We start from the raw sequence: 144,179 nt of genomic DNA on the forward strand, positions 1-144,179 counted from the left end.
TTGACATTGACTCCTCGAGCGTCTGCGACGGGTCCCGTGTCAGTTTTTTGCAAACCCGATTGTTTGTCTTTGGAGGCGGAAAGAAATGATATTATCTAATATATATTTATTTATCTTATTATATATATTATGTTATAGGTACAAAGTTGCAATCAACGGGTTTCTTGTCATTGTATCGCGTGCTACAACTTCCTCATTGACATTTCGGCTCCACTCCCTCTATAAAAAAACTGCCTAATTCCTCGCACCACTGATAGCATTATGGAGTCCGTCTTTTTGGTGTGCGGTGAACCATTTTTTTAAACTTTGGCTCATTTTTTGTGAGACACCCTGTATATGCGGTATATTTTCCACAAAGTACACAAAAGTGCAGGTGTGAGACGTTGAAATATGACCTACTAAGTGAAGGACACTGAACAATGTCCTTAGTACTGTAAACAAGTAAACTATATCTCTTTTGTCGTACACTGGTACCAAAAAAAAAAAAAAGATAGCCGACGGACTGCATCATCTTCCCAAAGCGTTGCAGTCCTTCCATTGCGTGACCATCTTCTCCTGGATGATGAGCAATGGTCTCATGCCGTCGTACTGCTTGTCCCAACCACATTCCTTATTCTTTTGAAGCATAGTGTCTATCTCATACGCGGCCCATCCGCCGGTGTAGTGAAAAGTCACGGAAGCCTGGCACATCTAGAGACGGCAAACAAAAACACGAATTATTGCATTATGTCAAGCGAATGTTATAGATGCTGATGTGGAGACGTCACGATCTATGACGTTCAGTTGACGTAATAGAAATGCCAAAAATGAACAAATATGAAGGGATATAGTATAGCGGTGTATTCAGTTGAGGACGAATGCGAGTAGGTTGTCCCGCAGTGAGCGGGCTCATATCTCCATTTTTTTTCTCCTCTCATCATCATCATCATCATCATCAGTATAGCGTTTGTTCCGGAGAGGAAAAAACTCGATGTTATATTTATGATAGCTTAGGCTTAGAAACAGCGAGCGAGAAGACAATGAGCTCCCACACTCGGAATCATAATCCAGCACGCGCCCCGCCATACAATACTGATGCAGTGATATGTCAAGCAATGATACAGTGATGGCCTCCAACCTGACGACGGAGGGAATTTTTGAATGTACTGTGTGTGGCGATCGTCATGTACTCTGATTAACACAAAAGACGTACTTTCTGTTCATGTGCCTTTGAAACAGAAAATAATGCGAGCGCGCTCTGTGCTAAGGCCGTGATGCACACGAAATGGAGCACGAAAACGAAGTAGTTGTTGCCCGCTGTAACCTAACTACTGCAGTTAACTATAAAATGTGTAACTAGTAGTTGTAACTACCATTTTTGCAAGCAGTTTCTAACTAGTTTTAACTACCTTGCAGTAGTTTTACTGGATATCTCTGGAAGAACCTAACCTATATAACAGGCCTAACCTAACCTAACGTAAGCTAACCTGCCATTAGGGGAGACAGTGGAGAGTTGTCAGTTTTTATTGCAGACTTTGCTGCGACGAAACTACGTTCGTCATGCTGATGAAACCAACGCTGGATTCTAGTTCTTCTGGATACACAGAACACATATTAAACTAAACATGGCTTCCAAAAACAGTTTATAAAAGAGATTGCGCCGAGGTCGTCAAGTGTGACAATACGCTCAAGTAGCGGGTCAGGTTGTCACACGGGCTGGTGCAGGTTGTCGCAGCTGCATTTTCTCGTAATCTCTATTGTGGAGGTGTACGGAATGAAATATTATTAGAAGTTCACATGAAAAACCTAATATCTTAAGCCTTATATTTGATATTTCCACTTCTGTCCTAGCTGTACAGGATTCATGCATGCTAGCCATTACTGGCTGGTAGACCTGCATTATGAATTGTTACACGATCTCTAAGATGTACTAAAAAGCTACTGAAGCACTTTCTCGCGGATATAGTTTGCGCTGTCAGTGGCTCTACCAGTTGAAGCACGTGAGACCTTACCCCGCCGCGTATGGGACAACTGACCCCTATGACACCCGCAATGACTTTACCTCAGCAGTTTACTCCGCTGAAAATCCGCGAAAAGATGTCCGAGGGTTGAAGAAACATTACGAACTCGTGCACTCTTTAGAGCTTTAGTGTGCGTCGTGCGAAATTTGAAAATTTGTTTTGATGAACGGAAAATTTTACTTACTCGTGACACGAACAACTCTTGTGCTGTGCGCTCCTTGCCATATTTTCCATGACAATGAAGGTTTCTTCAGTTAGTGGCTCCTCGTGCTGCTAACAGACAGCGGGAAAATGGCTCAGCTGCTCTGCTTCGTTTTTGTTTAAGCAGCGAGTATGACAACTAGCCCGTGTGACAACTCTCCCCTACATATTACCGAACTGTAAACATCACATCGCCGGCACTCCCTCGTGTCGACACATTGTGTTGAATGCTAACATTTCTGTGCTAATTGCAAAATACTTGATTTCAGGAGTTACATCAATTGTAGTAGCGAGCCTTGCCAGGGACGAAGTGTACCTCGCTCTGTGTCAAGCTGAACAACAACAACAACAACTTTATTTCAGGATGGTGGGTGGGGAGTTTCATCGCCCGGGGCGATACTCTACCCCAGTGCTGGTGGAGAAGCGGGGAATGAAGTAATCGGTCCCGTTACAATGAGGATCGAAGTCCTGTGGCGTCCAAAAAGGCGAAGAAAGCTTTGAGGGCAGAGCGTTGGTGAGGTGGATGCGGCCAGGGGGCAAGCAATTTTGTGAGGGAGAGGGGGGAAGTCAAGCTCGTTGAGGGAGACGGAGAGTACGGAGCGGGAAGGGTGGTAGTGTGGGCAATGGAGAAGAATGTGCTCGAGATCTTCCAAAGCACCGCAGTGACTGCAGTGGGGAGAGTTAACTTGTCTCAAGCGGTAGCGCCACTGTGCTGTGAAGGCCACGTCGAGGCACATTCGATGAACTAATGCGGCGTCTTGACACGAGATATGCGCTGACATGCGGAAAGCGAGCGCTGGGTCAACTCTGCTCAGCATGGCAGGGGTAGTATACCCGTTGGCGGGTAGCCAGAGGAGTCACAAGGCGTTGAAGTATGGACAGCCGATCGCTTCTCAGCAGTGCAATACGCGTCCGTGTCCGAGACTAGAGAGCTGCTTCGGCGACGCTGTCCGCCAGTTCATTGCCTTCGGCACCGCAATGGGCGGGAGCCCATTGGAGAGCGAGCCGATGTCCTGCTTCGTAGACAAGTTTGTAAGCGGTTAACACATCCAGAACCAACGGTGCGGAGGAGCCTCGTATGCAAGAATTTTCAATTGCTTGCAGCGCAGAGTCAGTCAAGACCACCCAATTCTGATGGGGGGCGAGGGAAGGAACGATGTGCTGCAAGAAGAAAAGAATGGCGTACAGTGCCGCATCTATGGATGATGTACAATGGCAAAGGCGACGTCCTTGAACTACGCCTTCGTCGGGGATGACAAATGCTGACGCGGACTTGCCATTTCGAGATGCGCCATCGGTGTAAGCGGCGGTAGAGGTGGAAAACTTCGCGTCTACGAGAGCATAAAAATGGGCTCGAAGGACTTGAGGGGGAACCTGAGCTCTGCAGACCTGGAGGTCAGGAAGACGTATGAAGGTGGGTGGCAGAGGCATAGACCAGGGGGCGTTCGGCGGTGTGACAGTCCTAGGTGTGAAGCCGGTGAGAGCGTGGCGTGTCCTCTGCGCCACGCGATGGAAATCACTTTCAGGACGGTACCGAATTTTCCTGAGGAGTGGATGACGGGGAACGTGCGCACGCAAACGTAGGAAGTGTCGAGCCGTTTCCCGCTCACGAAGGACCTCCACCGGGAGTTCTCCAGCTTCAGCTAGGACTTGCCGTGTTTCAGACATTCTTGGACCGCCAAGGCAGCGACGAAGGCTTCGGGCGAACAGGGTCCGAAGGGTATTTAACGATGTTGTGGAAACCCTATGCAAGACTGGAAGGCTGTAAAGCACAGTCGCCCTCTCCAAAGTCTCGTGAACGGCAAAGAGGGAGCGTTGATCACAGCCCCAGCCGGAGCCAGAAAGATGTTGAATGTCAGGAAGCCATCACTGCACTTTGGTTTCAAGGTGCTTGATGTGACGAGCCCAGAGCAGGTGGGAGTCCAGGACTACACCAAGGAAGCGATGGGAACTCACAGGCTCGAGCTTCCGTGCACGAACCCATAGAGGGAAATTACTCATACCCTTGTGGGTGAAAGGGAGCTCGACGCACTTTTCGGGCGAAAAGGTCCATACAAAGTCGCGTAAGGTGCAGATGAACGTTGTTTAAGGATTGTTGTAAACGGCGCTGAAGGGCTGGTGACTTGTCTACTGTCCAAAGGCCAACGACATCGGCATACACGGAGAATGCTACCTTGCGTGGAACTATCCATTTGAGTCCTGCCATTACCACATTAAAAAGTGTAGGACTGACAATTCTTCCTTGGGGTACGCCTTGATGAACAGGGTGCTTGGGGCTTTGGACGTGGGATGTGCGGACAGCGACAGTTCGGTCCGTAAGAAAATCGTGAAGCCAGCTGAAAGGTCGACCAGAGACTCCAAAAGACCGCAACCCATGGATCACACAGATGTGCGAGACGGTATCATAGCCGCGCTTAATGTCCAGGAAGACTCATACAACGATCCGCCGATGAGCACGAGCATGTTGGACTGTAGAGACAAGATCGAGAACGGGATCCATAGAACTTCGGTGACGGCGAAATCCAGCCATTTCCTGAGGGAACGCACCTTGTTTTTCGAGCCACTAGTCGAGGCGATGCAAAACCATTCTCTCCATCAGTTTTCCCATACAGCTTGTCAGGCTCACGTCCTGCATACTGCGTCTTGCATGGCGGAACGAATGCCTTGCGAGAGGGCCTCGAGGACATGCCGGTGTGCGCAGATGTTCGGAGGCCAGCACGAGAGTGTGCCCAGTTCGTGAAAAGGATCAGTCCAGTAGGGGGTGACAGAGGCAGTCTTGCGTGCGAAATATAGATGGGAAAGTGGTCACTACCTCGGGTGTCGACATCGGTAGAGCACGACATATAGCGAATTATGTCTGCTGAGCACCAGGAAAGACCCAGAGCATCGAGTGAGGGTTGGTGATCGCATATAAGTGACTGACGGTTGTTTAGGAGGCACAGGTGAGCAATCTCCATTGCTTCTAACAATCTCCTCCCCCCGTCCGTCCGTTCTACGGCTTCCCCAGGCCGGATGATGAGCATTGAAGTCACCCAGTACAAGAGCTGGGGATTCCAGTAAACTTAATAAGCGGTGGAGGTCAGTCCACGGACAATGTACCGCGGGACGTAGATAGATACTGACAACGGTTAACAGCATGTGCCCAAGGCAGACCTTACAGGCAGGAGACATAATCATAAGATCGATGACAAACTGACCCTATGGGATCAGCAACGAGGTCATTACGAATGTATAACGCTGTTCTGCTCTGAGAGGATTGATGAGATCGATAGGTTGTATAACCAGTAACGCGATGTGCTGCATCCATGCCATGTTCGCATAGAGCTGTGAAAGGAAACTTGTACTGGTAAAGATGAGATTTAAAATCTGGGAGCTTGTTACGTAGGCTGCGACATTTTCTTCACACATTGCAAAGTGTGCTTAATTCAATCACATTAATTATTTTTACTCTGATTTTTTCATACATTCTATACGCCTTGGCTATGACACACTCGTAGTTCGGTGATGTGCGACTACGAACGATCACTACGATTGCAGCCTACGTATTGCCCAGAACGAGTAGGACTTTTGATAATAACGATAACGGCCTGAATGCACAAAATGGCGACACGGACGTCGTTCACAAATAAGCCAGGAATAGATGCCATGCGCCCCTACGTCAATAGATGATTTCAGAAAATGCCGCATGACGCCGCGTGGTGGCGTGGTGTGCGCAGCCTCGCAGCGCATCATGGGAGATGCACTCCGGGCGAACGAGCGGCTGTTTTGGTTTTCGCTTCGCCTTGGCAGTGTGTTTTCTTCGCTCGGTCTGAGCTTTCTTTAATTTGCTTCATCTACCGGGCGTACTGGACGTACATCTACCGCACGTACCATCACGTACCTTCGTGATGGTACGTGTGTGACTACCGGAAATTTTGTCTCCGACTGTTAGCTAAGGGGGAGTCGACAGAGGAAGCTAAGCCTGACGACGAGTGGGCTTCGCGCGGAAGCTCGCCACAAATAATTTGTGGGTTGTATGCTTCGCTCTTTGCATTTGCAATCCGTGGCTTGTAATGTCGGCATGAAAATGACAAACGGAAGATTGGCTTATGATAGTTTGACTTGTTTGTGGTTGTCCTCATTCGGTTCGAAAGGCGAACGAGTGACGTATTCAGTACTTCCAAGACCACCTATCACGATGTCTTTGTTTTCTTATTCCCTTTTTTGTCTGTTGCTGTACGAAGAAGTGTTCCTCGGCGCGTGTTGTGCCCACTTTAACAGCTTTTAAAAAAATAATTTTCGTTCTCCTCAGATGACATCGATTCCTTCGCGAGGGACGAGCCCGTGCGTTGTACCCAGCTGCAATCATCGTACTGCGTACAACAAAAAACTGTCGTGGCACTACTTTCCCAAGAAGGATGCCCTGCGCAAGCTCTGGATACAAGCCCTTATCCAGAACACTGTGCTACCGGAATCATGGGAGCCTAAACCCAAACAAAGGATCTGCGGCGCACACTTCGACACTTCGGTAAGAAAGGGGTACATGGACAAGTTGCCACGCTACTTGACGCGTGGGACTTTCATCCAATCAGGTATGGGAACTATACCATGTTCGTCAACAGGACAAAAAGGGTGATATTTCTTTACCTCTGTTCGTGGCAACCATTCAGCCATGCTAGATACCGCTGAGGAGGTTACCGTAGAAACATCCTTTGAAGATGTCAGCTGCACATTGAAGCTGTGCCCAGATGTGGGTACATATCCCAGTGAGAGCCAAGATGGGACTGGTGCAATGGCATACGATCACGGTAAGAGCATTTCTGTGGTCGGTTATTTCCCACGTCTACTTGCAGAAGCGAAAATAATTACATATCTGATTCCAGCACCTACAGACAATGCGATGGTGGAAGCTGCACCTGAACATTCGAATGCAACAAATGGTACCAAGCCCAGGCACCTCGAAGATGTAAATGCAAAGCTCACTGAAGAATGTTCACGGCTACGAGAAGCAGTTTCGAGCCTTCATGAAAAGAATGCAGCGCTGCAGAACGTGAATGTAGAGTTGGCACAGGTAAATGACGACCTGCGTCAGAGGAACCAGCGGCTTGAGTGCCGTATCACTGAGCTATTGAACTACAAACCCATGAACTGGAAAAGCTTCATGCAACACTGGCTACAGCTGGTGAAAAGTTCTCCAAGGAACAGCAGGAGTTGAAGTCTTACGTTTGTGACTTTGAGATGAAACTAGAACGGAGCAGTTCCATTCAAAAGCTCGGTACCAGGCGCACCCCCGCCCGTGTTCTCTCCGACGATGAAAAGCTTCATTTTTACACTGGGTTTAATAGTCTGGAGCGCTTCAAAAGGTTTTGCAGCTTTGTTGAGGCAGACTATGAAGACTACAAGAACGCTTGTACCGAGAGTCCATGAAACAGAGGTAGGAGTCGGGTTTTTTCTGTGGAGGAGCAGCTTATCATTGTTCTCATCAGACTCAGGGTGGGACTACTGGAACGGGACCTGGCATTTAGATATGATGTCAGTTTAGGGTACGTGAGTGAACTGTGCTCATTTTGGACTGGATTCTTGAGCAACTACTTGGAACAGACACCGATATGGCCTTCGAGAGAGACCGTGAATGACTTTATGCCGGAAGTATTCAAGGAATCATACCCAACAACTAGAGTCATCTTGGACTGCACAGAACTCTTCATTGAGACCCCGAGTGACCTGCGGGTTCAAAGTGATACTTACTCGTCATTTGAGTCGCATAACACAGCAAAAGGTCTCGTCGGTATTGCTCCAAGTAGGTTTGTTACATTTGTAAGTGACTTGGCACCTGGGAGGTTCTCAGATAAGGCTCTGGTTAAACAGAGTGGACTGTATCAATTACTTGAACCAGGGGACAGTGTTATGGCGGACCGGGGATTTCTTATTGTTGAGGACCTTGCTGCACTGAATGTTGGCTTAAATATTCCCCCATTCTTAAATGGTGCTCCACAGCTGACCCTGGAAGATGAAACAACAACACGAAGGATCGCTAGAGTTCGCATTCATGTAGAACGTGTTATTCGGAATGTGAAAACGTTTCGAATTTTGAAGTACGTTTTTTGTAACTCAATGTCAGGGTCGCTCAATTTTGTTCGGAAGACTTGTGCATTGTTGCGCAACTTCCTAGATGAACCACTGCTGACAAGGAAATCTGTGGAAGACTACGTCTGTTTGCAATGTTCCACGTACGAAACAAGATCCATCTGTTTCTGTAAATTTGAACAATACTTGCAGCGCATTCACCCTTAATGCTGAAAACGCACCTGCAGATTGTGTTTTTTAAATGTCGGGAGCTGTTACTTTGTCACGATTGAGCATATGATTCCTACACACTAAATCTGGTGACGCTTAAAATCACTACGTGACGCCTTTTCAGCGTTAAAAAAAGGCACTTATTTTACGCCAAAGACTTTCTCTCCACTGAGTGTCGGTTCCTCCAAATGAATCCGTACTTACGTTACTTATGTTAGTAACTTATGTTACTGGAAAGGCTACCCTACGGAGCAAACGTACCGAAACATTTCGGCTATACCTTGTTTACACTTTGAATAATCAAACTAGGAAACAAGCCCCTGAAATTCTACAGTCAGCGTGGGCGCTTTCTTTGAACAGCTCGAATAAACCACTATAACCTGCGGTATAGAGTACACTTTACAAATTTGTCGGTGACCTCTTTCAAGCGTGTTCATTAATTTTACTTAAGAAAATAACCGTTAGTGACAACCATGTTTTTATTATTAACCAAATACTTTAGTGTCAAAAAAGGACTTTTTTTAACGCTGAAAAGGCTGTTCTGCAACACGATGACCAGGTTTGTTTCTCAGTTTGCCGACCACACAAGGATGACAAGCGTCATGTTTCGTCTAAAAAAACGTTTTAATCATCATCATCGTGCTAACTTTCGCTTCGTCCTTTTCGTTTTCAGGACCGTTCCCAAACCCATTCAACACACACACAAAGAAAAGTTATTTTCGATTCCTCAACATCCTCCCCCGCAGTGAGTAGCTGCTCACTTGATTAAACAATCTCTAGTGGACAGAGAAGTTGCACAGGTCGACGTTACAACGTTCCGTTTGTAGTCGGACTGTGCACGCTCTTACTTTTCCGTCAGCACTGGGAGTAATGGTGTCTACCCGACACATCTTTCACAGACTTGGTAAGCGATCTTGCATGACCAGTATCAAATCTCCGGGCTTGAAAGTTACTGCATTTCCACGTTTCGCTGTGTGATGGGACCGAAGCTGTAGTAAATAGTCCTTCTTCCATCGTGTCCAGAAGGAGTTGAGCAGCTGTTCACGACGTCGGTAACTGGTCGACCATGCTGCTCGCTCGATAATAAATTTCCAGTGGATACATTTTTTGGAAAAGTAGGCACCTCTGGCTCACGTATATTGTTCCAGAGGATCTTAAAATCCTTAGAAGCTCGCTTAAAAGCAAGCGCATTGTCGGAATAAATAATCTTACATAATCCCCTTCGGGCTACGAACCGGCGAAATGCCATGAGGAATTTGTTTGCTGTGAGATCGTCGACAACTTCTAGGTGTACCGCTGTTGTTACAGCACATATAAAAAGAGCGATGTAGGATTTCGTTGAGTTGTTGCCTACAGTGTTGTAGAAGAGGGGTCCCGCAAAGTCTGTTCCCGTTACCTCGAAAGGTCCAGTCCTGTTTATCCTATCAGGAGGAAGCGGGGCAATGTCTTGGAACGTCGGTTGAGCGCGTTGCCGCTTGCACCACACGCACTTGTACAGAACAGTTTCCACAGCTTGACGACCCTGGATAATCCAATAATGCTCTCTTAGCTCAACGAGCGTGTCACGGACTCCAGAATGCAGTAAGCGTTGATGAGACTTTTCGATAAGTAGTCGCGTGTAAGTGTGCTGCTTTGGTAAGATCAGTGGATGCTTTACTTCTTCGTTTTCGTTGCTTCGTTGTAATCTTCCCTTTATCCGTAGAAGTCCATTCGGGTCCAAATATGGGTGGAGGTCTCTTAGACTTGACGTTGATTTCGCTGGTTGTGAGCAATGCAGTGCTAGCAACTCTTCTGAGAACACCTCCTCTTGAACTTCTTTGATCCAGTACCTTTCGGCCTGCTGTATTTCTTCCGTAGTGAGGGGGCCCCTTTCTTTAGGCTCTCTTTGTCTCGCATTCTGTAGAAAACTGTATATCCATGACGTTACCCTGATGACTTTATCCAGCGAACAATAGTCGTCCAAATTTAGGATTGGTTTCAATTGACGAGATGGCAGGAGCATGACGTATGTTGTCTTGACTTCTTCGTCACGGAAGTTTTCTCCTAGCATTCGGCGCACGGCAACCAGCTTCGGCCAGCTCGCTTCTGTTTCCTTCAGCCGTGGCGGTCCTTCCCAACAGACACTTCTTGCATTCAAGTATTCAACGTTTACGCCACGTGTAAGAATATCTGCTGGATTTTCTTTTCCAGGACAGTGTCGCCAATCTGAAAGATTCCTGTGACTTTGTATTTCAGAGATTCTGTTGGCCACAAAGGGCATGTAGCGTTGCGCTTGACCCTGTACCCAGTAAAGTACAATCATAGAATCAGTCCAGAGGGTGGCCTTAACAATGTCGCTGAAGCTTTGGTTGACGTAGTTGCAAAGGCGAGTCCCTAGCAGAGCTCCGAGCAGTTCCAGACGTAGTAATGTAATGATTTTCAAAGGAGCAACTCTGGTTTTCGACAACAAAAGGTGAACGGTGCATGATCCGTCGGCATACTGGCTCCTGATGTAGGCGACCGCTCCGTATGCCTGTAAACTGGCGTCGCAGAATACGTGTACGGATTGGCTGAGTACTTGCGCCGTACTTTTAATGCTCCTTGGAATCCATATTTCATCGGCTTTTGGGAGTTCACGACACCATTTTTGCCAGTCGTGAGGGAGACTCTCGTCCCATCTTAGTTCCTTTTGCCAGACACGTTGTAACAAGACCTTGGCTTTTATAACGAATGGTGCGAGAATCCCAAGATGATCGAATACTCGCGCTACCGTTTGAAGCAGGCTGCGCTTGGTAACGTTAGCTGTCATCAGAAAGTCCATCACGGAATTTAGCGCAACTCGTAACGTATCACTTTCACGTCCCAAACCAGACCTAACACCTTTCTATCGTGATGTGCGATCAAACTTTCCTCTTCGTAGTGCCGCAGAGTTGCACACAGCTGTTCATCATTGGTTGCCCATTTTCGTAATCTCATGCAGCAATCTTCAAAAATGATGACTGATTCCTTCAAAAGCTGTTGTACTTCTTCAACTGTGTCGACGCTGGTTACCAGGTCATCTACGTCGAAACTCTCTAAGAGGAGTTCGCAATTCTTCGGGTACTTTTCTGACGATGTTTGCAGATGGTGTCGCACAGTTCCAGCTAAAAGAAAAGGGCTTGAGGTAGCGCCGAATTGGACCCGTGTCATACGCAGAACTTCAACGTCGGGTAATGGTTGTCCCACTCTCGGTGTCGTCGTGTACCACAGGAATCTAAAAGCATCGCGGTCAGCTTCGGCTAATGAAATCTGTAGAAAGGCTTTCTCAATATCAGCGATCAGTGCAACTGTGTTCCTGCGAAAGCGGAGCAGAACGTGAAGGACCTCCGGATTAAGATTTGGTCCAGCATGAAGAACATCGTTGAGAGAGGGTTCGCTAGCGACACTAGACGAATCATCAAATACAACCCTTATTTTTGTGGTGTCCCTTTCACGTCGAATCACGGCTCGATGAGGAAGGTAGTACTGAGTGTTAGCCGAGTTGTCGTCCACTGGTATCTTTTCCGCATGTCTGTTTTGTTCGTAGAGGAGAATAGCAGCATCGTACCTCAATCTTCATCATCGTACGTCAATTACCCCACTACCTCTCAAGAGGCGTTTCGTTAGCGATCGGAGTCTTGTCTTTGCTACTTCTAGATTTGAAGGTAACTCGTCTTTTTTCGTGGTCCAAGGTAGGGAAACTTCATACCTTCCGTTTTTCTTCGCAATGGTTTTAGTAAAATGATCCATCACTTCTTTAGTATGATGTTCTTTGCTTTCGGTTTCGTTGTGCTGAATCCCAATGTGTTCAAGTTCCCAAAATCTTCGCAGCTGGGAAGAAGTTTCGTCTTCAAAACTTTCCGCTGTTACTCTAAGCACACCTACATTGGTGTCCAAGTTGTCAGACGACGATAAGGAAGTAGGGCCTTGAACTGTCCAGCCGAATATAGTTTTAATCGCGAACAGTATGTCTGTGATTGGTTCCGTCTCGCCTGCTACTACTGCCCAGAAGGAATCTGCACCAATGAGGATCTGGACCTCGTTATTACAGGTTATGCCCATAAGTACAACGTCAGCCACCTGCATGCCTCTCTCGGCTAGAGTTCGTGTTAAATTACAATCAGGTGGGTGTAGTACATTAGCTGAAATATCAGGTGTTTCCAGAGCTTCAACACACACTTCTTTGCGGGAATATTGGCTGCGAAGTCAAACTTTTAACACGACGACACCTTCCTTTCAACGGCCTACAACCGAAGGCGCATATCGTCAACACCTCCTCCCCTACTGATTCGCAGTCGAGCAGATGTGACAGGGACTCCTTAATAAATATCCTTTGACTTCCTCCGTCAAGCATTATCCTCACAAACTGCCGCTTTGCGTTAGTTTCTGCCCATACCCGAGCTGTCAGTAGAAGGATCGTGCCGCTGTCTCTGTTGATTTCGGACTCTGACATGGTAGATGACAACACACTCAAACGAGAATCCCTGGGATGTTCACATAGTACCGTGAGATGATGCCCACCCCACTGTGAGCATTTTAGACGAGGAGCGGTCCTGCAGTCTCTCGATCGGTGATACCGCTTTCCTCACTTGAAGCAGCGACCTTCTCGCGAAAGTAAAGCTTTCTTTTCCTCAACCGCGAGGTTGCCGTTGCAGTTTTCTAGAGTATGGTCAGTTGCTTTGCATAAAACACTGTCTGTCGAACTGTCACTCCAGTCGACAAGGCTCCGGTCGTTTGCCGCTCGAAAGGTCGCCTTGTGTCTCTTCGTTCCGTGTTCGTAATGCAGCCATGCAGCCATCTTGACAGCCGACGAGAACAAAGGGGCCGATAGGCTGTCGTATATACACATACTGCCACAAAAAGGTACACGCCTCATGCACTTCTCTTATAATCAACTCTATCATTAGTGGCAGTGGCTGTCGTACAGCATGCCATGTAGTGAAGTTCTCTTTTTAGAGTGCAGTCCGGGAAGAACGTAACTCAAAAACCAGTTCACCGTATGCCAAAAGGATATGCGTATCCTTTACAGCTTGCATATGCTCACGACATGTGTGAGTGGCACATTAGTTTTCATGTACTGTTGGGGACACGCTTGCCTAAAATCTCCAGCCCGTGGCGGAGCGATCTATCGGCGACGTCGCGTCGTACGAAGGAACTATGCCAATACCCTCGCCGAGGGGAGGCCGCGCTGAACTGCTCTCCCTAGCACACATGGAAGAAAGAAGAAAATGAGGCGCCCTTCGACAGAAGAGAAAGGTTCGGGCAAGTGACGTGGGGATAGGAGATGAGCTGTAGCTTATTTGGAACCACGCGAGGGTCACATTACCTGAATAGACCAATGAGGTCGCTTTGCACACGCCACCTTGGGGGCCATTTCGGCGCGCTACCACCACAGCTTTCCAAGTATTCCGAAACTATGTAACCGAAACCGGAAGGCGAGCGGTGATGTCACTGGAGTGGCCCCCAATCTCTGCTTCACTTCTCGAAGCAATAGCGCTCGTCCTCTTTCCTTCCTCCATGCTAGCAGACGACGCTGAGAAAGCGATGGTACTCTCTCTCGACAGGCGGCGCTGCGTGGCCTTACATCGGAGACGTAATGGTAAGTTCCTTCGTGCGCGACGTCGCCGATAGGGGACTGCTCGGCCATGGGCTGGAGATTTTAGATAGAGGGGTGAAACAAACCCGCCATTGTTGTAGCTATACCCTCAAGCGGATGCTTTTGGCAAAACTGCCATCTTGTCCATCACGTCATAGAAAACGTCATTTTGAGGTCATGTGACTTTGTTTCAATGTCGTTTTGCCGCTTACCGACATATTTCCGTCTCTATAGCGTCAAGAGACGGACTTATTTTGCCAGCGTATACTGTGCAGTGCTTCTTCTGCAACATATGGTAGCCCATTTCTTCTTAGTTTAGTACATCGCATCGGCTCAGTGAGTCTTAACGCGCGGTCGTCATCACATCTTTGGAAGTCGTCAACATTACGAGGCCTTATGTGCAAAACAGCTCGTTTTACTGCGACATTATCGAATAAAAATAATGACCGTGATCGAAAGACATCCAAAACGTTGTACAGAAACAACAACCGCATTGTTTACAAACGGTTTGGCCGCCGATCACGGGCGCCGCCATCTTTCAGGTCACGTGTGCCTTGACGTTTGCTGTGATGTGCGACAAGGACCTACCCAGGATGCATTGCGTTCGCCCAGCACGCTTTCGTCTACGGAGCAATACACTGGATGCCACCCCTGTGATAGACAACCGTGTCCCCAACAGCACGGCTTCCATTAAACACTACGGGGCGACTCTCACCTTTCTGGATACAGTATTGCCTGATTCGAAGTACCAAACAAAATCGGCACCGTCGATGAACAGGCAGTGTTGTAGTCTTTTGTCATCATAACTGATGAAACCCTGTTTATACTCCGGTGTACAGCCCTGGAAAAGCACAACATAGTCTACTTTAATTTGCAACGCTTATGAACTCCAACGGTTTGTGGTCAGCGCAAAAATAGTTAAGGACGACAGACATACAAGTTCAAATATTTTGAATAGGCTAGCATGTCCCGAGGATAAAGTTATCAAAAAAATCATACCCGATCATGACCAAGCACTGAATTTGGAGATTTTGCAGTGTTCCGATCCGATTCAACGAGTAGTGCATTCCCGGATTTATCAAATCCTCACTTCCCCTTTCGCTGGTTCGTATGGTATAATTTATTATTAGCGTTATACATCAGTGAAACGCGTGAAGCATGGAATTTGCGCGTGGGGGGAAATTCCAGCGCGACGACACGATGGCGTTGCCTGACCAGGCGCCCACAGCTCCCCATAGAGCCCATAGTTTGAGATAATTCAGGCAACGCTGGACATACGACCAATGAAAATGCGTCGTGATGCCTAGCAGCCAACCAATCAGCAACCTCTCAGTTTGGCTCGGCTTTCGGCCGGCCCTGGCTGCCATTGACTACTGGTTTTCATACCTGGCGCCCGTTATTCCAAAATAACTAAGACATTTTTGATAGGCGAAATACATATTTATTGATGCAACGTATAAACTCAAATGTTTGACTCATATAATCACCGTGCGTACAGGACGTTTCGTTCCTTGAATAGACAGCAACCAAACCAAGTTCGAACTTTCAAAGCACACATACAGTCTACTGCTGGAGGCGAGCGCAGTCCACGAGTGCGTGCGTTTCACAGATGAGCATCTTCCCATTCTGGCGATGCACTGTAGGTCACACAGTCACGGGAAATACTTGTGTCGTTACGAACCCTCTCTTCTTAGTCACTGTATTTGAAAATGCGACAGCGCTCGAAAGTGTTCCTCAGGCGTCAGCTCACCAAGCATTCCAGTTCCGACCCGGCAAGAATGTCCGTAGGTTGACACTTTATCGGAGATCAGTACATGGCCAGAGTCACTATAGCTCACGAACAAACCCGCGTGTACACTTCGTCTTTGGTCGTTGTGGTCAACCGACATCGGCGAGCCGCGGAGACGCAGCGACCTTGCTTGGAGCTGCCCGCCTGGCCGACTGCCGAGACTGCCCGCGAAAAGTGAGCTGTCAGATATTTCGAAACTTTATCAACCAATCCCGGAGCGCGCATCCTCCTTTGGCCAATGGGCGTCCGTCATGATGCCTGACGATGTAATACCACGTAACTGTGACGTGATTTTATTTTTCTACTGCCGCAAATGCGGGGAGCTGTGGAGGCCTGGCCTGACTCTAGGACCCAGTCACTCATGCGTCTTGATACAGAAAATAAGTGTGGGAGAGGGAGGTGTAAAGAGAGAGGACGTTGACACGTGGCCATCCTTTGCCATGACGTCACTGAAGCGTCGCGCGCTACTTGAGGAGGGGAGATATTGTCCTTGCTCCTCTCCACGCGTGCGGGTCCGCTTCCGGGCTCTCACGACCAAAATACACTAACTCTGTAAATAGACCTCTATCGAAGAAGCGTCACCGTGACTGATCATGAGGTTGGTAGACATAGCAAAACCGAAACAGCGCAGACAGCGAGCATCGCCACTTCACAAAGCCGTATTTTTCCTGCGAAGGTCACGGGTCGCTTCTTTGTATCAATGGTAACACAAATGCGGTCACATTTTTAGACGCTTTGGTGTCTTCATTCGCGTTCCCAGTCCACCGCGGAAAGAAAAGGAAGCTCCACCCAAAGGTTGGATGCATCGTCTCGAAAGGTAGTGTGGTAGCCCTGTGCGGAATGCGGTTTATTAGTACGACCTAGTTCGCGCTTGCTTTGTACAGAGGCACCACGTGCACTCTGAGAGAAACTGATGCACTTGAGGTTCCTGAAGATGGAAGGGCCTGGTAGCCATCTTTTGAAACGGCTGCCGAAAGGGTAGGGCTGCCGGTGGAATGGAGCAGAACAAGGCCATACAACTAATATTATGTAAGGCTTCATAAAAACCTTACGATATGAAAAGCTAAATTCAAACGTCGCTTTCTTGTGACATATTGCAATAGTAGTTCCATTCTACCAAGTTGGCGGCGCTGTTGTGTCATCTGACGTCGTTTGTTTGTAAACAGGGTGACGTTTGCACGGCACGCACGGGAGTTGTTGTGAGTCAAATGCTCCTGCTAGACATATGCATACGTTGGGAAACGACCTCCTCGGTGCGTCACGCGACTTTTACGTGGGAAGCCTGGTGGGACGCCTGCCTAACTCTCGAGTGCCTCTCCTCGAATGGGTGTAACCAGCATCTGCTCTGTAACCTCGGAAAAACGCTACGAATGCCGGGTCTCAGAATGTTTCTGGTCAAGAACAGCGCGTTACCTCCCGTTGCGGTGTCCATTAAAGCTGATTCACACTGCTGCGTTTACGGGTGCGCTTGCAAACCGCAAGGCGAACGGTTGCCTTGGAAACAAAGCCCTGCTCTCCGCAAACGCACTACGAAAGAGGAACGGAAGGAGTCACCGGTTGAGTCAACTTCACCTTTCTTTACCCAGGCACCGCAACCGCAAGTCGTGCCCAATACGAGAGTTAACGCAGGAGCAGGTGCGGAGTTTCCCTTTTCTTTTTCGGGGGTGCACTGTGAATGGCACTCGTTCATTGGCGGAACGCAACATTGTGAAAGGGGATTGCATGAGTGACAACGTGAGTCGCTTCCGCTATGCAAAGCACGTACGGTACGGAAAAGCACGGTGAAGTTCATTTTTAAGAATGTAGGCATAAAAGGAAATGTTTCAAAGCGAGTGGTCATTCCAGCCAAATCGCGCGTCCCACGATTTGTAAAGCGCATGCGCGACACTTGAGTCGGCCCTAATACTACTCTCCAATGAGAATGGAAGCGGCAGATCAATTAAAAAACGCAATGCCCGATAGGACGGAATATCTCTCCTGTGATGTTAGGTGCCTTGAAGTTGCGGCACATACATTGTGAGTTGCTGGGACGTATGTCCCTCATCGTTACGAAAGTGTTTTGTTCCCTTGTACTCTAGGAGCAGGTGGGAAATCTTATAGGGTATAAGCAGGCACTGCCGTTCAAACGAAGGCTACTGAGGGATGTTCCGCATGCATCTGTCGAGTGTAGTCCTGTGCGACTCCCAGATCGCAGACTAAGGGGGATCGAGCCGCGCCATTGCGGAGTTGGAGTATCTGCAGAAATATCGAAATGAAATAACATCGCTTGTTTGTTTGTTTATTTGTAAAAAAATGCATGCTACACATTGAAAGTTAAGCTCAAATACAGCAGCTACAGATATATGGTAAAACTAAATAGGGGCTCATCATCTGCAATATTAACACAACATAGGGGAAATTGGCTGTACACATTTGTCCAACATGGACCCTGGATCTATAAGATTTAGCATACGAGTTGTGGTAATTTATCGTCACTGAGTCGTCGAAATATGAAGTCCGTTGGGGCTTCTTAATGTTCATATCGAAGTCTCCACTTACTATCGTGGGCATGTTGTGTTCCTTCAGTTTTTATATGGAGGTGTTTCTTGTAGAGTAATTGAAGTGTTTGGCTACACTCTTACCTGAGTTACTTCTATTATTACTTTTAGACCGTTGTTACGTGTATTTAGAAGTAACATCGGCTCAAAGGAAGAGGTAACACAGGAAATTGCGAATTTTAGAAGTAAATTGGGTGTCGAAGAGCTGGGGTAGAGGTAACCTGTGGGGAAAACCCCTGTCTTCTCCTGGTTACTTGTACATGTTACTTGTAGTGGGAGTCCGTTACTTCTAAGTCGTAATGCGTTCGCAAACAATCACAGCCGCTTTTGATCGCTTTTGGTCGCTCATCTGGCAACAGTTTACAGTATCACACGAGAAGGGATCACATCGCGTCCTCGTGTTTTGTCGGTTGCATATTTTGAAATGTGACGCCTCTGTGGCTGACAAGTTAAATCACGCTCGTGGTTGTAGATGTGTTGTGACTGCTTCCAAATCGCGTTTACAAACAAGGACTCCTGGGGACTCCTGCAAAGAGTGTGAGGACTGCAAGGAATACATGGTGGAGTCCGGCAGTCGTCATCTAAAATATGAATACTGTGCGCACAGCCCGGTTTCACATAACAGGATACGTGAAATAGGTAAGTGTGTATTTCATCAGGATCGTTCTAAGTAGATTTGCTGTTGGTTCCTGTATTATGGCAAGTCATACATGATGTGCTGCCTGCGCACGTGTAAGCTGTTGGTCGCAGTGTCAACGCTCGGCCTTAGCGCATTCTGCTTTCTCTTACCAGCTTTGCTCTCTACATCGACTTTACTTTGTATCTCTCCGTGTCGCCTTCTTGTCCCAGCATCTTTCATACGCTGAAAGGTATATGATACCTATAGAGTCATTTTGACATCGGGTTTTGTGTAATGAATTTTAACTGCGAGCAAATTGTTTCCATTCTGCGTTGAAGAAGAGTGATAAGCGCTATAGTCTGTGTGTCGTAGCAATGACAACGAAAAGAAACTGGATTTTTCGTAGGAAATTGTTCTGAGAAGTATTTAGTTCCCTTATCGTGGGGTTATACTTTTCCTTTCGTTTTGTTCTGACGGACTTAATCGATTTTGGTGTATGGGCTAATTGCTAAAAAACTAAAGCCTAGTCGACTCACTAATGAAACGATGCGGCATATCGAGTTCCTCATGAATAGGCAACTGATTGACCACTACAGTAATTTTATGATTGCGTTTCTTTATGCCCAGGTATGTGTGTGTGGGCGATTACTATTTTCTTTACTTCTTGATACGGCTTGATTTTGACTTGTTCAGGGTCGTGTTGTCAATGACAGGTTATTTCGTCGTCTAGTCAGCAAACTGTTAAACAATAAGAAATCGATCACATCTACTACTGAATTACATTCAGATGAATTTATCTACCAGGCAAACGAAATCGCCATCCCGATGAGTCAGGCAGTGGAGGAGCGGGCGGGTTGGTGCTAATTAATATGTCAAGGGTCTGCAAACTAATGTCGACTGATTTCCCTCAGGTGGTGAAGAACATGTTCAGGACGTGAACTTGCAGCCATAGGAGGAAACAGGACATAGCTGTAACGTTTTCCATGGTATTTATTTTCTTACATAACGACCTGCCATCCACAAAATATTTTGCCATCTGTGTTTGTTGGAAGTTAACGTTTGAGTACTGTCTTCTTTTTATGTGCATGTATCGCTGGCCTCACAATTATGCGGCATTACACCTTGCCATGAGGAAGTTCAATGTGAACTCCATACTGTGGCTGGTTTCATCACTGCCGCTACATCTACAAATATGGAAGCTCGTGGATTGGAAAATCCCCCGTTTTCGGCAAACGACGCTACGATACCAAACACCGAGTCTTCCAACATATCAGGTATCTACATTTTTTGCATTCATTACTCGTGCTTGCACAGGTGTAATTAAGGTCTGCTTCTGCTATTAATGATGTACCCAAACAACGTGTGAATGATAAATAAGGAGTGCCCATTCCATTTTAGATATTTATGGTGGGGAAAGCGGCACCGTCCCCACAGCAACAAGCAAGAATGAGGACAAGTTCCGTATGCATGCATGCCACCCCTACAATTTTACAACACAATATTTCACGCGATTCTGTGAACACGTCAAAGCCTCTTTGGAGCTGTGTTCATTATACGTAGTCTCACATATGCCACTACATTGAGAAACGATATCTTCGTTATCTTACGTTGCCAATGCTGGGTTGTGTTTTCCTGATACTCACAATAAAATACGTGCCCAGGAAAGCCAATGGTCATTGTATTTTGGTATGTCACCCGTGTCGTGTTTCGTGTGTGCCTGCATGCAATTTGCTGCATGCATGCACGGACGCGAGGAACGGGCGGGTGCAGCCCCGGAGCCCCGGGAACGGTGTTACTTCTAAATACACGATGCATCTGGTTACTTTTAGAGAGGTAACATCGGCAGAGGTAACGCTGTACCCATCTAGTGTACAGGTAACAGTATTGCAATTTTTTTACCTTTACTAGAAGTAACCGGGCTAAGAGTGTAGAAGGAACGTCTTGATCTTGCCTTCAGGGGGTCCCAGCGTAAAGTATACGGCACGATGAGGGGGGCGGGGTATACCACGTTTACCATCCACTTGTACACGCATAGGTGGGATAACTTCGTCAATCATACTGGCGGTTACCGTGGTACAGAGAGCATCCCAATGAAGGCTACTAAGGAATTCTCGCGTGTTTCTGCGATGGGTAGTTCGCGCCTACCCTATTCCCAGATCAGGACGAACTGCACAACCCTCTCTCTCCTGTACCACCACATTTTCCCTCTTTTTTTTAACCCTTCCCTTTACTCCCTTGCATGGCTGCACCGAACCTCCAACTACGAACAGGCTGACCGCACCTCTGTCAAACTTCCATTTCCCCGCTTCTATGACGCGTACGTCACCAACCACGCCTGCAGTGGCTAGAGCATGTTCTATACTTTGAACGTGACTGCCTTTGTTGCTAATGTAGTTTCGTGGTTTCTTGAGTAGGTGGCGGTAGCGGCATTTCGATGGTCTTTCATCGTAAGGGAAACACATCACAAGCCTTCCAATGTCGCGAGGTTGGTCCAGGTATCCGACAGCGGCGAGGATGTTGCAGTTGGCCCGTACCGGGTCACTCGCTATGTCGGTAACGTGTGCATTGGGATTGTGCATGTTAAGGGCCACCATGTCTGTCGTTCTCCTTGTCCCGCTGCACAATTTTTTCGAAAATCCCGAGGCTACTACGTAGGTAGCTCTCTCTCTCTCTCTCTCTCGTTCTCTTTTTTTTTTCTATTTTGTGTAGCGTGCGGCCCCTCGTATTTTAGATGAAGTTAGTGCTGTTTGTCATTTTCTTGAGGCGCTCTCGCCCGCTAAAGAAGCAAGGGAGGGGGGGGAGGTAGCGTTGTGCAGACGAGCGACCCGCCTGCTTTGGCTGGCGGCGCGTTGCTTAGGTGAGAGGGAAGTGGGATGGAGGGGAAGGAGAGGACCATTAGGCTTATTTGCTGGTAAGCTCGCTGCAGTTTGCGTCTGGTATTCGTCTTGCATCGGGCGCTTAGCTTGTCGCATTTTGGACAAACGCGCTTTGCTCTGGTCTGAGGTCTCCCTGCACACTGTCGCTTGAACTGGAGAAGTGCCTCCGCCGAAAACTGCTTGCGGCGGCGTGCGTGGGCCCTCTCTCATGGTGGTTTTATAACCGCGCTTGAGCACGTATGGGAAATCCCACCTCAAATTCACACGCCGACCTGTGTGACCACAGCCGCTGACCTAGAAAGCACAGCGGTGTAGAAGCTAACGAAAAGCAAATATCTTTATTTGCTTACATGCAAATCTGCCGTGTTTGAGCTCTGTGCTGTCCTCTATCTGCTCTGTGCAATACTGCTGTTGTGAATGGGCCATTCCCTCAGCTTCGTCTTGTGTGTTCTTTCACTCTGCTGCGTGTTGCTGGCACTGTCGCATTTAACGGCTTCGCGGCCTCGTCACTGCGAGGGAGTTTTTCCACGTTTGTTATCGCCTGAGAACATATCCTCGTTATCACAACACACGTGATCCCCCAGCAGCAGCCTTTGGGAGCCTACGCGGCGACATACCCTGCACTCTAAAAACAGAACTTCACCGCATAGCACGCTGTGCTCCAACCATTGCCAAGAATCATAGGGTTTTCGCTTCTGATTCGGAGAGAGAGGGGGGCGTACGCCTTTTTGTGGAAATTTCCATATATCCAAATTGCCACAAAAAGGCGTACGCCCACCTCCCTCTTCGAATCAGAAGGATAACCATATCATTCGCGGCAATGGTTGGCGCACAGCGTGCTAGGCGGTGAAGTTCTGTTTTTAGAGTGTGCCCCAAGAGAACGCAGTGTACCCTTAAAATCAGGGTGTCGAACCGAACCCGAACCCGAACCGAAAACCGTACCCGAACCGTTATTTTTTCCGGAACCGAACCCGAACCCGAACCGAAATTTTCGGAACACTGCTGAACCCGAACCGGAGCAGAACCATAAAAAATAATAGGGGTAACCGGTTCGCAACAAAACGGTTCGGACATAGAAGTCAGCACAAGAGTTCCTCTTTATCCCCGAACGAAGACACATCGGTATCATCATCACGCGCCTATATCATGGATTTCAGAAATTTTCACCTACCAGTCAGACGACGACGTATAGTAAGTATACTTTCAGCATCTTTTTAACATGTTGAAGCGCAGTTGTCCTTGTGAGCGCCGCGGCTGGCGCCCCACGCACGCGGTGATGCGGCGTCTACTCTTCAGAGACCAGGTGCCACGCGGACGAATGCAATAGGAATGGAGTAGGCCAGTTATGTAGCTCTACACGACGAATATATGATCAAATAAGCGCCCAAGATTTCTTTTTACACGTGAGCAGTAAAAATTAAACAAGTCAGAAACATGAGAAGTGGAGAAGGGACGTACGCAGAACGGTGCCTGTTTGATTGGTCGCGGTTTGAAAAGTAAATGTGGTTCTGCTTATTGGTAGCGCAGTTGTGTCGTGATACATTGCCTTTGTGACGTGGATTAACTAGTACACTGCTGTGAGCTCGGACAGAGTAAGGCTGGCAGGCTTATTTTCGACATGCTTCAGTACGGTTTCAGATCGATTCACGCTGCGAAGGCAGTGTGCCGGCAAGTACTGTCGTCTATCTTACGCTGTCCATCTTATTAGGCTTCGTTTAAGTTTATCTTGCTGGCACTGTGCGTGTGAAAAAGAGATTTTGGGAACAGAAAGTAGCGGGACAACACCGCTTCATCAGCGTGGACTCTATTTGCAATGAGTGTTCATCCATTTCCTATTTCTCTCGCTAAAGAGCTACCTCACCGCTAAAGACGTCAATGCAGACAACAGCAGTAAGTTATTAGCCACGCATTTTCTGATAAAAGCAGTTTTATGGAACATATAAAACGGAAGCGTTGAACCGGTTCGCGAACCGGTTCGGGGCTGCGAACCGGTTTGCGAACCGGTTCGGTTTTTGGCGTGGCCGAACCGGAACTGAACCCGAACGAAATCAAAACAACGCGAACCCGAACCCGAACCGAACCCGTATTTTTTGCGGTTCGACACCCTGCTTAAAATTGAACTTCACCGCATGGCACGCTCTAAGCCAATCAATCTCGAATGATATCGTTATCTGCCCTGATTTGATGGAATCGGGAGGCGTACACCTTTTTTGTGACACTTGGGCTGGTCATAATTGTCACAGAATAGGCGTACATCTCCCGTTTTCAACAAATTAGGTGAGGTAACGATGTCATTCGGGATGACGGTTGATAGGTGCGTGCTATGAGGTGAAGTTCATTTTTAAGAGTGTGGGTTCGAATATTATCGCATTTTAAAAGTCTTTGCGTGGCGCCTCTGATCGACTGTGTTTTGTGGTGACAAGTTAGCAGTCTCTTTTGACATGACAACGAACATACTACTATTTTAACTTTAGTCTGTTCTTTGTCAAGTGAAAGGGTATTGCTCACTTGTCACCAAACCACAGTCAATATCAGGCGCAAAGACAGTGGCGAGAAGGGACGGCGACGTGCAGTATTGCCTTTGTTTGGGGGACACAGGAGAGAGGTAATAAATTATATGCTTGGAGTCCTGTCGCGCTTGTCCTGGAGAGTGTAGTGGCACGGGTGTGGGGTGGGGACTAGACATAAAAAGAGGTTGGCATATACGAGTAAGACATGTGTGAGGCTATAATAGCCCGTTTGTGCTGTGAACGTTAGCTGTGTTTCCACCTGATGAAATGCAGGTTCTATGCGAAAGCTTGCGATTATAAAACAGAGTGCTTGTTTTCAAAAGTTTGCCTTCATCACCCTAGTGTCGCATAAGGACAGTGGAAAAAGTCAGAGTTCTTGAAATTAGTTGGAAAGCATGATCCCTGCGGAACCGATAATGCTGTCATGCTAATACCGATCATGCTGTCATAATACGATAATCCCGTCATATCTATTTCAGCCATCCCTGTGTGGGCTAAGTTTGGCAACCTTGTTTCATGCGGGGGAGCACAAAAAGTGGTCGAGCGCTAGGTTGTGGCCGCTAAGAAACGCATGATGTTCAGCTATTTCTTTCCTTAACTTCACGTTTAGTGGAACACCCTGTATAACCGATCTTTCACTTATATTTGTTGGACATATGGCAAAATGTTTAGAAAAATGTCGATGTCTTGCATTTAAGTGAATGTTTCTGCAGATGGCCCAATAAATACCACACTTTTCTTCGCGTGTGGCAGATTGTTCAAAGATGCCGTAAATTGTTTTTATGTGTGTGGGAATGCTTTTGTGCCGTCCCCCCCCCCCAGCCCTTTCTTCCTGTTCACGTTGCCAAGCATGTTCAATTGTGTACCCTACTATGTTTATTACTACTACCTAGCGCAGTTAACTATGCCTTTGAAGCATTACGTACCACTTCTCGGGTCGGAATCCGCTGCTTTAAGTCTGCTGCCTTAGCACCGTCGAGATCATCCACGATGTCAATTTTTCTTTGGTAAATCACGCCTATGCTGGCCACCGACAGGGAAAGGAGCTCCCTCGTGTGTGGAGGTAAAGTCACGGAGTTTCTCAGCTTCAGAGAGTCCACCTGGGAAAAAGCCGAAGCAAGAATATTGACCATGGATTTCATGGAAACTACGAGTCACTTCGTCAACACGCCGTTGCCATGAAGGGAGATATATTGTGCATGTTTGAAAGCTCACAAAGTTCGGCTGGTCCACGGCGTTGATATCCTCCCACACCGATGGTCCAGCGTATGTCCGACCCTTCGTCACCTTTAAGTAGGTCGTACGAAATAAGACGACGTCCGGGTTCGTTCCCCTAAGGAATAATATGTAAGGGTGTCGAAACCGAAGCGAATACGAAGGGAACACAACAACTTTATTTTTAAGATGAGGAATACGAAGCCAATAGTTGCATAATCGAACAGGATACATGTACATGTGCATGCGAAATCCAAGCGAAAACGGATACGCTATCCAAGCAGGTGAGCTGTCTAGCCAGCTCTGCAGTTTCCCTCTCTCCGCCATTGCACGTGGAGCTACATTATTGGTCGCACTCCCCAACAAGTGGGTAGAATCTCGAGGTAAGGTGCACGGAGGGTCTTGCTATCCACACAGATCACACTTAAATTACACCCACCCAGAGCGAGAGTTCATATGATGAGCGTAAATGGGGTGTAGGAACCCAAGGGTTACTGCTGCGGACGTATAAAGGGTAGTATATGGTACGCCTTCTTGCGAGGGTCACATTTAATGCAAAGTTTCGTTTTGCACCAGGCAGTATGGCAACGCTATGTTCCGTGCTCGTGCATTGCCGATCTCGCGCATCTGTTCACGCTTTTGAGAACTATCTCGTTTTGCTGGCGCGCTGTCAAGGGTTCGAAGTTTTCGTCTGAATGAAAGGTCTCAGAAATTTAGCACGGAAGGGAGTCCGCCAACCTGCAATAACAACGGGAATCACGTGCCTCATGGAGGGTGCATCCAGCCGCGTGGAAGGCAAGTTACAACATAGAGCACCAACTCTAAACTGCTCTTGCAATCGCCATCACGTCATGCACCGTTCTAAACACGTCAGTGCCGACATGTGCAGGTGCCACACTGAGGGGGGATCGAGGTAGCTTGCCGTTGTTGGCCGCACTCAAGTGGGCATCGTCACGACTATAGCCAAAAAAAGGAAAGTGGGAGAGAACTTCACCGCATAGCACGCTTTGGGCCAACCATTGCCAAGAGTGATAGGGTTATTGCTTCGGATTAGAAGAGAAAGGGGACGTAGGCCTTTTGCGACAATTTTCATGTATCCAAATTGCCATAAAAAGGCGTACGCCTGCCTCTCTCTTCGAATCCGAAGCAATAACCCAATCACTCTTGGCGCACAGTGTTCCATGCGGTGAAGTTCTATTTTTAGAGTGCAGGTAGGTTCTTCCTCAGTATATTGTGTGTGACTTAGGTTTTGTCCAGATATTCGACGGATACTTTCAAGACTACATCATCACAATGATCAGCCGCGTTTACATGAATACGACACAATCGTATCGTGTCTCGTTTTCGAATCGAATGCGCCCATGTAAACGGGCCAATTCGCTAGGAGAGCGTATCGTATTCAATACACTAAACAGAGGTGGATCAACACTGTGGATGTGCATTCAGATTGTGCATGTAAACACAGGATGCGCATCGAGGGAGAAGCGTCGTCTGTTACTCCTGTTGTCGGGGAGAGAAAATGGCGATATCAGAGGAGGCACAGTAAGCGGGTTTCGCCGCCGCGAAAACAGTGTCGCCGCTGGCATTTCCCGCCAAATTCCGGCTATTTACTTTGGCATCGGTCCCCACGTGACCTTTCTCGATCATGATTGGCTGAGGCTCATTTAGCCGGTGGATTCGCCCGCGTTCGTTTCTTCGAGGCGCCGACCCGTCTGACCGTTGTGTAGCTGCCAAAAATGTGGGCAGCTGGCGTCTATGTGGGCAGACGGTGATTTCGTTTCGTGGATTTCGAAGATGTTCGAGCCATGGACGAACGCCTGAATGAAAGGTAAGCAGACAAACGTATGATGCATGTCAGTGATCAGACGTTTAATACCGTCGCCTAACTGTGTGCATGGAAGTACGCGTTGTCCCGTATTACATCACTTTCTGCCGGTTATCAGTCATGATTTGGTTGATGTGCTATTCTGCGTGGCGTTACTTGTTGCGTGCTGTCCGTACGCCCAGCTCCTCGAATTTTGTCATTAGTCGACATTAAGCGTGTAACGATAGCATGTCTTGCATATCGTATTAGCCAATTAACGTTGCCTGTGCTCGGGTTTACTATATCATTAACAAGTTCCTTTTTTTTCATTCAGACACCGACAGCTGTTCGTGGCCCTGCGATCCGCGAGCATGTGGCCCCTGTCACCTGAAAATTCTAGAGTTGTGCTGGGATGAAGCGGATGGCTTCTGCGACTCATCACATGCTATATATGGGTATAATAATATCTACTTTCTCCAAACCGAATAGGTTCCCTTAAGGATTGCATAATATGATAGTCACGCTTTCTGTTGCTCGGCACTATTTATTCTTTATTTATTCTGCAGTATTCTGTAATAATCGTGTAGGTTTACTTGCATTCAAATGTTGCTTCTTGTTTATATATTTACCATGTCAATAAATTTGTACATGTGAATTCCTTCGTCTTCTGGATTTTCATTTTCTAGTTCCCGATAATATTAGCATATGGCCTGGCGAAGCGCTCGGAACAGGGGGGGTGGGGGAGGGAGAATTCGAGTGAGAGGGCATGGAGAGGGCGACGACTTGCCCATACACTTTAGTACACTTCATCTTGCTAGCACACGTGGAAGCGTAAGTATCACCTCATCATTTAAGTTTTGGTTTGTGTCAAAACCAGGTGGGGATGGCAACACTGCCTTCTTAGCCTGCATTGCAACATTTCTCACATATTCACAGTCCTCTCGGCTGTGTACGCTCCAAACATACTGTGAGCAAATATGAGGGAGCCCACTCCCTTAGATATCTTTTTTGTGTGGGAAAGATGGCGTAAGTACCGACTTATATTGAGGCAGTGATTACAGTAGAACCTATAGTACACACACATTAGCATCTTTACCATGACATGAACCATAGATAGAAATTAACATTATATGTTCCTAACATACGAAATGAATGACTACTTGCTGACCGTAACGTATACGATCTCTCACACAGTATAAATTATACGAGGGCATCGTATCGGCTTCACTGTATATCAACTGTCATGAATAGTGGCACACTGAACAAAGCGACTGTTTAGTTCTTTGTGTTGACAAAAGACATATATCAGTAGGCCCTTACGAAAATGATTCAAAGACTTTCAAAGACATTCAAAACATTGACTCTCTGTCGACTCTTTTGGGTCTATGCGCCATATTGACACCCTATCGCATTTCTCAGTTTATTGACTTCTGTAAATAGAATCCCTGTCCTTCATGTTGATTTTCTATGTATGTGCTATTGTACATACATGGGCCATACAAATTCTATTGACCCATTATTCCAAATTGGACCACCGTGTGTGTATTGAGAGGTGTCTATCGACATTATGCACTACAGACTCCATACAAATATGTTAAAAACGGGTTCGGCAGCTGCCATTCGCAACACCCTGACATGGTTTAGCTTGTCCGTGTGTGTGATGCAAAACACAAAAGATACAAGTATATAGTTACTGTTACTTTGTTCTATTGCACGTTCTACAATGCAACGTAGCCGCAGATCACTTTTAGGACGTACCCTCTACGGTGAACGGAGGTCCGTGGAAGTAAGACATTTCTTCATTGCTTTGAACCTCGACCACCACATTTTTCCTTTTGTGTTTCTATTTTTTTGTTTCTGGCACTTCTCATAACTCACAAAGAGCGCGGCAGTTTACGGCAGCTTAAAACACAAACAGAGAAAGATGCAGTGAAAGAAATATAGAGAGAACCAACAAACCCAAAGAGGTCACTTCGAAAGGTTAAGGAAATTCTTCCCAGGACAGGTACTGCCCGGGGGCACTGGCATTCCCTTCCCAAGAGAAAACGGGTACTAAATATCGTTTGTCACCCGGGCTTCCGCTTATTCGAGAGTCCTGCTCGCCTCTCAATCAAAAAGAAGGGAGGGCTCTGTAAGTCTAATTCAGTTGCGCAAACAAACAACACTCAAGCGAGAAATTGCTGGAAGTATTAACTCTCAATCAACGGAACGCCTGTGTTTCTTACTGCTTTTGGTTTGAGACATTGATTAGGTCCATCAAAACCCAAACCTAAACAGTGCTACAATCGCGCAGTCATCATTTTGGGGGAGGGAAGTCTTACACAGGATCGCCCTTTCTTTAGGTGCCACAGACGTTACGTTGATTGAAAGTGAATACTCCAAACAATTCCTCGCTTGAGTGTTGTTTTTGTGCGTAATCGAACTAGACTTCGACAGCTCACTCTTCTTTTTGAGTCAGAGGCGAGCAGGACTCTCGACTTAGCCGAAGCCTGCGGGTCAAACAATATATCGTGCCTGTCTTCTCTTTGAAAGGGAATACCAAGTACGTTTCGAAGCCGCGGTGGAGTACTGCTATGGTAGTGTAGCATTGGTACTGGGAAAAAATTTCTTAACCTTTCGAAGTGAGCTTTTTGGACTGGTTGGTTCTCTCTATATTTCTCTGTTTGCATTTTAAGCTACCGTGCTCATTGTTTGTTATGGAAAGTGCCAGAAACGAACAGAAAAGAAAATGTGTTGGGCAAGGTTCAAAACAATGGATAAATGTCTTACTCCCACTGACATCCCTTTCACCGTAGAGGCCGCCGTATGTCCTGAAAGTGGCCTGCAGTTACGCTGCATTGTGGAACATGCAATAAAACAAAGCAATTGTCGCTACATACCTGTAGCTTACGTGTTTTGCATCACACACAAGCTAAACCATGCCAGGGTGTAGCGAATGGCAGCTGCCGAAACCGCCTTTTAGCATCTTTGTATGGATTCTATCGCAAAATGTCTATTGACACCTCTCAATACGTACACGGTGGCCAATTTAGAATATCTATACACACCACCTACCGTGTTCCCTTATACTATTATTGACATTTGTCAACACAGTTTTATACAGTTTATAAGGGCGCGTTGTATACGTTATGGTTTCCTTGGGCCTGAGGAGGACACACACACATACACATAAAAACGTCCCGTCTGTTTATATGTGTATGTGTGTGCGTGTTCTCCCTCACACTCTTAAAAATGAGTTTCACCATATTGTGTTTCTTCTGCATCAGATTTTTGGCTAAGTTTTTCTCCTTCACACAGAGTCATAACATAATTCCCGACACTAATAATTTTAATAAATCTATTTTCACTTGTACTTATGTGTATGGCTATCCTTTGCATGTAAACCGCTTACTGCAGACCTGTTGTATCGGGAAAAAAATTGTGATTGAAGTCGGCGCAGATTGAAAAATGACGAAAGAAGTCGGCCCAGGCTGAAAAATGTGAGAGGGTAAGCGCGAGGACAACCCTAAGCACACGTGCCGCGCGGGGAAAAATACGCGAGAGAAGTCGGCCCAGGTGTCAATGAACGTGCCTGTAACTCTCATGGCCGCTTACACCCAACCTATACATACTACTTTCGCTGTAGTTTCAGCTGAGGCTTGCCAAGCCAAGTTCACTGTGCTGAGGCCGCTGCAATGCGTCGCAGATGGTTGCGAGACATGTGCATGGCTTTACATGTGCTTTACACTCTTCGTAGGAAAGAGCGCCCAATTTCTTGCCTTCTCCTGTTCCGTTCTTCTGGCTTACTCTCGCAGGTTCGGAACTATTCCATTTTGTGTTCGGCATTACAGGAACATCCTATTCGATTCGTATAGCATGTCATATTCTATTGACGATCCGACACGAATACAAAATTATTCGCTTCGCTGGTAGAAAAATCGGTGTAATTGCACACACAGAACTAATAATGTGACGGTGGAATATTCGCAGAGGCAGAAATGCGTCACTCACTGAATCAACTCGTAGAAACGCTGTGTGAGATCGGCGTTCCGATTAGACTTGTAAAGCGGAGCCACCCCAATGAAGGTGAAGCAATCTCCGTCCGTGTCGTAACGTTTCAATCGAATCTGGATCATCTGAAGGAATAAGCACCATAAAGATGTCGCACATACCTGGTAGCATAGCGCGTATAACGAGACCATGCTAAATCAACCTCAGATTACCTAAAATAAAGTAGCCGAATATGGATATGGTATGGTAGAAGGAGCTTTGGTCGTTGACGCATCTATTAATCTATTACCACCTAATCAAAGCAGCTGTTCTTCAAGAGCAGCTGGGATTATTGGTCTACTCTTATTTATCTACGACAATTTCCCTAGCATCGAAACTAAATCTTAGGTAGCACGCTCCTTCATGCCATTTTCTGACACTAGTCGACAAGTGACTTCGTCGTGGGACTTAGTTTGCTAACTTACGTCCAATTGAGCCCTTAGTCTCGTAACACAGATCTGACATTCTCACACCGACTCCCCATAACCCTCGCAATTCCGCTTTTTTTTTCCTTTGTTATCTTCTTTTTTTTCCTTTTTTTTTTTTTTTGTCAGGTACACCTCCACGCACTCCAGGACACGCAGACCCGATTTCGTTAAGAACGTCACAGACGTGGCGACAACCATTAAGCGAGCGTTGGTTAAGCTAAGCCGCCTAAGCCAGGTAAGAAAAGCGCTCTCACCGTGCATAAAAAAAGAGAGGAGGAAACAGAAAGAAAATTTAAAAGTTCACGAAAATTTTGTTCGCACTGCGCGTGCACCGCGAAACAATCTCCTACGTTCTGTCGCAAACCTGCTACTGACTGGCACGCTAGCGATGTGCATTGAATCTTCTATAGTCGTGTTCAGCCTAAGAACGCACGTCCAAGCCCCGCCCTACACTTATCCTATTGGCTGCTTCACGATACTTTGCAACAAGCGCCGACACCATAGCGTATATCACCTGATAGTAGCGCTCCACACTCTAAAAACAGAGGGGGGGGGGGGGGGTCGAGGTAGCTTGCCGTTGTTGGCCGCACTCAAGTGGGCATCGTCACGACTATAGCGAAAAAAGGAAAGTGGGGAGGGGGAGTTGAGGACATCAAAGTGATGCCGAGGCAGGATGACCGATACTGAGGGGATGGAGGCACACTGTAGGCACGAAAAACTACGGCAGTTTTGCTTACGGACTCCAGAAGTGCTCTCAACAACGTGATGAACCCCATGTGGGGTAGTATCCTAGCCCGATGTATAAGGAGGTCGTGTACCCAGCATAGGCTAACCGGAGGTGAGCTTACGCTCCAATGGATCCCGTCTCATGTCGGCATCAGAGGCAACGAACGAGCGGACCAGCTAGCTTCCTCAGCACACCACAGCTGCAGCCCATCCTTACCAGTCACGGCCGACACTGACAGGCACATGGTCGTCAAACAGCTAGTTGAGGTGCGTCATCCTGGCATACTGGACATCATGCAGAATCACCGACCCTCTCTTCCCACGAAAGATTTTCCCCGTGGTATGCAGACAATGCTCCATCAATTACGCACGGGATCTGCGTTCACGAACTCGCAACTGTTCCAAGATCGGCTCCAGGGAGGACTCCAGTTGTGGACACTGTAATTATCCGGAGACTATCGCGCATATCCTGACAGAATATCGTGCATACCATACTATGCGGGAAACTCATCTTCCCCACGCCAGGCCTGGCATACTGACGGACGTCCTCTTCCCCGAAGGTTCTTGTGCGGAACGACTTTCAAAAACTCGCGGCCTCGTGCGCTTTCTTCAAGAAACGGGCCTAGCGGGAAGACCACTCTCCCAAAGAACACACGCGGTCCTGAGGATGTCCCCAAAGTGTCATCGTGTCCTCGTCCTTCGATATGAATCCGCAGAGCGTCCTGAGGACGATACTCGCGGACTGTCTGCGAAGAGTCATTCAAGTACGTCCTGTGCGTGTCCCTGTGGGCAACTGACTGGATGAGAAATATTATTTTGTATAGTTTACCTGCTAAGATTCCCCAAATACCGAGTGATACATTTGTTTTGTTTTTGGGTCGATCTCTGGGGCTGAATGGCATTTTCCATAAACGAAGTGCGGTCATCTGTAAGATTCCACTTCCCAGAAAAATGTGACTGTCTACGACACATGGAGCATTTACCGCGAAAAAGACAGAAATGCGCGATTCTCTTGCACTGTTTTTGACCTCCCAAGGTCCCACCGAATGTCTCAAACCAAATGGAGTAAGAAACATAGGATTTGCATCGATGGGGAGTTAATACTCTAAGCAATTCCTCGTTTGTTGTATTATTTGTTTGCATAATCGAATTAAACTTAGCAGTTCACCCTTCGTTTTTAATTCGGAAGCGACTACGGCTCTCGAATTTACAAGAGGACGCGTAACAAGCAATAAATAGTATCTGTTTCTGTTCGGAGAGAAAGTCCAGTACCTTTCGAAGTGAGTTTCTCGGGCATAGTGCTCCTGGAAATACTTTTTCTGAATCTTTGATATTTCTTTCTGCTTGCTTTTTAAACCGCCGCGCTCTTTGTCCGTTATGAGAAACACGCTCAACAAATAAAAAGGAGGGAACGAAAAGCTGGTGACTAAGGTTGAGCCAGTATGGGAAAGAGAAAAACGGCCTTGTACTCAAAATGGGCCCAATTTCGCTAATAAATAAATACATAAACCAACACAATGAGATATCCTGCTTTGCTCCTAAAACCTTCCTGGTGGTGTTTTTGGGACACTTCCTTAGGAGCTTCTGGGGATGGCCCGAGGCGTTGCATTTTAACGCTTTTCTGACAAGCTGAGGACGATACGGGGATGTCCGAGGGATGTTATTCCTGTCCCAATAGAACATCCCTGGGATGACCTGAGAATATCATTGTGTTCTTGGGGCTAGTGCACCTCTAAAAACAGAACTTCACCGCGTAGCACGTTCTGCGCCAACCATAGCTACGAATGAAAAGGTTATCGCTTCTCATTCGATAAGAGAGGGAGGCGTACGCCTTTTTGTGTCAATTATCACATATCTTAAATTGACAAAAAAAGCCGTGCGCCCCCCACTCTCTTCGAATTAGAAGTGGTAACCATATCATTCGTGGCAATGGTTGGCGCAGAGCGTGTTATGCGGTGAAGTTAAGTTGTTAGAGTGCAGTATAATTTCTCGGACTAAGTAGCTCCGTTGGTGGTGATGAAACGCATATCGTGCAGCTTTCACACATGCATAGTCTATTCCGCGTTAAACGCACAATTCGAGAAGGCAATTTGTTTACTCTGCGCGTAGAAGTGCGGAAATGCCTTAGATATATTTTGCAAGTGTGCCTGCATCTCCTGAACATACGTATATTGTGTGCTATCATGCAAACTCCCAGTGACCTCGAAACTAGACGAAAACAGGTTTTTGTTTATTTGTTTGTAACGAAAAAAATAGGTTCGCTTTGTTTCAAGGCAATGGCTTTTATACGTTTCACAATTCAAATCCATTCGTACGTTTTTGCGATAAGCGAATACACAGCACAACCGAAATATGCCATTTCTAGCAAGAACCCAACATGCCAAATTCGTACCGTTGTAAGAAACCGCGCACGCCATATTTTCTCTAATGTATCAGTATTGGGTATGATAACGTCCCTGATCAGCAGTAAAAACTCTCTGCATTTTGCAATAAGGTCATTGTCGCAAGGACAAGGACATTTTCATTGTTCTCTGATATGCTATAACAGGTACACTCTTAGAAATGAACGTCACCGCAAAGCATCTCCGCATCTCTTGTTGAAAACAGGAGGAGTACGCCTTTTTTGTGAATTATGAAGAGCGTAAGTGTCACAAGAAAGGTGTACGCCTCCAGTTTTCAAGAAATCAGGGCATATAACGATATCACTCGAGATGATGGTTGGCTAGAGTGTGCGATGCGGTGAAGTTCATTTTTAATCGTGTAGGACGAAGCGTACCTTCATTACGTCGACGACGTCTGATATCTCCTTTTTATCTGTAGTTGGTGTGATCTCAGTGTCCAGTACACCGAAACTGCGAATTTTCTTAAGCCACAAGCTTCGTAGGGCGTCATTTTCATCCGTTATAACCGTCTTGGTCTCCGAGAACGTGCTATGGAAATCAATCAATCAATCATTTTAGTTCATTCATTGATACAATCCATACAACTATCATAGAACTGAAGGAACAAGAGGAAAAATCCCGGTTAAACGTTCCTTCGCGTAAAGTATCTAAATGTCAGCGGAGCACTACTCAGGAGTGAGGAGTCAGGAAATGAAGAAATTGTAGGGAATGAGAGGTTTCTAACACATCGAAAGACGTTCACGATGTAACTCGCCCTCTCACGCTGAAGCAGCTGACATCAGATTTCCTCACCCTACTCCTTTCCCTCGTTCCACTCTCCTTCTCAGGAAGCGCGACAATGAGGAGAGGCCTCCGATTGGTGGTCTCCTGAAACGATCTCCGACAATGATTGGACAAGTCGATTGACGAGACCAATGAGAGCCCACAACACATTAACGGTGTTGAAGATCCGAAAAGAGAGAGACAAACACCAGACACACAAGGCAGTGGTCACGCCAGCATGGGGTCACTACTTCCCCCCTCACCGTTACTGCGCGGGGTGTTTATGGGTCAAGTCTCCGTTTTCACGCATCTGTGACTTGGAGAAGGTCCGGATCGGGGTTCTCTTGGAGAATTTGGTGTTCTGGGTGTGACTGCCGACGAACGGACAGACGATTCTACCTCGCTGCCGAGCAGACGCTTGTCTTATAGTCCTTTCGTTTTCCCCCCCATGTATTTATGTACCTATCTGAGTCTTTATGGTAGTTATTAAATGTTGAGTGTTAGACAGACTGCTGTTTTTAATAAGCAGCTACAACAGCATTCAGCATTCCTTCGCCCGGGATTTACCCGGGATTTACGCGACTCAGCGGACTCTGAACTCATTGCGGACTCTGAGTAACTGTGTTGTGTGAAGGTGACTGCTTGTGGATATGAGCTCATCGTCAGAAGAGATGGAGATGGATGGAAGGGAGGGATGGATGAGGAGATAGATCCACAAATACCGAGCGCTGAGATAGAGGAAAAATATTCCGTGATCGCTGAGTACGAAGATCAAGCTCTCGGCGCACTTGCTCGACTGAAGTGTGCGATCAACAAGCTAAATGCCCGACCTATAGCGACTGCCGCGCAAAATGTAACTGAAGCAGGTGAAGATTCCGCTGCAACTCCTATGGTGACCAGCAATATACGTGCCGCGCTTTCCACAGGCACAGGGGGTATAAAGCTCCAGAAACTGAACTTATACAAAGTTCGATGGGGACCTGCTTTCCTGGCAACCGTTCTGGGAGCAGTACTGCGGCGCCGTTCACCAGAACCCGAACTTGTCATCTTCTAAGAAATACCATTATCTCAGACCTCGGTTGACGGGACAAGCTGCAGCGGCCGTGTCATGCCTACAAACTACATAAGCCTGTTACAACAACGCAGTTGAGATTCTCATGAAGCGGTTCGGTTACAAGAAACGAATAGAACAGCTGTACCTACCTAAACTCCGACTGCTGGCTCCCGTCAAGTCATCGAACGATGTAAGGAGTTTGAGACGGCTCTATGACCACGTACAAGGCAATATCCGAGGACTGAAGGCGCACGGGGTTAGCCCTCTGACATATTCCTCTATGATGTGTGACGTGCTCCTAAATGCCTTGCTGGCGGACATAGTTGTCGGCTATCACAGAAGTGCGAAGTAGGCAACGCGGACTTCTTCGGCATCTTCAGATGGTTCTGGGGCAAGCTCTGATGACTCGGAAGTGGAGCTTAACCAAATCCTAGATTATCTCTGCGTTGAATTATAGAGCCGTGAGACGTGTGATTTCGCGGATGATAATGCGAGAAATACGACCCGAAATGGAACTGGCACACGCCCTGCACAAAAGACGAAGGCTAGGATCCCGGAAGCAGCTGTACTCCACACCAGCACTAAGGTGGCAACACAGTGTTTCTTCTGCAGGTCATCAACGCATGCTGCAGAAAACTGTCGGTCATCCTTGACCATAGAGGAGAAGAGGAAACTGCTGTCGAGCAACATGCAGTGTTTTATATGCACGCTTAGAGGCCACAGGGCAAGGGACTGGTTTCGAAGGATTAGTTGTGCGACCTGTAACGGGCGCTATGCGACGTCCATGTGTGACCCTTCTAGGAAGTCAACGGCACAGAACGAAGACAGCGTCGAAAGCGTCCACCTCTACGCGTCGAATGAAGGAAAAACCCGCCACACGGACTGTGATGTGCTCCTCCAGACATTCCGGGCATGGGCTGTGACCGACACGGACTGCACCTATTTGCAAGGCGTTATCGATGGGGGCAGCCAAAAAAACGTTTGTCAAGGAGGACGTCTCTGGGAAACTGAAACTGCTGGTCTTAAGAGAGATGGACCTTCGACTGAGCACCTTCGCTGACAGCGCACCAGCTCCAGGTCAGCGTCGAAATGTAGTGCGAACCAAGCTGAGAAGCCAGTTCGTTCAAACGGAAGTGATAGTTGTGGCGCAGGAAAGGACTGACAACCGTACCCGGTGACTGGCGGAGAACAACTGGATTTAATCGCGCTCTGCGCGCTCACGTTGAAACTGAGCTGCCATCATCCGATGGCACTAGTGCTGCTACAGGCCTCCCCCCCTAGACCCAGAGAATGCCAGGAAACATTGCGCCGAGGGACAGAGCGTGGGCGTTGAGAGCCTGCACAGTGGGAGGGAAGGTCGGGGAGATGCACAGGGGCGACGAGTGTCTCAAGATGAGCGGGCTTGACCCTGTCGAGGGAGATGGTTTCGCGGCGGCCATTAAGGTGAACTGTTACGGTCTTGTTGCTGCGGGCCCGTATCTTGTAAGGGCCAGCATATGCAGGGTTCAAGGGTGGCTTGGCATGATCCGAAGGCGTGAGAGGCATTGGCCAAATCCGGGTGCACGAAAATCTTCCTATGGGAAGGATGACGGGGTAGGGCGGGTTTGACGGCCTCGAAATGCTGACGGAGTCGCGTTGCGAAGTCGTCACCGGCGAGGGGAGGCTTCGGGCTGGAATCGAGGAAGTCACCAGGCAAGCGCAAAGGGGAGCCGAAGACTAACTCCGCCGAGCTACAAGAGATCCTGCTTTAGCGAGGAGCGTAGGCCGAGGAGCACCCATGTCAAATGGTCAACCCAGTTAGTGGGCTCATGCTGGCTTTTAGGTGGCGGTGCAGCCGCTCCACCATCCCGTTTGCGGCGGGGTGGTAGGCCGTCGTCGTCATATGCTTGGCTCCGATAGCTTTCAGAAGAGACGTGAAGGAGCGGGTTGTGAACTGGCGTCCCCTGTCGGTGGTCACAATGTCAGGGCATCCGAAACGGGCGACCCAACCGAGTAGAAACGCGCGACCGGCCAACCGTACCCGCCGTCGAGTCTGGGATGGGTACAGCCTCTGCCCAGCGCGTAAAGCGGTCCACGCAGGTGAAGAGATGCCGGCAGCCGAGTGAAGAGGAAAGTGGGGCAACGAGGTCCAAATGAACGTGGCAGAACCGGCCTGCGGGCGTGAGGAACGCTTTGAGTGGCGTCTGGATGTGGCGTTCAACTTTGGTCCGCTGGCAAGCAAGACAGGAGCGGGTCCAGCTTCGGATGTCCTTGTTGATATTTGGCCAGACGTAGCGGGCTGCAATGGCCTTCTGTGTAGCGCGCACGCCGGTGTGGGCGAGGCTGTGGTACTCGCTGAAGATCCGGCGGCGTAGCGGCTCGGGTACGAAGGGGCGAGGATGCGCAGTGGACACGTCGCAGAAAAGAGGGTCGACGCAACCAGGGAGGTGTATCTTTAGAAGGACGAGGGAGGATTCGCCAGCGAGGTAATCCTTCATCTCAGCGTCATTAGCCTGGGCGTTGAGGAGATCACTGACGCTCACCGGGGATGGCAAGTAGGGAACTGCATTGATGCGTGAAAGAGCGTCAGCTGCCGAGTTGTCAACGCTGGGGATATGGCGAACGTCGGTGCAAAACTCTGAGATAAAAGCAAGCTGGCGGATCTCACGCTCACAGTAGCCGGAGTGGTTGCAGGAGAATGCATATGACAACGGCTTGTGGTCGGTCAGAATGTGGAAGTCACGCCCTTCCAGGTGATAGCGGAAGTGTCGCACGGCCGCGTATACAGCGAGAAGCTCGCGCCCAAACGTGCTGCAGTGGGTCTCGGCGGTCTTGAGGCGGCGAGAGAAAAGAACAAGCGGCTGCCACATGCCATCAACGAACTGCTGCAGAACGGCGCCAGCAGCCGTGGTAGAGGCATCAGCCATGAGGCGGGTTGGCGCAGAAGGAATTGGATGGACGAGCACTGTTGCATTGGCAAGGGCGATTTTCGCTTCGACAAATGAGGCCTCGACTTCCGGCGTCCAGGACAACTGGGAGGTCGCCGACTTGGGCTCCCGGAGGAGGTCCGTGAGCGGTTGGACAATGCGTGCGCAGCCGGGGATGAACCTCCGATGAAAATTCAGCAGGCCAAGGAACTGTCGCAACTGCCGTACCGGGTCACGTCCGGGTCACCAAATGTGGCGCAGGAAAGAACTGACAACCGTACCCGGTGACTGGCGGAGAACAACTGGTTTTAATCGCGCTCTGCGCGCTCACGTTCAAACTGAGCTGCCATCATCCAATGGCACTAGTGCTGCTACATAGTCAAGCTATCGAGATTCCGTTCGTCTGCAGGGACATGGCACATATTCCGACCCAGTCTTCGTTTGTTGCGCAGCTAAGGGAGCGCGGAATGAACATCGCCGACAGGGTCATGTTTCCAAGCGTTCATCGAGAGACAGGAAAATCGGTGCTCATTGGATCAGAATAGCTTTGGAAGATCGTAAAGGGAACGTGCAGCACGACCGCTGTGCGATGGCTGCCATCGACACATCGTTGGGTGGACTTTTCAGGGGCCCACCAAAACCAGGAGCTCGGCATCCGAGTAAAGCGACACCCTGATTTGAGTTCTACGCACTGCAGTCGACATCGAGGACGACACATCATTGGCACTGCGTCGTTTCTGGGACCTGGAGCATCTTGGAATTACTGAAAACCCGACACCAGACCGAGATGACAGAGCACTTATGAAGCGTGTTGAAAGCTCGATTGAGTTCCAGGACGGTCGCTATCAAGTGAATCTACCTTTTAAACAACAGCCTAGAGTAGGCCTACCGAACAACAGAGGGGTAGCGCTCGAACGCTTCAAGCGCCTGAGCAAGAGAATGGCGCAAGACCCAGAGATGCTCGTCAGGTACGATAAAGCCATCCGGACGTACCTGGAGGAGGAACACGCTGAGAAGTTTAAACCGGTGTCTGATGGGGCAGACACAGGACAGGTGTACTACATGCCACACCGACCTGTCATTCGGGAGTCTTCAGCCACCACTAAGCTGCGCGTCGTTTTCGATGCATCGTCGCACGCAAGCAGTGCGCCTTCTCCGAACGACTGCCTTGAGAAGGGACCAAAAATGGTGCCTGACCTTGTCCGGCTGCTGTTGAGGTTCCGACTGCACAGAATTGCCATAACAGCGGACGTGCGGAAGGCATTCCTGCCGATTGGCATAAAAGAAAAGGACAGCGACGTCCTTCGGTTATGGTTTTCTACACCTCCAACGCCTGGCCACGAGATGCCTCCAGTGGAAGAATGGATAATGACTGCTGTGCCTCTTGGGACAGCAGCGAGTCCGTTTCTACTAGCGGCAACCATCTCCCCCCATCTCAGACTTATGAGGGAGGAATTGCCTGAGACTACGGCAGTGCAAGAGAGCTCCATGTATGTTGATGACATGATTGAACACTGGAGGAAGCGCTACGCATCTGCTCTGAATCAACTGACATTTTCAAAGGGGAGGGATGGAGCTCGACAAATGGGCGTCTAGCTCTAAGGCACTAAACGATATCTTTGAGGAACATACCGCAAAAGACGTGACCCGCGCACTGGAAACAACTGCTGACGACGTGTTCAAGTTCGACACTTCTGCCATCGTTGAGTTCCTCACGAGTCGAAAAAACACGAAACGATTTTTGCTTCAAGCAACGGCCAGAATATTTGACCGTTTGGGATTTCTCGCTCCATTCGTGATCCGAGTGAAGATACTGTTTCAAAGGCTCTGGGAACTCGGAATCGATTGGGACTGTGGAATACCTGATGATCTCAGCTCAGAGTGGCACACGTGGTGCCAAGATATTCCGAGGTTGAGCCTGCTACACACGCAGCGGTGTCTCCTCCGTATCAACGAGCGGACCCGGTACACTATCCAGCTTCACGTGTTCACGGATGCCAGTCCGCACGCGTACGGGGCTACTGTCTACCTACGAGTGTGGACTGAGACTGGACAAGTGCACGTGAACCTCATGCTTGCGAAGGAACGAGTATCACCGTCTCATGTTGCCACGACTTGAATTAATGGATGCCCTGATTGGAGCTAGGCTACTCAGCTACGCTGCAGACATACTCCACACGCCTGCAGCTGAATACCACATGTGGACGGACTCCACAATAGCGTTAAGCTGGATTCGATCGTCAGCGAACAGATGGAAGCCCTTTGTGAGCAACAGGGTTACTGAAATCCAAGACATCAACGATCCAGCGAGGTGGAGACACTGTCCTGGCCACTGCAACCGGCCGACTTGATAGCAAGACGCATCACAGCTGAAATCTGTGTTTCGAGCTCGTTGTGCTGGAGAGGACCGGAATGGCTGCGGCGAGAAGAGGGATGCCGGAAGGGGCTTTACGCTCATACGGTCACTGGGAGCAGAACGCCAGAAGTTGAGGAAGAACAAATGGGAGCATCCTCACCATTACCTTATCTTATACTGGGTGTGGCAAATATCGAAGGCACGCTACTGCAATTTGAGCGCTTCAGCAAGCTATCAAGGATATTAAGAGTGACCGGGTCATGAGGTTTGTGGTGAAATGCCGCCGAACGGAGGACACACCGATCGGACCACTCATCACCGAAGAAATAAGAGCAGCGGAGACATACTGGATACGCCGCAAGCAACATGAACAATACCAACCAGAAATTCATGCGCTCAGTAAGCAGCGCTCAGTTGGACCTGAATCTGAGCTGTTTCAGCTCAACCCCTTCCTCGACGACCAGGAAATGGTGTTGCGAGTGACGGGACGACTCCAACAGGGACATCTGGAACCAGCAATTCGGCACCCAATCATTCTACCTCCACGACATGGCTTCACGTAGCTCGTGGTTCAGAGCGCGCACTGTCGCATTTTGCACGGAGGGGTGTTGGAGATTATGACTGAGATAAGAGAAAGGTATTGGATACCGAGGTGCCGACAGGTTGTGAAACAGATAGTAAGGAGATGTACAGTCTGCTGCAGATACAAACTGAAGCCAGCGACGGCTCCCACTGCTCCTTTACCCGGTTAGCGAATCACACGCTGATGCTTCGCTATACGATAGTTCTGGCAATAGCGTGCTGTTTAATCTGTGTTCTGCAGCTATGGCTGTTGGAATTAGTTGTGGTAGCTTTGGTGTTGCTTTGGGCAGGTCGTTTGTTGAGCTACAGGTCATTTCACCATACGAGTTTGGTATGACACTGCAAGGATTACAGTTCTGGATCTCGAACGGAGGCACGGAACAGCTGCGCTGCTGCCCGCCGGATCGCGTAACTTGTCAGAGCGGCTCGCTGCGTCGTGCTGTTTCGTATGTGTTGTCGGCGTATTTTGTCTTGTATTGTTGATTGACGAGCCTTTGAGGGGGGGGGGTATTTTCAGACAATGCTTGAACTTTAATTGGAACGTACGGATTAGATCAGAGAACAGTCCGCGTCGCGCTATAACGGCCACATGTGGCCGTTAGGCAAAGTCAAGAGGTACGTAACAAACGAGGTTTGTGCAATTTGTGGCAGAAACAAAAGCGGCTGGCAAGATTTAGCGAAGTGTCGGTAGCGGGACACGAACCCACACCTCTCCAGTCAGATTTCCAGTCAGATGTGCTCAGTGAATGGCTTTGCATGTCTTCTGAAATTAGTAGCGCGACGTCGGCATGGTGTAATTGGTAGTACACCGCACCGGAAATCAGAGAGTATGGGTTCGCTGACTCTTTCCCAATTGCCTTATACTTTCTATATTGACGTGCTTGCGTGTTCACGAGGCCTGGGTTTGTGTAGTCTTAATTATTAGCGAGCCTCATCCATCTGCGTTACTATCGTGTAATTTGTGGTTCGCGCTGATTTTGATGAAAATATTTCGCGGTTCAGATTCACTTTCTTCGTTACACAGGCAGGGCTTCTGTTGTCCTCATTGTACGCGTAGTACCTTCATCTTCGTCGCTCTGTTGGTGGACACAGTTATATTCATTTCTATTGTGCGATGAGTGTGCAATCTTATAGTGCATGCAGTGTACTATAGGTCGTCATAATAAATAATGTGCCTGTTATTTTGTCTGTGGTATTGCTGTTTAGGTCGGCATAATACCCTTACTGAAGGGTGTTGTCTTGCCTCGGGCTCTAGACATACACTAAAAGGGGAGTCAATTAGGGTATCGTCGAATTACATCCAAAAAAGAGTTATATCTTTTAGAGTGTGGAGTATCGACAGCGCGTACGTCACTGTCGATACTCCAGCGCTGTGCGAACGCTCAACAGAAGATGCTGCCGGACTTCCAGTCCGTGAGCAGAGCTTTTTTCTTTCTTCCATTAAATTTCCCCTGGGGATGTCGCTCGTACAGGAGGCATCAGAGCTAACTTGAACGCCATTCCCGCCTGCGGACCCTGGTGGTGCCTAGTAGAAATAAGGTCGGGGTTTGTCGGGTTTATTTATATTTACAGTTAGAGGGGTGACCCTCGTTAGGAAGGCTTTGTTTTCTGCTAGGCGCTGCCAGGGTGGATCTCTTCCCGCTTCTCAGGCTGGAGCGATGTTCAAGTCAACTTTGACGCGAGCTGTACGCATGCACAGTATTACTCCCTTAGCTGTGAACTTTGGAATGCAGGTTGGCGTCAATTCATATCACTGTTTTACATTTATCCGGAGCAACTGGGGACGAAGTGTCACAGCAGGTTTAACCTTCACGTTTGCAGCTTGGCTCTATGCAGAGACGAAAAGCACGCATTGTATCCGCGATCCTAGTACGTACCGTTTTACAATGTTGACGCCAAACTTGGTTACGGTGGCCTTATCGGCCAGTGGAAACCATTCCTTTATGGTGGAATGAGTGCCCATAAAGAAGTCGTGCACCGAGTGAGCCGGATTGTTTGAGAACACGGAGAAGGTGCACAGGCCGTCTGGCAACTCTTTGCTTGGTTCATCCTTGATGCAAAAGAGTATTCTTTTGGGAAGACCTGCAGTTCGGAATATAATGGTAGCTGAGCAAGGTCACGTAGGCTACGTTGGCTGGGTATCTTCGGCGAGGGAACCCTATAAAAATGTTTATTTAATAGGCACGGGAAGCGCTATGTTTCGTAAGCGTCACCGAACGCCACGAATTTTCTGCATTGACTAGGAATTCGCTTTCAAAATGTCAACACGTCGGTTTTTGCTTCATGCGTAGTGCGTCCCCCAAATCAACTCATCCACGATTCACTTCTTTCGCCAACATTAACGGTATAACTCATTATCGGCAATATACCGTTACAATCCACATGGTTTGAAATTCCTGCGTGGAGAGTCGCGTGCGCGACGTCAGTGTGACGACATTGTGACGAGACGGAGGCCATCCTTTCCACCTGTTCTCAACTGTATGAATGATTTGCCTAGGCCACATCTGTCGCGGAATTCTTCGCGTAGAATATGTGAGGGACAGGTGTAGGAGATGAAACACACACGTGACGATTACGTGTGACATCACAGAAATGTTACGTGAGCTTGATATGGAGATTCTCCTGCTAAGCTTTTCCCCGGGAGTGCCCGGCTCCGATGGCTCTCGCAATAAAACACGTGTAACTTTGGAAATACATCAATTCTCAGGCGGGTTGTTTTTAGCCTGCCGTTCCCTGGCAGACATATGTAACCCAATTACAATGAGAAGCAAAGAGTGTGCGGGTCCAGTAGTACTGCAATAGATATCCCAACTCAGACATAGAATCTTCTCACTTTACCCGATAGGTTCCCAGTCGCTCGTATTTCTGGTAATCACGAATTCAGTACACATCGTCTTGAATGTTTCGTCAGATTGCATTTAAAGAACCCCTCTTCTCATTGTGACAGGGTCGTTCAAGGTAGATTTAGACTTCAGCTCGAGAAAGATCAGTGTGTAAGTGTAATTGAATAAAATTTTCAGAGGACAAAGTGCAATCGTTCTCGGATAAGCGACTCGTGCATTCAGGGAGCAGTGAGTCTGTAGCTGCAGAACAGCGATGCATAATCAAGTTCCTTGTGAACTTGAAAACCAGCGGAGATTTTGCGAAGACTACATGCACAGTGTATGGGGAACAAACGATGTCAAGGGGAAGAGAGTACGGATGAAATAGACCATATGGAGATGGACGGGATATGGTGAAGAATGAACTATATACACACGTTGGCCCGACTGCAGTCGCGTCAGTGAGCATCGCACGCATTGAGCCAGGCGTCCTTGATAACCGGCGTGTAGTTGTTCGGGACATTGCAGCCCAGCGTAACATTAGTGCCGGCAGTGTCAATCATTTACGAGCACTAGCTGTTCCGTAGAGTGTGAGCAAGATCGGTTCCAGACACCTCACTTGTGACCAGAGGGGAGCGCGCGTGGCAGTCTCGGAGCAGCTGCTGAACCGGTTTCAATCGGAGAAGGATAAATGTTTGCAATCAATTCACATGTGATGAAATGATGAAACCTGGAAGCATCATTTCACCACACAGACAAGAGAACGCAACATGGAATGCCGACATGAGGCTTCCCCGCTGCCGAAGAGGATGGAACGCAGACGTCTGCTGGGAAGTAAATGGGAACAGCCTCCCGAGACATGCGGGATGTTATTCACCTGACATCTCGGAGCAAGGGGCCACGATTAATGCCCAGTAGTTACCCACGTTAATAAAGTGTGCCGTGCGAAACGAGATTCTCAAGAAAGGACCAGAGATGTTATCCGGACACTGAGAATTTGGCGGTGGCAACCCTGGTCAAGATGCGCTGTGAGGTTTTGCCCCATGCCCCTTACAGCCCGGATTAACCCAAGGCGATGACCATTTGTTTGGGCTCCTTAAAGAGCACCTTGAAGGAATGACGCTCCTCGCAGATGAAGCCCTCCAGAAAGATGTCCTGCAGCGGCTACAACAGCTATCCACTCCTTTCTAAGCCAAAGGTATCGAAGAGTTGCAACAGAGATGCCAGCAGTGTCTAGATGCGCACGGTGAATACTTTGAAGAACTGACGTAGTTTGATGCTTCCAAAATGTTTCATTGTATTTAAAGAAATGAACGTATCAGTCAACCTTGAACGTCCCTAGTAGAACACCAAGGAGCAACGCAACTCGGACAGGATTCCCCATTTGCTATAACCGTATCACAAGATCGTCTCAAGACTATACCTCTAGAATATGGCGGAATGTTGCCAACAAGCTCCATGTGCATGCATGAGGAACGGTCAATAACTGCTATGCCACGCCAATAAATGTCAGAATTGCCTATGTGAAGGCGTGGTTTGATAATACACAGTGTGCCACAGTTAGGAGTACTGTAGTTGTCCTCTTGTACTTACGTGTAGTTGTCGTGGTAGTTGTCGTGGTGGTTGTCGTGGTAGTTGTCGTGGTAGTTGTCGTTGTAGTGGCTGTAATGTATATATTTCATACCATCGGGGTCGTTAAGTAACTCAGTAAAAGTAACTTTTTACGGGTATCGAGTAGTCATGGAAGAGCGATATTTGAAACAAGGACGGTTCTTCTCGGTCAGTACTTGCAGGTTTTTTGGGGTATTTTTAGACGCTCAAAATCCAGAATAATTGACAATCGACATCGGCAGATGGCACGATCGCTGCAGCGACATAGCTGTATGGAGCCCCAGTCGAATGCAAAGCTATACACAAGTGCCTGAACACAAAGGTGAAATGAACTATGATGAAAAGTCATACCATTATTACTAACCAACTACACGATTTGAGAATCTGAATTATGGTTCGTTTTGGCTTGCTGAGCTCAAGTTCGCGTGTTCGATCCCGGACAAGGACTACATGTACTACATGATTTTGTGTTTTATTGTCCACCCTTATTTGTTTTTAATTAGTTTTTTTTACGGTGCGCGATAGTGCGGCATAGTTAAAAACATGCGGCATATTTTTTTTTTTTTTGCTATCGTTCGTTGCAGAGACTGTTTACAATCCTTCAAAATTTTCACTTACTTCATATACAGCTCGTAGAGTTTCAGTATATCGTACGCTATCGCCTTTGCGTACGCAAGTGCTAGCGTTAGTGGTTCTGCGCAGTGCGCGAAGCTCTTTCTGTTATGGGCGTGCGCAGAACCGTCAACGCTATCCCTTACGTACGCAAACGGGATAGCGTACGATGTACTAAAACTCTCTAATAAGTCTCTAAAACTCTCTAATAAACTCTAGCTGCTCGCGTCCTGAGGCGGCCCCCTTATCGTTTCCTTATCTGCTCGCTTGGTTTTCTACCCCTACAACCACTAGGTCTCTGTAACATTTCCACATGGCCTCCAATTTTGACCACCTCTGGAGCCAATTATTTGTAGTGAACTAACAATATTTTCAAAACTAACGCTAATATCTATCCATATCAGTGCATTGCGGCTAACACATACGACTATCTTCACATTTAGAGTAAAATGACGCTAAAAACGCTAAATTTGTGTCGCATACCTGTGGTGGTTGCAGTAGCTGTAATACACGTTTGGAGCGAACTTCGACATATGTAAAATATAATTTTAGTATTCTAATCATTGTACGTTGGGTTGTTCGTTGAGGAAGGTAAACCAGTACCCTCGCGAGGGTTTTTGACCAAGAATAAACGCGGGACACACGACGTGGAACATGACATTTCGGGCATGAGGTAATTGGAAGGTTCAGTAGGTCAGAAGCTGTTGAAGCGGTAGCCGTAGGCGGTAGCCGGAGAATAAGATGGTACCCCTTGTCACACAGGTATAGTTCTCAACGACAGTTGAAACCAATGGAATGGTCATTGAACATGCGCATTGCGCCACCAAGAGTCTAACACGTCAACCTGTCAAGGAACATTGAATTCAATGCACTTGAGTAGTTGACACGTCACGCGCTTGGCGGCGCTACGCGCATGTTCGATCCAGAGCCGTTTATAAAGAGAGTTGGGCCATTCTGTGATCCTCGGAGCCTCGTGGGTGGAGCCTGTTTTGACGTCAGAGTCCGTCGTTACGCCTCCCGAAAAGCCTGAATCCAAGCGGAATCCGCTTATCAGCCATCGGGCGGGCGCCATTTTGATGCGGTCCGCCAGCTGGTGGACACGTGCGTTGTCGCGCTCAATGTAATCTACAGGAACCGCCAGCTTATGAGCCACAGCCGCGAGTGATATGGGGTTTCTGTTGCCGAACTGAGAGAATTCAAGAAACAAGGGCTTTCGGAGAACGAAGTACGAACGTCTCTTCCCTCCTCGCAACGTCAACAACGCTCGTATCGAAATGGCGTCGACTGACTGCTGACGACAAAGCAACAATGAAGCAGGGCGATGGATGAACTTCAGCCGTGACATCGCATGACGCACTTCAAGATAGGCTCGTCCTAATGGCTGAACTCTCTCTATAAAATAATTTCATTCAATGGTCATTGCTTTCAATGATCATTAAACACTTTCATGTGACAGGGGTCCTTATTCCTTCGAAGTGGCTGACATCACGTTGCTGATCTTTGATGTGACAACTTTCTTTATTCTATTGAATTGTTGTAAAAGGTTTCCGCTATTAAGTTATAACAAAGGAGATCGCCTTGCGTACGCAAGGAAAAAAGAGGGTTCACATTGGCCACACGGTAAACGCAGGGTCGCACTAAAAGTTTTCCTTTCCGGGGGTTCGGGATGCTGTGATGAAGATCCCGATTATGGTTCTTTGATATTCCTGGAGCCGGAGCAGTTGAAGTGGAAGCGCAGGACCTCGACGCATCTGAAGTTGGCAGCGTGGTTTATTATACGTGGAGTTTGGGTTAACGACGAGGTCCCGGACCTACCAGCCACAAGTCCCCAGGCCGAGTTCTCTCACCAGGGCTAACTCGGCGTTTTATAGCCGCAGTCTTTGGCCCCGCCTGTTATTTGCGAATCCGGAGACAGCCGGCAAAATTCTTTCCGGCGTCTGCTGTCGTAGTTCATAAGGTATTTGAGAGAGAAATATCCCTTAAGTGGACGGGCCAAGGAAGGGCCAAACATCAACAGTCGCGGGCGTTATTATCCACCTTGACTTAGTGGCCCTTTCAATCCTCTAACAGAGCAGATGACCCTGAAGGTACGTGATGTTATCCAACACTTCAACGACACAGGCGCTACAAGTTGAAAGCAACTTTGGTAAGGTACGTGTTAGGGTTGCGGAGTTGTCACTCCGGAGTTGGAATGATTCCGGAATCATTCCATATTTATCAGAGCCCAGAATGGAATTGGAATGGAATGTCGGAAGCTGTCCTAGGAACGGAATGGGAATGGAATCGAGCATTTTTTTCAGCAGTAATGGAATTGGAATGGAATGGCCTGGGTGCTCCGTTGGCAGTTTTGCTTTAAACCCGCTGGTTTCCGTCCTCACGACCTTTGCACAAACACACCTCATCTGCACATGAACAAGAGCGAAATGCCCTTGTCTTTGTGCTTTTTCCCTGTTGGATAACGTCAATCTCCTCTAGCACTGGTGGGGTAGCCAGTGCGGTTAACGGTCGCCTTTTCGTTTATTGATGAAATGAAAGGAATGGAATGGGGTTGCCAAGCCATTTCAGGAGTAGGAATTGACCATACCTTTTCATTCCGAGGAATTGAAAGGAACGGAATTATCAGAAATCTCCATTCCTCGGAATGGAATTGGAATGGAATGGGTGATCGCATTTCGCAACCCTGGTACGTGTCTGGTTACTTATGCACCAGGTGGTTACTGACGATGGGACGAAATGTTTTGTGACAACACCTGGGCATGGATCAGGGAAACTGACCATATAGTCGCGTTAGGCGCAAGCGAGGTGTGCACCCGATATTTCCTTGCGCACGCAAAGCGATTGCATTTGCAGTACTACAATTGTATAATAGGAGCGGAGAATGACAATGAAAATTAGGGGCCGAGAAAAAGTAGGAAATTAAAAGATGACGTCTATTGGTCCTAGTAGACTTACTGGTAATAGCGCGGGGAGTCCTTGAGGTGGTCCTGGCAGGCGCGGGTGTCGGATAGGTGATCTCTGAATTAGAATAAAAGTCAACAAAGAAGAGAAGTACGCGCAGTCAACAAAGAGAATAAAATGCTCGTTTCACACTACCTTCGTCTTGAAGTGCTTTCAAGCAACACAATACACTTTGCACTATAATGGGTGCACCGAAAGCAAATTTCATACAAGAAGCACACAGGCGAAGCGACACACATATGGTGAGGTGGTGGTGGTGGCAATTGTGGTGGCGGTAATGGTAGCGGTTGCAAGAATGTTCGTTAGCAGAAATAGAGACATATCACGCTAGGGCGTTGCCTCATTGACTAAATTGACTGCGGCAGACGCTGCAAGTACAATGTTTGACACATGACAATTTTAGTATACATCACGCGAAGTGGGTAAGAGCAAGCAACTTTCCCAAGACTGCTGAGCTGGTCCTGAAACAATAGCGTAAATCACATTTAAACACATAGGAGCAGGCGTCCTCAAACTCTGTTATAAGAATATCATCACTTAGTAATCATCATCAGCATCACTGAGTAATCATGATCACCCTTACCGGTTACGGCCAGAATAAATCTGTAAGGAACAAAATAGAGCAACCCACATTAGTAATATCCCCGTAATTCAGCGCAAAACAAATTGTGCGCAGGAGATGCTCTGATACTCCACGAGCTTCTGTGCGCGTTCTATGATGATGCTGATGAATATGATGATGATGATTACAATGATGTCGATACCGTTTGTGCTCACTGGTGGGGTATATTTGCGGGGGCTGCGACACTTCCTATACCCTCGGTGTTTAGGCGCGCGTATGCCTCACTCGATCACCAAATGAGATTGGCAGTGGCCCAGCGGTGTACTGGATTTCTTTTCTTTCTTTTTTTCAAAGCTTGTTGGCAGAACTTTGCAGGTCGCTATACAACGTCTTGTAACGTGCACACAAGGTTATAATGTAATATCACATTGGCAATGCAAAATGTTAAGTATTTGGCACACATGTTATCGGAGCCGCGAATTTGCACTGGTGCAAAAGCGGTGGTGGGAAACACATGTCACCTGTGTAACCGTGTTTTATTTTGCTGACTTCTCATATGTTGTCTGCTAGAAGTATAATAATGTAAGAATCTTTGGAATAAAAGAATAAATTATCTAGTATATCCTGACACTATTCCTGTGGTTATCTTTGCAATAGCATATGGAGTTCAAGTTATGTTTGTGTGGAGTTCAAGGGATGACACGTCCGAACGACATTGAGATCACTATAATCGAAGGATACCAATGCGGTTAAATACGAGGCGGGGTGATTTCCATTCAAATGCGAGACTTCCATGATGCTGCATGAGTCAGCAGGCAAGATCTAGCGGTGAAGCCTTGTTAAACGTCGTCCGGGAGGAAGATAGGAAAGCATACGCACTCGCAACGGCAAAGCCCGCGCGTAGTATGCTATTCAAGCACGCTGTCACGACACGGCTGACCTACTATGGGACGCCAGTAGTAAACGTGGACACACGACATTGGTGCCTAACGTCATAGGCACCGATGACGTAGTACCTGTATTCATGTCCTTACTGCGCCACGTTCGTGCAGGTCACGTTCGTGGATCTTCGAAATATTAAACCTGCTGCCGGGTTTTCCTGAAGTGTCAAGGCAGCCTGCCTTGATAAAGAATACGTCTACCCACATTTGCGCGCACAACAGGTTGCCTGCTTACCGGACGATCGTCATGCGGAGCACGATGAGGCATTTGTGAATCGAAGCGAACGAAACAATGGTGGTACACAGTAAATCATTTTACACATTTATTCACTCAAAACAGGTGTATTCTTATAAAAACATCCTTTTATATTCCGCAGACTGAAGCAAAAGGTGTAAAAAGAGCACTAGTAAATGTATAACACCAACCCACACCACGTACATTTTATTCCACTTCGATCATTCACGGTGTAAAATGAGGTATTTAAAAAGGTGTTTGCGTCCTATACACCTTTTTTCACCCCATTTGAACTGAGAATATGGTGCTGAAAGTGCTGTTTTAATTCGTGAAAGAAAAAATTATATTGGTTTGACAGCTCCGCTCACCAGGTAATCACATTATAGACAATAACTTCAGTTAAAAACACAATAGTTGACAGGGAGGGACATCAGGAATTTAGCTGGCATCTTTGACCCGTTGCCAGCGTACGTGTTAATTTGAAAGACGCAGCGAACGTGCCTCAAGAAATTGTATTTCAGTATATGATCCATCCAGTACCCCACTATATAGGCTACCGAGACTGCCCGCGCGCACTGCTGGCATCGTCTGAAAATCGCAGCATCGTAACGCAGCTCATTTCACGAGCACGGACGGCGTTACGATGCTGCGATCTTCACATACGCTGGTCCCACAGTGTTGCTTCCATTTTTTACTCACTCACTCACTCACAGTGTTGCTGTGCCGACGAGAGGTGCCTGTGACGTGATGCACTCCGGTTTAGGTTGTGCGTTGGAACCACAGCTGGAACTATGCTGTGTTCCGGGTGGTTGTTGCCATGCAGGCAAGAGCGTCGGACTGCATGGCTCGATTTGCTGCCGCGGGAGTTAGCATTACATAAGCTATTTGAGAGGGAGTATTTTCCAGAAAACACTTCATCCTAAGGGGCGTTTTCAAAACAATACTCCCGTTTTAGGGGTGTGCTTGTTTTTAAACACCAACTTCAAGAGTGTTTTATGAGGAATACGCCTAATTAAAGGGGTTGCAGAAAACGCCCACATTCCATGATGTAAAAAGGGAGTGCGCCATGGGACAAGCATGTGCTTAAAAAAGGTACAAAAATAATTTGCTGTGTAGCAAAGCCGCGCAACAAAAAATATAGTCGTGCAAATTGTGCTCTCCATGCATCTGTACGGGGCATGCATCTGCACGAAAATGCATGGCGGTCGCTTCAGAGATGCATCAAGCAACCGCCAGCGGAGCCACTGATGCTGACACCGAAATGTCCCAAATGGATTGATTTCTGTTAGTTCGGTGTTCGCACTGTTGGTGGCCCTGTCCGTACCCGCACACTGCTCTCAGGAGACCACAATGTTGTCGTCGGTAGACACCCTTTCAAATGCACCGAGAGGAAAGTTCGCGTGGCTACTATTTTTCTACGCGAAGTCTGGTTACCACGATTTCTTTTCGGTTTTGATCGTATAGTCGGCCCAGGTTTATCTGGCACTGGCCTTTTCCAGTGAAAATGCTCGGATAGTAGATGTTCGGAATTCTGCTCCTGAGAACTCTTACTGATTAGGTTAACTTTATAGGGCGGTCGCATCCGCAAACCCACCTGTAAAATGTAGCACAATATTCAGCATCGGCCTACAATCTCGCAGTCACAGGAGTCACAAGATATTTCGTAGCAAATGACAGGACCAACGGCGTCCTCTGCATTGTGCATAGTGCCTTTTCGCGCTCTGCAAACCGCGGGGAATATCCTGCATATCAGTCGCAAGGTATTCCGTTGCAGACGACATGACAAATGGTGTCGTTTGCTCACCTTCTGCTCGCCAACTCCTGATATCTCGGCGCCGTGCGAATGATCAACATAAGACGCAGCAGAACTTCAGTCCCGTCAACAGGTTTTTACTTTTCCTGCCGCCACATGTCTGTAAAATATTCCACGGGGATGTCCCTCGTGTGAATACACAGTTATAGTGCTTAAAAACATCATGGATCAATCCAGATGGCACCCGGATTAAACTGAATAGCCCCAGGGTTATTTCATACACCGTAAACTTTTAAACTTTTTCACTTTTTTTTTTTCTGTGTAAATGGCGTGTCCCACGGCGCACACCGTTTTGGTGTTGCCTTTACACCCGAATCAAGGGTGTTGTCTAAAGCACACTTTAATTAGGTGTATTCCTCATAAAATACCGTTATGATGGGCGTTTGAAAAAAAAAACACCATTAAAAGGGGAGTAACAACAGGGGAGTAACAGTGAAAACACCTTTCAGGATGGAGTTGTTTAGTGGCAGATACTCCCTCTCAAATGGCTAGTGTAACATCATACCGAGATATACAGTTCGACGTTCTTGCGTCTATATGGCAAGTAATACCCTGAACAAGGCCGACCTCCAGCCGTGGTTCCATCGTACAACCTAACGCGGAGCGCAATGCGTCACAGGCACGCCTCGCTAGGTAACGTAGGCGCGAGTGCCGAAGCTTGAAGAGACATGGACACCCCTCGGTAGCCTATACTGGCGTATCCGATGGATCATTAACTTAAATACAATTTGTTGGAGGCATGTTCGTTAAGTGTAGTAGCGCGGAAAACGTCTCTAACGGTGACGGGAATCCGTCTTTGCAATTAAACGCCCGCCCGCAGCGAGACAAGGATACCACCTACGTTCAGGACATCCTTCCCTGCAAATACTGTGTTCTTAACTCAAGTTACAGTTTTTAATGTGATTAACTGCCGTGTGCAGCTGTGAAACCAGAATAATTTTTATTTCGCGAATTAAAACACTATTTTCAATACCATATTCCCAATTCAAATGGGGTGTAAAAAAGGTGTATAGGACGTAAACACCTCTTTCAACACCTCACTTTACATCCTTAATGACGGACACGGGATAAAACGTGGTGTATGTCGACATTACACCTTCAGTAATGATCTTTTTACACAATTTGATACAGTTTGTGAGATACAAAAAGGGTGTTCTTATAAGAATACGCCTGTTTTGAGCGAATAAAGGTGTAAAATAATTTACTGTGATAGCACCCGGATTAATTCACCTGGCGCCTGGATTATTTCAGGTGGCGCCTGGATGACACTTGGACTAAAATGAGTGGAAAAACCTGTAGGTTGATCTGGATTGAAACAGATATCACTAGTGGCAGACCAAAACGGTAGATTGTGCGCCCACTGTTATCAGCGCCGTCTGCATGGAGAGAGGCATGTTGCAGAAATGGTTGCTGGCAGAAGTGTTTGGCCAGGACAGCGACAGAACCGCTTCATCGTGAGGCCGACAACGGCGAGCACCTTCACCACCACACACGACCACCACCACCGTAGCGGACGGCTGCCGGTATGAACTTTTTCAATCACGTAACGTGAGCAGACTGAATCAAAAATGCGCAAAGATGTATAGAAAAGTAAAATTCGATGACATAATGCAAAATCTTACGTACTAATGGAGTCTGTAATTGTCTTGAAATCGCTGTATTAACTAAGCCTCACGTCGACCAAACATCTCATTTTCGCGTAAATAATAAAGGCGGAGCGAAAGTTGCGAAAGTCAGGTGCGTACATGAGGATATATATTCACAGTATGAAATTAAAGTAGATTGAAAATTTTTTATCCCGAAATCTCCGCTTCGCCGTTCCAAGCACCATCCATTTAGAAGAAATATTGGTGTCATGGCGGTCCCCGTGGAAAACGGCAACCAATGAAATGCGCCCAAGTTTGATTGACCGCTCGAGACTGTTTTTTAGGCCTCTAATGGCCAGTCTTAATTCTAATACCCCAGTCAGAAAATTCTCTCCCACGGATATCCGCAGAGCAAATGAAATTGCTCCAGCGGGTATACTACGCGGGGATCCACTTGGCCGGGTTGCAAACTTCCTACGAACGTCTACTTTGCGGACATCACCAGGAGATACGGACATAAGCAGGAGCTCCATGTGATGTAGCGTGTATCTCGAGCGAGTGTTACTTTTTTTATTTTTTAGAAGCATTATACGCTCTGTGCTAGAAGAGTCTTCCCGCCATTTTTTTTAACATCTGCCACTGTCCCGGTGGTTTTGTTTGATGTTGCTCCGCTTTGTTTCCCATGACGGGCGGCGTTTCAACAAAGGAAAAAAAAAACACAACGAGAGATTGGGAAAGAGATAAACTGATGTTCTGAGGCTGGAACAACATAGAGGGGACAGATACACACAAAGCCTCAAATTGCCTAAGAAATCAACGATGAAAGATGAAAGTCACTCTAAAGGTTAGCCAGCTGTAGGGATCGAACCCACATCTTCTGGATTGCCGGTCCAGGGCTCTACCAATTGAGCTAAGCTAACACGTCTCTCCAGCGACTTTCGGGGTGCGTCATCTGAAGGGACGACAAACCAGCCACTCACTCTCACTCACCCTCCTTTCGCTCTTACATTTTTGCTCACTCATACACACATTCATACGACGGAAATCGACGCAAGCGGCACCTGTTGAACAAGAGATAAACTGATGTTCTGAGGCTGGAACAACATAGAGGGGACAGATACACACAAAGCCTCAAATTGCCTAAGAAATCAACGATGAAAGATGAAAGTCACTGAAAAGTTTAGCCAGCTGTAGGGATCGAACCCACATCTTCTGGATTGCCGATGCCGGAGATGTGGGTTCGATCCCTACAGCTTTACGTAGTCGCGTTACGTAGAATGAATGCTTCATAGAGGATTCTTACCTCCATTACCTTTACCATTACCTTTAATTACCTCCACCAAGACCTGTGACCTCTTGTTCCTTCAACTACTTCAAATAATTTCAAACTATTTAACAACAACTTTATTACGGGATGATGGGTGGGGTGTTTCATCGCCGGGGGCGATACTCTACCCAATTGCTAGTGGTGATGCGGGGAATGAAATAATGAGCCCCTTCACAATAAGGATCGAAGTCCAGGACGCTGAAGAGAGCCTTGAGGGCAGAACGTTGGTGTGCTGGATGAGGCCAGGGACCAAGCAATTTTGAGAGAGAAGGGGGTCAGGAGTCTAGCTCGTGATTTACCTCCATTTATAACTACGCTCTTATATCCCCTTTACATCTCCACTTGTACCTCCGCTGCGCTGAGGCTTCACCATCTCACCATCTCTCTCTGTCTCTCTCTCTCTCTCTCTCTCTCTCACACACACACACAGCTTTTTCCATTCTGACTCTTCTGATGCGAACGCAGTGTGAAGTAAAATGACGGTGTTTCAAACATGATCCTCCCAATGGCCAAACTAGACGGCTCTGACGAGGCAAACTCGCGCGCAACAGGTCCATAGGCAAAGTCTGCCAACTGGCCAGTCACCACCACCGTAACCAACGTTCGCTCCGCACCAACGAAACGCGGTAGTGGGAATCGTGTTCAATTGGTTCTCTAACTATACACGTGGTGTTGTTTGCAGAAAGCACACAGGAGTGCAAATGTGGGGCATTAAAACACAACCTGCTAAGTGAAGTACACTATACAGATTGTACACAGTTTGTATTATAGTGTAAAGAAGTAAACAATATCTGACGGACTTCAACATCTTGGCAAAGCGCTGCAGTCAGTCCATTGCGTGACCTTCTTCATGTTCTCCTGGATGGTGAGCAATGGATTCAGCCCGTCATACTGCGCTTCCCAGTTACAATCCCGATTCTTGCGAAGCATAGTGTCTATCTCGTACACGGCCCATCCGCCGGTGTAGTGGAGAGTTACAGAAGCCTTGCACATCTACAGACGGTAAGCAAAAGCCAGTATTATTGCTTCCCAATAACACCGTCTATAACATTCACTAAGCATAATAATAAGAAAAAAAATACAGGACGTTTACGGCTCCTGTACCGCGCAATTCAGAGTCAGCTGTGCGTGCGGTGAAATCAGGCCAGACGAAAGTGTGAAGACACATTTATTTAAGCGGGACGAGTATTGATTTGTGGTCGCTGATATCATAATAATGATAGTACTAATAACATTTTATTGGTGCCCAAGAACGGCCCTGACGACCGTAATGTTTGTGCACACAAATACAATACACTACATATACAGGGTGTCCCAGAAAATGTGTCATTGAATTATAATAATAAAAAAAAAAACTACACCACCGAGAATCAAGCGGTCAACGGCATTTGTTCTTAACAGATTTTTGCCACTCCTGATGTGAATGTCGTGTAACGTAGGCTTAATCATGTAAATTCTTGCGAACTGAAGTCGGAAATTTGCCAAGTAAAGGTGACTTTTTTACCCCACCAATGTGAAGAGCGTGTCTAATTTACTCAAATTAATGATATTGACAGGGATATTCAGCGGCTACCCCGTCAGAAAAAATAGCCGAACATCATGCTCTATACGGAGCTAGCGCGCGACAAATTTTTCAGCGCAATCCTTGTCAGTCCGACGGAAGGAGGTTGGAAACCCAGCCCACATCTGCAACGCAGAAAGAGATAACACAGGTATGACTTATCGCGTCCCACTTTCCCTGGAATCGCACTTTCCCTCTCCCAATTTCAGGAATTGTCACTTATCCGCTATCACTCTATGGGCTGGGGTTGGAACCTCCTTCCGTCGGACTGCGAGCGATTGCGCTCAAAAGGGCGTGGTGCGTTATGGTTCGGTGCTACGAAAAGTATGGTGTTCGACTATTTTTACCGATGGGATAGCTCTTGAATATCACTATCAAATATCATGAACTTGGTTGAATTCGGCACGCTCTTCATATTGGTGGGGGAGGGTGGGGGGACATGGCAAATTTCGGAGTTCAGTTCGCAAGTATTTACATAATTAAACTTACGATACATGACATTCAAACCAGTAGTTGGCAAAAACCTAGTAAGAACAAATTCCGTTGACTACATGATTCTAGGTGGCGCAGATTTTTTTTATTATAATTCAATGACACGTTTTCTGGGACACCCTGTAGACACAATATACATATAAATACAATAATACATTCTGGAAATACAGATAACATGCACTATTGCACTAAATGCACTAAAATGTACATGGCTTAAATTGAAAATAAGAAAAGAGCACACGCGCATTGTAACGTGAGAAACACATGCGATCGCACGGCAGCAAAAGGGAAATTATTAGAAACAAATATATAAAAGAAAGTTCCGATAAATGAGAAAAGATCACCTAAATGATGTACATGATGATGACTGGCGAGGTGAGTAGTGACGAGATGAGAGGGGCTCTTATCGTGTACCCTCTCGACTATATACTAAAAGTCAGGTGATAGCACCGATAGCGGTTGTAAACGGTTACGGAAACGGTTTTTTCTTTTTACCCCGCACATGTCGCCGCCGGGAACGACGCCATCTCGGGAAAGTCTCCACTATACAGCTGACGCTGTCAAACGAGCAAATGTGAAGGAATAGCATCGCGTTTATAGAATATCACGGACAGGGAAGCACTTGACAGGAGGTCTGAAGCAAGATCTAATGGGAGATGCATAACTTAATGTGATCGCATATATTTTGAGTGTGTCGTGAGCAGCTCGGTGGCTTATGGGAACAAGATAGTGGGGACTGAAAAACCTATATAACCATACTTATATAATAGGCATGACCTAACCTAAGCTAAACCAACGTGCCATCACGTAACATCGAACTGTAAACATCAAATCTTCAGCACTCCCACGTGTCGACACATTGTTATCCGTGTTGAACGCCGACGTTTCTGCGGCAATTGCGAAATACCCGACAATAACCAGGCCGATGAGTAGCGCCACCGCTAGCCCCCAAAATGCGGCGCTGAGAAGGGGTGCCTACGGCATGGCCCCTATAATCTAGTACGTCGTCAGTGTGCCATATAGACAATGCACAGCGGGGGGCATAGCACTCTCATAATAACTACAAACCAAGCAAGCGAAGGCAGGCATCTCAGCATGTGAGCCGCCATGACCGATACGTTACGCCTAGCGTGTTACGAACGGTGTCTCCGTGTGCCGTTCTGTCGTGTCGTGGCGCAAGGTTTAAACCGTGCGATACTCGTTCCTTACGAAATAAGACACAAGCCAAAGCGCACACGTGAGAGCAGACAAAACAAACACACTTCGCACACGGCATGGCACGCGGAGCCCAGCGGAGGCAAGCAAGATTTTGATTGGATTGGATGCCATGGCGTCGAACGCGCCTGGTCTTCACGCGTGGAAAGGCTGTGGCCGAATCCACAATATCGATCATGGCAGCTCCCGGACTTGGACGCATCCGTACAACTCCTTTACTCTCCCCCCATTACTGTCTCTTCTAGCCTCTCTCCTTATGATTTCTATGGCGGGGGGATCTAATCGGCCTCATCATCGGTGGCATGTTGCAGGTGCCGCTGGGTAGGACTGCGGATAATGCCGACCACCTGGGGTATTTATCTCCGACACACGGTGGTGGAAGCAACGTTTACCTTACCTCGCATTGCTACCGTTTTCGGTCGGATTTGAAGTCGCAATCTTGAGCTCAGCAAACCAACACCTTACCGACTGAGCTACCGAGGAGGGAAATCAGTCGAGGAGGCACACACTTATACAAACGAAAACACACAGACAACTGAAGTTTTAAGTGATCGTACGGGCCCGTTCATTTCAAGGGATAAACATGCATGACGATAGCGCATTCGGTGGTCAAAATGCGCTCTAAAAATAGAATTTCACCACATATAGCACGCTGTCAGCCAGCCATTGCCACGAATCACAGCCACTGTCGAGCGCCACCGACAGAGTCGATAGATGTTATCCGTATAGGCAGAGATTACGATCACACGGAGCGATACCTGCAAGTTTTGGTATTTCCATGTCGCTTTTAACGATATAGCGGTTGGTGTGTTGCCTGTCGTTCGACTTCGCTACAGCGTTGAGACGTCTGCGAACGAGACGCCGCGCTCTCGGCCTATTGCGCAGCAGGGGGAGAATCACGTGTAATGCCGCTGATTTAGAAAGCTGGCCACACCTTAACGTGTTGAGTATGGAGTAAAAGGATCGCGCTTCTCGGACAACGCTCGACCACTATGATACAATGTTGCAGTTTATGACCCAAGAGCGCAGATTATTCAGGAACGATTTGTCGCCGTCCTGCATCCGACGTGACTCTTAGGGTGCCGTTAATCCATGACGAACGGAAAGCGCTGAGCAAAGTAGCTAAACTCTCAAAGGTGACAGAAGCATGGGAAGTGGATCCATGACTGTGAGTCAGTGACGTTGGTGCAGATTTGTACATACTTAAAGTACTGTATTTAAAATAGTGTATTTTAAATACCGTATTCGGTATTTTGGTACCTTACGCAGTATTTTTCTAGAAGGTATTTGTACTCAATTTAAAATAAATTTTTGTGGTATGTCCTGAGCAATACTCATTTTTGGATCTCAATGGATCTCAATTGGGCTCTCGTCAATGACCACACTTCGAGTCACTGTTACCTTGTGAGAGTCCTTGAGCAAGATCCTGTATCCTTTCTGAGCTCGCCCATACCCAAGTAGATTGCCCTCGACAGAACGACAATCCCAGTTCCCGCGCTTCTCTTTCGGGACCATGCACAAATGCTCGACTTCCAAACATTCGCAGGTGCTCTAGATTGGCTTTCGTTTCGTGCCACAACTCATACGGAGTCTTGTCGACGGCCTTACCAAGAAGGCGGTTCTGAAGGTAACAAGCGGTCAGGACGGCTTCACCCCAGTACGTCTCTTGCAAGTCCGCCCCAAAGAGCATGCTTCGTGCGCTCTCGCACAAAGTTCTGTTCTTTCGTTCAGCTACGCCGTTCTGCTCTGGACTATACGGGACAGTGGTTTGTAACTCTACACCACGGCAACGCAGGACCTGCCGTGTTCTCTCGCCAGTATATTCGCTTCCGTTGTCCATACGTAGGACCTTTGTAGGACGTAGGACCTACGTAGGACCTTTGTAGGACCGAACGCCAGGTACTCATCAAGTTTCGAGGCAACTTCGTCCTTCGACTTCAGGAGGTAGAGAATGGTGTATCTGGAGAAGTCGTCGATGGATGTAAGAAAGTACCGGTTCCGACTTGGTGTAAGAAGCCTCATAGGCCCGCAGACGTCAGTGTGCACTAAGTCCAGAACTGCTTGAGCTCGAGAAGAGTTCGCTTTTGGAAATGATGCCTTTTTCATTTTGCCTTTTATGCAACTAGTGCATTTGAGAACATGGTTACAGGCTTCGACATCGATTTCAACCGCCAGTCTATCCGTATGCAAACGGTTCACCGCATCAGCATTCCGGTGCCCTAATCGGTGATACCACACATGGATACAATTCCGGTGGTCCGACGCTTGCGTGAGGTTCGCCATCTCTTTTCCAGCTGTCGAGAGACGGTACAGGTCACGGTTAATCTTCCCTGTAGCAATGACAACCTTGCCCTTTGTGACGGTGCACTCTTCTCCGCGAAACGACACCACGTTGCCGAGCTCCGTTAACTTCCTAACAGATAGAAGGTTGCTGTCCAAGCGAAATCAGCTAAGAACTGAGGCACGCGACAAAGTGGACGCACGCCCACAGTAGTTGTCGCTCTCTTCTAACAGATATAACGCCCTCTGCTAACAGGACTACACGACGGAAAATGGCTGAAGAGTTGATCGAGTATGCTTTTCTATATTATAACTGTGCCGCATGTGATGTATTCCCACTCGCAGAAGAAAGAAAATGGCTCATTTTTGTACTTTTATATTGTGGAGTGCATACTTCTCCTAAATGTGTATCATCAATGGTAGCAGTAATATAGACAGTTTTGTTACGTGTGCTTGTCTGTTCCTATTTCTGATTCTCAGTATAGTATATGCAAACAATTAGTAGCCTGTTAACAGCTGGGACACCTTTGCAGTAGAAAGAAACATTTGATATCTTGTTGTATTGTTGACTGGTTTCATGAGTCGCTAACATTAATGAGTACATCCCAAGCAGCTTTAGTACCGGAATAACGAGCAGACCGTGTGGGTTGAATATTGCACATTCATGTATGCACGGCAGGATCGCTTCGTGGTGTTTTATGATGCTCGACTATGGAACATTATGCTGTTTCACGCATTCGGTCCCGTGAGGTACTTGGCTCCTCAGCGCCCTCACGAGGCTCTGAAAGCTGTGCATAGTTTTGAACGCTTAGAGAAAAACAAACAGGACAGCACTAACACCGTGTTCGTGCTGTGGTGCCGCGCTTGCACTGTCCTGCTTTCTCTCTCTCTCTCTCTCTCTCTCTCTCTCTCACACACACAGCTATGCACAGCTTTTAGTGCATTGTGAGGTTCCTGACGGACCAAGTACATCACGGGATTGAACGCATGAGACATCACGCACAGAACACCAGGGATCCTGGTGTGCAACACCAGAGCACACACATCAGAGGTCCTGGTGTGGAACATCAGAGAACAGACACTAGGAACGCCAGGGACTTCTGATGCTAACATCAGAGAAGAAAGCACCAGGAATGTCCCAAATCACAGCCACCAAAAACACCAGATTGATTCTAGTGATTTTTTTCAATAGGGACACGAGCCTCGCGTGGCCTGGAAACAGCTTTGTGCATTTTTCTGTGGTTGTTGTTCTCAGCTCTCGCGCGCTTATACACGCTTCAGCCGTGCTGCTGTATGTCATTGATCACGTGCCGGAGCCCTTGATGACGTCCTCTCGTTCGGCGATGTGCTCTTTGGACGCCAAGAGGATTTTTTACAGATGTGCGGAACAGAGCCTTGCGCGTGCTCTGTAGATCACCTGCGGTCACCGGTCTTGCACAGGAGCACATTTTATGCACTTGCACATTTTATTCGTTGCACGACACGCCCCACCGAAAAACTAAATATTTTGGGGGTCACTTCTATGCTCCTTTAAGGTGTCCTAAGTTTTGTGTATGCAACTGATCGGAAAGTCGCTTCTTGAGTTCTCGCTGCATGGAGGCATTCCCGGTGCCTCTACCTTAGAGATCGCATTCACTGGTCTTCCTTAAGACTAATGGAACTGGGTATCTTAACTGTATTTGAGTATTCGCTGCTCTATATTAATTACTGTCATTTTGATGTATTTATACCCTATCCTAATTACATTCTAGCTTTAGTACTTCACCTTATTTAAACTTTTTTTTTTTCAACCATCTTGTACATGTCACCGGTTGGCGTCAATATAGGGCACCTTTCTCACATAAGTCTCAAACTGCTGCCTGGGAGAGCTGAAAAATTTTATAGGAGGTGTCATTCAATTCAAACGCATTGTGGCGTTGGAACTGGATCTAGACATTGGCGCCGACCGTGACGGTGTTGTTAGAAGCCACGCGAACTAATTTGCAGCCATCTTGAACAACAACAGGTCCGAGACGGTCGTACATATCCAAATTGCCACCAAATGGTGCACGCCTCATCCACTTCTCTTGTAATCAAGCGATAACCATTTGTGGCTGTGACTATCGTACAGCATACCATGCAGTGAAGTTCTCTTTATAGAGCGCAGTCCGGGAAGGACGACGCTCAAAAACAGTTCACCGTATGCGAAATGGGTATGCGTATCGTTTACCGCTTTCATATGCTCACAACATTTGTGACTGGCACACAGTGTGCAGTTTTTATGTACGGCTTCCATTAAGCCGTTCGGGATGACCCACCTTTCTGGATACTGTACTCTTTGATTCGAAGTACCAAACAAGATCGGCACCATCGACGAACAGGATACATTGTATTCTTTTGGGATCATACAGGATCTCACCGTATAGCTTCTCCATTAAACAATCCTGAAAGCACAACATAAGTATATTTTAATTCTAGTACAGTTTGCCGTGAAAGCAAAAATAGTTGAGGATGACAGACATGCAAACTCGAATAATTTGGGTCTGCTAGCATGTCTCGAGGGTACAATTGATGCATTCCACGCCAAGTGATCCGGCGCTTGCGCGCGACCACCGCAGATTCTCACGAAAAAAAAAAAAAAAAATCAGAGTTTATTGTGCTGGTAGACATATACCAAATACCAAATATTAGCCTCCACCACCGACGCGTTCCGACGCAAGAGGGCTCTGAAGTTTGTGCTGTGAGCAAAAACCTTATTCCCTATGGAATGGTGTCGTGAGCGTCCTACTGCACCGACGAAGCGCAAAATTTAAGCGTGTTTTCCAAAAGGACCATGACAACTGCTCACCGAGTCTGAATGGTCTACCACAAAATTTAGGATTTGAGGAATTCTGAGAAACACTTCAACATTTCTCCAACTTTGGCATGGAAGTTGGTAGCCTCTCTTTAGTTTTCATTTTTGACAGCCCATTCTGCCGTTATGTTTCTGAAATAATCATTTGCACACGTCTATAAATCATGAGGCGTCAGGATTTGGCTGTTAAATGACAGCTGTAGGCTAGCTTTTGCGGCGACCCTCTCCAACAATCCCCCATCAGTGCAGTCACAGGGACCGATCACACTGTATATGTTGCAAGAAATGCCAAGAAGGGAATGCTACAAAGCCATAGTATTACAGTATTGTACCGCAGCACCGTCTGTGAAATGAGAATTTTGCTAACAAGTGGAGCACTAACTGTAATCACACAGCGCAACTTTCACACGAGTGCTAACCGTGAACATCTGGGGAGGACAGAGAATCCCGATAATCGAATGTAACTCTGATTCGTTGTTTTCTGGGTAAAGGTTATAGAAAAACAAGGCATGGCAAATGAAGGAAAGCGATTCAACATTTACCCCTGTGGATATTACTTGCTGTACTAGCACAGCCTAAGTCTCAACGTCGTGTTTCAGTGGCTTCAAAATAGCGGACAGCCCAATGCCAAGCACACTAAAATAGAGATTTACCAAAAGAGGATCGGAGATTGCACATGTCCAAATCAGTCAAGTTCAAACGATGGTGTTTTAAAACTGACGCAAAAATACAATTTTCCTGTGGAGAAGAATTTGCTTAGTTTCATTGGTAAAGCGCTATTATTGTTACCGAATGTAAAAAAAAAAAAAAAAGAGAACTGAAGGAACCGGAAAGCAGGAGTGAAACTATATTTATTAAAGACAATTATATTTCCAATATATGAAATGACAGTGGTGCTGGGAATTGTGCCAATTATGTTGCCTATCTGTGTGAAGGAGAAAAACCCAGTCCAACAACTTTCACGACCTGAAACAGAAGAAGCAAAACACAAGACAGTATAATTTAGCTCATAAAGAATATACTTACTCCTTACCAGTATGATGCAATAGCATTGAAGGCGTATCACGCAGAAAGAATCAAATCCAATGCATACAATATTTTTTTGTTATTGGCAATCTTCATATCATACACACAACTTTTCAATGAGTTGGAAATAAAATCAATATCGCAGGACGCGACTTTTAATCAAAGTTATTCTTAATCAATATGAACACAAGTTACAACTTTTGTTATAACAAGTCTGAGGTTGCTGTACGTGACCATAGCTCAACGTTCCTGGCCTTCAAAACTCACGATCACATCATCTGATAAGGCGTGAGTTCGGGCCCTGCTACGAACTCACGTGAAGGTCGACATGGCGTATTGGTGAGTTTGATCATGCCGCATATTAATGCACTCGGGTGACTTCATCTCAATTCAGGCAAGCCCGTCCGTCGAGGTCTCTCGATTTTGTTACATATTTTTTGTGTGAAAGCCACATCTTTGTGATGAACATTGGTACAAATTTCGGACTTCAAATCGGAGCGGATGCCGGGAAAAAAATTGAATGGCGCACGACGGTGCCTCATCAGCGAGCACCAGGGATTTCCCTACACCCCCCTCAGGGGGGATGTACACCCTCCCTGCATTTTTGCAACACTCCCCCTGAAATTTCTCAGGTAACCCCACCCAGCTCGGCCACCAACACGTTCTGGTAGTGAGTCCGGCGCAGCGAATTACATCCTGTACGGTCAAACTTGGGCTGTAGGACCACAGTCATGCAGATGATCGTACCATGCATTTCTCCAAAATCATTTGAAAGTGACTGTTCAATGCATATACTCCGCGCATATACGAGCAAAAATGCGTGCGGGCACGCAAACTCAATGTGGATCATCCAAGAACCATTTGCGCCCAACTCAATCAAATGAAGTATTCTGCTTTTTTCGTCTAAGGTTTTCATCATTGGTTGCTAGGTGTTCATTGAGCTTCGTGAGACAATGTGCTAGGCTTTTTTCTTTGCCGGTCGTGTGATTATGCCGTTCAAATGCCGTGGAATGCCGTTCATAATGAATCTGTATTCTACTGTACTGTGTTCTAATGTAATAACATGTACAAATAAAACGGGAAAGCTGTAAGATATGTCACCATTGTGCCTAGATTCTTTCCGTGTCTATGAAAAATTCCGTAAGTGGAACCTTCACCAAGCACCACCACCCCTTGAAAGCTCCCCCCCCCCCCCAGCGCAGTGAATTTCTGGGGAAATCACTGGCGAGCACTCGGGCCAAAGTCTGAGACAACCCTATGCCTCTACATTCAAGTGACGGGGACGACATTTTTTCTACTCGTTCTCTACATACGGGACTGTAGCTCTATGGCATAGCCCGATACCTACTCCCGCCCGTTCGCGTGAGGAAAAATCGCAAAAACGCCGTAAAGCGCGTTTTTGCGTGAATTTTGTAGCCATCCTGTCGGAGAAGTGGACATTAGACCGAAGTGATTTTTACACTGAAAGATAGCCCATCAAGTGCTCTTTCTAACGGTATGCTGTTAAAGATTGTGAATGATAAAGCTAAGGCGGTATGAGGGAGCAAACCGGAATCACTCTCGAAAAATACGCAGACTTCACGGATCGATTTCTCGAAAATCCCACGCTTTATTTTCTCGGAAAAAGTATCATTTATTCCATCCATAAAGTATCATTCCATTGCCTTTCAAGCGGTACAAATTTTATAGTGGGTAAAAACATTTGAGAACCATAGCGGAGCGAAAAGGCGACACATGGTACGCAGTGACACCTCACAGGCGTACGGCTGGATTAATACATCACAGGCGTGCGCTAACGTCTGTATATCCACGTTACCGTTTATTTCCTGCGTTCCCACATGCAGGAGAATAATCCTTAGCAGTTTCTTGCACCGTCACCGTGTAGGCGTGTTTATATTTTTTAACTAAATGAGATCTCACGCCAAAAGGCCAAGATGCTGCTGCCAGCCTTCCGGCTCTTTCCTTGCATTTCGCTTCGGTTTGCATTCATCCACCTATCTCGCGTCAACGCATCTTTGACGAACACACGTTAGGCTTCCAAAGCCACGACTTGGGAGGTCGTTTTCATTAGGTCTGTCGCCGGATTGCTGTACTTTACAATCAAACATTTCCTTTCTTGTGTGCTTCGTAGACATGCTAACGAATATGATCTTGCCGGCTTACCTTGTGGCTACTAATCACCAGGGGAGCGGGTCGAGCTGAAACAAACGCGTGTTCTTGGTTGTGTCCAAAGTGAAGGCTCCAAATCATTCCGTGTCTCTGTTCGATGTGTCTCGACTCGTCCACAGTACGAAATGTGTCTACTGTGCGGATTACGCACGACGACATCGTAGGGGGATGTCAATGATGAAGACCAGTTGTGCAAGGACTGCGCAAGGTATTTCCGTTCAGCTATAGATGAACTTTCTCAGTGGTCTCCTCCCACGTCTCCACCAGACGCAGAGTACGTTCAGAGCGCAGAAATTGTTGCTGAAATTAACGAGAGTATTTCCACTGCGAATAGTGATGTCACTCCACTGCGGAAGCCAACGTCAGTAAAACGGGAACGAGTAACGTCGTACGTTCCGCTTAAAAAGGAAGAAGTTGGCGACGCATTCAGCAAGACGATAAGCCGGAAAATGAGTCAGGCATTTAATGTGGATGAGCTTGCGACGTCCGATGCTATTCGAAGTTGTAGAGCGAGAAATGAGGCGACCAGGCTCTACTGAGGTTGATGGGTTTAATGACGGTTAATGGCGATGAACCGAAAACGAAAGCTCGGGTCACGCGCAGTGCTGCGCGTAACCGATGGCGGTGCTGGTGATGATTATGACGCTGCTGCTACAGGGCTCCCCCCCGTGGCGGATGACAAAGCTGGCGAGGAGGGCCGAGGTTGGCGGAAAGGTCGGGCGCCGAGGCGAAGGAGTGCAGGAGCCGGACCCGAGGCGGCGGGCGGCTCGTAGTGTGCGAGCTGCGGCGCCCAATGCACTCGACGTGGAGGGGGAGGAATGCTGGAGACAGGAGGTGAGGACGGACGTAGGGAGGGCGGGTCGGGCGATACCAGAGGTGCCGACTCCAGGAATGCGGGCTTGAGCCTGTCGATGGCCACAGTGTCAGGTCCCCGTGGAAGATCGAGGCGGAAAAACTTCCCGGCTCGCGAGATGACACTGTAGGGGCCGTCATAGGGAGGCTGCAAGCTGGAGCGCACAGAGTCCCGGCGGACGAAGACGTGGGTGGCTTGATTAAGGTCGGGGCTCACGAACACGCGTGTTGCGGGACCGGAGCGGGTAGGCGTGGGCTTGAGGTCCCGGAAGAGCTGGCGGAGACGGTCGATGTAGGAGGAAGGGTCGTGCACGAGCGGGGCCGAGGGGGTGAAGAATGCTCCGGGAAGGCGGAGCGGGCAGCCGTAGACCATGTGGGCCGCGCTGCAGTCATCCTGGCGGATCGCGGCGCGAAGGCCAAGCAGGACGAAGGGTAGACGCTCGGGCCAGGTTGTGTCGCCGTGGTCAGTGGCGCGGAGGGAAGCCTTGAGCTGCCGATGAAGGCGCTCGACCAGGCCGTTGGCAGCCGGATGGTAGGCCGTGGTTCGGATGTGATGGGTTCCGAGGGCGCTGCACAGGTGACCGAAGAGGGCCGATTCAAACTGGCGTCCTCTGTCCGTGGTTACAGTGGACGGGACGCCGAATCGGGAAACCCAGGAGAAGAGGAATGCGTGGGCCACCGTCTCTGCCGTGATGTCAGGGATCGGCGTTACCTCCGGCCAGCGGGTAAAGCGGTCGATGCACGAGAGCAGGTAGCGGTAGCCTTTGGCCGGAGGAAGCGGGCCGACCAAGTCGATGTGGACCTGGTCGAAACGTGCATCTGGCGGAAGGAACCGCGATGGAGGCGAGATGGTGTGGCGGTAGATTTTGGACCGCTGGCAGGCAAGGCAGGCCCGCGCCCAGTCACGGACATCGGCATTCATGCGAGGCCATATGTAGCGCTCTGCGACGATCTTTTGCGTGCCGCGCACGCCAGGGTGGGACAGCGAGTGGAGGGCGTTGAAAACATGCCGGCGGAAGGCCAGGGGAACGAAAGGGCGCGGGGTACCAGTAGAGGTGTCGCACCATAGACTTGCCGTCGAACCGGGGAGCGAGATCTCCCGAAAAGTGGTGGATGAGGCGGGGGAGGAACGAAGATTGGCGAGATCTTGATCAGCGTGTTGCGCCTGGGCGATGCCGTCCAAATCGACCGCGGGGGGCGGATGGAGAGCATTGACGTCCGGCCGCGAGAGTGCGTCGGCAGCGGGATTGTCTTCGCCTGCGACGTGTCGCACATCGGTCGTGAACTCCAAGAGGTAGCACATGTGGCGGGTTTCACGAGGCGAGTGGTTGAGGGAGGCTGATCGCAGGGCGAACATGAGAGGCTTGTGGTCGGTGTACAGCACAAACGGGCGGCCCTCGAGAAAATGGCGGTAGTGTCTGCATGCCAGGTAGGCGGCGAGGAGCTCTCTCCCGAAGGTGCTGTAGCGTGTTTCTGCTGGCGAGAGGCGCTGGGAAAAGAAACCGAGAGGTTTCCAGTTGCCATCCTGACGCTGTTGCAAGACCGCGCCGACAGCAGCAGTGGAGGCGTCGACGAACAACGCTGTCTTGGCGTCAGGACGAGGATGGTGGAGCAGCACAGCATCTGCCAGGGCCTGCTTGACTTCTGCGAACGCGCGTTCTGCTGCCGGTGTCCACTCCAGAGGGGCAGCACGGGCCTCTTTCGGATGGTCAGCGCCGAGAGCTGCGTAGAGAGGCTGGAGCAAGGCAGCACAGCGAGGCACAAAACGTCGGTAGAAAGTCACGAGGCCAAGGAATGAACGAAGTCCTTTGCGAGAAGTGGGGGCAGGAAAGTCTCGGATGGCCTGGACCTTGGATGCGAGTGGCCGGATGCCTTGCGGGGTGATGGTGTGTCCCAGGAAGGTAAGGGTGGTAACGCCAAACTCGCACTTCGCGGCATTGATGGAGACTCCGTAGTCCTCCAGGCGCGAGAACAGGGCGCGCAGGTGGGCGCGATGAGCCTCCGGAGATGGACTTGCGACGAGGATGTCATCCATGTATGCGAATGCGAAGTCCAGGCCGCGGAGCACTTCGTTGATGAATCGTTGGAATGTCTGCGCAGCATTACGCAGGCCAAAGGGCATCCGCACGTATTCAAAGAGGCCAAAAGGGGTGGTTATAGCAGTCTTCGGGATGTCAGGGGGATGGACGGGAATTTGGTGATAGGCTTTGATGAGGTCTATCTTGGAGAAGATGGTCGCTCCGTCAAGATTCGCGGTGAAGTCCTGAATATGGGGAAGCGGGTATCTGTCCGGTACCGTGACGATGTTGAGTGCACGGTAGTCCCCACATGGGCGCCAGTCACCAGGTGTTGCTTTGGGCACCATGTGGAGAGCGGAAGACCACGGGCTGGAGGAAGGCCGAATGATCCCCAGTTCGAGCATGTGCTCGAATTCCCTCTTGGCAATGACGAGGCGCTCCGGAGCCAGCCGTCTGGGGCGAGCGAAGACAGGGGGGGCCCGTGTCACGATGTGGTGAGTGACGCTGTGGCGAGGTGGGCAAGAGGCGTGAGATTGGCGCAGGACAGCGGGGAACTCCGTGACAATGTCGGTGAAAGCAGTGGGCAACGGTAGCCGTATGGTGGGACTAATGGCGGCTATATGCGCTGGGGCTCCATAAACGTGCAAAGAAGTAGTATTGCCGACGAGGCGCTGGCGTCTAATATCCACAAGAAGGTCGAAATGGTGGAGGAAGTCGGCGCCAAGGATTGCGAAGGGGAGGTCGGCGATGGTAAAAACCCAACGAAATACTCTGCGCAGGCCGAGGTCAAGGGTGACGGAGCGTTGACCGTAAGTTGAGATGGTGGACTTGTTGACGGCCTGCAAAGCCGAGTCTGGTTGTCGGTGTCGTTTTTCTGCGGGGGTTGGTGGAACGACGCTCACGTCAGCCCCGGTGTCCACCAGGAAGCGACAGCCGGACACGCGGTCCGTGATCCGGAAGAGCCGGCTGTTGTCGCCCCCAGCCACGCCAGCCGTTAATGGTTGGGGGAGCGTTTCCCGGCCACGAGCAAGGGGCCTGGCAGTTCCTTGCGGCATCGCCGAATTTTCTATGATACCAGCAGAAGTGGTGCTGAGAGGGCGAAGGAGACCGTTGACGGGATGGCGAGCAGCGACGGCAAAACGGGCGGCGAGGGGAACGTGGTCGCTGCGGGGGAATGGCGTCCACCCGGTTCACAAGGGCCGCCACCGTAGTCCGGAGTTGCTGGAGCGACGTGCTGATGGCATTGATTGCAACGTCCACCGGTGGAGGGGAGGTGCGGGGGGCCAGGGCGACAACGGCTCCTGGAGATGGAAGGCCAGCAAAATCCAGAATACGGTCCGCCATCTTCGCCAAGTCATCCAGGCGGGAATTTTCGCCAGCGGCCAGGATCATGCGGACATTGTGGGGCAAACGTTGTAGGAAGAGTTCGCGTAGTAGTGAGTCGTCCGTGGTAGGGTTGCCGGCGAGGTCGCGCATGCGGCGTAGGATTGTGTGGGCCGTCGATCGCCGAGCTCTTCCCTGTTCAGAAGCTGCTGCAATCGCCGCTCCTCCGAAGCAGATGTACGGCGAATTAACTCGTCCCTTAAGGTGTCGTAGGGTAATTCGGGGTGAGGGTGGATGATTAGGTCGCGGACTTCCGCCGCAGCTTCGGGAGGAAGGTTTGCGATGGCGTAGCCAAACCTTGAGGCTTGAGAAGTGACGCGGCGTCCATCGAAGAGAACCTCCGCCTGCGCAAACCACAGCTGAGGGTCGGAGATGGAGAAAGGCGGCAGGCGGAGCGGTGCCACAGAAGCCTCAAGCGGTGGAAGTGGCGGTGGCCGGCTGGGAGGCGAAGAGCTGGTGGAGTGCTGGTCGCCGTTCATGATGGTGGAACGTTGGATCACGTTCGGGTCACCAGTTGTAGAGCGAGAAATGAGGCGACCAGGCTCTACTGAGGTTGATGGGTTTAATGACGGTTAATGGCGATGAACCGAAAACGAAAGCTCGGGTCACGCGCAGTGCTGCGCGTAACCGATGGCGGTGCTGGTGATGATTATGACGCTGCTGCTACAAAGTTATTCGAGCTGGTCTACCTACGTACAAAATATCAGGAGCGCGTACCAGAAGCGCACCTCGCATCAACAGCGGTGTCGACTCTTAACACTTCTAGACGCTAGCATGACAAAGAAAGAAGCGTTGAGACTAATCCCAGAAGCCACAAAACACGTCATAGAGAAATCAAGGGCTCTAAGGGCGAAGCACGGTGTGTGAGCAACGCCCGAGAAGTACATGGGACACCGTGTCAGCGAAGCTGACGTAGTTACAGCGCTGAAATACTATCTCCAAGACGATATGGACTGTACTGTCCAAAGCCCTAACAAGAAGGATGTTATCCACGTATTGGAAGACTGCGAGAGAGTGGCTGTGGCGAAAAGGTTTATGACACGCACCATACGTGAAACCTTTAACCTGTTTAAAAGCGCTCATCCGTGTACCAAGATGGGAATGACGAAGTTTTATACACTCCGTCACAAGTGGGTGCAGACAGTCCCACATCAACAGCAGTGCGTGTTCTCGTACTGTGCGAATTTCGACTTGGTCATCGCAGATATCAACAGTGGTTCATCCGCGCAGCTAAAGAAAGAGGACCTAAAAACGATGTCTCTGCGTGATGAGCCACAAGATGCCTGCTTTTCCCAAGACTGCGCACTTTGCACAGGGGCCAAAAAGATTTCCCTGCAGAAATTAAAGATACAGCCGGACGACTACGTTAATCAGCCGTCTGGGAAAATGGAGACGTCATAACAAAGACGCTACAAGCACCACAATTTCTTAAGGAAGTCAAGAAGTGCACCGCTGTTTACATCAAGCACGAACACATACGCAACGTCCAGAGGAACGCCATCTGGAACGAGAAACATCTTGTCGAACGACGTCATGTCGTGTTGCACTTTGATTTTGCCGAAAACTGGTCACTGAATCTATCAAGCGAGGTCCAGGGACGGTACTGGAAAACAGATCAATTTTTTTTATTCAATTGCGTGGCAACAACACCTGTGTTGACAACGAGCTTCGCAACGGTGAGCGACGACATGTCCCACAACACGGCGCACGCACTTCTAGCCCTACAGGATAGTTGAGGCCCTGGAAGAAATCCTACCTGTATTCACGCATCTCATCTACATCTCAGACGATGCAGCTGCGCACTTCGAGTATAGGTATCGGCTGTATGAGATGACGAAGAACAGGCTGAAAGATGAAAGTCACTGAAAAGGTTAGCCAGCTGTAGGGATCGAACCCACATCTTCTGGATTACCGGTCCAGGGCTCTACCAATTGAGCTAAGCTAACACGCCTCTCCAGCGACTTTCGGGGTGCGTCATCTGAAGGGACGACAAACCAGCCACTCACTCTCACTCACCCTCCTTTCACTCTTAGCCAATTGAGCTAATGTGATGTGTGAGCTTGTGTAATGTGTGTGAGCACCAATTGAGCTAAGCTAACACGCCTCTCTTGGAGAGGCGTGTTAGCTTAGCTCAATTGTTAGAGCCCTGGACCGGTAATCCAGAAGATGTGGGTTCGATCCCTACAGCTGGCTAACCTTTTCAGTGACTTTCATCTTTCATCGTTGATTTCTTAGGCAATTTGAGGCTTTGTTCGTGTCTGTCCCTTCTATGTGTTCCAGCCTCAGAACATCAGTTTCTCTCAAGAACAGGCTGCTAGTGAGATGGTTGTATTCTGCCAGTGGTCACGGCAAAAATGCTTGCGATAGTGTTTGCGGTTCCCTGAAACATGTGGCATGCTTACACAACCTGGGGTGTACAGTTGCGGCAGCTATTCGAACACCTGCTGATTTCGTCCGTGTTCTCAAAGAGAAAAATCATTCAACGCACCTGCTGGAAATTCCGTCGAGCGACATCACGGCGTTCCGAGAAGCAAGAAAGGAGGAGTGGGAGACGGTCCGACCCGTCGCAGGCATTCCTTCCTCACACGTGTGGTATAAGAAATAGAACAGAGGGTTCGACAATGAAGACGTCCTGCTAGCAAGAAGTTTCGTCGACATTGTATCCGCCTGAGTAATTGGGCCTGGCTTCAGGATCCGAACATTCCGTAGTCCAGACCCGCTGGTTCGTGATACATGCAGTTCATCTACTTCAATTTTGTGATCTTGTGTCTTGTGAAATCATACACGCACGAGCCTCGTGATGTCCAGTGCCACCTTTACGTGTCATGTGAAATGCATTTTGTACTCGGAACAGAGATTAAAATACGTGTAAAGAATAAATACTAAATAGCTGTCTGTCAACCCGTGTCCTCGTAACATATTTCGTGACTGCCGAAATGGGGATACGCCCGACGGTACAAGAAACAGTTTGGAATTATTCGCTTGCATGTGGGAACGCAGGAAATAAATGGTAAAGTGGATATACATACGTTAGAGCAAGCCTGTGGTGTATTAATCCAGCCTTACGCCTGTGAGATGTCACTGCGTACCATGTGCCGCCTTTTCGCTCCGCTATGGTTGTCAAATGTTTTTAGTCCCTATAAAGTTTATCCCGCTTGAAAGGCAATAGAATGATGAATGAGTGATATTTTTTTCGAGAAAATAAAGCATGGGGTTTTCGAGAAATCGATCCATAAAGTCTGCGTATTTTTCGGGGGTGATCCCGGTTTGCTCCCTCAGACCGCCTTAGCTTTATCATTCACAATCTTTAACAGCATACCGTTAGAAACAGCACTTAATGGGGAATCTTTCAGTGTAAAAATCACTTCGGTGTAATACTCACTTCCCCGACAGGAAGGCTACTAAATTCACAAGGCTACATTGATTTGTTCTGAAGCGAACGGGCGGCAGTAGGTATCGGGCTATGCCACAGAGTTAGTCCGGTATGTAGACAACGAGTAGAAAAAATGTTGTCCCCGTCACTTGAACGTAGGGAGCACAGGGTTGTCTCAAAGTTCGGCGCGAGTGCTTGCTAATGAGGCACCGTGGTGCGCGCTTCAAATTTTTTTCCCGGCATCCGCTCCGATTTGAAGTCCGAAATTTGTACCAATGCTCATCACAAAGATGTGGCTTTCACACAAAAAATATGTAACAAAATCGAAGGACCTCGCCGGACGGGCTTGCATGAATTGAGATGAAATCATCCACTCACCAAGTAACATCACATTTGCTCTGTTTATGAGTGTGATATTATTTGGTACGTGCACCAATATGCGCGATGATTGAGCTCATCGATACGCGAGGTCGACGTTCACGTCATTTCGTAACAAGGACCGAACTCCCGTCTTATTAGATGATTGTGATCGTGAGTTTCGAAGGCCCGGAACGCGGAGCTGTGAACGTGACCACCATCATGGTTGCCCTACCAGTTTCCTTTTGCCAACGTTACCATATAGTTGAGTTTTAATTTCAATTAAAAACTACAAGTTCTGATAGATGTAATTAATAGAATTTCAAAACACAACAGAGGCCCTGACAGACTATGGGTACACAGAAGGACGACACGAACACAAGAGGAAAAAAAACTTTTTCTGTCACAGGACACAACTTTTAATCAAAGAAGCAATTCTTAATCAATATAATAACAATTAAATTATATAACAACTTTTATTATAATAAGTCTGAGATTCCCATACGTGAGCACTATTATTGCGACACTAACAATTTCTCAAAGCCAACATTATCTTATAGCGGGGGAAGTGCTGTAAGGAATTTCACGCACAACAAGGAAGTAAAGTTGCATATATGCTTTGTTCCATTATGACACAGGTTTTATTATTTAGTTTCTTGTTCAAGAACGAGCGCAGACTTATGGTAATAATTCAATTCAGAAAATTCTATCAAAACAATCAATAGCCAGCACTAATGGAGGGCAATCAACAGCATCAGAGGGAACCAGTTTCTGGAAGCACTACATTCTCCAACACGTAAACAACAGAAGGAAATAATCTATCCATTGAAGCACCATAAAATCATTCTCGCGACCCCATTTAGTCGAACATTATGAAATGCAATTTTTGTTGTAACAGACACTACAAACCTTACTTTGTTTTATAAATCCGCTAGAGGTATCCACGCTAACATGTACAGAATAGACATGGTAGGATGTCAAAACAAAGCGAGCTATCACACCCTCTTTCCCACTTTGCTCCAAAGCGGGACCACCTTCTCTCACTCTATACAACCAAAGCGAAGAAACAGCGTATGCTTTGTTCGTCCAGGGGTGGGCGACTCACTCTCTCACACATTCCTTTTCCTTCCTTCCCCAAACGGGAGACATATTCAACGTCGATTGCCACTCCAAAGTTTGCACAGAAGCACTATTTTTTATTGGACATATAAGAAAGTCAACATCATTCAATGTTAGAAACAATACTCAATCAAAATGAGAGATATTACAAATTTAATTACTTTGATTTTTTAAATAATATCTTGAGAAGGCGCCACATGGAGAAACCGGTTCCCTTTGATATTGTTGATCGTTCTCTATTAGTGCTGGCTATTGATTGTTTTGATAGAATTCTTCATAACCGAATTATTTCCTTAAGCCTGCACTGGTTATTTAATAAGAATTGTCATGTTGGAACAAAGCATATGCAACTTAGCTTCCCTGTTGTGCTCGAAATTCCTTGCAGCACATAGTAAGAAGGTCCCCACAATAGTCATAATGTTGGCTGTGGAAAATTGTTAGTGTTGCAATAATAATGGTCACATCTAGGAATCTCAGGCTTGTTATAATAAAAGTAGTAATTTTATTCTGATCATATTGATTAAGAATGTCTTCCTTGATTAAAAGTGTCCTGTGATAGAGAAAGTTAATGTTTTACTTCCTCTTGTGTTTGTGTCACCCCTCTGTGTGTCCATGGTCTTTCAGGGTCTCTGTTCACAATTCGATTGATTACTTACATCTATCAGAGCTTGTAATATCCATTGAAATTAAGATCCCCCTGAGATAATGTTGGCTGTAGGAAAGTGGTAGTGTCTCAATGATGGTAGTCACATATAGCAATCTCAGACTTGTTGTAATAAAAGTTGTAATTTTGCTTGTTATTATATTGATTAAGAATATATTCTTGATTGAAAGTCGCATCCTGTGATACGGATTTTAATTCCAATTAATTGGAAAGTTGTGTGTATGATATGATGATTACTACTAATAAAAATATTATATGCATTAGGTTTGATTCTTTCTGTGCGATACAACTTCAATGCTATTGCATCATACCAGTAAGAAGTGTATTCTTTATTATAGGAATTGTATTGTCTTGTGTTTTGTTTCTTCTGTTTCAAGTCGTGAAGGTTTTTTGCTGCGTTTTTCTCCTTCACATACCTTGGCAACATAATTGGCACAATTCCCAGCACCATTTGCATTTAAAAACTATGTTGACAATATAATTGGCTTTAATAAACGTATTTCCACTTGTAGTCTTTGTGTATGAATCTTCTTTGCATGTCTATACTTGCACGTTGTAAGACCATGGGTCATAAAACCCTCTGCCTACGCGCCACCCACCGATACCGTGCAGCTGCGGCGTCTGGAAAAATTCGCATGAGGAGCCGCAAGGCGGCTAATGGAGGTGACTCGCCCAGGCTGTATACTACTTGGAGGCAAGGGCCGAAAAAGGAAAATGGAACACAGCCGTCAAGCTTCATACAAGCGAACTTGAAGCGACCTTGGGACCTCTGCGCCCCCAACATTGAGAATGTCGGAAAAGGTCAATAGGCTAATCGCTTTTTTAATATTGACTTCGTTAACTTCGAAAACAGTCTCCAACATATCTGTCGCAATATATTCGGTGTTATACTACGTTTTCCGAGGTGAGTAGGAGTAAGGTGTGCTCATACTCAGTGACCGCGCTGCGAAGTCTGCGTCACAAGTATGCAGCCGAAACAAAAAATATCTTCAATTTCACGAACAGTAATTATCTCAGTTTGTCTTCACGCATAAACGAGGTGTATGTCTACGTATGATGTTCAGCTATTTCTTTTTCCGATGGGAGAGCTCCTCAGTATCGTTGTCAGTTTTCATGAACTGGAGCAAATAAATTCGGCACGCGCTTCACGTGGATGGGGTTAAAGAGCGACCTTCACTTGGCAAATGTCCGAGTGCAGTTCGTACAACCTCACAAAATAACATTTAAATTAGATTACATTCGCATCAGGAGGTGGGGAGAACCCTGTAAGAAGAAATGCCGAGTGATTCTATGTGGGGTAGATGTAGTGGCGTCAGCTGAAGAAGCTGAAGACAAGCAGCTGTGCTAGGGCACGTGACAGCGGATTAGCCCGAATGCAGTCATTCGGAAACTGGAGCCGTTCTGGGAACCACGCATGTAAATACTTCGGTTGATTAAACGTTTTGTTTTCTGGGACTCCGTTACAGTAGTTATGTTCTTAAATAATTTAACGACACGTTCACTGGAACACCCTGTATATCCGATCTTTCACTCAAACTTTTAGGACATATGGCAAAATATCATGGAAAATGCATCCATGCATGCGTCCTGCGTTTATGTGAATGTTTTTGAACATGGCCCCTTGCCAATGCTTTTGTTTGGCCAGACCCCTCCTTCCTTGCACTTCTTTCCGGGTCAAGGTGGCAAGGATATTCGTTTATGTTCCTAATATGTTTATTACTACCACCTAGAGCAGTTAACTATTCCTTTGAAGCATTACGTACCACTTCGCGGGTCGGAATCCGCTGCAGCATGTCCTCTACCTCAGCACCGTCGAGGTCATCCAATGTGTCAAATCTTCCTCGATAACTCACGCCTATGCTGGCCACCGACAGCGAAAGGAGCTCCCTCGTGTGTGGAGGTAAAGTCACCGAGTTTCTCAGCTTCAAGGAGTCCACCTGCAGAAAAGTCGAAGCAAGAATATTAACCATGAATTAGTGGAAACTACGAATCACTTTCGTGAACACGCCGCTGTCATGAACAGAGATACATTGTGCACGCTTGAAAGCTCACGAAGTTCGGCTGGTTCACAGCGTTGATATCCTCCCACACCGATGATCCGCTGTATGTCAGACTCCTTCTCACCGTTACGGACGTTGTACGAAATAAGACGACGTCCGGCTTCGTTCCCCTAAAGAATGACATGTAAGGGTGTAGAACAGTTGCATAATCGAACTGGATTCATATATATGCGAATGCGAAAGCCAAGCGAAAATACACTGTGCAAGCAGGTCGGCTGTCTCCGTAGCTCTGCAGTTTCCCTCTCTCCCCTATTGCACGTGCGGCTACCTTATTGGCAACACTCCGACAAAAAGGAGTAGAATCTCAGGGTGAGGCGCACGGAGTGTCTTTTCCGAATCCACGCAGAGAACGATGCCGGCCTACTAACACCTATCACACTATTTTTTTACACCTATCCGAGCGTATGTTATCTACCCAAAGAGAGAGTTTATATTGTGAGTGTAAATGGGAATTAGGAATCCAAGGGTTCCTGCTGCGGGCGTATGAAGGGTAGTCTATGGTACGCCTTGTTGCACCAGGCAGTCTGGCAACGCTGTATTCTGTGCACGTGCACGTGCACTGCCGCTCCCGCGCATCGGTTTTCGAGTTTTTGAGTACTATCTCGTTTTGCTGGCGTTTTTGGAGTTCTGGAGTTTTCGTTTGAATGAAATGTCGCAGAAGTTTCTACAAAAGAAGCCCGGAAGGGAACCCGCCAACCTGCAATAACGACGGGAAAAGTCACCGATCACGTGCCTCATAGAGGAAGTATGCAGCGGCGTGCAAGGCAAGTTACAAATGAGAGCACGAACTCTAACCTACTCTTGAAATGGGCGTCACGTCGTACACCGTTCTAAACATATACGTCAGTGCCTGCAGGTGCAGGTACGATGTAGGTTCTTCCTCATTGTGCCGTGTGCGACTTAGGCTCCATCTGATATATCCATCGTGGTTTCGTCCAGATATTCGACAAATATTTTCGAGATTACATCCTCACAATCATCATGACACCATCTGGCTGTCGTCAGATGACATTACCGCGCACATGTCCCACATCAAGATTCTTTAGGAAACCAAGAAAATGCAGGAAACACCACCTAATCCTGACTCAGTCCAACTACCAGTACAAATGACGGTATGATTACATTATAGGCTAGTTACTCGCAGTTCATGTGCTGCAGCTGTATGGTATGCAGTGTGCAGCAGCTCGCCGAAATATTCATTTCGTCACTAAGTGGTACGATTACTGACTTCTGGAAATTCAGGTTCTGGAGCGTGATACTATGGTGGGGGGGGGGGGGGGGAGTTCGACAGCCCAGGAGCGTCAGGTTCGAAAGAACATGGCAAGGACCCAGGAACAATAACGAGCAACTTTAATGCAGAATGGCTGCACTACTGAACAATCGCAAGAACCTCCGTCTTCTTCAAAACAGTGGTGCACAGCTTATTGGTCAGTTACGGTGGGCTCCAGGGTCATGTTGTATTGTTGACTGATTAGATGAGTCACAAAATTAGTGAGCCCATCTTCCTTATCTTTTAGCCTACCACTCCCTATATCCTTAATTTACTGATTTGCTTTATTTTCCCCAACCAAGTCAGCAACTGAGGCCAGTTCTAAAACTCTGCCCCAGGGTCATGTTGCATACATGAAACGGAACTTCATACAGACAGAAGCAGCAGAAACAGGGCTCGCAACTTAAGATGGATACTCAAAACGTGAACACACACAGTGCGCTTATAGTGGACTAGAATGAGTGGTGTGCTGTGCGGATGTTCCTGCCAATTGATGGTGCCACTCGCGTCTCGACAGCACGCGGCTCAATCGCCTCTCACGGATTTCTGCCGAACTATAGTGATCACGTGACAGTTCCAGTGCTCTTAGCCCAAGAGCATGAGTTTCATCCTTCTTGCATGCGCTGCGTAGCAACTTGAGCAGGGACAGAGCTTGAACAATATGCCAACGTGGATCCCGTTTTTGAAACAGGTTATCTGCACGTTATCTGTGTATTATCTCAGCTGATGTCGGGACGCGCACGCTTCAATAACAAGAGAAGCAAAGTTTACCAAGCCGACTTCGATATTTTGCAGTCTGCGTAGGGAAGACTGCTTGTCCATCATCTTTACCTCACATGTTAAAGAGAGATGCACTGTCTGAATGTGGTCTCCACATATGCCTCGGTTTGAAATATCGGCTGAGGCACTTCCCGACATATTTCCTTACCTAGACGGGTAGAAATCCAGCGAACCGGTAGAGATGTAGGAAGGGAGTTGCCTCAGGACAGAAGCCGCCGATATTTCGAACAGAGACTGCTCTTCTTCTAGGCACCGTCCTCATCATTATGATGAGGACGGTGATAATGAGGACGGTGCCCAGAAGAAGAACAGTCTCTGTACGAAATATCGGCGGCTTCTGTCCTGAGGCAACTCCCTTCCTATTTCCTTACCTGTTCGGTACATTGTCTGCCCTCCTACGTTAACTTACATAGGCGGCCGAACACGATTTAGTTGTTCTGATTCTACACGTCTACACTATTTTTGATTCTATACATGCCTACACGTTGTATTGTATAGGTACGTGTGTCACGTAGAAATGAAGAAATATTAATATTATTCGGGGCGCAGGTGTACGCCAACGTTCAGCCTCTGCACACATGCTTGGTAACGAACACAGGCGATTAACTTCAAAGCAATTGATTTCCTTTACGGCGTTTGACATGTTTAGGGCCAAGTTACGTCTGTTTTCTTCTGTCTATCTTTTCTTTTTCTTTCTTCTTTTTTTTTCCAAATGCTTCATTACGGAGGCAACCTCGCACGGGTAGACGCTCCCCGAAAAAGCGCCTCAAGCGTAGCTTTTCGAATAGTGAAACGCTTCGTGAGAGAAGCGATGGCGATGACACTCCTCACTCATTCGCATTCAAATAAAGTTCCTATAAGAGAAGCCGTCGTGTTGCTGGACGAATGGAAGCAGGGACTGGGCAACAACAGTAACAACTCCTAATTCCTCAAAGACCTACGCATTAGCGCAGCATGGCAACAGCAATTAGAAGGCTCTCTTTTCTTCTTGGAGGCGCTGGCCCTGAGGAAAGCATGAGGAGACAGCGCCATTTGTTTGATCTTGTTTGCCACCTGGTAACTATACCTATTGATGGCTCGGTGAGTGGTCGCTTATGATGACAGTTGCGCATCTCGAGAGCAGGGGAAACAAAACTGATCATTCCGTCAACACAAAGAAGAGGGAAAAGTCTGAACTTGGGATTCGTGCATATCTCGAACAACATGCTGTGCTGAAAGACAGTTTTCGGTTCGAAACATTCTGACGAGAAAATTAGTAAATACACATATGCGCTATGGCATTAAATTATGTGGAAAATATATACACAACATGTCAAGGTCAAAATCAATGTGAAGTAATATGTATTGGCTGTAAGTACTGGTATTCTATGCTGCATGTTATGTGAGGGAACATAAATATTGCACCGTCTTTATGCAGATTCGGCAACGGTAAAGTAAGGTGTTGCCGAGGGAGGGTCTCGACAGCGGAAACAAAGGAGCATAGTGTTTATGTTACTTTTATTTGGTAGCGGTAGCGGTATCGCGTTACTTTTTAAAATGTTTAGTGAGGGAAGGGAGGGTCTCGACAGCGGAAACATAGGAGCATAGTGTTTACGTTACTTTTATTTGGTAACGGTAGCGGTATCGCGTTACTTTTTAAAATGTTTAGTGAGGGACGAGTCCGCCCCAGTTTCGTTCATTATAGGTGTCGTGTAAGGATGATGACGACAAAGACTCATCCGAGACCGGCTAGTCGTCTGATTACGAGACAAGTTGAGCGAAAGGCTTCAGCTGGACTCCGGCCTTACTTTAGAAAAAGCGGTGAACACGGCTCGCAATTCGGAGGCTGTCCAGGGACAACAGCCGACCATTCGCGGGGGTTTGGCCCCGAGCACTCCCTCTACTGACAGTACGGGACTCGACAGTACCGGACTCGACGCGGTGACATCAACGCAACATCCTGGTCAATGCGTGAGACGCCTACAGCCATCGCGACGCGCGGAACCACGAAACGCGGCCGGACACAATGCTCAGGCACAGCACACTCCTTGTCGATGGTGTGGCTCTCTACAAACACATCAGAGGGCATAACCCCCGGCACAGGGCAAGCAACGTAACCGCTGCAAGAAGCTTGGACACTTCGGTGCGGTTTGCATGTCAGCCAAGACTGACAACCAAAGGAGACAGCCGCGACGCAAATTTTCCAGTCGGCGACAGAGTGAGAATTCAAAGTCAGGTGTAGTGGAAGTTTTCCTTGGCGACCTGAGAGACACGTCATCCAACGACCCCTGGTTCATTACGGCCCAAGTGAATAGAACGAACGTCAGGTTCAAAGTGGACACTGGCGCTGATGTGACAGCTGTACCAAAATCAGCTCTGCCCCGTAGCATCCTCTCCTCTTTGCAACGGTCCACAAAGGAGCTCTATGGACCCGCAGGACCTTCTGTTGATACCATAGGTCAGGTGGAAATCGACGTCACATGGAACGGATATACAATACGGGAGCAAATATTTGTCATCCAAGCTCTAAGGGACGCCCTTCTGGGTAGACCAGCTATACGGGCGCTCAACGTACTGCCACAAATCCTCGCGGTAGATGAATGCCCATCAGGCGACCCAGTAGCGTCCAAGATCTCTTCGGGCCATTAGGACACATGAAGGCTGTCTATGGAATCAAGTTAGTACCTGGTGCTACACCCCATGCGGTTAATTATCGAAGGCCCATTCCGCTCCTACCAAGCCTGCAGGCCGAACTAAGGCGCATGGAAGATCTTGGCGTCATCAAAAAAGTAGACCGCCCCACAGAATGGTGCGCGTCAATTGTCGTGGCGGAAGGCTACGCATCTGCGTCGACTACGCGTAGCTCAATAAGCAGATCATACGTGAGCGACTCATCATGCCGACGGTCGAGGAGAACCTCAGCAGTATTAGAGGGGCGAAACTCTTCAGCACACTAGACGTAAATGCGGGCTATTGGCAAGCGCCTCTCTCACCGGAAAGCTCTGAGCTCACTGTCATATATTACCTGTACTATTAAGTCACTGTATTATCCACGTCCATACAACCTGCCCCGATTGTTGTGCTGGCAACCAGGGGATTCTCAAGATGGCGGAATAAAGAGTGTACCGTGAATCTGACGGTGCGTGCTTCACCAAGAGGTCAGAAGCCTTCTTGGATTGATCACTTACTTTGTCAGGTTCATTCCTAACCTAGCCCAGCTAACAGCGTCTTTACGCTCCCTGACAAAGAAGGAAACACTATGGAACTGGACAACAGAGCATCAAAAAGCACTGGACCAGCTAAAAGACGTGCTCACTCACAGCAGCAACCTGGCCTACTTCGACCAGAACAAAACCACCCATCTCACAGTTGATGCAGGTCCAAAGGGATTAGGAGCCATCCTCGCGCAGGATGGTGGTGACAGAACTCGTGTAGTGGCATATGCCAGCCGTAGCCTTACAGAGGCAGAAGAACGCTACTTGCAAATCGAGAAAGAGACTCTTGCTGCGGTCTGGGGCCATAGAGCACTTCAATATCTACCTCTACGGAACCTGTTTTGTGCTACACACTGACCACAAACCGCTTGTGAATATTCTGACAAATCCAAGTTCGCGACCATCTGCAAGGATTGAACGACTGTGTCTACGAATTCAGCAGTACAGCTTCACTGTACAACACCAGAAAGGATCAGAAAATCCTTCAGATTACATGTCTCGACATCCTGTAGGGCAAACCAACCCCAGGTTTCGAACCAGGAAGGTACCTGACGAGTATGTCTTACTCCTGTCAAGAATCGCAGTACCTCGTGCAATAAACACCGAGGAAGTCATTAAGGCAACATTGGCCGATGTCACGTGTCAAGAACTCACAGAAGCAATTCAAGCATGCCCCTCTATGAGGCATGTTCTGTGGAATAAGCCGCACGTCAAACCCTACGAGCCTCTCGAGACTGAACTGTCTGTGACGCCACAAGGTCTCATACTGCGAGGCACAAGGTTACTGCTCCCTTCAGGTCTTCAGGAACGTGCAGTTCAGCTTGCCCACAAAGGACACATGGGCATGGTGAAGACTAAACAACTGCTCCGCGAGTCCGTTTGGTTTCCCAAAATGGATACCCTCGTAGAAAAGGCAGTACGCAATTGCATCCCATGCCAAGCTATCACACATGGACCAAAACGCGATCCTCTAAAGCCAACTCCCCTGCCTGACGGGCCATGGGAAAACCTTGCGATGGACTTTGCAGGCCCATTTCCGAATGGAAAGTATCTTCTGGTACTTGTAGATGAATGTTCCCGTTTCCCGGTTGTGGAAGTCGTTCCGTCAACCGCAGCGTCATCAACCATAGCAGAGCTAAGAAGAACTCTGTCACAATTCGGCATCCCGAAGCAAATAAAAACTGACAACGGACCTCCTTTCAACTCCTCAGAGTTTAAACTCTTCGCACAGGAACTCGGTTTCCGACATCACAGAGTTACTCCGTTGTGGCTTGAAGCGAATGGAGAGGCAGAACGCCTCATCCAAACACTCATGAAAGCGATTAAAGCGTGCCATGTGGAAGAGCAGGACTGGATGCAGAAAATACATGACTTTCAGCTCTGCTACCGTGCTACTGCGCACACCACTACAAAGCTTTCGCCATATGAGCTTCTCTTTGGAAGGAAAATGTTGACCACCTTGCCGAGTTCGGTACACCGTGAGACCACGGACACACGCGACGCTACTCTCTCGAACGATACAATAGCAAAACAAATATCGAAAGCACGAGCAGACGAAAAACGACATACGAAGGAACACACTCTTCAAAAAGGAGATGCTGTTTTGGTCAAACAAAAGAAGGTTAGTAAGTTGACGTCGACATTTGACCCGGTGCCTTATGTTGTCGTAGAAGTCATAGGCAGTCAAATTTCAGCAAAATCATATCACACGGAATGCAAGCTTCTTCAAAAAACTTGGAGCGGAGTACAAGCACACACCTAACGTAGAAAACAGCAACGAAGACGACGAACTGCTTGATGACACCAGACGCGACGACCCACAAAACCAAACCAGTGACGATCCACCAGATGATGATCGACACCACGACGGTGTTTCCGCACAGGACTCTGGTTCTCCCAACCGGTACCCCATCAGAGGTTCAAGAGGTGTGCCACCAGAGAGGTTCAACTATACCTAGAGCTGCAAGAGGGAGAGCTGTGACTTTTGAAGCTTTTGTTATCTCGCGTTATCCATTTGTGTTTTCACCTATATTTCTTCCAGAAATCGTTTCTACATAAAAGGTGGAGGGGGAATGTCATATATTACCTGTATTATTATGTCACTGTATTATCCACATCCATACAACCTGCCCCGATTGTTGTGCTGGCAACCAGGGGATTCTCAAGATGGCGGAATAAAGAGTGTACTGTGAATCTGACGGTGCGTGCTTCTCATCATATACCAAGCAACACAACACTCACCACGTTTATCACCCCGCTTGAGCGATATCAGTTTCTGAGTCTACCATTCGGAATCTCGACAGCGCCTGAATTCTTCCAACGGGAAATGCTGCGCATCTGAGAAGGCCTGGAAGGGACAGTGTGTCATATGGACGATATCCTCATTTACGGCAATGACGAAGCTGAGCACGATCGACGCCTTAACGCCGTGCTCAGTAGGTTGAAGAAAGCTGTGTTACACTTAACTCCAAAGAGTGCCAGTTCCGCAAAACTAGGATACCTTTTCTTAGACACATTCTCGACGCAAAGGGCATATCGTCGGACCCTGAGAAAACTGAAGGAGTCCGAAAAATGCCATCACCGAAAAATGTTGCCGAACTGCGTACATCTTCGGCATGATAAATCACCTGATGAAGTTCATACCCGGCCTAGCGGAAAAGACGAAACAGTTAAGGGACCTTCTCTCGTCAGACGCAGCCTGGGTGTGGAGCCTTCAGCAACAGGAAGCTTTCGAAAGCATCAAAGACGAGTTGACAAGAACTCCGGTCCTCACATATTACTCGCCCAACAGACCGCTCACGTTGTCAGTCGACGTATCGTCTTATGGCCTAGGCGCGGTGATACTGCAAGAAGACTGGGATGGACACCATCGTCCTGTAGCGTACGCATCTCGGGCGCTAAGCAAGACTTAACAGCGTCACGTGCAGGTGGAGAAGGAAGCTCTTGCAAGTACGTGGGCCTGCGACAAGTTTCGAATGTACGTCTTGGGACTACGCTTTCATGTGCAGACTGACCACAAACCTCTGGTCCAAATTTTTTCCACGAAGAGGCTCGATGAACTTACTCCTCGCATGCAGGGCCTGCGGTTACACACGCTGGGGTACGATTTCTCCATCTCACACGTTCCGGGAAAACAGCTCTTCACAGCTGATGTGCTCTCCAGGAATCCGGTAATATGCAACGGGGACTGGGATGCATACCTTGCAAGTGCAATTGGAGAGTATGAGGCTCTCACAATCGACCTCCTACCTGCTTTAGCCAACATGCTAGAACGAATCAGGAAAGCCTCGGCACAGGACAAGACTTTAACACTCATCGCCGAGTGCTGCACGACGCAGTGTCCTCCACAAGCAGTTCTCTCTCCAGAGTGTCGGAAGTTCGCCAGCGTCGCCGACGAACGAGCCGTGGTGGACGGTCTCCTACTAAGGGGAGGACGACTTGTCATTCCCGCAGCCATGAAACACGAGGTGATGGCGGGTCTACACACGGGACATCAAGGCGTCACAAGATGCCGCGCGAGAGCTAGAGAAGCTGCGTGGTGGCCAGGCATCAGACTTCATCAAGCGGTGTCCCACTTGCCAGATGCCATTAAGACCAGGTACAGAGCCCCTGATGCAGACCCCCCCCCCCCCCCCGGAGCGGCCGTGGACGGTAGTGGGCATGTACCGTTTCTATGCAAATCGACGAAACTATCTCGTGGTCGTAGATTATTTTTCGAAGTTTTTTTTTTTAAATCTCGCACCTCAAGACGACAACAGCTGCGGACATCATTGCAGAACTACGACCAATGTTCGCTCGCTATGGCATGCCGGAAGTCGTACGATCAGACAACGGCCCACAGTTTGCGTCGGCAGAATTCAGCCGGTTTCTTGCGACGTGTGGCTCTACACACGTTACGTCAAGCCCATACTAACCCCAAAGCAACGGGCAGGCAGAACGGGCCGTACAGACAGCAAAATCTTTCATAGCCAAATCACCGCATATTCATGAAGCATTACTGGCTCATCGAACAACACCAAGAACATGCGGATATTCTCCCGCAAAACTACTAATGGGCCGACAACTCCGTTGCAACGTACCGGTCATGCCTACGACGCTGGCTCCATCTTGGCCGCATCTACAAAGGTATCGAAAACGATACGAACAGGAACAACGCAGCCGTGCGGATCTTTGCTGGCACCGCAGCACATGGCAGAGTTTATAGTCAAGGGCCTACACCAAGGTCATACAAGGTCCAGACGCCTTTCGGACTTACCAGAAGAACGACGAAACATCTTCAGGAGGGGGCGGCAGCAACAAAGACAATGCCTTCGAGTCCGAATGGGACTGAAGAAAGCGACAACGTTGTACGTACGCGTTACGGACGAATTGTAAAAGAGCCTGAGCGCTACGGTTACAAACAGTTGTAATTCTATGCTAAACTATGTTTTAGTTATTCACTTCAAAGACTTATTGTGTTAACACCAAAACGGGGAAGGTGTCGTGTAAGGATGGTGACAACAAAGACTAGTGTAGGTTTTTGTAGCGCGAGCTATAGAGTGCGTGCTGGGTTGGAACATTAAACGTGTTATCGTTGTACCGGGCAGTTGCTTCTCAGTCTCTCCTATAAGTCATACCGCTCGACTACGACAATAGGAAACGAAAGGGCTCATATGTTGCAAGATGGTGCGGTTGAACCTTGAGACCATTCCGTCCGACTGAGGATGTAGCGGTGTCGTGCGTGTCTCCGCTTGCCAATATATTTCCGTATTTCCTGGAACACCTGAGACTCGAAGTACCGGCCGAAGTTGATCCGAGTGCAGTTGGATTGGCTCGCCGAAGCGTGAAACCCATTCATTTACCAATGCCTCGTTTAGCTCGTGTTCGGTTGTGCGGAAATTATCTCGAAGCACAAAGATCCCAAGCCCGGCACCATTCTTCAACATCTCGTTTTTATTGCACCCAGTAGTATCTTTCCCGAACTTCCGAGAGAGTCTTATTCACTCCATAGTGGCCGCCCCCGGAACTACTGTGAATCACGTGCGGGACATTCTTTCTAAGCATCTCTGCGAGTATAGGCTGATGTTTCTAAGTCTTTCCATCTGCTGACTCTCATACTCGGTATAAAAGACTATCATGCAATTGAAGCCATAGGGACCGGGTGCCCTGTCGCATTCAGGCCGTTGGCCTATATTGGGTTCTCCATCCTTTGCCATTCATATATATTCCCTGTTGCCGGTGATATCTATGCCGATCGCGCAGGTCCTATGCTGAGAATTGCCAGCTTGTGCTGAAATGGGTTGTCTTCCAGAGCGAGGCGCTGGTTACAGCGACCGCAGCCCGTGTTGGAGCAGGGTAATCTGTGCAGTCCATCGGCGTTTGCGTGGTTGACGCCTCGACGGTGTTTTGAAGTAAAGTCGTACTCCTACAGGGTTTGAAGCCAGCGGGCAACTTGTCCCTCTGGGTTGCGAAGGTAAGAAGACATTGCAAGGCTGCGTCGTCTGTCCTGAGAGTAAAGTGCCGACCGTGGAGGTAGTAGTGGAAATGTTTAACTTATTTGACACAGGTCAGTAGTTCTTTCCGTGTGAAACGATCATTTATTCCGCGCTATCGAAGAGCTCTGCTGAAGGATAGAAACATTTCCTCTTACCCATTCTGCACCCGTGAGACGACAGCACCAATGCCAGTTTAGCTGGCGTCTGTGTCCAGGATAAATATGACGTCTGGCATAGGAAAGTCAAGCACAGGATGAGTCGTTAACGAGGACTTCACTGCGAGGAACGCGTCGTTGCATGTAGGAGACCGGTGGAAAGGCTGTCCTTTGTTCAGCAGCTGGTAGAGAGGGCCGGTCAATTCAGCAAAGTGTGGGACAAATGACCTGTAGTAGGAGCACGATCACAGAAATATGCGAAGGCTGGGCTTATCTGTGGGTGCGGGCTACACCTGAATGGACTACACTTCTGCAGAATCAGCCTGGACTCCGCTGGCCGAGACGAGATTTCCAAGAGAGACCACAGACGGCATGGGATTAAGCTTCACATTTGCTTCGCGAAGCGACGTGAACACTTGGCGTAGGCGGTAGGGGTGCTGACTCAACATCAACGTCCTGCTGTGGACAATGATGTTGTCAATGTAGACGAGACAGACTTCAGGAGGTAGATCAGATCAGACGGACTCCATGAGGCGTTGAAAAGTAGCCGGTACATTACACAAACCAAGTGGTATAACCTGGAACTGTCGCAAGCCCCGACCAGTTGTAAATGCAGTCTTTTCCTTGTCCTTCCGGGCTAATTCAACCTGCCCGTACCCACTCAAAATCTTGTCGAACCGCCCTTTTTCTTGACGAGCACGATAGGAGATGCCCACGGACTGGCAGAAGGTTCTATAATATTCCGATTTTAAGTCTCCAGCAGTAACTGGTCCACCTCAGAAGTGCTAGCCAATGGAACGCGTCTTAGAAACTACTTGATGGGAGAGGCATCGCCAGTATCTATGTCATGTCATATTAGTCCTACCAGGGTCCGCCGGGGAAAACGAGAAAATGTCGGGAAATTCCAGGAACAAGGCGCGTATCCACGTCTTTGTTCCCTGTAAGAATGCCGAGTTTGCACAGTAGACAAATACATCTACGTAGCTAAGTAGGGACGCCTTGGCGTGACTGGGAGGGCTCGGTAGGTGGTATCCTCCCCATAATGTGCAGCATGTACTGTAGGGGACACGGTTGTCTAAAATCAGCACTCCGTGGTTTATCTCATCTCAGATCTCCAGGTGTTGCAAGACTATTTCTTTCGAGTAATTAACACGTGCAGCACATGGTCCACCTTCAAACACACTATTGGCGCAACACTTTCAAGCGCAATCGAGGTAATATGGGACAGCGAAGTACCGACAGGCGATTTTAGCTAACCGTGTCCCCAACAGCGCTTGCGAAATATGGGAGCATTTCGCCAGTCGCTGTCACTTGTGCAGCGTAATAGATGGAGTAACGTCGAGCACACGAACCGGCACCACTTCGCCTTCATGACGAACGTGTTCAATACTAGCACTATTCGGAAGGTTGAGGCATGACACTGATCGGATGGGTGCGGATTGCACCCCCAGCTTTATTACCGGAAAGGCACGCTATAATGCGTCGCCATTGGTGCTGGGACCCAGCCACCAAGCGCATCCTCGAGGTGGATTACCAATGAGGACGAAGTGAAACCGAAACCCTAGGGGCATGTGCCACAGAACGAGACCACGAGCTACTAATATCCCATGAGTTCGTGGCTGTCCTGGACATGGTTCAGGTGCAGAAATCTTAGACGGTTGCCTCGACCGCGCCGTATTAGGCACAATTATTTTCAGACCAAATGTTACAAGGTTCCGCCCCCTTAACCTCAGACCGTTCTATCCCGAAGAAATCGAAGTGTCCGTGCCCTTCTCCTCGTACCTCTTCCTCATCCTCCTAACAATAAGAAACAACGCTCCCTTTCTTGCCATGGCTTGTGCCGTTCTTCTGGCTTACTCTTGCAGATTCGGAACTATTCCATTGTATATTCAGTATTAGAGAGATATTCTATTCGATTAGTACGTATAACGTGTCATATATTCGATTCAGGATTCCACACAAATACACAGTATTCGCTTCGCTATTCGAAAGATAAACAAGTGTAGCACAAGTGTGCCGAGTAATTGCGCAGGCCTAATAATTTGGCAGCGGAATATTCGCAGAGGCAGAAACGCATGACTCACTGAATCAATTCGTAGAAACGCTGCGTGAGATCGGCGTTCCGATTAGCCTTGTAAAGCGGAGCCACCCCAATGAAGGTGAAGCAATCTCCGTCCGTGTCGTAACGTTTCAATCGATTCTGAATCATCTGAAGGAATAAGCACCATAAAGATGTCACATGAGTGATGTATGCGCACATACCTGGTAGCATAGCGCCTGTAACGAGACCATGCTAAATCAACCTCAGATTACCTAAAATAAGGTAGTCGAATATGGATATGGTATGGTAGGAGGAGCTTTGGTCGTTGACGCATCCATTACCACCTAATCAAAGCAGCTGTTCTTCAAGAGCAGCTGGGATTATTGGTCTACTCTTATTTATCTACGACAATTTTCATGGCGCCGAAACTAAATCTTAAGTAGCACACCCCTTCACGCCATTTTCTGACACTAATCGGCAAGTGACTTGGTCGTGGGACTTAGTTTGCTAACTTACGTCCACTTGAGCCCTTAGTCTCGTAACTCAGCTGACATTCTTACACCGATCCCTCATAGTCCTCGGAATTCCGTTTTACACGTGCATCTCCACGAAATGGAAAAATTCCCGGAAATTTTGTTCGTTCTGCTTATGCACCGTGAAACTACGTTCTGTCGCATACCTGCTACTGACTGACACTCTAGCGATGTGCTTTGAATCCTGTATAGTCGTGTTCAGCCTAAGAACACACGTCCAAGCCATGCCCTACATTGTTCCTATTGGCAGCTTCACACTACGATGCAACAAGTGGTAACTAACGCTGACACCATAGCACTTGGTGGCAGCGCTCCAGTATAATTTATCGGGCTGAATAGGTGTGTATATGGGGGGAGGCTCTGTAATGGGTGCATATCGTGCTGCTTCCACACGGGGAAAAGGGCAACAGGTTCTTTTGTTTCAAGGCAATGGCTTTTATACGTTTCACAATTAAAATTCATACGTTTTCGCGATAAGCGACTATACCGCACAACCGAAATGTGCCATTTCTGGCAAGAACCCAACATGCCAAATTTGTGCCGTTGCACGAAACCACGAAGCCATATTTTCTCTAATGTATCAGTATTGGGTACGATAACCTCCTTGGTCAGCGGGAAAGGCTCTCAGCATATTACCATAAGATCACTGCTGCAAGGAACTCTGTTCACTGATATACTGCTAGCAGGTACAATGAAGCTCACCTTTATTACGTCGACGACGCCTGATATATCCTTTTTATCTGTAGTTGGTGTGATCTCAGTGTCCAGTACACCAAAACTGCGAATTTTCTTAAGCCACAAGCTTCGTAGGGCTTCATTTTCGTCCGTTATAACCGTCTTCGTCTCTGAGAATGTCCTGAGGAAATGAGGAAATTGGGGGAATGAAATGAAAGATCTTGAGAGAATGAGAGACAGGGAACGATAACGGTTCCGAAAGTACTTTCTCATGAAGGGAGACAATGCGGAGGGGCCTCCGACTGGTGGTCTCCAGAGCCGTATATTAAAAGGGAGTCTGGCCATTAATGGGTCATGCCTATACCTGAAGCTCCACCCACTTTTTCAGCTTTCCGACCAATGAAGTCTTGAAATATGGGGCGCTATCAATCAGCCTATCCTCACTATTTGCCCCCTTATCCAACACGGGCAGCGCCATTTTGGGTGGCAAGTGGATTGGATGGGATTGAAATGGATACCTCTCGCAATCTGCAAAAGTAGTGGATTGTTAGCGCAAATTTGATGAGCGCCACCTAGGGAGCGTAAGGCACGTCGGGAATTGTCGTCTGCTTCCGTCGTTGTACTGCTGCCGGCAGAACCACCTGCTGGAACACATTCTGTTGTCGGTATGATTTTTAAACAAACTACATGAATAGTTGGAATATAAGAGACAGGAATGTTTATATCCATGAAATACATCAATTAAATATAAGATTGTACAGCACAGTGCCGTTTTGGTTACGATTTCGCTGTGATCGCAGTGTTCACTAGGCCTAACATCGGCGACAAAACGTATTATTTTCGGTTAGATATGAATGGATGAACGTACGTTGAAACTGATTTCCAAGAAACGTATATGAAAATGTACATTTGCAGCGCAAAATCAGAGTAATCCGTGAAATTTTTTTGTTGTGAAATCACCGCTTTACCACTGTTTGTTTTCGTCGCCATTTTGGGTGGCAGTAAGGTGTCATGGCGACTCCCTTGGTAAAAACAGCCCAATCAGATGAGCGAAACTGTGATTGACAGGTCGAGCCTCTTTTTGTGACTCCTCCCAATGGCCAGACTCCCTTTTAATATACGGCTCTGGTGGTCTCCTGCTGAAACGAGCTTCGGCAATGATCGGACAACTCGTTTGACGAGACACATGAGAGCCCACTACACATTGACGGTATAAACTCGTAAAAATGGTGGTGGTGGTGGCACTTTACACTCTTAGAAATGAACTTCACCGCATAGCACGCTCCTAGCCAACCATCATCTCGAATGATATCGTTATCTGCTCCGATTTGTTGAAAACGGGAGGCGTACGCGTTTTTGTGGACTTATGCTGTTCATAATTGTCACAAAAAAGTACGTCTTTCGTTTTCAACAAATCAGGGCAGATAACGATGTCATTCGAGATTATGGTTGGCTAGGAGCGTGCTATGCGGTGAAGTTCATTTCTAAGAGCGTTGTAGCATTAGGCATATTGTCAGGAAAATGGCGAACGCCCCTTGTTTTCATCAAGTGAGGGGTGAGAACGACGAAACTCGGGTTGACGATTGACCAGGAGGGTGCTATGCGTGGAAGTTCGTGGAAGTTTAAGAGTTTCCCCAAGAACACAGACGGTCCCCGGGACGTCCTCACAGTGTCATCGTGTCCCCGTCCTGCGATTTGTATTCCCAGAATGTCCTGAGGTTGACACTCGCGGATTGTCCGTGAGGAGTCATTCAGGTACATCCTGTGCCAGTCTCGGTAGGTAGCTCAAGGGTAGCTCAAGACTGCAAATATTGAGTGACACATTTATTTTGCTTTCGGGGCCGATCCCAGGGGCTGAATGACATTCGTCAGAAGAGACGCTCCCTTCCGGAAAGGCACATAGGCACCTTGATACTTGGAACATTTACCGCGGAAAAAACAGAAAAGTGCGATTCTGTAGCACTGCTTTTGACTTTTGAAGGTCCTACACGAATGTCTCAAACCAAAAGAAGTAGGAAGAAGTAGGATCATAGACTTCGCATTGCTTGAGAGTTGACACTTCAAGCAATTCCTCGCTTGAGTATTGTGTGTTTGCTAAATGTAATTAAACTTGAATAGCACACCATTCGTTTTGTGTCCGAGGCGAGCAGTACTGTCGAACCTACGGAGGATCGCATAGCAAGCAATGAACAGTGCCTGATTTTTCTTTGGAAGGGAAGGGAATTCCAGTACCTTTCGAAGGAGTTTGTCGGCGTTTGTGTACTCCCTGCAAGACTTCGTCCTTCTCTTTTTTGCCTTCTAGAATTGTCTTTTTTAGTCGTCGCGCTTATTTCCGTTATGGAAACTAGAGTCCCCTATTTAGTGACTCTAATAAAAAGTACTACACTTTACACGGCAGTTTGTCAATATGAAACAGTGAAATCAGTGAAACCAAACAGTGGTCAGGACTAGAGTCACTAAATATTTAGTGACTCTAGTCAAGACTGCGTGTGGTTTCTGACGAAAACAAATAAGGTACAATAAAATGATGCTAGATTATATCCCTGCTGCGTCATCACACTTTCCTACATCGGTCCTTGATGACCTCCTAGGGACAACCAAAAGAATATCGTAAGGACATGCGAGAGTCCCAGTTTAACACTTGAGGGATACCCTGAGCACCGATTTCGCCCTCCTGCGGACGTCCTGCCTGTCCTGGTATGATAACCGCAGGATATCCCAGGAACCACAGTCTGCTCTTAGGTACACTCTTAAAAATGAGTTTCACCGCATAGCACGCTCCTAGCCAACCATCAGCCTGAATGACAACGTTCTTATCCCTAATTTGGTGAAAACGGGAGGCGGAGCCTATTTTGTGACACTTATGCAGTTCATAATTGTCACAGAAAAGGCGTACGCCTCCCGTTTTGAACAAATCAGGTCAGATCACGATATCATTCGAGATGATGGTTGACTAGGTTCATTTTTAAGGGTGTAGAGAACGAGAGAGTATGTGCGAACTACACTCTTAAAACACACTCAGAACGATACCATTATCATACCTGATTCGTGAAAAGCGCGGAGAGTACGCCTTTTGTGACAATTATCATACTGCAGAAGTGTCACAAAAATGGCGTACGCCCCCTGTTTCCATAAAATCAAGGGGGAGAACGTTGTCACACAAGATCATGGTTGGCTGAGATCATGCTTTGCGGTGAAGGTCCGTTTCTAGTGTGTAGGCATAGGGTGGTGCATGCGTTCGGCTGCTAGGGTACAGAACGTATGCACTCTTACAAATGAACTTCACCGTATAGCACGCCCCTGGCCAACCATCATCCCGAATGATATCCTTATCTGCTCTGATTTGTTCAAAACGGTAGACGCACGTCTATTTTGTGAAACTTATGCTGTTCATAATTGTCACAAAAAAGGCGAACGCCTCCTGTTTTCAACAAATCAGGGAAGATAACGATATCATTGGAGATGATGGTTTGCCAGGAGCGTGTTCATGCGGCGAAGTTCATTTCTGAGAGAGTGGGAAAGATAATCAGCTACTAAACACTCTTTAAGACACAACTTCGCCACATACCGTTATCATTCCCGATTCCTGGAAAGCACGAGGAGTACACCTTTTTGTCACAATCGTCATAACCGCATAAGTGTTAACAAGGGCAACAACTGAATTTTGAGATGACGTATGAGGGAGTTCCACGGCCATGGGCACTAGTGTCACAAAAAGGCGCACCCTCCCGTTCTCAACAAATCAGGCAAGATAACCAATTGGAATTCTGTTGTAAGTGCGGCAAACAGCGGCAAGCTACCTCGACCCCCCCCCCCCTCTGTTTTTAGAAGCGAAATAACTCACTGCTCAAACGAGCTGCTACTTTCAACGACGATATTGCAATATCAACAAAGAAGCAATGCGCCGTTATGCATAACGGGTGAACTCTTAAAAATCAAGTTCTGCGCACAGCACGCTACTAGCCAGCCATCATGCCGAATGACATCGTTCTCGTCCATGACTTCTTGAAAATGGGAGACGTATAGGTCTTTTTTGTAACAGTTACGCGCTGCATAATTGGTAATTGTAGCTGCAAATCATGGGCGAGAACGATGTCATTCGGGATACAGTAACGGAAGAAGTGCAAGGGCGCAGGCGAGCTGGTACATGATAATACGAAGGGAACCCAGAGACAGGGAAAGAGACAGACACAGGGGGGATCGTGTGTGTTTCGTGTTTTCTTTTCCCCGTCTCTGGGTTCCCTTCGTATTGTCATTCGGGATGATTGCTGGCTAGGAACGTGCTATGCAGTGAAGTTCATTTTTAAGTGTGGTTGAAAAGCAGATCTGCATGTTTGCCTTTGGTTATACACTATTAAAAATGAACTTCGCTGCATAGCGCACTCTTACCCAAATATCATCCGAGTGAATCATCGTTCTTTCCCCTGATTTGCTGAAAACGGGAGGCACGTAGCCATTTTTGTGGCAATTATTGACTACATGATGCCACAGAAATGGGTTACGCCCCCAGTTTTGATCGAGTCAAGGGAGAGACCGTTGTCATTCGGGATGCTGGTTGGCCAGCAGCGTGCTATGCGGCGAAGCTCTGTTTTTAGAGTGCAGGTGTATGCACAGTTCTTGCTGCCGCGCTGCGACTCGCCGCACGTGAATGGCGTGGGTTAGGACTTTCGCGAAACAGGTGCGCAGTGATGGTGTTACACGCGTCTATCTGTGTCGCACAAGATGGGGTTTCCCCAGGATACTATAGCGAAAGGTTCGCAAAACTTCATAGCTTTCCGTTGCCACGTGAGCAGGAGCGCTCATCGTCGTGTGGGCCAGCGTGTGCACGCTAGGTGCGCTGTACGTCACAGTCGATACTCCAGCTCTGTGGGAACACTGCGCTTAAGACGCGGCGGAAATTGGACTCCGTGAGCAGAAGTTTTTTCTTCCACAGAATATTCCGTGGGAGCGTCGCTTGTACGAATATACAGTATTACTCCCTTATCTGTGAACTTTGGAATCCAGTTTCACATTGATTCATATAAACGCGTTTTACATTCATCCGGAGGAGCAGGGGACGAAGCGTCACAACAGCTTTAACTTTCACGTTAGCAGCTCGGCTTTATGCAGAGACGAAAAGCACGCATTGTATCCGCGATCCTAGTACGTACCCTTCTACAATGTTGACGCCAAACTTGGTTACGGTGGCCTTATCGGCCAGTGAAAACCATTCCTTTATGGTGGGATGAGTGCCCATAAAGAAGTCGGGCACCGAGTGACCCACATAGTTTGAGAACACGGAGAAGGTGCACAGGCCGTCTGGCAACTCTTTGCTTGGATCATCCTTGATGCAAAAGAGTATTCTTTTGGGAAGACCTGCAGTTCGGAATATAATGGTAGCAGCGCAAAACAGCGTAGGCTACGTTCGTTGTTCCTCCTCTGCGAGGGAACTCTATTAAAATGTGTATGTAATAGGTACGGAAAATGCAATGTCCGTAGGTGTGCCGAACGGCACGAGTTTTCTGCCTTAACTTAAAGTTCGTTTTCTAAGCGTCAACACGACAGTTTTTGAACCACGTGTAGTGCATCCTGCAACTCAACTTATCTACGATTCCTTTCTTTCGCCGACTTTAAAGGCATAATTCATTATCGGCAATTTGCATCATTGGAATCCACATGTTATGAAATTCCCGCGCGGAGAGATGTGTGCACAACATCAGCTTGACGATATTTTGACTGGACGGGGATGTTCATTTCCACTTGTCTTGACTGTGTGAAGGATTTGCCTGGGCCGCTCCTGTCGCAGAATTATTCGCGTCCCGCTACGAGGATATGTCAGGAACAGGTGTAGGAGATGACGCACACACACGTGACGATTACGTGTGACATCACGGAAACGTCGCGTGACCTTGATACGAATATTTTCTTTCTACCCCAAGGCGCCAATGGCACTTGATATAAACTATGTGTAACTTTGGAAATACGTCGATTTTGAGCGTAACGGCTCTCACGGGTGTTGTTTTCAGTGAGCCCCTCCTGCCAGACACATTTATCTCACAATCAGAAGTAAGCTTTCCCTTGAGAGAAGCGTGCGGTTTCATGCATTGGCTGCTATAGATTTCCAAATTCCGACACAACATCTTCTCATTTTTACCCAGTAGGCTCCAAGGTACTCGAACTTCTGGTAATCACGAATTCAGTACACATTGTCTTGAATGTATGTTTCGTCAGATTACATTTCGAGATCTCCTCTTCTCATTATGGAATTAGAGGGGTCGTTCAAGGCAGACTGAGACATCTACTCGAGAAAGATCAGTGTTTAAGTGTAAATCAATACAGCTTTCGGAGGGCAAAGTGTAATCATTCTCGGGTCAGCGGCACGTGCAGGCGGGCAGCAGTGACTCTGTAGCTGTGGAGCAGCCATGCATAATCGAGTTCCTTGCGAAGGAGAACGTCAAACCGAGATTTTGCAAAGACAAATGGCCACAGTATATGGGGAACAAAAGATGTGAAGAGAAGAGGGCATAAAATGGTACAGACAGTTTGGAGAAGGACGGGATATGGTAAAAAAAATGAACTACATACACACGTTCGACCAACTGCAGTCGCGCCAGCGAACACGCGTCCCCAGAAAGAAAGAAATAAGAAATACGCGTCTTTGTGTGCCACAGAAAGAAAGAAATAAGAGAAAAAGGGCGTCACAGCGTCACAGCTGAAATAAAACGAAAAATAAAAACGCGTAGGACAGGTAGATATGTCCCGAGAAGACGTTGACCCGTTTGTGGAAGAGCATTGCGTGGAACTTCCCCGTGACTCACTAAACCTCTAAAGCTTCAGGTACCACCACACTGTTGTAGGAAGAGATTAGGGAGAGAGACCCTGATATTCCAGAACGTTATTATAATGACCTCGGCTTGCTATAATAGAACGACCCGAAGAAAAAAAAGGCTGACGGCACGAGGGACTTGACTTGGGGCAAACTTACGAAACGTAAGTTAATCTCTGCGCGACAAGTAAATTACTGAGTAATCGATTACTCAGAAAAGTAATTCATTACTGGAAAAAATACTTTGACGATAAAGTAACTGATTACTCGAAAAATTACTCAAAAAGTAATTGATTGCAAGTAACGCAATTACTAGTAACGCATTACGCACAAGTCTGCTCCCGAGTCATGCGAGATGTCATTCATGTGGACTTCTTTGAGCAAGGGGTCGCGATTGACGTAGTTGTAGTGACGCGAGACGGCACTCGCATGAAAGGACCTGGGGTGTTGTCCGGAAGGGTCATTCTCCTTAAAGTGCAGCTCCGCTGCTGTTCCGAAAGTATGAAGACGTTGTGATATTCAGAACCGTGGTCCCAACTTCATTCATAAACGCACATTGCTTTCCAAATTTCCATACTCCTTCGTGAGAAATTTGAGAAAAACTACCGGGCAGCGGTTCCACTTGTGACGTCATACTTGGAACTGCGCGGATTGGATAGCCACACCTAGCCAGCTCTGCCTGGCAACCAATTTGTGTTTACACTCCGTCATGGCCGCTGTATCGTGCTGAAATAGCTGTCACGAGCTATCGGGGACCACCGCACCGTTTTATCATGTTTCTTATAAGAAATACTTCGTCTTCGAGCACGTACTCGTTCTCGTTCTCAATAGCTTTGGTGGTGCTTTCTGCACGCGCAGCAAGTCCGCGCATAGTGCGCTGCCAAAGCTATTGAGAATGCGTACGAGTACGTCACACGTTAAGTGTTAGGTCTTGTTGGTAGCATGAAGCACAGTGCGGGCACAGAATGTCCGCTCACGACGGCCATCGTTGCACAGCGAGGCCATCCTGTAAGGCTTGTTAAAGAAGACCGGCAAAACTATCTTTGAGGCTAGTAACGACAGCAATTATCACGGAACACACCCAAAACATTCACCTTCGCCCATAGATATCCGCCATCGCATCGACGATTTGGCGTTAGCCAAGCCACGAGCGCGGCTAAGCCAGGACGAAGCCGGGATTGGTCAGGGTTTGCCGACCACAGGACCGCCGTGCCAGGGAAATTTAAAAAATTGTTTTCTTAAAAACTACAAACAAATGGGTGAAAATTTTTCACATGTATACTCCCTGTGCGGAAACGAACGCACAGCCCAAGCATGGCTCCATTCTGTCACAGTCGAAAATCGGCGGAGCTGAGCTTTAATGACAGTGTCCCGCCTCACACCGTGAAGTTTGTAGTGGCAACCCTGGTCAGAATGCGCTGGGAGGCTTTGCCCCATGCCCCTTACAACCTGTATTTAGCCTCAGGTGACCACCATTTGTTTGGGCCCCTTAAACAGCACCTTGGAGGAAAGACGCTCCTCGCAGACGAAGACCTCCAGAAAGATGTCCCGTTGTGACTACGACAACAGCCCAGCATTCAAAGGCGTCAAAGAGTTGCCACAGGGATGGCAGCTGTGTCTAGACGCGCACGGTGAATACTTTGAATATCTGACGTAGTTTGGAGCTTCCCAAATTTTCCATTGTATTTAAAGAGTCTCTCGAAAGTCTCGGTCAACCTTGAACGACGATTGTATAACAGCAAGGAGCAATGCAATTCGAACAGGATCCCACGTTCGCTATAGCATCACTATCGAACTACCCCAAGTTCGACATAGTTCGCTCGCCTCAAGGGCACCTCTCGTATGTGGCGGAATGTCGCCAACAAGCTCCGTGTGCTCCGTGAGGGGCGGTAATAACTACTATGCCACGTCAATAAATGTCAGAATTGCCTATGTTAAGGCGTAGTTTGATAATAATGAACAGTGTGCCACAGTTCGATACTAGGAGTATTGTAGTTGTTCTGCCGTACTTACGTGTAGTTGTCGTGGTAGTTGTTGTGTCTGTAACGTACATATTTCACACCAGCAGCGTCGTTAAGTAACTCACTAAAGAGTATCTTTTTCCTGTATCTAGTAGTTACTGGAGGAGGGGCAGTACTTCTGGCCACTGTCCTCATCATTGGCATCGAATATTTCAAGGGAGGGATGCCGCGTTAAAGGGTTCATTTAACACGTCATCCCTAACCCTTTATACTGGCTGCTCGCGCCCTGAAGCAGCCGCCCCAACATTTACTTACCTTACATTTCCTTACTAACGCTTGGTTTTCTACCCGTAAAAGCACTAGCATCTTTATGGGGATACAGTGCATTTTTTCCATATGCCCTCTGTAATTTTAACACCTCTAGACCCACTTCTTTGTAACTGTTAATTGATAATCTTTTCAAAATTTCAGTGCATTACCACTAACACATATGGCTATCTTCACGCTTCGAGAGTTAAATGACACTGAGACCGCTAAATTTGTGTCGCTTACCTTTGGCAATTGCAGTAGCTGTAACACACATATTCGATATGAGCGAACTTCAACATGTACAAAAACTACCCCCGCGTTTCCCGTTTTTTTAAAGTCTTTTATTAATTGCATGTTGTTGTTGCATTATACCGAGGAAGGCGAACGAGAGTTCTCGCGAGGGCTTTTAACCAGGGACAAACGCGGAACACACGACGTAGAACATGACATTTCGAGCACGAGATAATAGGAAGGGTTTAGAAGGCCAGAAAGTGTTCACGATAGCCATTTTGAGAATAATGGTACCCTGTAACACGGGCAGTCCTTAATGACCATTGAGACCAATGATAATTGAACATGCTGATAGCGCCACCGCGCCTCTAACGTGTGAACATGTCACAGAAAATGGGATACAATGCTGTTTGAGAAGTTGACACATGGCGCGCTTGATGGCGCTACGGGCATGTTCATTGCAGAGTCGTTTATAGAGAGAGTTTGGCCATTTTATGACCCTTTCGCGCCTCGTGGGTGGGGCCTGTTTTGACGCCAGAGTCGTCGTTGCGCAGCCCAAAAAGCTTGAATCCAAGCGGAATGCGCTTCAAAGCCATCGGACGGGCTCCATTTTGACGCGATCCGCTAGGTGTCCGACACATGCTTTGTCGCGCTCAAAATAATCTACTGGAATCGCCGGCTTATTACCCACAGCCACCTGTGATATTGAGGTGGGGGGGGGGGGGGCTTTGTTACCTTACTGAAAGAATTCAAGGAGAGAAGGGCTTTGGAAGGAGGAAGTGCGCACGTGTGTTCTCTACTTGCAACATCAGCAACACTCCGCATCAAGCTGCCGTCGGGAGACGGCTGACGATGGGGCAACAATAGACGACCTGCAGCCCAACGTCCTTGATTACGTAACGCCACCGCGCAAGGCATGCTGGTGGGCACTATCAGCTTTATCAGCCTATCAGCCGACGCGTTCTTCCCGCCTCTTGCCCACCAGAGCAAAAATATAACCTCGAACCGGTCTTATCGCGACGTCACATGTTTGTAAACAGAGGGCCGTCTATAGTGCACGGCGTGGAGCCGTGGCGTCGTATGATGTGCTTCAAGTTAAGCTCCTCCGTATGCCCAAACACTCTCTATAAACGACTCTGGTTCAATGGCCATTGCTTTCATTAACCATTAAACGGTCTCATGTGCCAGGGGTATCAGACAGCAGCCTTATTCCTTCGAAGTGGCTGACATCACATTGCTGATCTTTGGCGTGACAACTACTTCTATTCTATCGTTGTTGTAGAGGGCTTCCGATGTTAAGTTATACCATAGGAAATCGCCTTGTGTACACAAGGAAAAAGAAGGTTCACATTGCGCACGCAGTGACGCAAAGTCTAGTCAGGCACAGGAGGGGTGTGCACCCGCTATCTGCCGGCGTCATCTGCAGCGATAACAGTTTGGAGCTCTTCAACTATAGGAGCGAAGAATGGTAATGAAAATTAGAAGTTTATATAAGTTAAAAAACAAAGGATAACATTCATTGAAACTAGTAGACTTACTGGTAGTTGTGCGGGGAGCCGTTGAAGTGGTCTTGAGAGACGCGGGTGTCGGATTGGTGATCTCTAAATTAGAAGATAAGTCAACAAGGAAGGAAAGTATATGCAGTTAATAAATGGAACAAATGTGCGTCTTACACTACCTTCGCCCTGAAGTGCTTTCACAATATACTTTTCGCTATAATGGACAGACAACACCGAAAACAAAATTCATACAAGCACACAGGGAAAACTACATATATATGGTGAGGCAGTGATCGTGGCAGTGGTGGTGGTGGCGGTAGTGGTAGCGGTCGCAAGAATGTTCATTAGCATAAATAGAAACATATCATGTTAGGGCGTTGCCTTATGACTAAATTTACTGCTGCAGACGCTGGAAGCAAAAAGCTGAGTGACAAACATGTGCCAGCTTTAGTATACGTGGTAAGAAGTGGGTAAGAGCAAGCAGCTTGGACAGGACTCCCGAGTTGATCCTGAAACAGATGCGCGATGAATCGCCACATTTCAACACGCAGTTATCATACCATGCGTCCTCAAATCTTGTTATGACAACATCAATCAATGCATCAATTAGTAACCATGATACACCTTACCGATTACGGTCAGAATAAATCTGTAAGAAACAGAATACAGGAGCCCACGTTAGTAACATGCCTGTAATTCAGCAGGAAATGCGGTGTAATTGTACAAGGAATGCTCTGATACTCCACGAGCTCCTATGGCCGTTCTATGATAATGATGATGGTGATGCTCCTGTTACAATGATGTCGTTATCGTTAGTGCTCACTAGTGGTGGTATATTTCCGGGGACTGCAAAGCTTGTTGGCAGAACTTTGCATGTCGCTACGCAACGTCTTGTAACGTGCAAACAAGGTTAGAATGTAATATCACATTGGTAACACAAATGTTTAATATTTTGCACACATATTACCGGAGTCGCGAAATTGCACTGGTACACAGGTGATAGTGGGAAACACATGGCACCTCCGTCACCGTGTTTTATTTTGCGTACTTCTCATATGGTATCTGCTAGGAGTATAATAATATAATAATCATTGCAATAAATGAATACATTTTCTAGTATATCAGCCGGCCTCAGTGGATCAGTCGGTAGCCTGTCCGTCTGCTGATCCCAAGATTGCGGGTTCAAACCGGCCGAGGACGGTGGCAACATGGTGGAAGGGTACAAGTTGCTCAGACACGCGCCGTGTTCCGCGAGGGACGCTAAATGTGGTGTGCCGCGCGTCGAGATTTCGGCGCACGTTTAAAGCGCGGACCCCATAACAAGCGACACGCGACGCGCTGCAGAATTTGTCGCTGTCGCGTCTGGTCATGGCGCGACTTCCTGGTCCATTTGAGCAGCGACATTTCGTCGCCGAGAAATGATGTTTTTGGAGAAGCATTGCTTATTTTATTCGAGCTAAGTTGTGAATTGCCATAAATACAGTCGGACCTCGTTTTATGAACCCTCGATATACGAATTCCCTCAACTTACGAACGGCTCCACAGGGAACCAAACTTTTTCCGTGTATTTTGACCTTGTTTTACAAACCCTCGATATCCGAACTATGAACGGATTATTAGGGAACGAACCCAAAGTAGCCAAGCCATTCTGACCTCGATATAGGAACGGGCGTTATGAACGTACAGAGGACAGGCCAATGGACCGGAGGATAATGAAAGATTCCTCAGTACATGCTGCCAAGGTCAAGCATACAATGTCCCAACGCCACTAAGTTCCACAAACATGATTCACCATTTCCTGAAAGAATAATTCGGGCGTTTACAGCCGAACGGTTGTGAGTTTGGACCAGGTCTCCGAGATGGAAACATCTTGCCATTCCAAAAGAAGGCGTTCAGTCCTGACACCCGGTGACAAGCGTAATATTTGGCGTTGGAAACAGTCTCATCCGCGCGCGATACGGTACTTTGAGGGCCGGGTGGACGAGTCAAGTGTCAGACTTCTGTCACCTCTTCTAAACGGGATAGACCCTGCAGAAAGTATGGTGCAAAGCACAATTACGCAGTATTTTCAAAAATAAAACTTATTCAAATCAATTTCCCATGGTTTTGTGGGGTATTTGTGCACTGCACACCTCGGACCTCGATTTACGAATACCTCGATTTACGAACGATTTTCTGAGAAACGAAGGGTGTTCGTAAAGCGAGGTTTGACTGTATACCAAAAATAGTATTTCATTCGTCAAAACGAGGAGAACTTGTAATGAAGGTGCTATGTAATATTCGCCGTAACGCAGTGGCGCTGCGGTTGAAGTTCCCAACGCTCCGCCCACTTCTTCGTCTGCTACTTTTGTTGGTTGCCCTCTCCACCCTTTCCCTTGCCCACGCGTTCAGTTCTTGTTTCACGCCGTCAAATCTAGCTGGTTTTGTCAAACAACAGGCAACGAACTCAGCGACATGCTACAAATATCTACTGGGAGTAGATGCAGAAATATTCAGCCGCGACTGAGCTTTTTGACGCTCGTGTGGCGGCAGTGACGTCGATTTTGTCGCTTCTCGCGTGTATCTGCCGCGTGTCGCTTGTTATGGGATTCGGGCTTAAGAACCCTCAGATGCGCAAAATAAATCCACAGGCCCCACCACTGTGGCGTCGCTCATGATCGCAGTTGTTTCGCGCGATAACTCCCCGAATTTGTATTGTGTCTAGTATATCTTGACATTAGCCATATGGTCGTTACCTTGGGAATAGCAATGCGGAGTTGAAGGGATTACACGTCCGAAGCGGCATGGAGTTTAGAATAATCAAAGGTTATGAATTCGGTCAAATACGTGATTTTCTTTCATGGGTCATCAAATCAGGGTCATTTCATGATTTTCATTCAAGAGACCTCCATGGTGCTGCATAAGTGAGCTGGCAGGAACGGCCGGTGAACCTTTGTGTTAAGCGGCGTCCGAGACGAAGTCCAGACCGAATACACTCCGGGAAGGCCCGGCCATATGTTATTGAAGCACGGCTGACCTGCTATGGGTTGTCAGTAGCAAACGTGGAGAGGGGTATGCGACGCACGAGATGGACGCCTAACGTCGTAGGCACCGATGATGTAGCAGCTATTCGCCTGGAGAACGAACACTAGCGCGCTTCGGTCAGCCGTATCACGTGATATTTTTACGTCACGGGCTGGATAGATTATGGCGTGTGTGGAATTATCCGTGGTGTCTGCACGTTGTTTACATATCTGTTTCATCTGCTGAAATCTGAAAGAAATCTGCTGTGACGATTTCTTTCTGTTTAGTGCTGTAGTGCGAAGCTCATCACTCTAAAAACTGAACTTCACTGCATAGCACGCTCTGCGCCAACTATTGCCACGAATGATTGGGTTATCGCTTCTGATTCGAGGAGAGAGGGAGGCGTACGCCTTTTTGTGTCAATTACCATATATCCAAATTGACACAAAAAGGCGTACGCCCCCCTCTCTCTTCGAATTAGAAGCGATAACCCTATCATTCGTGGCAATGGTTGGCGCAGAGCGTGCTATGCGGTGAAGTTCAGTTTTTACAGTGCACGCGACTGAAAAGACTCATCAGACTAGACATGGCAGAAGCAAATTATCGTCACAGTCGCGTCTGCAGTAAGTACTTTGCAAGCACCAGTCGCTACCCAGTGCTCGCGTTCACGCTGTGGGCGCTATGCAGCGAATGAAGCTTTTTTAAAGTGAATCTCTTGAATCTCTGCTGCAATATGCTGCAGAGATTCCGCTGTGACCTTTTGCCGTATATTACTAACATTGTCACAATTACTGCTGAAGTGTCAAAACACAATAAAACAAACTCTGAGAGGAAGTTTCTCTCCACCTGAAAGACGAAACACCAGACATGTTGTTAGCCGCTGGCTTGTATTTCCTTTGGATATGTACAGATGCAAGTTATTGGCCTGGTTATTTATAAGAAAGTGGTGTGTCACAAGGGTGGTGTCGCACAGTGTACAAGATGTTTTTATGTGAGTATGTGTCTTCACTCAAGTTACAGGTTTTGTATGCAAATATTAGTGAAATTCACATTTATGTTTTAGGACACAGTTGAGAGAAGCTCCTAAATGTGCGTGAACCCAGTATTTGTGATATTTTTGGCATTGCGCTATTGCTATGCGTGTTGAACCGACACTGGTACATGAGCCATTCTACAGATATATGCTCAAGCAAAATGGACACCTTGCTACCAATTTAACAAAGTGGCCTCATCAAAGTTCCTACTAAAGCTGAAGTAATTGATTTCTCTCTCGTACACAAAGTGTATGTTGACTGGACTTTTGTTACTTCTGTCTGAATTTGCGGAAAATAGCAGCTCCTACGCCTGACAGACATGCCCTGCCCCGCCCGCTCTCGCTTGATACAAATGCAATTTTGCTTCCTGATAGTCGTCCACGTCTCTTTGGTTTTGTTTTTCACGCGCGCAGTCAAGCTATACTTAGTATTAGAGTCGTACCAGCACAGCTGTACGCAAACGCCGCACAACGAAAAACAAGCACTCAACGCGCTATGCGTCGTCTGCTCTCCTGCCTTGCATCCAATGCGTGACGTCACGGGCTACTCCCCGCAAGGTGGCGATACCAGAACTTCTCCAGGAGAATATGCAGTTCCTAATTACTACGCCACTTTTGTCCCGTTCGCGTTATTGGTTGTACCGGTCGGGACATTGGAAGTATTAAACCTGCTGCCGGGTTTCCCGAAGTATCAAAGCACCTCATCTTGATAAAGGAAAGTTTACCCATATTTACGTACGTAACACGTTGTATGCATACCTGGACGAACCTCCGGTGGCGCGCGATGACGCATTTGTGAATCAAAACCAACAAAACAATAGTGGTAGCCAAACTTTGCATAACACAAAATATAGCTGTGCAAGCTTTGCTCACCGTGCATCTGCATGGAGCATAGCAGTCACCTCACAGATACATCAAGCTACCGCCAGGGGCGCCACCGGTGCTGATACCGAAAAGTCCCCAATGAATGATAACTTCTGTTATTTCGGTTTATCGCACAATTGGCTGCCCTAGTGTCACTCTAGTCTCCGGAAACCGCAAGGTTGATGTCGGTAGAGACCGTTTGAAGTGTACCGAGAGCAAAGTTCGCGTGGCTATTATTTTGTTTAGTTACCACGATTTCCTGCTGGTTTTGATCGCATAGTCGACCCTCGTTTACCCGCACTGGCCCTTTCCAGCGAAAATGTGCGGGCACCGCGAAATACGAACAAGTGCGACTCCTGGGCAGAAGAGCCGTCAGCAGTGAAGAAAACCTGCGTTTATTCCGGAGGGCATAGAGAATTGTCGACCTCCATTTGCATCACACTTAGCTCCTGCGAACTCTTACTGGTGACGTTAGGTTTCACGAGACGGTCGAATCTGGATACCCAGCTATGAAACAGATACCACAATGTTCGGCAACCGCCTACAATCAACTTGGCGAATTTTTTCGTCCGAAAAGCGCTTATATATTGAAAAACAAATTTGAAAGATCAGCGATGCTTCCGCGGCTGCAGAAGCTCGGGATGAACGGCGTCGGCGTGACGTCATTACCTAACAGCAGGAGTGAGAGGGCGGCGCTCAGAGGAAGAAGGTGCCGTCCAGAACCCCGCAAGGCCGTCGCATCCCTTTTTTCAAGGCCGTTCTCCGGTTGGTGAGTGTTTAGTGGTGTAGGGAATTACGGTAAGCCCTTTCACCATCACCACCACCACGTTGTTTTCGCCTTTTTACAGAGGTGGAATTCCGTGGTACTCTTGACATGTCTTCCATAGAATAACAGTCAAACCACGCCATTATTTCGCGTGGCATCTTCCATACTATGGCGAATGGTTCACGAGGAACAAAAATACCATAGATCGAAATCGACTCGAAAAGACGCGACTGTCTCTTTAAAAAAATACTATTGTGTCCAAAATATGTGAAAGCCGTTCTCTATGGACCTCGCGCATTCTCAGGAGTCAAACACTGGGTTAGTAGCTGTCGTCGGATTCATGCAAGTCATCAGTGAAAACAACAATGCTCATGACATCATTATTCTCAGTTGTCATGGCAGGTCCATTTGACATGCCCTAGAACTGTGGAGTTGTTCACAGCTGTTAAACATAGTCTATTACAGATTGACTTAGCAGTAGTGCGTAGTCTATTACAGTTATCACAGAAAGCAGCTCTGCGAGTCGACAGTTTTCGTCACTCAGTGGATCATCTGTAGGGCACAGGACTGGTTAACGTGTTGTACGCAGGTACAATTGGAAGGGAAAATATATCTAAATAGTCGCTCCCACTTAAGCGTACAGTGGAGCGGTATCTACTCGATAGCCTCAATACTCCCTCAATATTATTTTTCCTCAATACTCTCCCTCAATAGTATCGCTCAATACTCTTTCGTGACAACTCCCGTCTCAATGGCATTCATTGTTTTCAGGAAATTTTAATTGAACACTACAGGCAAGATTGTGTTGAAGTTTCCGCAACCGCGCCATTGCCCGTCAAGTACGGCGGCAAAACTTCATTGCATGCGCACAACCCTCGGCCTAAAAAAATGTCAGCTCCACGTCGGATACATGGCCGTCAGGAAGAACAAATCATTATCGGGAACCTCAATCACTGTCGCTCGACGTCTTCGGGATTATTTTCCGCTTAGAAATTAATAATATTAAGAGTGCTTTGTGAAGTAATTTGTTCCGCTAGGTTTACAGGCGCACACACGTGTGACCTCACTGTGCTGTCACAGGCATCTCTGCCAGTGGGCGAGAGCGAGAGAAGTCGCGTGCTTAGGACTACCAATGGGAATAACTGGAGTTCTGATGCCAGAGCTTGAGGAGCACGTGTGTTCAAGGGGTATCTCGACAAGTATTACAAGCAGAAAAATATTTTTTCCTCAGTACTCTAATGTGCAATAGAATGTGCGCAGTATGTAATGGACCACGTCTATCATAGTACACAACCCTTTTAAACTATGCTGTCAACATATACTATCTGTCTGCTGCTTTCGTGCCTTCAATAAAATGTGGGCCGCACGTTGTCTGACGGAACCTCCGATAATGAACCCCAGGCATGTTCCTCGAGGGTTCCTGGATTTGTTTCCCTCCGGATCCGGAAATTGAAGCCCGATTAAATGAGAGCAAATTGCATAGAGCCTCGTTTAGTCGAACGTACTTAGTGCCCCAGGACATGTTTCATCTTTCGGAGGTACGGAAAATTTGGTTGGGTGTAGAGTGGGAAAGGAAAATCAGTGACCAAACCAAAACAACAAGAAAATGAGCTGTCTCGAACAGCCCGCTTTGTGAGGCGCTCTTCGTACGTTATTGCTATCTCTGAATGACACGGCAGCGTCTGTCGCCCATCACCTCCAAAGAAAACATTTCTGTGACATCATCGAGGAGTTTCTACGAACATTTCTGTGAAGGCGACATTCGCCCATTACAACTATGGTTCTAGTGTGTACCAGTTGCCTCGTTTGTGCGTTGTATTCAGTCGTAGGGTCATGGCATAGAAAAAGCTGAAGCTGAAAAATAACTTACATACAATTCACGAAGAAAGATGAGCTTCTTTGGGAAAGAAGTCAAATCAATAGAATAAATTGTGTCCTGATAATGAGATCAATTGCAGCATACCTTTTGACTCTAGCGAGTTTTAGTACAGTGAAGCTTGTCAAATCCTAGCTTAGGAATGTGATGTCACCTGTTGGAACAGTAGCTCCAATAGGTTTGTAATAATTTCAGGAATTTTATCACGAATACATTCCAATCTCCTGAAACTCATTTTTGTGTCTCATCTTCATTGTAGATTTTTAATAATAACTCAGTACTGGTACTCATTTGCATGACTCATGTCATGAACAAAAGAGATGCATTTGATGGCCCATCGATTCCGATGATCGATTGCTCATGCATCAGGTCTCATAGTTGATGGTCCACCAGGCCTGAAGTGGGTGAACAGTTGTGTATCTCCAAAGCAAGACCATACAGATTCAGTCACGTGTGTAAAGGGCACAGATTTAATGATAGAGTGCTGATGGTGTCAAGCGGGAGCTACGTAATACTCTTTCCTAATGCATCCCAGGTCAATGGCCAATCTCGAAGGTGCGAGACTGCAAGACAGATAGACGCACATCGTAAACGACTCATTGCAGGCATAGTAACATGAGCTCACCAGTATTTCCCTTACAAAAACGAATTTCTAGTTTCTATAGGGGTTTTATAGGATGCCTATCTAGCGTATCCAGTGTCTATCTTGTAGATAAAAACTGCATAGGATCTATATAGAGAGCTTAATTAGTGGGTTCTAAATGTTTTCTATAGAAACATATGAATCCAGTATGTATATATTCTGTATCCATTATTTATAGATATAAATCCTCCATGAGACATATAGTTTCTCACCATTATGTAGCTAGATACCTGCGCACTATCAGTAACAGGCTCTGCAGCTATCAAATTAATTTATTTTCTGTGGAGACATCTGAATCCAGAATGTATATATTCTGTATCCATTCTGTATAGAGACATATCCCCTATCGAAATGTATCTTCTCACCTTACGTAGCTCAGTACCCGCACAACAGTCAGTAACTGTCTTTGCAGCTACCAAATTGATTTATTTTCACAAAATAAATTACTGAAAAGGAAAATAAAAAATTTCAGAACAAAATTGAAAAACTCATATTATTTACATTGTTGGCCACTCACAACAGTGATTTTGTACATAAAATGTAAATAAATCTGAGTGTGTTTTACCTTACAACGTCGTCACTATGTTGCATGTTCCTCAGGGCTATGCAGTCAAACACCAAGCATCACAAATAAAGACAATGAATACGTGCTGTATACATCGAACCAGAAATGTATAGAATTCCCGGACAACTACTTAATACAATCTCTATTCAGTTTCTTTACAGTTCCTAACTGTTTCGTATAGGATTTGTATCCACCCGCCTGTATCCAGATTCTATAGAAACCAGTCACCAATTATCTATAGAAAATATATTTAAGAGTACATAAAAACTGTACAGTATTCCTATAGAAATTCAATCTGCTTTATCTAGGCATTTCTATACAACTCCTATAGGATCTAGTTAAATATTTTTGTAAGGGTTCAGACGAAATAATTGGTCGATCCTATTTGCTGCAACTCTCATTACTAGTCAAGATGGAATACAGACTGAAAATAATACGCAATTCCCTCAAGTGACTCCCTCGAACAAAGGTTATTAGTGACTGAGAAGTGGTTGTGTTATGCCTTACTGTATTCAGAAACATCTCTTGCGTCCATGTGGGTAGATCTACTACCAAATACCTTCAGTCCAAAGAACTTTCCAACAAGTATAAATTTTTTGCATCGAGTTTCACATATTCCATCTGCAACATCTCAGCCACAGTGACAACTTGCAGCCACATGTGTTACGAACAGGCGAACGCCGACGTGAAAGAGGAAATCACATAAGCATACTAGGGTTCAGTAGGATCAAATACAGATAAAATGCGTGTATTGGTTGAGGACGAATGAGTAACAGAGTGCACCTATTTTATGTCCTCATGGCGGTATACGTTTGGGCTTTTAACATGAATAAGTATTTAAAAATCCTGGGAACTACTTAGACATGTACACGCTAATGAACGTGCAAGGCGGTGCAAGGTGGCAGAAGGAGCTCACATGCACCATCAGATGTAATCTAGTTGTCCACCAGGCATCACCAACAGAAATTTTGCTGTCCATTAGGTACCACTAATGACAGACTGCTGGTGCATTATGCTCCAACAGGGACAGTCTGCTGGTCTCTCAGACATCATCAAGGGCGGTTTGGTAGTCCACCAGGAAGCATCAAGATGGATTAGGACCCCCTGTTCTGTAATTTGATTGTGAATAACAATGAGGGTGGGATATTCTACATCCCAATCCACGGGTATCCAGTCCATAAATTCCACGCCATCAAAATCATTTTCCCATCCATACCTTCGTACGTACAGTATCTTATGTGGTGGAATAAAAAATATCATGGACACGCCGGAGATTAGAATTCGAGCAAGGTGCTGGAATGCCATGCGCATCGTCGAATAACTTGACGAGACTGACTGTGAAGCAGCTTGTGATGCAACTTTATTTTCATTTGGTCGTGTAATAGCCTCTAGCACGATTGATGGTGTTCTCCAGGACTCTTATTTCTTCCTAGCACATTTCCTGAAGCTCACACTGTGACTGCTCTCTGTAAGCCGATAGATAGGTAAGACTTCACGTACGATGTCCCGCAATGTGTTATGGTATCTTGTTCATCCCACAGAGCCAGTAACCGCCCCTGGACAGCCGACAAGGGTCCGAGCATCCGCAGCCTAAAGTGAACATCCATTGAACGCCTCCTGGACGCGTTAGTTGGGATGCTCCAATGAGTATACAGCAGCAGACGTCCCACATCTATCACCCCGTGGACACCGTGCGCAATCCATCCGCACAAAGAGCCACAAAGAGCCGTTTGAGCACCCCTTTTGCTCTTCACCCTCTGCCTCGTTCTTCTCTCCCGCTCTGTCGTCTGACTGCGGTGCCGCAAAAGGAGAAATCTGCGCAGAAGGCTTGTTTTTTCGCAGCACGCAGAAGAGGGAGTCACGTGATGCCATAGCCCGTTGTGCGGATGATTTCAAATGCCGCTGGAAAGCCTGGAGAAACATGGCGGCGTCTCCAATGGCTTGGAGTAATACGGTAATTTTCAACGCGAACATCACCAGTATAACTTAAATTTTGTGAAGAATTAGGTGCATATGCCTTTTAGGATGTTTCTACTATTAAGCGGTAACCGCATACGACGAATTCTCGACGGAAAACCGGCCACCGTCACCGTTTTTCCGGTGAGCCGACGCGAGCGACGGGAACTTCACCGATTTCTCGACGACAGCGGTGGACAGAAAAGTCCGGCGAAGAGCGGAAGCGGCCGCTCGACGGCAGCCAATAGGACCGCTCCACGCGCTATCGTACCACGAGCGGACGTGGCCCGCCAGTGACGAGCATTTCGGATGCCCGTATGGCTAACTTGGGAATTGGGAAGCATGCTGTCGCACGCCCGCTGCTGTCTGAGGGCGCTTTTGTAGCGCTTGCTTCGCGAATATGCTTTGATCGCAAGAACAACTTCTGTGTGCCGCTATAACTTTTCTATGTCTAGCAAAATATTTATCAGTTAATTTACCACGGAGTAAGGAAACGCCCGCTAGGGCGCCACCGTCCGCCGCAGTGGAAATTCGAGTTGTCGTGCCGGTGGGGAAGTTGGCCGTTTTTTCCGTCGAGAAATCGTCGTATGCGGTTACCGCTTTAATCCATGCAGAGTACGATTCCGCTCTACGAATACCCGCTCACTGGTGCCTTGCGAGTTCGCGGACACATTGTCACGTGATCACGTGAACATTGTCCCCTCTCACGCTCAGGGTAAAACTGCCGTGGCGTATCCGAAGTTCTATGTCATGAGTGCTATGTAACTATGATCATGAGCAACGTCCAGTGGTCAGTATATGGCAGGGATGGGCATAAATACATTTTTTGAGTATTTAAATATAAATACAAAATACTTTGTTGACAGGGGTATTTAAATACTCTTCATAAATAGTTTTCAACATGAGTATTTAAATACAAAATATAAATACTGTATTTAAATACCGTAACTACTACCATAAATACTGTGAGGAAGATGTCATCTGGAATTATAGAAATAATTATGATCATAAGGACAAATCAGCAAGAAAGAACAGCATTTATTTGTTAGATTATCATGGCGATTTTAATATTAGAAATTTCTCGAAGACTGCTTCTTTTAGGCATCTTCTGTTCGGCCGTACAATCAGATTCGCAAAGGAGAACAGCATCTCCACGGGTGCCGATGAACAAATGCTTGTATTAAATTTGACGAAGATGCTTCGTAGAACAATGTAATCGGGTAGTCACGACCGTTGTCCGCAACAACAGTGAAAAACTCGCCATCTAAAATGGTTTGTCGCATGCGCATGCTAGCGCAAACTCGACATAATTGCGCCCCAAACTCGCCCTTCTTCCCGAAAAGTCAAATGCAGGGCAACTTTAAGATATGAGTCAGTATATTCTGTATTTAAGAGTATTTATAAAGTATTCACAAGAATAAATACCCAAAAATTGGTATTTAAATATAATTATAAATACATTTTTCGAGTCAGTATTTAAATACAAAATATAAATACATGTATTTATATTTTAAATAGTATTTTAATTACAATGTATTTAAATACTGCCCATCCCTGGTATATGGATTAATTTTTCTCACCTGGTGGTATTTAAGACGCGCTTAGATTTGAGGAGACGTACAAGGTACTTAACGGTCCTCGCGGAAGATGCAATATCTTGAGAGCGCACGTTGCTGACGCTTATCTCATGAGGACACCGGTTACAAGCACGACACTCGTGGAGGCAAAAACTGCGTGGATTCCACCGTGAGTTTTCGTGCATCGTACGCTGTCCCCTTTGCGTAAGTAAGCGATAGCGTCATGGTTCTGCGCAGTGCGCGATGCTCTCTTTATGTTTTGTGCGTGCGCAGAGTCACCAACGCTATCCTTCACGTACGCAAAGGCGATAGCGTTGATGATTCTGCACGCTCATAACAGAATGAGAGCTCCGCGGAGGACGCAGAACCACCAACGCTGTCCCTTACGAACGCAAAGGCGATACCGTACGATGTACTACAACTATGTTTTAGAGAGTTTTAGCATATCGTACGCTATCGCCTTCGCATACGTAAGGTAGAGCGAGTATAAAGAGGGGTATACACCGACTTGACAAAACAATACAAATAAATTTAGTTCAGACGTTTCGTCCCCCATACGGGAGACACCATCTGTGTCTGCGAAAGGCAGAGTGAGGAATACACCAAACCAGTCGTCTCATTTAAGGTCAGCGTAGACCTCGGGAAGTGGGCCAAGGGATAGCGTTGGTGGTTCCGCACACGCCCATGACAGAAAGAGAGCTTCGCGCAGAGCTCAGTACCACCAAAAATATCCGTTACGTACCCCATCGTCTTTGCGTACGATGTACAAAAACTCTCCAATAGCCAGCGTTAGGAGACCGCTACGGGAGCCCGAGAGGCAACCGGGTCTGCCACACCTTATCAACAGATCAGATTCTCAATCGTGCACTTTGTCATTGGTTGGCACGGTAACTTAACAGTGGCGCAATCAACGGTCTATACTAAATCTCTACTAATTTTGAAGATATACAGCTCGCGACATACTTGCCTGGAATCCACAGCTTGCGGTTTTTCCGGCCTGGAATCCCCAGGTCTTGCAAGATTATTTGTGTGGACTAATAAACACGAACTGGGAACCATGGCGTACGTGTCTATTAGTCGGAAGAAACATTCTTGCAACACCTGTAGGTTTCAGAAAGGGTGATCCGCAACCTGTCGATTCCAGATAAATGTGTCGCAAGCTGTACTACTGTGAGCTTTATGAAAGGAAACACGGGAGAGCGGAGCTGATAGCCTCGTCCCTAGAGCACTAGAAAAACCAAGTTTCAGAGTACCGGCAACCGCTTGGATTGACTTGGCTTCCCCTCACGTAACCAGGCAATGCAGCAGTTTCCCTTCCAAGACAATTGGGCCCACTGTGTGGACGCTCTGCGACAAATGCAGTCTTATGTAAACTTCCTCGAGATTACCTGTGCAGACGATCCTGGACGGTAGATAAACTAATATGTGTACAGATGTACGGACATTGGCAACTACGACGTGAAAAAAAGCTTTCCTAGGTAGGGGCAATATAATCTCAGTATACAATGATTTGATTTATGAACACAGGCTTCAGATTGTAGTGTTTTCAGCCAATGATCTATGGTAGCATTACCTGTACAAGACCTAACCAAATGAATAAAAAAAATGGAAGGGATATGGCGGATCACGGTCACGTGGGAGGATTCGGCCAATAACCATCGCAGCGGAGAGGGAAAAAACCGGCAGTACTCTGAAACTTGTTTCTCTACTCGTCACTCACTTACGGCGACGCCTTGCGGCTCGATCTGAGTGGAAGTGGAAAAAAGTATGGAAAGGTTGCGGCTTCTCCTGCCGTCACTCCCGCCGCACTGTATTTGCAACTGAAAATGGGTAGCCACGCTGTTACAGCGTGGTAGCGCACGCTAATCATTGAATAATCATGTTTACCCTCAACAAAGGGCAACAATCTTTCGCAGTCAACACCTCTTCAGTGAGAGTTCTGCTAGTTTGTCGCTCACTCTGATGCGTTTAAACTACTATCATCGGCAACCGCCGCCCATTCTGAATGGAAGTTTCCTAGTGATGCGCACACTGTTGGGACCAAAGGCAAAATGCACTTGTAAGAAAGAATAAAAAAGAAAGGTCGCCGTAGTCGACTACCGATCAGAATAGTCATGTTTGACAGCATGGGACTCATATCCGAAAACGATTACGTGTATGGTGTGGGGTTGCCGGCACCAGACAAAACAGCAAAACTCTCGTCATTTGCTTTCATGTGTCGCCTCAGAGCGCCCAAGCACGTCGAAGAGGTTATCCGCTACGTGCTCGCGTGTTCCCTTTCATAACGCTCACGATAGTACAGGTGGTTTGGAGTAAACCTGGATGTAGTGAATAGAGCTCACAAAGCTCACAAAGGCATGGTGCAGGCCACCTCCCCGTTAACACAAGAGACACTAAGTCTCTCGCAGCACATCATCTTACGCATATGGTTCACCCACAGTCACGCAGACGAGGAAAATCAAAGCGGGTCTCATTATTTACTGGCGTAGCCAGAAAGTTCTTTGTGCTGACAAAAAAAAAAAGAGTGAAAGAGTAACTTTAGTCCTGTTGGGAACTAAATGGATTCACGCAAACGTTAGTTCCTTTAGGAAGTAAATGCACGGGACTAAATGAGTGTCACAAGAGCCCCAGGTGCATAATTCATGTGCATGTATGAATGAAAACATTTTGAATTAAACAGTCAACCGTGACATGTCGAGTGATATAAAATCTTGCGCACTGCGTATAGCACAATTTCCAAAGAAAGATGATGATCATGATTCAGAGTTTAATGGCGCAAGGGCAGTTTATGCCATCATACGCCAAGACAGATGTTGAGTATGCACTTAAACTAAAAAAATGACGATTATATTAAAACCAAACAGAAATCAAAGTGGCACAGTAGGAGTAATGGTTGGCTGGTTATAGATTATGCAGTTGGCCGATGTCCTTAAAATGACAATCGCATCCGGAAACCAGTCTATCAAATTTATACCATAATGTTCGGTATCGTTCATTGGTCTATTTGACCGATTTTCATGGCTGGGAACTGCTTAGATATTAAATAAACGAATTTTAAAGGGACCGAAAAGTGAAAAATAACCCCCATATTTTTGCCCACTGTCGTGCACAACATCGTTGTTTGATGAGATACAAAAAACATTACATCTCAATTCGGCATATTTTTTATGTATAAATATTTTGAAGATTGCCGGAACATGGACGGTGCTGCCAGCGAACGGCGAAAAAGAGCAACTTGGGTTTCAGGTCCAGGGCTCCCAGGGATTGGTCAACCCTTACCACGTGAGAGTTAATTTTGTAGACAACAAAGCTGACGCACATTATCTTACAGCTAAACGCCATTTTAAAAATGACGCTCACTTCCATAGCTTTTACGTTAATAAAGCATTCAGCTACTTCGCCGCTACGAGCTACGATCCGCCGCGCCAAGGCCGTCTGTGTTATCGCGTTTATTGTTTACGTCGTGGGTGGTCGTGTTGGTCGCGCGAAGAGAAGTGAATGACATGTTCGTGGTTGTTGTGTCAATTATTCGAGAGACCTACATATGCCTGGTGTAGTTTTGGTGTTCGGGGATGCAAAAATCATGTTTGTTCACCATCGGCGGTGGGCGTCTTCTACCACAAGCTTCAACAGGAGAGTGCGCGAAAGCGAATGTGGTTCGAAACACTCGGTTATTAGATGTAGCAGTCGTGTCGTGTGTGCTGTTCTCATTTTGCTGCCGATGACTACGAAGATGCCGTAGAAGGCGAATTGCGAAGACGTCCGAAGCACACTGATGCTCAGTACCCAGTCATTTTGCTTCACCGAGGTGACGAGTTCAACACAACGTCTTAGGTATGTACAGGCGTCACACATGTATAAATTATAATATAGCGACGATGTATTCCATTTCACTTATGTTATCCTACTTGTCCCGTACTCAACATTGTCAACATCAACAAATTTAATTTTAGGGGCCTTCCAGTGTTGAAGTGGCGCAAGACTGCTTCGTGTGTGTGTGATCCAGTCACTCAAGTTGACATGACAGAAATAGCTGAAAGCAGGTATGCAAAGTCCACAGGTGGAAGCACTAGATTTGTTACGTGTTGCAGACTTTGTGACATTTTTTTTAGACTTTGGACAGGTGCAGAACATTAGTATGACGTCAACAAGGGGAGAAGAAACCGATCAGAACTACTAGCTTGTTTGAAGGGTATAAGAATACTTCCTGTTGAGATGTAGTTATGACTTTATGACTAAGGAACGCTAATTAATTTTCTAGAGATGCATCCTCTACACTGGAATGCCCAGTGAAACAGCAAACGTTCGTTGTCTTTGAAGCCCCACTACTGGAATTGTTCAATGTGTGTCAGAGCTGCAGTGAGCCATGCAAGGTTACCACATCATATTGGTCCTAAATTTGCAGAGTTCCCCTATCTAGGACGCAACTGTCATTTCTCTTTATTGCTTTTCGATCCTACCTTCTCAGAGATTAATGTGGTTCACCATACACTGCATGGCACTGCCTTTCTCTATACTCATGCTTTCGGTTTCTTGTTCTGTTGAATAAATCTTCACTTGAGTTTGCAGCCATCACGCTGTCTACTGTGTTTGCCCCTCATCCATATTGATGTGCTGTAACGGTATAGCACATCAACATGCCAACAACCATCTATGCAACAACCTACCAAACAACCTTGCCTATGAGAGAACTGATGTTCTGAGGCTGGAACAACATAGAAGCGACAAATACATACAAAGCCTCAATTTGCTGTCTCATGTTCAACCTTGCCTAGTCCTACTTTTGGATGGAAACTACACGATGTGGTAACATCCACATATATAAAGTTTTAGTCGACGGAGATTTGCTGTTTTTGTACAACCTTCATTGTACATTTCTTTTGTCTCACTTAGCATGCCTGAAGAAATGTTCTGATCTTCATCAAGATGACAGGTCATTGTTCGATCTGCAGCATTATTGTTCCTGTAATCTTTTCACCAACAGAGAAACACAAAAGTGAACAAATTGTAAAATATAACTAGCTCGTTAAATTCAAAAGGGAAAGACAAAACTGTTTATGCTTCTCTTGTTTATGTTGTTGCAGGTTTTACAACTCTATCAAGTACGTCTAAACATCAGAGGGCAGGAAGTCCTACTCTGTTTCCTAAATCCCTGGACAATAAAAAAGAAAGATATAGTTTGAGTTGTGACAAAATGTTGCTTCTGCTCTTATATTATATTTCAATTAAATGTTACGATGCATTTGTAGTGTACACTGAAGCCAGTTTCAATTTGCAGGGCTGTCAAAAGTACTTTACAAAAGTACATCTCAATTACAGTAACAGAGAACTTATGCAATAAATTATTTAGCCATTTTGGAGTACTATGCAAACCAACGGTGCATGGTTAACTTTGAACCCAGATCAAGGGTTAATAATACTTGAAGTCAGCCCTCAAGTCCTTCTTTACAAATGTTACTTGGTGACGTGATAATGAATCAGTTACAAGTACTCCGTTTGGCAAAACAGAGTTAAGTGTTAAATCCCAATCTTGGTTCAATTATTAGTTGACATTTGGAAACGTGGTCACTAAGAAGTATACTAAAAGGTTATGAACACAGTTCAGCTGAATGACACTGATGAAAATTATCTTCCTTACTCCTCACATATACAATTGAGACATGAGTATAACCTACAAATACATCTATGCCCACAGGTTATTTAACCCTCCAGGAACAAACTAGTAATTATAATATGCTGTGACAGCAAACAAAAAGCAATGAGAAAAACTTGCAGCAAACAAGAAATGAAAATCTGCTGATAACATTTCTACAGGTCAACGCACTGATGGGAAAGCATCCCTAATAGCATGCATGACGCAGATCGAGATCCAGTGGAGTACTTTCTATTGTATTTTCTCGGAGCACCCCATATCCTTCTTGTGAATGGCCGACATGTGGTATAACGGAATTTCCTGCAGAAATAAGGGTTTTCCGTCCAGTTTGCCGTTCAAGTAGCGCTAAAGACCACACGGCGCTGCCGTGTATGTTGCCATGCTCTTCGGTTTCTCGGATGTATGTAAAAGACACTTGCAGTACTTCGGTGTCAAGGCACAGTATTTCGAAATATTCGTTAGTTCTGATGCAATCGTCTGTCTGCTTTTCACACGCATTCTCTACTCTCGGCAGCAAAAACCGTAGTATCCATCCGTAGTATCCGTCGGTTTGCATTTCACACATGAACACCTGCACGACGAAAAACCAGCGCTGGTTTCGGCTTACACAATTGCTTCCTTCTGATACATGGAAATTTCACAAAGCAGTCCATGTTCACGGCACGGTGAGCTGCTGCTGAGGACGAATGTGACTCCGATTGATCTCTGGACGAGGAATCTTCTGCTGCGAAGAACACACTTGCCAGCACGCTAACGCACGAACAACAGTTCTGTGTGAGCGCCACAACACTCGTACGCGCGCAAGCTCCGGGAATTCCTTGGGCTTGTTAAAGGGACCGAAAAGTGAATATAAACGTATCGAAACTTTATGTTCAGCGAAAAGCTTGAACCTTCAAAAGTTCAACTATCAAAGAACTCCGCTGAAATCGCTGTAGTTTTTCTCTAATCGAATTTTCCATGATTGCATGTCCAGGGACCTAGTAGGAAACCGAGTAGTCAACAATTGCATCACCCCGCGCCATCTTTCGAGGACGCATGTAGTATACGCGCGCTTCCCTTCGGGAATCCGTCGAACACGAAAATGGCTGTGGACATTTGTGACCACTTTCTACGTCGAGAATGTCGAACCTCTTGAACATGAGTGCGCTGGAATTCCGCATTCGAGAACTATCGCTCACACAGAACTTCTGTTCGTTAGATAGTGTGCTGGAAAGTGTGTTCTTCGCAGCAGAAGATTCCGCGTCCAGAGATGTACCGGAGTCACATTCGTCCTCACCCGTAGCTGACCGTGCCATGAACACGGACTGGTTTGTGAAATTTACATGTATCAGGGAGAAGCACTTGTGTAAGCCAAAACAAGCGCTGTTTTTTTCCTCGTGCAGGTGATCATGTGGGAAATGCAAACCGATGGATACTACGGGCCAGTGTTTTTGCTGCCGAGAGGTAGAGAATGCGTGTGAAAAGCAGACAGACAATTGCATCACAACTAACGAATGTTTCGAAACACTGTGCCTTGACACCGAAGTATTGCAAGTGTCTTTTACATACATCCGAGAAAACGAAGAGCATGGCAACATAGCGGTAGCGGCGTGTGGTCTTTACGCGCTACCTGAACGGCAAACTGGACGGACAACCCTTATTTCTGCAGGAAATTCTGTTATATCTCCTATCGGCTATTCACAAGGAGGATATGGGGTGCTCTTACAAAGTACAATAGGAAGTATTCTTTCCTGCCTGCGTCGTGCATGCTATTAGGGATGCTTTCCCCATCAGTGTGCAAACTTGTAGAAATGTATATATTGATGTCAGCAAATTTTCATTTCTTGCTTGCTGCAAGTTTTTCTCATTACTTTTTCTTTGCAGTCACAGCATATTATAATTATTAGTTTGTTCCTGAAGGGTTAAGTAACCTGGGGGCATATCTGTATTTGTAGATTATACTCATGCCTTGTATATATGAGGAGTAAATAAGATAATTTTCATCATTGTCATTCAGTTGAACTGTGTTCATAAGATTTTAATATACTTCTTATTGACCAGGTTTCCAAATGTCAATATTTGGACCGAGGTTGGGATTTAGCACTTAATTAACTCTGTTTTGATAAAAGCAGTACTTGTAACTGATTCATTATCATGTCACCAACTAACTTTTGTAAAGGAGGACTTGAGGGCTGACTTAAGTATTAGCAACCCTTGATCTGGGTTCAAAGTTAACCATGCAGCATTGGTGTAGGCAATAGTACCCCAAAATGGCTAAATAATTTATTGCATAAGTTCTCTGTTACTGTAATTGAGATGTACTTTTGACAGCTCTGCAAATTGAAACTGGCTTCAGTGTACACGACAAACACATCGTAACATTTATTCGCAATGTAATATAAGAGCAGAAGCAACATTTTGTCACAACTCAAACTACGCGAGTATATCTTTCTTTTTATTGTCCAGGGATTTAGGAAACAGAGTAGGACTTCCTGCCCTCTGATGTTTTGTTATACTTGATAGAGTTGTAAAACCTGCAACAAAATAAACAAGAGAAGCATAAACAGTTTCGTCTTTCCCTTTTGAATTTAACAAGAAAGTTATACTTTACTATTTGTGCACTTTAGTATTCTCTGTTGATGAAAAGATTACAGGAACAATAATGCTGCTGACGGATCGAACAATGACCTGTCATCTTGAAGAAGATGAGAACTTTTCTTCACGTGTGCCAAGTAAGACAAAAGAAATGTACAATGAAGGTTGTACAAAAACAGCAAATCTCCGTCGACTAAAATTTTATATATGTGGATATCACCACATCGTGTAGTTTCCATACAAAAGTAGGACTAGGCAAGGTTGTTTGGTTGTTGTTGGTAGGTTGTTGACATGATGATGTGCTATACCGTTATAGCACATTAATATAGATGAGGGGCAAACACAGTAGACAGCGTGATGGCTGCAAACTCTCAATTGAAGATTTATTCAACAAAACAAGAAACCGAAAGCATGAGTAGAAAAAGGCAGTGCCCATGCAACGCATGGAGAACCACATTAATCTCTGAGAAGGTAGGATCGGGAGAGCAATAAAGAGAAACGACCGTTGTGTCCGAGATAGGGGAACTCTGGAAGTATTCATCTACCCTTTAAAGAAGCTAGTAGTTCTCATCGGTTTCTTCTTCTACTGTTAACGTCATACTAATGTTCTGCACCTGTCCAAAGACTCCAAAAGTGTCACAAAGTCTGCAACACGTAACATATCTACTGCTTCCATCTGTGAACTTTGCGTACCTGCTTGCAGCTATTTCTGTCATGTCAACTTGAGTGCCTGTATCACACACACAGGAAGCTGTCTGCGACACTTCAACACTGGAAGGCCCCTAAAATTAAATTTGTTGATGTTGACAATGTTCAGTACGGGACAAGTAGGATAACATAAGTTAAATGGAATACGTCATCGCCATATTATAATTTATACATGTGTGACACCTGTACATACCTAAGACGTTGTGTTGAACTCGTCACCTCGGTGAAGCAAAATCACTGGTTGCTGAACGGCAGTTTGCTTCGGACGTCTTCGCAATTCGCCTTCTACGGCATCTTCGTAGTCATCGGCAGCAAAATGAGCTCAGCACACACGACACGACTGCTGTATCTAATAGCGGAGTGCTTCGAACCCAGGGGCGGATTTAAGGGGGGGCGGGAGGGGGGCGACCGTCCCCCCCATACGGTCGTGTTCCCTATGTAAAAACCCTATTTCCTGGACGATGCTGCGCCGCAAAGCACGAAATTTTCTTAAGACCCCCCCCCCCCCCCCATGACAGACCCTTAAATCCGCCCCTGTTCGAACCACATTCGTTTTCGCGCACTGTGGTGGCGCTGGTGCATGGGAGCGCGGAAGAAGGACGAAGAGAAACGACGGCGGCAGTTCCTTGCAGGAAAGAACTGGACGGAACTTCTGGCTCGAACCGCAAACCTTGCAGACACCGGCCCTTGGTGGACTACAACCTCCACTGCACTTCCCGCTCTATCCCAGCTGCCGCCTCACCGTCACGTCGTACGAGGGTTCTCCATCAGTCGGGCGACATCCCTGGCAGCCAAAACCCTCTGTTGTGCCTGTGTCTCGATGTTTCCCACTATGCTCCCCACACCAGGTGTAGGCCAGCTCACCGTGAGGTGAACGGGCTTATTCACCATACGCACTCTCCTGTGCAATCTTGTGGTAGAAAACACCCGTCGTCGAAGATGACCGAAGATGATTTTTGCATCCGCGAACACCAAAACTACACAAGGCATATATAGGTCTCTCGAATACGTGACACAGCAGCCACAGACATGTCATTCACTTCCATTTTCTGCTTCGCGCGACCAACATGACCATCCACGACGTAGACAATAAACGCGATAAAACACAGACGGCCTTGCAGATGGCGCGGCGGATCGTAGCTCTTAGCGGCGAAGTAGCTGAATGCTTCATTAATGTTTTATCAGTGTAGAAACTATGGAAGTGAGCGTCATTTTTAAATTGACGTTTAGCTGTAAGATAATGTGCGTCAACTTTGTTCTCTACAAAATTAACTCTCACGTGGAAGGGGTTGACCAATCCCTGGGAGCCCTGGACCCGAAACCCAAGTTGCTCTCTTTCGCCGTTCGTTGGCAGCACCGTCCATGTTCCAGCAATCTTCAAATTATTTATACGTAAAAAATGTGCCAAATTGAGAAGTAATGGTTTCTGTGTGTTATCAAACAATGGTGTTGTGCACGATAGTGGGCAAATATATGGGTGTTATTTTTCACTTTACAGTCCTTTTAACTGTTACAGGCGGTTCGTTCCTGGCTGTGCAACAACTCTCCTCCCTTTGGAATCGCTGCTTGCTACCACCAAAAGCCGTACCGCCTTACTCACCTGGACCCAAGCCGCCATCGATGCCTTTGAGAAGATTAAGCGTGACTTGGCTACTGCTACCCTTCTGGCACGCCCTGTCCACGACGCCCCGACCATCCTGCTGGTAGACGCTTCGGCATCCGCCGTCGGCGCAGTCCTCCAGCAGCAAGACTCCAGCCAATGGCAACCGTTCGCATTCTTCTCCCGCAAGCTGAAGGACAGGGAAGTGCGTTAGAGCACATTTTCCCGCGAGCTCCTTGCAGTCTATCTCGCGGTGAAGCATTTTCGACATTTTCTCGGAGGCCGCACTTTCACCATCTACACGGACCACAAGCCGCTCACCTATGCTTTCTTGTCCTCCGGCAATAACTACGCCCCTCGGGAAGTTCGTCAGCTCTTGTACATCTCAGAGTTTCCGACTGACATCAGGCACCTTAGCGCCAAAGACAACACGGTGGCCGACACCCTTAGCCGTGTCAGCACTCTCTCTCTCAGGTCGTACACCCGCCGCTCAGTATCAGTTTCACACTGGACGCTTTGGCTGAGCAGCAACGAACGGACGAGGAATTGGCCAAGCTCCGCGCCGATGCATGCTCTGGACTCCACTTCCAAGACTCGCTCCTCCCCGTCGCGGCAACGGCTATAGCGTGCGACGTGTCACTTGGAACATCGCGGTAGTTTGTTCCAGTCACCCTGCGTCGACACGTTTTTGACATACTCCACGCATTCTCATCCTGGAGTCCGGGCCACACAGAAGCTCATCGCAGCCCTCTACGTGTGGCCACGCATGCACGCCCACATCAAGCAATGGAGACGCTGCTGTCTCCAATGGCTACGAGTTAAAGTTCATCGTCACACCTACGCACCCGTGGCCAACTTCCTTCCGCCCGTCTCACAGTTCCACAAAATTCATCTAGACATCGTCGGCCCCTCACCATCTTCTCAAGGCCAACGTTATCTCTTAAGAGTCATGGACCGTTGTACCCGGTGGCTGGAAGCAACACCCATCACGTGCATCACCGCAGCCACTGTGGCGGCGGCATTCGTGACCACCTGGATTTCACGTTTCGGCGTACCCTCCACGATAACAACAGACCGCGGAAGGCAATTAGAGTCGTCTCTTTTCGCCGCCTTCACTACTCGTCTCGGCGCACGACGTATCCGCACGACCACGTACCATCCGTCGTCCGATGGCCTCGTGGAGAGATTCCGCCGTCACCTCAAGTCCCACAATCCTCCTAGAATTTATTATCATTTTGGGTGAAACACCCTGTATACAGGGTGTCCAGCTGAATGCGAACAGATTTTTTAAAAATATATACGTATATCACTTTTTTGCAGATGGAATCAATTGCAATATATCATATGCTGAAGGGTACTCCTTAGTAGGGCACCAGGAAACTCCTAAGCCAATGTCTAAACTCTTTAACGATAAACCCTACAAAGTTGTCCCAATGAGAACACCTGATATCGGCCACCCGATACTATAGCCGTTTTCAGAACAAAAATCCTTTCAATAGGTCGTCCGCAAAAAAAATTGTGAAGGAACACCATTTTTCCTTGATTTTTTTCATTCCGCATCATCAGAGGAGCGTCTTCCCTTCACTCCCAATGTGAGAGGGTGAAGGAGCATATTGCCGCCTCATGCGTCGAAGATGAGCTTTAATAGCTTGGGCAAACAAAACAAAACAAATGCATTGAGTGACGGTATCGCAACTGCCCGTATCTCGGGTTGCATTTTCTGTTTTCTTTTAATCTTTTTCCAGGGCGCAAGAGGCGGCACTGTGCTCCTTCACGCTCTCACATTGGGAGTGAAGGGAAGACGCGTCTCTGGAGATGCGCAATGAACGAAATTTAAAAAAAAAAAGGTGTGCCTTCACGATTTTTTTGCGTACGATCTATTCAACGGGTTTTTTGTTCTGAAAACGTCTATGGCATCAGGTGACCGAAGGGACTAGATGTTCTCATTGGGACAACTTCATAGGTTTTATAATTAAACAGTTAATTATTGAAAGTTCCTTAGGACTTTGGTTTAGGAGTTTGCTGGTGCCCTCCTAAGGAGCACCCTTCAGCATGTGCTGTATTGCAGTTGATTTCATCTCGAAAAAAGTGATATATATATATAAAGAGGGGGGAAAAGCCATTAAAAAAATAAGTAAATGATGCTAGACGTGTTTGAAATTCAAACTTACAGATTAAAATGGCTTCTATGGCTGCACGTAGAGAAACAGATACTCATTGAACGATATATATATATATTTAAAAAATATGTTCGCATTTTACTGGGACATCCTGTATATAAAGCCTACGGTAGTAGACACTCCATGAAGCAGCTTCAGCATAAAGCTAACTTGGATGGTTTTTAGCGTAGATTTAAGATTGAAAGACTAAAATTTTGCAGTCAAATTCTTAAGTGCAACTAAGGACTAAATCTCGTGTCTCCAGGATCCTACCAACGTTATATTACTGAAAATTTCTTGTTTCACTTTACATTCCTCCAAAACATTTTGGCTATACACTCTTGAAAATGAACTTTACCGCATAGCACGCTACTAGCCAACCATCATCTCGAATGATATCGTTATCTGACCTGATTTGTTGAAAACTGGAGGCGTCCGACTTTTCGTGACACTTATGCTGTTCATAATTCTGTTCATATGCTGTTCACAAAAAAGGCGTACACCTCCCGTTTTCAACAAATCAGGCCAGATAACGATGTCATTCCACATGATGGTTGGTTAAGAGTGTACGTGACGCGGTAGTTAGAGAATTTTTTTTTATTTTTGTAGAGTGTGACGTCATGTTAGGCTCCGACGGAGCGCCCGGCTCTGATCCGACAACGTTGTTGCCCTTCGAGTTTTCCGGGGGCTTACTTTTTTGCACTACGTTAGCGGAGTCCCACGTGACATATCCTCCGAACGCTCCGACCTTCGAGAAAACACAAGGAGAGAAAGACATCTCTCCCATTTTCACCCTCTTTCGATCAACGTCACGTGACTTCTCCACCACGTGACCCACTCCTGACGCCGGCGTCGTTGCACGAAGACGAGCGCTGTCTCCAGAACACGACACCACTGAAATTTCTGGGCAAAACATGACGTCATATGCTCCTGGCGCCATCGAAATTCGTGTAGGACAGCAGATCTTCAACAATTTATAGAAATGCACAACGCCCGCAAATAGGATTGACATTATTTCGCGTATAGAATCCTTGTGGTACCTTCTTTTCATGGATTAAATGAGATGAACGCCGTTTTCCGAGTGCGCAGTGGCACTTCAAAGGCGCATTTAGGATAGATTGACATACTTATGCAGAACCTCTTCAAAGAACCCCTCTCACGAATAAGCTCTTTCAAATATTCTTTCTTTCCACGCACTATACATGACTGGCATGAACTACCTTCACTTACATAAAGTGCAACAAATGTTTAACAGTTTCTTGTGGGGATTCAGGGCCATTTGCTATTTGATGTGAAATACACATTGGACTTATGCGGTTATTTCCCTATGCCTCTTTATGCAGCTCACTCTTACTTGGAACCCAACAGGGCCTTGCAGTATATGGAAATAAATAAATAAAAGACTGCTAAGGTTTTCACCGCTAACGTTCGTTTTCTTACTTGCTGTTTTTGTGGAAAGTCTGGTCTTGCCGCATTGCCACCTATATCGAATACCTTATGTACATCGAACATCGAACATATTTTTCCGGTCCCTTTGGTTTCGTTTAAGGAGGACTTACTGTGTTAGCAAGGAAGAATTCTATTCTAGCTTTCTTCAGGAACTTCCCGTTGATCTACACGTACATGCTACACTGCGTAAGTAGAACGCTTCTGACTCCCAATGCTTCAGAAGGCTGTACTTCACGCCATCCTCTCGGAGGACGAAACAGCTCCAGATTAGACATGCGGCATCCGGCACGTTCCTATTAGAGAAGGTGGTTACAGCATAAAGAGTAGATCTTCATGCGACCACAGAGGCAGGACAGCTTGCACGTGCGCTTCGTAGGGGGCGCTAGCAACCTGCTTTGCAGTGCCTCATAATCGATCTTTGAGGTCCCTGGTTGCGTACTGACATCTATCGGTTGGCATTGAAGTGTTGCAACTCACATTTAATGCACGTTGCTGCGTTACGCAACGTTGATATAGTGCAGATAAATTCGTATTTTGGCTAAATTTGTCGTCTACGTTCTGTCCGTAGGAAGGAGTGGTCACCAAATTTTATCTTGGAGCAAGAGCTGAAGGTGTTCGAAAGACTTTCGAGGTGGCACCACAAGTATTGCTCGGCATCATCGTTTGCCGCCCAACGATGTCCGGCAATCAAGAGGTGCGTCTTTTAAATCTCGCAGCTGGCTGGCTTTTCGGCGACAGCCATAGTTCATGGATGTCCTACTGGGCTGCGGGTTCCGATGGGCTGATGTCTACAGCACCTTCGTTGTGACATACCTAGTATGAACTTAACATGCTAAATGTTGCTACCTATGCTGTAGGTATGATACCTCGCATTCCGACCTGGATGGGGTGAATCCTCCTGGGGATACTGCGTACACTACACTGCGTAACGTGACATATCACTTGTAAGAGAACCGTTCTATCACGCAACGGCCTCAAAAACACTTTATTCTCCTCTTTTTCTCCACGTGTTCCCTCGTCCTTCCGTTGATGGCTACATAGGCGGGGGGGGGGGGAACTTGTTCATCACTCCTGTGATAATATTTGAAGACGTTGCCGATGGTAGCTAGACGAAAGTGCCCATTGGGATGGTTGTATGCGATTGTCTTTAGTATCCCTTGTTTGTGTGCAGTCTGCACCACTTGTACAGGGCCAATTAACGATGTCTGGGCACCAGGAAGGCCTGTCCGAACCATGACGAAGTCTCCGACTTGCACATCTGGAATCTTAGCGCTGTGGCGGCGGTCGAAGGACTTCTTTATAGCCTGCCGGTATTTCAGCTCCTGAGTAGGCGTATTCCGCTTTTCTGTCAGGCAGAGGTCGTCGCTTATTCCAAGTTCTTTGTCTGCCTCAAGGATAGGTGATTGCTGCAGGATGGTATGGAGCAGTGAACTTCAGGCGAATGCCCCTTCGTTGGGCCCACGATGAAAGGCGCTTGCTTATGAATGCCGGCCCATTATCACACACGATTACTTTGGTTTTCGCAAACATTTGTCTTTCCATAAGTGTTATGACGCTGTTGCTGTCTTCGCCTCCAGGACGGGTGGCGACCATTCTTGTGCACTGGTCTATAGCGAGGAGGAACGACTGCGTCTTCCTAACACCTTCTGCCTTTTTCTTTAGCTCGGCGAAGTCAATGTGGACTACCTCGAAGGGCTTGTCCGAGTGGTGCGGTAAGACCATCTCGTCCGTTCGCTGACGGTACTTGAATTTATACCGCTGGCACCTGTCGCAGGAGCGCACGTATTCTTTGACGTCCTGCTTCATTCTAGGCCACGTGAAGCGTTTGTTAATCTTATGGTAAGTCCGCCAGACTCCATCGTGGCCACCAGACGCTGCACTGTCGTGGTACAAATGAAAGATCCTAGGGCGAAGCGTTTCTGGGACTTCAAACCGATGGCCCTTTTGACGTAGATGTTCTGTTCCTTCCCACAGGCGGATGTTGTCAACTGCATTGGTCAGGTGGACTTCTAGGCCCAAGCGAGATAGGGCGTCAGCTTCAGTCAGCTCCTTTCCCGGCTTGTAGCGTACGTCCATGTCGAAATGCTGAAGCTCTGATGTCCACCGTGCTAGTCTCCCTTTTGTGTCTGCAGAAGTAATGATATGGGCTACCGGCTGATGGTCGGTGTACAGCGTGAACCTTCGTCCCTCCAGGAATGTTATGAAATACCGGACTGCTTGAAGAACAGCAAGCAGTTCTTTCTCTGTGGTGCAGTAGTTTCGTTCAGCTGCTGTGAAGGTGTAGGAATAGTATCCGATGACTGTACGCTGTTGGGCTCGGCATTTTGAGACGTCACGCTGGTACAAAACTGCGCCAGTGCCATATTGGGATGCGTCGGTGCAAAGTTCAAATGGGAGCCGGAAGTCAGGTATGGAAAGGACGGGATTAGAAGAAATGGCTTCCAGTATGTCTTTGTACGCGGCGTCACACGCGCTGGTCCAGTTGAATGGAGCGTCCTTCTGCAGAAGTGTGGTCAGACATTTCGTCCGTTTGGCATAATCCTTAATGAAAGCTCTAAAATGACCAGCAAGGCCCAGAAACACTCTTAGAGAATGGGTGTCATGCGGCGTTCGCAGGCTCTGGATTTTCTGCACGGAATCTTGCTTTGTTGTTTTAGTGTGCCCGTCAAAGACCCTGCCGAGGAAGACAGCACTTGATTGAAAGAACACGCTCTTTTTAAGGTTCACTTTAAGTTTGGCTGTACTGAGCAGGTGGAGGACTTGTGTCAAATGGACGTTATGTTCCTCCGGTGATCGGGAGTAGATCAGTATATCGTCAATATAGACATGAGCGAACTTTCCAATGCAAGGTTCCAGGACAGAAGACATAAGCTTCTGAAACCAGGCCGAAGAGTTCTTCCACCCGAAAGGCAGCCTGTTATACTCGTACAGGTTAAACGGAGTGATGAAAGCGCTGAAGCGTTTCGTGTCCTCCGTTAGCGGAACCTGCCAAAAGCCTTTACAAAGGTCTATGGTGGAGAAAACCGTGCTGCCGCCCGTGTCGTTAATGATATCGTCCACACGAGGCATGGGAAATGGAAACAGCTCGGTTTGCTTGTTAACGAGTCTGTAGTCCGTACACAAGCGAAAAGATCCATCCGCTTTCGGGGCTATAGTGATAGGCGACGCAAAGGTAGAAGTCGGTGGTCGTATAATACCTGCGTCTAGCATCTGCTGTAACTCACATTTGAGCCATTCTTTCTTCTGTCGTGTCATGTTGTATGGCTTTCGTCGCACAGGTGTTGAATCGACCAACTCGAACGGTACGTGCAGTGCGCGTGTCGCCGTTGGATAGCCCGACAGTGAGATGAGCTCAGGGTAATGCTTAGCAACGTCTTCCCTTGTGCGGACGTGAGGGGAAGCTGATGTCGTTTGGCATTTCGATGGGTCTTCGTCTATGCCAACTGTGTCGTCCCAGTATACGTTGAGTCGAAGTCGCTTCATGTCGGGACGGGACAACAAGAGGTCGTAGTCGACTCCTTCAATGACCAACGCCTCTGTTGCTATCTCATTGCAAGATAACTGAAGTGTGACTTGCGCCCACTGATTAAAAATTCTAGTGGTACCGTCAAACGCTTTGATTTTTACATCCTTTCCTGTAGTTAGCTCTTGTGATTGTAGTAGGCGACGGTTCACAATCGTAACAGATGACCCACTGTCTACAAGTGCTTGAACTTCCGTGTTGTTAAGCAGAAGATTGAGGTACAAGAGTTTGGAATTATTCAGGTAAACAGTCTCGGTAGTTGTCCGAGGGTGGAGACCGGCACCCTCATTTATTAGTTTTTTTTTTTTTCGTCGTCTGTTCCTCGGTCGCTGCCATTCTGATCCTCAACAAGGGCTGCTGTTGGATAGCGTGGCTGAGGGGCGCGCTGCGGCTGAAACCTCCTGAAATCTTGAAAGTTTCTGTGATGATCCATCGAACCCGACGGCGGCTGAGCTGGAGGCATTTGACCCCTGATGCCCAAGTCCCGGATACATTGCAAGAGCTCTTCGGGGTTCTGGGGCGCGCGGATTTGTGTCAGCTGTCTGAGATCCTGAGGAAGACCATGTTGTACCAGTGCCACAACAGAACTGTCTGGGAGGTGGTACTCTGCTCGTTGAAGAAGACGGACCTTCTCAAAGAAATAGTCGACGATTGACCCACTCTGATATTTATGCATAATGGCGTCGTTCCACCTGTCTACTATGTTCTCACCGAACGACTTTAGGAAGCTGTCCTTCCATGTCTGCCATGCGGAGGTCTTGTTTGCGAGAATACGAAGGTCGTACCAACTTCTTGCAACTTCCGTCAGGAACGGCCGCAGATTTTCTACTTTGGCTGTGTCAGAAGTCCAGTGATTTCGGCTGCAGGCGTGCTCATATAAGGAGATCCACGTGTCAGGACTCTGCGAGTGGCCGTCGAAGGCCTCTGGTCGGAACATTTCGCGCTGAAGACCCCCGGCTCCAAACGCTCTGCCCAAAAGCTCGGTCAGTGCTTGTTGTTGTCGTGACAACTGGTTTTGTTGCTCCTGAATGAGGGTTATGACAGTTCTTGACAGTCTGTCCGTGGGTCTCGTGAAGCAAGGAAGGCTCTCCCTTGTTCTTAGATGCCTGCGGGATGAGCTGTTGGAAATCATCTGCTTTCATGTTAAGTTTGATGACTTGACGCTGAAGAAGATCGTCTATGCTCCCCGCCTCAGTCTTGTTCAGTAGGTAGCGGACGAGGCCGGCCTGGCTGTGGTCAGGTATGGTTACCTGTTCTCCATCGGTAGTGGTACACCTCGTAACGAGTGGTGTCGTAGGGTTTCCTTCTATGCAGAATTCAACCCACATTTCAGTAATGTCGGCTGCGCCAAATTGTAAGAGAACCGTTCTATCACGCAACGGCCTCAAAAACACTTTATTCTCCTCTTTTTCTCCACGTGTTCCCTCGTCCTTCCGTTGATGGCTACATCACTATTATCATTTGCGATCTGAAGATTTCGAGAAGGAGATCATGAAGGCATCAGCAGCTTTTTTTCTTTCACACGCATGCTTTACGGGCACAGCAGCAATCAGTGTTTCAGGCATACTTACGTAATCCTAGTGTCAACCAAGTACTTCACGCAAAATACTTAATAGTGACACAAGCTTGTGATGCCGGTTGTTCTGAAATGAAAGAAAGAATGGCTCGTGTAACGAGGGGGGGGGCGAAATTCAGCGTCAGCTGTGCGTGTGGCGAAATCAGGCCGAATCAAAGTGTGTACACAAATTTATTTAAGCGTGATGAGTATTGATTTGTTGTCAGCTGTATAGTGCAGACTTCCCAGAGATCACATCGTCGCCGTAGGCCACATGTGAGGAGGGGGGGGGGGGGGGGTAAGGATAAAAAAAAAACACCCGTTTACAACCGCTATCGGTGGATCACCGGACTTTTGGTATAGGGGAGTTCAAATCAAACCGGGACTTTTCATTTTTCGCAAAAGTAAAATGAACTTACAGGCGAGAAATTAGTTTTATTCTTCAACGTAATCTCCAGCTGCACTAATGCACTTGTCCCAGCGTTTCACGAGGGCTTGGATGCCAGCAGCGTAGAAATCCTTACCGGCCCTTAGCAGCCATGATCGGACCGCATTCTTGACCTCGTCGCCGCAGCTGAAGTGGCGGCCCCCAAGGAACGCCTTCAGTGGCCCGAAGAGATGGAAATCGCTGGGGGCGAGGTCTGGACTGTAAGGGGGATGTGGCAGCAACTTCCAGCCAAGTTCCTGTAAGGTGCGTGTCGTGAGATGCGCGGTATGTGGGTGTGCATTGTCCTGTAAGAGGATGACTCCTTTGGTGATGAGGCCCGAGCGCTTTTGCTTCAGCGCCTTATGCACATCCCTGAGAACCTGGCAGTAATATGCACTATTGATGGTGGTACCACTGGGCAGAAAATCAACATGAACAACGCCAGCCCTGTCCCAGAAAGCCGTGGCCATGACCTTACACGCAGACGGGGTGCTTCGGAACTTCTTGGGAGCTGGGGCCGCCCCGGCCGGGATCGTCCTGCACTGATGTACGGCCGTCTCGGAACCGTTTGCACCATTCAAACGCTTTGCTGCGGCTAAGGGTATTGTGGCCATACTGAGCCTGAAGTCTTCTGTGAATTTCAGATGATTTTACGCCTTCATTCACGAGAAACTTCATGACAATTCGCTGTTCGATGTGCGCGCTCACCTCGTTGTCGGCCATCTTGTCCAGCACGTGTCTTCTGTTTTGCACAAACTTTGGACCACCATGTGGTGAACGCGGAGGCCTGTCGCGTGTGAAAATGACGAAAAAGAAGTAGCGCGAGCCATTTGTACACTCAGGAGACAGAAAGTCCCGGTTTGACTTGAACACCCGTCGTATATATCCGAAAGCGTGCACGATAAGAGCCCCAAAACGCAAGGACCCATTCACGCTCTTTAAGACACTGTGTGCGGGGCGACTTGGACGACTAAGACACTGTGTGCGGGGCAACTTGGATGGGTCGCACCAAGATTGTGAAAACGTCAGAACAAGTGGCCGCCAATCTGGCCAACCGCAGAGAAAGGGATAGGGAGCGCAAACGCCTTGCACGGGAGAAGTCAGAGGTTCGCGCAAACCAGGCTGGTGCTAGTGTAGAGGAGGTTATGTCCCTCTACATGAGTCCTGACCGGCGATGATGGCATGCCACGGAGAGGCGATGACGGTGGCCTATCTCCATGGCCGCGCCAGTGGAACTGGGGCCGGTGCTCCAAGCGCGTGGTCACCTTGGTCATTGTCCACGGCCCACTACAGCGCTCCCCCCTAAGACGCGGAGCGGCGAGAAACAAGAACGATGTGCCACGTCTACACCGGAGAGAGAGAGCAAGAGCGACCGTGGATGACGCGCACTGCTGGACATGTCCACGGCCAGGCACAGCTCACGTTGCAGTCAGAGGTAGATGAGTGGGGCGGAAGAGGCCGAGATGAGGTTTGCGAGAAATGAGCGTTGACATCGTCGAAGTGGTGGTCGTGCGCTGGAGTCGTGGTCTGGGGTGCCGCAACCGGCACGGGAGCGAGAGCTCGTAGTGTCCCAGGAAGTGACTCTGCGTAGCCGTGAGGACTGCCGGGACTCCGGCTGAAGCGTGCCGGCAGGCGAGCACGTTACGTTGGTGTCGCGGCCGGCAGCGGATGCGCGTCGAGATGCAGGATGCATGAAATGAAGCATTGGGTCGTCAGTGTGCCGGAAGCCGTGGATAGCGCAGGTCAGTCCCTGGAAGCCGTCAAGCGATGATGGTCGGTGGGCGGACGCGATGACCAGTGAGCGGTCGGGTCGTTGCGTGGTCGGTCGGATCGGTAGCGTGGACGGAAGCGGTCGGCGTGTCGGGCGAGACGTGACGGGCGTTATGATGTGGTCGATATGGGTCGAGTAATGGCGGTGGCTTCCAGGGATTGCTTGCCTTAGTAGTGCACGTCGATGGCGCCAAAAATTTGGGATTGCGAATGACCGAATTGCGCCGAACATGGTGTTCTTCGTTCGGATCACCAAATGTAGAGGAGGGTATGACCCTCTGCATGAGTCCCGACCGGCGGTGATGGTATGCCACGGAGAGGCGATGACGGTGGAACTGAGGCCGGTGCTCCAGGCGCGTGGTCAGCCTCGTCGTCTGACTAGCGATGACTTGGTTTTTAGAAACGGTGACAAGGGAGAGATAGTGTGGCGAACCGAGTTTTCGAGTTTTCGAACCACCTTGAAGCGTGCGGGACTATTGCCTCAGCGTTCATCTCCTCATGGGTCGCACGGTTCGACGTACCGCCTGAATGAGGTTGTGGAAGCCATAATAATCTGCAAACTTTACGCTCAACTCATTTGATATAGCTGAATCTGATCATATATTTATGTTGAAGTCCCTGCTATGATAGTTGAACAATTCTCCTCATATACAAAACCGCAGGTGGGTGATTCCGTCTCAACTCAGGCAGGGTGGTCCGGACACCATCACCGATTTCCCTTGAAAAAATATATGTTGTACCGCAACACGCATACGCACAGGAGCAACAAATATTTTGGTTGTATGTGTTGTGGTCCGCCCGAAAAAAAATTCCCAAAGAAATTGACTCGGCGACAGAGCTTTCTGACGGAACGACTGTGACATTTTATTCCTCGCCATCGGACGGTCCCAAACTATAGATTTCTTTTTGCACAATATGTCAGGTACAACGACTTTCAGCGTGCGCAAGCAGCACTGGTCAATTCTATTTTGAGCTTTAATTAAAAATCGTCGACGTTGCAACAAAATTCACATTTTGCTCATACTTGTGTTTACGCTGTACTCCTGCTATATATGCCATCGAGATATACGAAATACCGCTGTGTAGGTTGAAGCATGCTCTTTAAATTGATGTCAAATTTACATGTCTGTACCTTGCCCACTTTCGTCAAGGCGGTGTAGAGTACAGCTATGTTTTCAAATATGGATTATTCTGGACTCTCGTTTCTCAAAAACCCATTTTCACGATTTTACCCGTTTTTAGGGTATGTAGTCAATGGGTGAGACATTCACGTTCGTTCTACACGGTTAACCAACCAAGGGGAAAAACCCATGCTTTTTTCCCTCTTCGCAGGCAATATGACCGTTGATGGGGAGAATGCAAGACTTGCAAGTCAGACAGCTACCATCGGCGTTCTGTGCAAAGGTATGCATGTACTTCGATGCGTACTTCACAGTGACAGGCTGCTGTAGCAATGTATTTGAAATGATATTTCCGCATGAGGCGGCCGGCAGAGCAGTTCGCATTTGTCATGAGATGGTGAAAACAATCTCGCCGAAGCTAGATGGTGTCAATTTTTACGCAAGAAAGGCAAGCTGGACGAAACGTCCAGAGTCACCAGCTGTACGAAATATAGAACAGCATGATCGCCGATGATCTCAGTGCTCCAACTTTTTTTTCGTTGTTGTCGTGAAGTTCGGACATCGTGGATACATCCCTCTTACTCTTACTTGCTTAGTTCACACTTTATGGATTGAAGCTGTGTGTGTTGATGGACACCATGTTTGCAAAGACATGTAAGTGCTCAATAATCAGTTATGGAAACATAACTGTCATGTTGCGCTGTGATATATGACACTCTGTGAGGTGATGCGATGCTCTGACGCTCATTTTCATGCGAAATAAATTGTTTGATCTCATGTTGCTGTCTGATGCGGTTTGTGCTCATATGCACTGATGTACAGCGTTGATGGGAATGTTGAGAGAATGCTGGTAAGACGGAAGTAGCCACGGGGAAAATGTCCACTTTAGGTCCGTCGAAGGTCGGCTCTGACGTGCGAAGGACCTCTTCGTGACGCGAGCGACTGTTATTTCGGCGCTTGTCAGTATATCCCAAGTATGTAAAAAATGTTTTAGGATGTCGTAAGGATATTTTAATCGTCCTGAGTGCAACATTATGTAGACGTCTTTGGAATATCGGTGGCTTACTGGGACTCTACTGGACGCCCTTTCACAGTTGGATTTACGGACCAACTCATCACGGATAATGAGTTCTACTTTACAAGTAAGGTATTTAATGATTCCTGCTCTTCGTTGATTATTCGGGAAGTAAATATGTCCCCCTATCGCCCTCATGGAAACATTACTGAGCGGATTTAGAGAAATATGAAGCTGATGTTGGTGTGTCTGTGCTCCCGTTCCTACCAGATGGCGCGTGCCACTGCACGTTCTGCAGCTGCTGCATCGAGAGACACATGCGAAATTGATTTTCAACCTTCATTCAGTACATTTTGCTTCTCCATTGCCCACACTACCAACCTTCCCAAACTATACTCTTCGGATGTCGTAACGAGCTAAAGACTCTCGCCCTCTCTCTCTCACAAAATTGCTTCATCCCTGGCCACATCCACAGTCTTAGGAATGAACTTCACCACATAGCACGCTCCTAGCCAACCATCATCCCGAATGACAACGTTCTCGCCCCTGATTTGTTGAAAAGGGGAGGAGGAGACTATTTTGTGCCGTGCATAATGGGCACAAAACAGGTCCTGGTCGCACGTCACAGCAAACGTCAAGGCACACGTGACCTTAAAGATGGCGGCGCCCATGATCGGCGGCTAAACCGTTTGTAAACAATGCGGTTGTTGTTTCTGTGCGACGTTTTGGATGTCTTTCGATCAGGGTAATTATTTTCATCCGATAATCCCGCAGTAAAACGCACAGTTTTGCACATAAGGCCTCGCAGTGTTGACGACTTCCAAAGATGTGATGACGACCACCGCGTTAAGACTCACTGAGCCGATGCGATGTACTTCAACAAAGGAGGAATGGGCTACCATGTTGTGGAAGAAGCACCGCATAGTTTACGCTGGCAAAATACGTTCATTTCTCTGCATTATGACGACCGAAATATGTCGGTAAGCGGCAAAACGACATGTAAACAAAGTCACATGACCTCAAAATGACGTTTTCTCTGACGTGCGACCAGGGCAAGATGGCAGTTTTGCCAAAAGCACCCGCTTGAGGGTAGTTACAACAATGGCGCGTTTATGTCACCCCTGTGGTGGCAATGCCCGCGACTAGCAGTGAGAGTCGCTTTGACTTCATCGCGGTACAACCCGCTAACTGGTTTGCTTGTTTGGAGAAGCGTCGTCTGCTACACAGAGAGAGAACTGGAAGTAGAAACGATTAAAAAAAAAACAACAGCAAGTGCGATAAGCGCCGGCCCCGATTAGAGCGCGATCTCTCATGTAAACGCGATGACATCACAATCCTCCTCCTGCTCCTCCTCCTCCTCGTTTCGGCCTGCAGAGCGAGTCGAGCGGGAACGCGCGCGCCGATGTTCGGGGGCGCTTTATTCCAAGAAAGATACTGCGTACAGGGAATGTTTTTGTGTGTTAGTTGTCACATCAATTTACGTTCTTTCGTAATTTGCCAGCAACAGAAAATCGTTTGGATGGCTCTGCCCCAAATCTGTTTAAATCTAATGCGTTGACTCAACGTCAATATGAAGCGCCAGTTATACCTGTCGCTCCAGGTGCACATGCAGCTACATCGCCTAAATGGCAGCTCAGGAAGTTCAATATTATGGGCATAAAAGCGTCAATTGCATCCTTAGGTAATGCAGCGTTTGGTAATGCTTAGGTAATGCATGATTCTGCTTTTCTTTTGCTGTTCTGCGGTTCTGCTGTTCCCACTCACGTCGTTCATGGGCACAAATAAATAAATAAATACCAAAATACCAATAGCTCTAGATGCATGCCCATACTCTTTCTCTACTGTATCTGTACTGACAAGAAGAATGTCCCACATTATGTTGCCTGTTCCGAGCGCAATCCCCGCAAAATGAGTGAGACGCGACGCCGCTAAAGCAGTGGTGTCAACAAGGCAGTAAAGGGAACCATTTTGACCACTGTCTCAAAAGGCCAGGCTTTGCACACTGCTTTCATGCGGGTCAGATTCACGCACATTCACGCGATTCACAGATTGTCACGCTTCTACTCATTTCAACCGAATAATGATAACTGGTGGCAATAATTGTTTAGTGTGTTAAAGGTATGATCCAGGTTTTGGGCGTTTATTATTTTCGGAGAAGCAGTTTTTCTTCGTGTATTTTTACAGCTGAATTAGTATACGAAATTCGGATATTAAGAACAATCTTCTGCAAATAGAGGTCCCACCGCATGTCCATAACAAATTGCTATCCCTTCCTCAACTTTAGAGAACACACATTCTCTCCTCAGTACAGATCACAGGAGCCGTTTGAGATCTATCGTTCCGCAGAAAGCACATTTTACGTTTCCGTAACGCATGCACTGTCTGCCGGTAAGGCTGAAGGTGACATTCACTATCCACATTTTGGCTAGCGCCAACGCCACAGAGAATTCCCCTCGTCGGCGGCACGGTGCATTACCCTGGCGTCTATTTTCCCCCCAGCTTTGAAAAGCGAATTGCATTTGCTGCTTTTCAATGCCAGTACATCTTTCACTCCGACTTTGTGTTCATGAATTATGCATGAGGCGCAAATTGTATTAGGTGTGTGCAGCAAATGCGATGTTGCGAGGATACTTAAAGCGCCCCAATCGCATCCTATGAATGCATGACGAATGGAATGAGCTATTACTTCCGATTGGGTTGAGTTTGATTTCGAAACCGTCTAATGGAGCGCGTAGTGGCTTTCAGTTGCTTCTTCTTCTTTTTTTTTCTTTTTTGTTGTTTGTTTGGCGCGCTACAGAATATTCCTGTATCATCGCGAAGACAGCGAAGTAAATGCAAGCGGTGATGTTTTATGGCCATGTAAGATTGGTTTGCGAAATAG

At 47.3% G+C, this 144,179-nt stretch overlaps 2 protein-coding genes across 6 annotated transcripts; both read right to left on the bottom strand.

Annotated features, from left to right (window-relative positions):
* Window positions 1–392: 392 nt before the first annotated feature.
* LOC135390058 (uncharacterized) lies at window positions 393–51,574 on the bottom strand. Of its 4 annotated transcripts, XM_064620071.1 has the most exons (11): window positions 51,252–51,567; window positions 50,804–51,129; window positions 50,663–50,725; window positions 47,081–47,149; window positions 44,543–44,747; window positions 35,380–35,533; window positions 31,411–31,535; window positions 25,617–25,734; window positions 25,328–25,501; window positions 14,786–14,911; window positions 394–690 (listed from the first exon to the last, which is right to left on the bottom strand). In XM_064620071.1, exons 2-11 carry the CDS (start codon window positions 50,874–50,876, stop codon window positions 508–510), a joined length of 1,290 nt encoding a protein of 429 aa, XP_064476141.1. In that variant the 5' UTR covers window positions 50,877–51,129; window positions 51,252–51,567; the 3' UTR covers window positions 394–507. The 4 variants fall into 4 exon arrangements, with proteins under 4 accessions (XP_064476143.1, XP_064476141.1, XP_064476140.1 ...); XM_064620070.1 differs by having other exon boundaries at window positions 50,804–51,567; XM_064620072.1 differs by lacking the exon at window positions 394–690 and adding an exon at window positions 8,081–8,183 and having other exon boundaries at window positions 50,804–51,564.
* Window positions 51,575–57,875: 6,301 nt separating this feature from the next.
* Window positions 57,876–106,237, bottom strand: LOC135388308 (uncharacterized). Of its 2 annotated transcripts, XM_064617773.1 has the most exons (10): window positions 105,501–106,237; window positions 103,975–103,992; window positions 103,475–103,501; window positions 99,807–100,011; window positions 94,684–94,837; window positions 93,492–93,616; window positions 80,527–80,644; window positions 80,238–80,411; window positions 64,978–65,103; window positions 57,876–58,125 (listed from the first exon to the last, which is right to left on the bottom strand). In XM_064617773.1, exons 4-10 carry the CDS (start codon window positions 99,890–99,892, stop codon window positions 57,934–57,936), a joined length of 975 nt encoding a protein of 324 aa, XP_064473843.1. In that variant the 5' UTR covers window positions 99,893–100,011; window positions 103,475–103,501; window positions 103,975–103,992; window positions 105,501–106,237; the 3' UTR covers window positions 57,876–57,933. The 2 variants fall into 2 exon arrangements, with proteins under 2 accessions (XP_064473843.1, XP_064473844.1); XM_064617774.1 differs by lacking the exons at window positions 57,876–58,125; window positions 64,978–65,103 and adding an exon at window positions 66,410–66,479.
* Between the last annotated feature and the right edge of the window lie 37,942 nt (window positions 106,238–144,179).

Source organism: Ornithodoros turicata, chromosome 3 (assembly GCF_037126465.1).
Source record: "Ornithodoros turicata isolate Travis chromosome 3, ASM3712646v1, whole genome shotgun sequence".
Taxonomy (NCBI): Eukaryota; Metazoa; Arthropoda; class Arachnida; order Ixodida; family Argasidae; genus Ornithodoros; species Ornithodoros turicata.

Coding starts and splice junctions, on each gene's coding strand:
- LOC135390058 (XM_064620071.1), bottom strand. CDS start 50,876: ATGAAATTTGCTTTCGGTGCACCCATTATAGTGCAAAGTGTATTGTGT. Junction 31,536..35,379: donor ACGTCGTCGACGTAATGAAG/GTACGCTTCGTC, acceptor TTATTCCTTCAG/ATGATCCAGATTCGATTGAA. Junction 25,735..31,410: donor CGTTTCTACGAGTTGATTCA/GTGAGTGACGCA, acceptor ATTATTCCTTAG/GGGAACGAACCCGGACGTCG.
- LOC135388308 (XM_064617773.1), bottom strand. CDS start 99,892: ATGGGCACTCATCCCACCATAAAGGAATGGTTTTCACTGGCCGATAAG. Junction 93,617..94,683: donor GCGTCGTCGACGTAATAAAG/GTGAGCTTCATT, acceptor TTATTCCTTCAG/ATGATTCAGAATCGATTGAA. Junction 65,104..80,237: donor GGATTCCGACCCGCGAAGTG/GTACGTAATGCT, acceptor TTGTGCTTTCAG/GATTGTTTAATGGAGAAGCT.